Source organism: the organism of the source record quoted next, unplaced genomic scaffold (genome assembly GCF_019419815.1).
Source record: "Pyrus x bretschneideri cultivar Hongxiangsu unplaced genomic scaffold, Pyrus_bretschneideri_v1 Contig2, whole genome shotgun sequence".
Lineage (NCBI taxonomy): Eukaryota > Viridiplantae > Streptophyta > Magnoliopsida > Rosales > Rosaceae > Pyrus > Pyrus x bretschneideri.
The window spans coordinates 6,708,743-6,852,921 of record NW_025999501.1 but is presented as its reverse complement, the minus strand read 5'-3'; the positions used below and the strand labels follow the sequence as shown (position 1 = coordinate 6,852,921).

Here is a 144,179-nt window from a genome sequence, read left to right as displayed (position 1 = left end):
AATAAGTAGGCGAGGAGAGAGAGAGAGTGGAAAGAGAGGGCGAGGAGAGAGAGAGATAATAAGTTCAGGAGAGGAAATTTTGAGTTAGAAAAATTCTAAATACTCACTTGTAAGGTTTTTAAGAAATAATCTATTTATTTAAGTTAGTTTTAAGTTTAGCTTTTAAAAACAGTCTTATTAAGAATTCAAGGATTAAGACAAAAATAATTTTTGAGTTTAAAAAATTGAATTAAAGTGAACACCAAACATGTCCTAAAATTTTCCAAACTATCCTCCTCTCCTCCCCAAAGTTGTCACATATTCGTTATCAATTTAAGTCGAAGATTAAACATCAATTGAAAGGATTTGGATTCCATCCGGATTCTCTTTGTAGGGATCTTTACATCATGTCCGTTCATTGTAAATCGTGCGGTTAGAAATCATTTTGAATTTTTTATTGAAAATTAAACATAAACATTACTTAACAAAAATTCGCTCGACAATGTAAATGGATAAGATGTAAGGATCCCGAGAATCAATCTGGAGAAGATCCTCATCCCAATTGAAAAGCAATGTTTATGTCATTCTACTATTAGTACTTTGTCAAATAGGATTTTCTGTAACAATGAGAATTCACAATAAATGTGAATGGTTGCTTAACAAGTCTCCGTAGTTTTGAAAGAAAGAGACTCAAGCACTTAAAAAAATATAAGGCGGTGCTATCCATATACCTCTTTTTACCTTCCGTATATTTTTTTTGTTAATTTTTCTACTGTGATATATGGTAATTGAAAAGAAGTGTTATAAGTTGAAACGTACAAGAGGGAAAATAGGAGGATCAATAGCTATCAATCATTCAAAACATTAGTGCATGTGGTGCTTTAAGGCAATGGCGGAAAGCAAGCATGCTTATGCATCTTGGTGCGAATTCCATCCCTACCAATTTCCTTCCCCCTTGACAACCCGCTACCGCTATCGATCAACTCAAAAATAAAAATAATTCAATACACTCTTTGATCACAATCCACAAAAGAAAATACAGAGTTAGTCTCACACACGCACACACACCAACACTGACTAGATCCCCAGCTATTTCAGCAACAAAGCAATGGCAGCGATCAAATACTGAAACCATAGACCATGTCTGAAGCATAGTTTCGACCCGTCGCGACATATATAACAAACCGACTACCAAAAACTGAAACCATAAACCATAAACACAATTAGTTAGTAGATGAGCTCCTACTGTTGCATACTTCCTACTAACTTGTGCGGCTTTCGACCACATAAACTAATGGCAATCATCCTGACACCACCAAGCCGGACAAAAAGACTCAATTCATATTCATTGCTCAATAGGTCATTCATGCATCAATGTATATAGGACACTTGATCTGCGGCAAATTAGCACCACTGATCATACACTTCAAACTAACCTTGTCAACTTACTCCAGGTGATAGCATGTCTGTACAGAAACATTTTCCAAACTTCGGTATCCCAGAACTTGACAAAGCTGAAATGAACGATGAGGTCACATTAAGCAATTATAATCTCATATCACATAGAACGATATAACTTTCGACTTAGAGTATAGATCAAAGAAATAAGGAGCGAAGGAGCCGTATCTCCTGCCAGAGATAATAATCTGTTAGGTAAAAAGAAAAACTCTTTTAAATTATTCTACATGGTAGTCTGAAAGAAGAGAGTATTCACGTTTGGCTGTTTTTTGATTCACAGCATTACTTCCCAATTTCTAATTCCACTCTCCTTCACCGAAATACATGAACACGGTGCATAACAAGATATAATAATTGTCGCTAGTAGACACGTCTATAATATCGCAGTGTATATCATAATTCGATACCAGTGTGTTGGATATTTGGTGATCTCTCAGAATCCTTTCTTCAATAACAGTTAAGTTATAAAGTCTGTTGTTCAAATTTGAAATTCTAGAAGGAAATCAAAAAAATATTCTTCACATATAATTACAGAAATTGGAATCGTATTAGGATATTGTGCTTACAAATCATGTCAACTGAAAAACAACTGCAGATACAAAATTTAAAGTTTAAAACTTTGTAGTACCTGGTAGGAAGCATTAGCGACGCAGTGGCATCATAAACTGTACACACAATTACATTCTTAAAGTTTGTATACTTTTGATAAGAGATGAAAACAAATTATTAGTTTGTTCAAATCAACACTTACACTTAACAAGAGATCTCAAGTCGAAGGAACAAAAACCAATTTCAATAAAACCGAAGTTAGAAACTATTATTATCGGAGTGGTCACAAGAGTGATTTGCTTCTGTGTTAGAATAAATGAGGTAATTAATCAGATATGTCTTCTGAGTCTTGTCCTCTCGTCCTGAAGAGAGTAATATAATAGATGATCTACTAAGAAACAAGGCAGGAATAATTTTGTAGCAAATCCAGTCTAATTATTGGACACAGACAAAACTAGTGTATGAAAATTAATTTGATTCTAGAAAAGGAAATGCCGTAGACTCACTGTCATCTGTCGCCTGCAACAGCAGCAACTAGAACCGAACGAAGCTCACAATTTACGAAGTTGCATAGAAACAACAAAAAAAAGAGAACAAGAAAGTGGAAGCGTACCTTTCCACGTTGCCAATACAAGAACGAAAGCCAAAAGAGCTGAACTCTTTAGCTTAAAGCAGTATCACGTAAGTTCACGAAATAGTTTGATCTATTAGATTTATTGTAAATTTTACGATTACATTATCACTCCAATCAATTCCTGAAAGTGGTCTGCTATGAAGATTGAATGGAAAAAAAGGTAAGCTAAATATTCAGATGCTATGCAAGTTTCAATCAAGTGATTTCAGTTACGAGGGGCAATCACAGACCGACTTGTAGAATAAAGATACAAGCCTAAGAGTATGACAGAAACTCCTGTTAATAATGACGTACCAAATGTTCCCGCCAAAGCTCAACTGCTGTAATGGTGGGCAAATTACACTTGAAACTGGATGATGGTCACTGTTCCCAGCATTGCAACCTGTAGACGATGTATATCTATTCTGATTGTATATGCTTTCCGTCTACATGGTCCTACAACACTGCCATTGGTCAATAGTCTCAATACAGGTTGCTTTTTAGTTTTTTCGACTTCCATTAACCAAGTGAAACGATCACTCTTATTTGTTTTGAATATTGGGCACTGTCTCTTCAAGAGTTCCAACACAACAGCCCTTGACAAACAGCAGCTAAATGTTTCGAGAAACATACACTCAGACAGTCAAATCACCCATTCAATTATTCAAGTACACAGCTGAAACAATAATTTCCAAAACAAACATATACGAGCTGCTGGACTGGAAGCTTGAAGGGATTTCAAAATTACTAATATGCCCATCCACTTAAAACGTTATTTTAATTTTTGAATAAACATTTTTTAAGAAAAAAAAACACATAAAGTATACTTTTAATACCTTATTTTATATTGAGACAATATTTTTAAACATTTAAAGGAGAAACCAAAAAAAAACAAAAAAAAAAAAAGAAAGTGAAAGATGACATCATTTGTTTTTTTTTTCTGGATTTTAACTTACGATAATACCCTTTATTTTTGTATCTTTTCACACTTCTCTCTCTAGCATTGAAGTTGTTCATGCCACCTAGGCGCCTTGTTTCTCGGGGTTCAAAGAGATGATATACTCGTTTGGACGTACTTTTAAAATAACAGAAAACGCTTTTGATGAAAATATTTTAGAACCAATCTTTAATAAATATGCAAGTAAATTCTGGAAAAGCACTTAAAGTGCTTCCTAAAAGAAGCACATAACTGGTGTTTCTTGCATAAAGAACTTTAAGTGCTTTTGAAACTCAATTTTTTTTTCTTCTAAAAGCTCTTTTAGTTATTTTAAAAGCATATCCAAATGAGCTCGTAGAATGTGGAGGTTGGGCATCTACACCTTTTTGCCGCAAGAATGAACTTCCCATCATTAGTTGAGGTTGACTAGTACAAAAGCTAAAACAATTATATTTACACTTAGGAATGAGATTTTTGAAAATCTAATTCAAATTTATTTGTTTCAAGTACATCAAATATGCCCTCAAACTTTTTAAAAGGATAAAAAAATTGATCCAAGTGAACAAAAGACCAAATTACAAAACAAGCGTCAATCTTATATCCTTATACATTTAGACATCGTTCAATCGACTCTCAAATGATTGAATACATAATGGAGCCTGCACAAGAGAAATCAAACCATACCCAATGAGTAATTTAATTTGAAGGAGGATGTTACTTAATATTGAAATTAATTTGATTGGTAAAAAAGTAAATTCTTTGAAACTTACAAGTACAGAATAAGAATCAATCTAACCCAACTCAACACAAACTAAGCTTTCCCATTTACTAATTCTTCTAAAACTATACAAACTGATTCTATTAAAAAAATATATAAATTCATTTTTTTATTGAAGTCAATTATGTTGCATTTTTTTTTTAAAAAAAGTATTGAAGTCAATTAAGTTGCATATATATATATATAATTTTTTTTTAAAGTAGAAAAGTATACAAAACTGATTTTACATATATTTGAAATTGATTCTGCAAAATGGTCGAAGACGGTTTCAATTGATTCTGCAAAAATTGTCGATGACGGGTTAAATTGATTATGCAAATATAGTCGAAGATAGGTTAAATTGATTGTGCAAAAATGGTCAAGAACCGATTGAACTGATTTTGCAAAAAATACGGGTTGAACTAATTCTACAAAAATGAGTGAGGAAGGGTTGAACTGATTTTGCAAAAAAATGTCGAGGATGGATTAAATTGATTCTGCAAAAATGATCAAGGACAAGTTGAACTGATTTTGCAAAAATTGTCAAAGATATGTTGAACTGATTTTGCAAAAAAATGTCGAGGATGGATTAAATTGATTCTGCAAAAATGATCAAGGACAGGTTGAACTGATTTTGCAAAAATTGTCAAAGATATGTTGAACTGATTTTGCAAAAAAATGTCGAGGATGGATTGAACTGATTCTGCAAAAATGGTCGAGGACAGGTTGAACTGATTCTGCAAAAATTGTCAAAGATATGTTGAACTGATTTTGCAAAAATGGTTGAAGATGAATTGAATTGATTTTGCAAAAATGATTTAGGACTGATTGAACTGATTATAGTAATAAATGATACAAACTTCTACTACATATAGTTTCAAAACTTGTTCTACGTCAATAGTCGAGGATTGGTTGAGTTTATGGCACATATTAATTTTGTTGGAGTTGGGAGGGTTGGGTTCTATTAAAAGCCTAAAATCTTCGGAGTATGGTTGATATTTTAAAACATTGTTTTCATGTTTTTGGGCTGTGCTTTAATTGTTTTGATACTTTTATCTCTCCTTGACATGTTTAAAAACTAGTAGAGTTGATTGAAATATAGTAAAAATTGTTGTCTCTATATATAAAGCTCCCATTTTTTAACCTCTTTGTTTGAAAATGAAATCACGCGCTGGTTGATGAGAGATTTTTCAGTGTGGCCGGAATACGGACACACAATTATCATGTCATTATTCAAGTGGAGGGGACGCCTGAAAAGTAACTTTCCTCCATTTGTATAATAACATATGGCGTATCGCCCCCTATTCCAGGCACATTGAAAGTCTCTTTGATTTGAGCCTATACACGCTTAAAATTGAGCTTCGAAATTCAAAATTCGAGCAATTTACATCCTCCAAATCTTGTAAATTAATTTTGGGGTCGGCATTTCAATTCTCCACGACTTATAAATGTTTTGTCCTCGATATTTACAATATGTTGCGTTGCTTATATTTTAAAAATAACAAGACTTGGCTGCTGAATTGTTCAGCAGCCAAGTTAATTCCTTTTAAAAATCCCAGACGTGGGGTTGATTGAAAATCCTGAATATTGAACGGGAGTTAAATAAATGATTAAAAAGAAACTGAATCAGGATTGAGAAATAGTTTACTTAAAACGATGAGGAACTTTGGTGGGCTGAAATAAATCGAAGATTGATTTTATTAAGATGTGAGTCAAATACAGAATTAGAGTTACTCGAAATACAAGTATAATTTACTGTTGACAGTGCCATGAGAGTTACTCGAAATACAAGTATGATTTATATTGTTGGCAGTGCCTTGTCATCTCGCAAACCATCTATTTGTGATCATCTGCATAGAAAAATATGCAGTGGTAAGGGTGAGCAAAATGTATGACATTACTCCTCCTCAGGGGTCACCCTGTTTTATTATAAAAACAAATAAATATGAGTACACCCCTTGGAATTCAATTTTCTTTAACTAAAGCCCATCATGATAAATTTCTCTAACAAAAACCCAATGTCTAGGCTTCAACTAAGCAATATCCATAATTAAGTTTCACTTGGCAAAATTTGTATTTTTGGATGTCTAAATTACCTTTAATAACACATACTTTGGGTCTCTCACTTATTATTTACATTATTTCATTCAATTAAATGTCTTCAAAAACCTTATGGAGATTTGGAAAAAAGTTTTAAATATCATGATTCCTATGCATTTAATAAAAAAATGATACTAATGTTCCTTATATAGTTGTTTTCACATGATGCTAATAGGTAAATTAGTATATCCTACAAATACAAAAAAAAAAAAAAAAAAAATATTTTATTCAAAATTATTAATTTTTGAAATATAACATAGGTGAATTATTTTGCACAACAGATATATAATAACAATATAAGTTCCTAGTAAATTATGTAATGATACATGCAAAATAATTTACCTACAAAATAAATAAATTCAAAATTAATTAAATACCAATATTTTGCAATATATATAACAATTTACCTACAAAATAAAAGAATGTTGATTGATTGCACACTCTATATAATAATAACAAAATGTGATATGTAATATCACATGAAAAATAATTTACCTACAAAATAAATAAATGTTTTTAGCCAATTGATTCAAAATTAATTAATTACATATTATTTTACATAAAAATATAGATAAATTATTTGCACGCATATATATAATTTTAACAAAATATGCCTAATACATACATGCAAAATAATTTATCTACAATGACTGTTAAACAAATAAAAGAAATGAAACATTTGATGGTAAGAGAAGTATAAAGTAGATAATTTTATAATAATAAGGCACTTATTTCCCACAATTATAGTGGATAATTAAATTCATTAACATAACTAAAGTGTTGTGGCAAAATTGTAAATAGTTTGAAAATAATAGATATTTATTTGTTTACATGACAGTCTACTTCAAATTTGGGTTTTATTTGGATGTTTAAAATGAGATGGGTTTTTGTCAAGAAAGTAAGTGTTGTATGAGCTTATATCTAAAGAACCCTAATATATATATATATATATATATATATATATATATATATATATATATATATATCATATGACATTTGAGTTAAAATCTCAAATCATGATCGAATCTCGATCGATCAGTTCAAGCTAGTGGCACGCGATTACTCCAACGTCACTATATCCAACATTACCTGATGACCAAGTAAAACATAGTAACTACCAGGCTATAAAGTGGCAAGGTGCACACAAGACATATTGTACTCTTGCAAAATATTCGAACAACAATCGATCATCACGACATGCAATACGTGTGAAACATTTAGAAAAATCAATAACCCCATCCAAATACAATTTCATAATCATGGCCAATATCAACTTAACTCCAAGGCCAAACACTATCCAAATACGATTTGAATGAAAACCATTCCGTGCAAAACATTTATAAAAATTAGTACAGGGAAAACTAATGAGCCAAGCAAAAAGACTACCTGTACTCTGAGCTAAACTCGTAACTTCATCATAGTCCACGTAATGTAAACATCATATTAGAAAGATTGTCTCACTTCCAAAATCTCTTCGTAATCTTATAGATTAGGTTCATTGAATCTTCTATGTTAGGTTCATTGTTCAAAGATTAGGTTCCTTTTGTTTTTGTACTATATATTGTTTATTTGTGAATGGATGAAATTTAGAAAACCTTTTTCTACATGATATCACTTTAGGTCTAGGCTCTCTCTCGTCAGACACCCTCGTTGATCCTCTCTGTTCAATCTGATGGCTACTAATTCTTCCTCATTTTTTCCTCTTTCTTTTTTCCCATCTGCCCCAGTTCACTTCTCTGGCCCCAACACAACCAGTTTTCTCAAACTCGATGACACCAACTACCTCGAATGGCTTTGTCAAATGAACTCATTTCTTATTGGCCAAGTTTTTTAAAAATTTGTTGACGGAACTCGTCCGAAGCCTGCTGCCACCGTCCTCATCATGCAACTTATTGCTCCCGAGTCCTTCTCCTCCCTGTCTGGTGCTTCCTCGTCTGTTGACTCACCTGTTATTGTTTCCTCTCCTAACCCGGCACTGCCTTTTTGTATCCAACAAGATCAACTTGTGGTGAGTTACATCATCACCACTCTCACCAAGCCTATTATCTTGCTCCCTATTGGCTGCGAGACGTCCCAAAAAAAATCTAGGATTGTCTCTAGCTCCACTTTGCTCAGAAACAGTTGCTAACTTTGCATCTCTTCAATTTCAACTCATGGACATGACCAAAGGTTCCATATCAACTGATGAGTGCCTGCGTCACTCCAAATCCCTTGCCAATTCCTTGCTGACATCAATAAACATGTTGATCTTGAATATTTTGTCAATGCCATCCTTTGTGGTCTTGGCCCCAAATGTCTTATGCTTTGTACTGCCATCCTTCAGACATGCACCTCCTCTGCCCACCTATTATGATCTCCGCCCCCGCTTTCTGGCATTTGAAGCTCAAGATCCTCATCTGAACAATCCCTCTGACTTTTCTCATATTGCTTTCTACACAGCCTACCCCAATCCTCCACCCCAAAATAATGGGCCCCGTCTCCCTTTTTCTACACATCACTACCTGTAATGCATATGCAGATCTGTTGGTATTTATTAGTTAAGCTTCAAATAGATTACAATATTAACTAGAAGCAAAGTGTAAATCAAACCTGAAGAAGCCATTGTAACTGAGTTCGCAGAGGTGAGTCTTCTACTCAATGGGGACTTTATGTTCTAACTAGAATAGAGCTAGTTTACTGAATAAGAACGCGCATTTCCCCTTGAGCAGGGACTGAACCTTTATAGATGTGTAACCTCAACCATTTCCTCCTATCACGGAAACTGTTTGATTAAACCCCACGTCAATTTGATTTACAACATGGGATATCCACTCTCTACCATGTTTACCCTTATTGTCCTACTTTAAAGGAAATAATATTTATTCATATATTAACCCTAACTGATTTCGGCTTCCATTAAACTTAAACCCTGATATGATAAGTTTAGAGTCCAATAGGGTGCCAACATTCTCCTACTTGAACCTAAACTGATCACTTTCGTTCAAGCAATGTATTCACCAAAATCAATTCCTTAGTGATCACATGAGTTAACAGATGAACAAGCATTTCCTCACACATCGACCATGAGTGATTTAAGGCACATAACTATAGAAAGAACTTGCACAATAATAGCACAATCACTCTATAATCAATAATACTATAAAGCCAATCACGTATGATGCTTAAACATGTTAGATAAAAGGGAGCCATTTTTCATACTCCCACTGGATAAACCATTTCCTTAGCATTGCAGTATCCTTGATGCATTCCTGTAAATGATCATTAGTCATCACATGTGTGTGTGTGTGTGTGTGTGTGTACACATACTAAATTATTCATACTCTTGATATTTCAAAAATAAATGAATAATGCAATGGGAAACTATAGGAAATATAGAACCTTATCAACTAAATCAATAGCTATATGCCAATAACTCACATCAAATGACACATGAAGTATCATTTAGCAAGTACTTTAACAACTATTTGCACGAACAAAACAACTATCAAGGCAAATGAAATTAAACCAAACTTTTACACCCACATAGCTGCTGAATCGAACAAATCCAAGACTCCCATTTTTGCAGCATGCATCTTGAACACAGCAACTGGCAGTGCCTTAGTAAATGGGTCTGCTATCATGGAGTGGTTGTCAACATGCTAAATTATCACCAGTCCATTCTTCACATCCTCTCTAACTGAACAATACTTAATATCCATTCACCGATTGGTAGTAGACTGCTCGTTGTTTTTGGAAATGAACACATCAGCCTTATTATCACAGTGTATCACAATTGACCTTGAGATGCTATCCACGACTCCCATAAGAGTAACCTGATCTTTGATCCACAATGCCTTTTGCGTAGCCTCAAAGACGGCGATATACTCAGCTTGCATCGTGGAGGTTGCAAGTGTCTTCTATTTAGCACTCCTCCACAAAATGACTCCTACTAGAAAAAATAAATTACCACTCGTGGACATTCTATCATCCTCACACCCTGCGAAGTCAGAGTCTGAGTAACCTACTACTTTAAGCTTTTCACACTTCTTATACACAAGCATGCACGACTTCGTTTTTGCAAGTACCTCAACACCTTTTTGGCAACCACCCAATGTTGCTATCCTGGGGTTGACTGAAACCTATCAAGCACACTTATTGAATATGCCAAGTCTGGCATTGTGCATACTTGAGCATACATCAAGCTTCCTACCAAAGATGCATATGGTTTGTTCAGCATACTTTGCATTTCCAATTGATTCTTAGGGCACTGAGACTTGTTTAGCTTCCCTCATCATGCTCCACATCAGTCAAGTAGGTCACATAATCGTTAGAGATCGCTGACCTTCGAACTCTTTATGATGCTCTTCTCGGTATTTCATTTATTACTAGGCTTTCCCTAACAGCTTCCTCGATAACATGTTCATGCATTGGCTCAGTTGCATGATCATTTGATTATACCACCAATTTCAGAAATACCTCAGGTTCGAACATAATGGTTTGCATGGCATTTGACCCATGTTGATTATCTCCTTCATGAAAGTCAGTGGGACCTTCATGTTCTTAAAAAAATAAAGTTATTTGAATCTCCTCCATCATGGCTGACTTCTTCTTCAATAAACTTCGCATTATTGGTTTCAAAAACTCTAGTGTGCAAGTTTGGAACATAAAACTTGTAACCTTAGATTTTTCAGGAAAACCAATAAAACGACAGCTTACGGTTCTTGAGTCAAGTTTCTTTTCTTGTGGATTATACATCCTAGCCTTTGCCTTGCACCTCCAAACACGGAGATGATTGAGACTAGGTTTCCTCAAGGTCCAAATCTCAAATGGAGTTTTATTCACAGCTTTGCTTGGGACTTGGTTCAACACATAATTTGCCATCTTCAAAGCTTTTCCCCAAAGAAAATGAGGGAGAGTTGTGCGGCTCATCATACTTCTCACCATCTCTTTCAGCGTTCTATTCCTTCTTTTCGTGACACCATTTCGCTCTGGTGTCCTAAGTGTGGTATATTGAGCTTGAATACCACATTCTTCAAGATATAAAGCCAATGGTCCCTTATGTTGCCTAACCTCTGTAAACCTGCCAAAATATTCCCCTCCTCTGTCCGATCTCAAAACCTTTATTGTAGTGTCCAATTGGTTTTCAACTTCTGTTATAAAAATTTTAAAACAATTTGGGACTTGTGATTTTCCTGAAATTAAAAATTCATATCCATATTTTGAAAAATCATCTATAAATGTTACAAAATACACATTTCCACATATTGTTTTTGTGGGAAAAAGGACCACATACGTCGGAATGGATCACTTCCAACAGTTTTTGACTCCTTGTTGAATTCTTCTTTTTAATTTTTGTCAACTTCCCTTTGCAACAATCCACAAAATCATGTAGCTCGGTGAAATTTAAATCAGGCAAAATATTTTCTTTCACCAAACATTGCAATCTTGTTTTAGATATGTGACCTAATGTTCTATGCCAAAGCATGGAAGAAAGGTCATTTGATAATGGTCTTTTAACTTGCAATGAAGAATCAATATTATAACAATTTAAATAATTCACGACGGTGGAAACCAATTTCCAAAGATCATTGTCTAAAAGACAAACACCAAGCAAATAATTCATATCATTCTTCATAAATAACCTTATGCTCTCATTGTCTCCGATGAAAGCAAAACCATTCCTTACAAGTTTTGAAGGAAAAACTAAAGACCTAGTTAATGACGGAACATAAAGAACATCAAAAAAGTTCTAAAACAAAGCCAAAAGATAGTCTAAGCTTGAGGTTGCCTATTGCTTCCACAACTACTTTATTTCCATTCCTAACATGCACTTCAAAAACTTCATTACTTGTTGACGCTCTTCTTGAAAAGCCCTGCAAAGAATTGGTAATATGTATCAAGCAGCTAGTGTCAAACCACCAAGTATTTGGAGGAGCATCAACAAGTGAAGTTTGAAAACAAACAAAATCATTAATAATTTTATTACCTTTCTTCACTGCCCATTTATTTCTTTTCTCACAGTCCCCTTTCAAATGTCCCAATTGTTTGCAAAAATAACACCTCATGTTTTCTAAGTTCACCTTATAGTTTTGAGGTTCTCTAGAGAAGGAAGGAATATTGGCAGCAACATTAGAGGTAGTATAGGGCTTAGTTTGCGTACCAGTGTTCACCATAGGCCTTTTCGCAGTATTGAAGTTTACCAAATTCACAGTCCAGATTTGGTCTTGCTCAGCCTATTCTCCTCTTGCACACAAATGAAGATCATCTCGTCAAGGATCCACTTCTCCTTTTGTGTGTTGTATGATATCTTAAGTTGTTTAAATGATTCAGGTAGTGATGAGAGTGCCATATGGACAACAAAAGAATCGTCAAGTGGCATCTCGAGATCTTTCAGCTTGGCTGCAGTGTCTACTAACTTCAAAATGTGCTCACGAACACTGGTTTTTTCCCATCGAACTTGAGTGATGTCAGAGTGATCATCAAGTTGCCCATTTCAGCATTCTCAAAAACCTTAAACTTTTCACCCACAACCTCCAGGAAGTCTTTCACCTTCTTGCACACTGGGATCCCACCTTTAACTGTCTTGGTGATTGACATCTTCATCATCATAAGAACCATCCTGTTGGATTTCTCCCACCTTTCAGCCTTCATCCTTTGCTCATTGGTGTTGTTTTCAGTCACAGCAGGTGGTCAGTCTTGTTAATACCAATCAAATGTTAAGTATATATTATACAACAATTTGCACAGTTTTATTTCGAATGGTAAAACTCAACAACAAATACAATACATTAAAACACAAACACGTAATGAGATTATATATAAAATCACAAATCACTAACTTGTTTCTTGAAGATAGAGGCTTGCAGAAGCAATCTCCTAAGACAGAAATTCGTCCCTACTTCAGTGCAGCAGTTCAATGGAAGTCTATCTTGCAGGGTACAACTATCTAATCCAAGTTCTTGCACTCGAACTTGGATTCTTGGCGAATTGGTTGTGTGGTTCTCAGCGAAATATAGAGGAATGAATAATTGAAAATTGATTCTCGTTTCTGATTTTTATTGCCATATATATAATGGCATAATTTGAACTTCTCCAACCGTTCATGCTTATCAGTTTTTGTAAAAAAAAACCGAATGCAACTGTTCAATAAAAACTGATCGTAACTGTTTGTTCAATCAGTTTTATCCTTTCGGAAACAACTGAATCCAAAAAAATCAAAAACGTAACTTGCGTTTTTCGTCCATCCGAGCCCAAGAGCCCCAAGGCCCAAGACCCATCTTTGACATTTAATATATACACCCAAACTCTCCAATTCTAAGGCCCAAGGTCCATGGCTTTGACCCAATTCATTTCAAACTATAAGTGAGTGAACTCACTTATAAAGACTTAATATGATAGGTGTTTGGGCGATGTGGGACTCCAAGTCCCACATAAAACACAAGTTCCAACAATACCCCACATTTTCTATTCAAACTTTAGCAATACCCCACATTTGAATTGAAAATAAGATACTAGCTACATTAGTAATGTACTTCCAGAGAACTTAGATATGATACGCATCGGGATAGGTGTCTTTTGGACTTGAACCTTCTCTAGTGAGTACTTATCGGTTTTACCTAATGACGCAGTGAATTTACTATCTTGAACTGATCATTTTTTGTAGTAAAATCGAAACAATAAGTATCACACATATCACATCTGAACACATGTCAATTCATACGGTTGAGTTCATTTTGGTCCTGAACATATCCTGATTTCATGAGACCTTTAGAGAATTGTAGCCATACCAATTCTCAAAGATGCGACCCCACATCAATCTCATATAGGTAATGCTAATAAAGAATATCCTGTTCTATTCATCTTAATCATAAGATATTAGCATTATTAAGAATAGTTATTCACCCTTTTCGTCTAACAGGCAACACACTGTTTTCCATCATAAGAATGAGTAAAGATTGTGTGTTTCTTACTTTGAGTTTCCCTCAACTAGTTTGCCTATTGAACCTAGACCATGGGATCTCCAATTAGCTAGGTTAGGTTTCCGTCAAGTTATAACTCATTGAGTTGGCTTTAAACCCATTCCCCTCGATGTAAATGCCACTTGATCCTTGGATAGGCCTTTTGTCAAAGGATCGGCAATATTCTCCTTAGATTTAATATAATCAATGGAAATAGTTCCATTCTTGAGTAGTTGTCTAATGGTTTTATGTCGTCGCCTTATATGTCTCGACTTCCCATTATATTCAGCGTTTTTGGCTCGACCTTGTGCAGCCATGCTGTCACAATGTATGTCTCGACTTCCCATCTTTGACATTTAATATATACACCCAAACTCTCCAATTCTAAGGCCCAAGGTCCATGGCTTTGGCCCAATTCATTTCAAACTATAAGTGAGTGAACTCACTTATAAAGACTTAATATGATAGGTGTTTGGGCGATGTGGGACTCCAAGTCCCACATAAAACACAAGTTCCAACAAGTCTTCCCTTAGTGCAAGATCGTAATCCATCAGTCCTAGCACTATCTCAACATCTTACTTTCACTTCTTGAAATTCCATCCATTCAAGGGCTCAATGGAGGAGAAACTTAGAGCATTCGAATTCACTGAAGAAGCCACAAAAAACATTCAAATAACTTCATTGAAAAAATAATCAATCATAGATACATGTAACACCTTTGGGCAAGATACACAACTGCATTTTATACATATGGTCTGATCATGCATCCTTATTGTATAGCCTTCTTAATTAGGGTTCAAGTTACAACTAAAATTCTAATCTTTGGACGAGAAAATAGTTGGCTCAAAGACTAACTAAAAACCTATACACTGATTAATAAAACCAACCAGTTAATTTAGTACCCTTTAGAGTATAATGTTATCATGTCATGTATTACGAATCACTCTCCATGCAACCTCCTTAATAAACATTTGTTTTAATGGTTTATCAACATGATTTCCTTTAAATGATAATGAAGTTTGATTTCATATCAATTTGTATCAACTTTGTTCCCGAAGAAACACACTCATGAAAACACGACTTTAGTCATCACAATAAACAAATAGTACAAAATGAATCTATGAAGAGCTAAGACATGCTCTGATACCAAATGTTGGAATTTTATTAGTTTAGCTTCACATACATTACAATATTAACTAGAAGCAAAGTGTAAATCAAACTTGAAGAAGCCATTGTAACTGAGTTCACAAGGGTAAGTCTTCTACTCAATGGGGACCTTATGTTCTAACTAGAATATGGCTCGTTTATTCAATAAGAACGTGCATGTCCCCTTGAGCAGGGACTGAACCTTTATAGACGTGTAACCTCAACCATTTCCTCCTATCACGGAAACAGTTTGATTAAACCCCACTTTCATTTGATTTCCAATGTGGGATATCCACTCTCTACCATGTTTATCCTTATTGTCCTACTTTAAAGGAAATAATATCTATTCATATATTAACTCTAACTAATTTCGGCTTCCACTAAATTTAAACCCTAATGTGATAAGTTTAAAGTCCAATAGGGTTCCAACAAGATCTCCCGTAGTCTAGTTAATTCTCAATGCAGAACATAAGCCAAAAAATATGAACCTCACATTCAATGAAGAAAAGTAGAAAAAAAATATAGTTGAAATGGCAAAAACAACGTGCATCATTTCTGCCTATTTATGATAAGTCCAATCTCATCTACATTTCAGTTTTATTGTATCAAGCACAACAAAAACTTGAACCGAGAGCAGTTGCTTATCAAGCTTCAAAGATATATGAGGTAAAACACAAGACTCGGATCATAAAAACGTGTAAACACAAATATCCTGCGACAAATGACAAGAGAACACGTGTACAAAATAATTGTTTATATTAATGAATTTGTAGGGTTACAATCCCTTTACAACTTGATCCTCTTATTCGATTTCCGAAATGTGTAGATGTGCAGTGTTGTTGATCCAAGGGTCATGATGACTTGATCTTGGATGAACGAATGCCGCAATGGAGGAACTGACACGTGTAGGGGTGCTTAGTGGTTCTTCACATGATTTGACGAAGAACATGAAGGGTTTTCCAAGTCTTCTTGAGTGTTTGAGTGTTTTGGTGGTTTGAGTGCTTGAGAGTTTCAGAATTTCAAAGCATCAGCGTCCGCATGAAATGATTTTTGGATCCCTTTCTTTGTCTTAGAACCTCCTATTTTAGACTCTCCAAGCCTTGACTAAGGATGGATTTGACCTTGATTGTGGGCTTGATTAATTGACGAAAGAACTAGGACTCTATTTGTGGGCTGGTTCGTGATTTGACTCCATTAATTAACATTTAATTTAACCAAAGTCTTATTATATTAACACCCCCAAATTATTGAATAAGCCCATATACTTAATACACCCCACATTTGCTTTTTCACTTAAAAATTATTTTAATACACCCCACATACTTTTCCATAATACCCCCACACCCCACATTCTCAATATACACATTATATTTTGTACATACATGACGCAGGACAAACCAAGGGAGTCTCGGAAAGATGAGGGATGATAACCTTGGAATCACTTAACCAGGGGCAATAGAGCTTGCTTACGTCGTTAATCGTGGATTCGCTCACACGACGAAGCCAATTGCTTGATTTTAGAAGGAGAAATCACTCTCTTCAAATGCACAAGGCAAATGCAATTTTTTAATTCATTCAAATCTCCCTAAACATACATATGAAGTCCTTTAAAATGAGAGCTTACAATACATTGGTAGGATAAATACTTATTACTAACGATTATAGTTACTAGAAACCTAATAAAACACGGCTTTGAAAGATGAAAAGCCACAAACAATCAAATTTAATATAAAAACTATATTTAATGTTGTGCATTGCATCAATACTAAGGCTGGGCACGGGCCGGGCCGGGGATTACATTTTCTAATATAGGAACTGGACATTACCCGGCCCGGTTGAAATAGGCTGGTTCGGGCTGGGTCCACGGGTCCCTTTTTATTTATTTATTTATTTTTGTTTGAAAAAAATAATAATAAAATTTGTACAGATTGCAAACTGCACAGATTTGAATTTTGCACAGATAGCAAAATGCACTGCACAGATCGCAAACTGCACAGATTTGCACATATTGCAACTGCACAGAGTCACAAACTGCATTTATGCAGATTTTGCACAAATTCACCATTATTCACATCCAATCTAAATACAAAGTCCAACATCCAAGTTCATAGATTAACAATACATCCAAAATAACAATATTACATCGTCCAATATCTAAAAATCAAATCAACATACAAAATATCCGAAAGAGGAACGATTTATCAGATATGGGAATAACTTTCATTGTCCACATTCTCATTCTCCTTATGTGTATGGGATCAAGTGAATGAAATATTCCCTGATGCTGCAATGATTAGCCAGTAGAGGACATCTGGCAAAATTATAGAAAAATTGTCTCTATGCTGCCCCTCATTTCTTCTTCTTCCTCCTCAAAAGTTCCAGATCAAGTAATGTTAAAAAACTTCATCAAAGTTGAAATCAAAACTTTAACATTGGTATTAAGAGTCTGTTGTACTTTTATACAAAAGTAAGAACACAAGAATTAAAGTGGCTCGACGTACAGCCTACAAGAAATTAACCTAATTCCAAACTCTAACACGTTGAAAGCCAAATTTTAAGCCCAATATCTCCTTCGCGCACCTTCCTTATGTCCCTCTTCTTTCTTTCCCTTTTTTTTTTTCTTTTCTCCCTAGTGCGACAACAATCAAAGCGGAATTTGATATACAGATAAGGGGCCGAGGGTAAAGCCAAATACTAATGCATATGCAGAACATGACTCCGTGCTCTAACAGGCCAACCAAATGGTTTGAGAATAAATATTGTAAAACTCAGAGTGGGGCTCGAAAGCTCTTTGAAAAATGATTATGATGCTGATGCAGACAAAGATTTTGACCAATTTTTGCATCCAACTCAACTCAAAAGGAAGAAGAAATGTATAGACTCACACTATCTACTAATCTAGTATCTAATTTCCATAAGAACTTAGAAGTTAGAAGGCATCAAAGCTTGCCAAATTACTGCAAAATTATCAATTCAATCATCAATCTACAGCAAAATTAACTCTAGTAACCTAGTTCGAAAACCCTACAATCCTAAATTCCAATTTAAAAACCCAAAAATAGCTGCACCCAAAATTCAAAATTTCAAATTAATAACAAAACCCTAATTCAAAATTACCTAAATTTTAGAGGGATGATGGTTGGTACCAGTGTCCTCGACGACGGTGATGGGGTTGTTGTCGAATAGGAGAGAATCGACGGCAGGGGTGATGGCCTGGCCCTTAGGTTCTCTGGGATGTTGTCGAGGAGGATGATGGGTGGTGTCGTTGTGTTCGCCGAGGAGAATCTACGGTTGGTGAGGGGGAGGACCATTGGAGTCAAGGGAACTGTCGAGGAGGGACTGAGACTAAGAGTCTAAGTGTGAGAGTGAGAGTGAGAGTCGAGATGAGAGAGATAGAGAACTTAGGGTAAAACTAAAGCTAACAGTTCAAATTAGATATGGTAGCTTATTCATCAATCTGGTCCGTCCATTTTAATTACAAACGGGCCAGTCCGGGTACCCGCGGTTCCTCTAGTCCAGGAATCGGCCCGAACCAAAAATCACAAAAGCCCGCCCCGTTTCTCTTTTTTAAAAGTAGGAACCAGCTTGTACCCGCCTTGACCTACGGTCCGTTTGCCCACCCCTAATCAATACATGTCACATCCCAATCTCGGCTTCGCCGTAGCACGATATTGTTCTCTTTGGGCTTACCATTCCCTCACGGTTTTGTTTCTAGGAACTCACGAGAACTTCCCAGTGGGTCACCCATCCTAGGATTTCTCTCACCTAAACTCGCTTAACTTCGGAGTTCTGATGGAACCCGAAGCCAATGAGTTCCCAAAAGGCCTCGTGCTATATGGAGGTGGGCATGTACATATAAGGCACATCGCCCCTTCTCCATTGGTCCCTACTTTTATTTATGGAAACGTCAGAACCGCCGTGTAGTCCTCGTGAGCCACCAAAGATGAACAGCTACCTAGAACCTGGGGGGGGGCAAAACAGAAAGGTGAGTGGGTAAAAACAAAGCGTTTGAAAACGTATTTATCTTTATGAACATAATAACCCCTCTCCGTAAAACCCGTATAGTTTCTAGAAAATACTATTATGTAGGTATGAAAACCAATGCACAAGAGCATAAAAAACTTAAGCATGCTATGTCATGATATCTCAGCAATAAAAAATGTAAGTCAGGTGTGAAACCAATATAAAATAGTATAATGCTAGTCGGAGTCACCTAACGTGACCTGTATGACTGGACTTGTAACTTATCAATCTAGGCTAGCACACGAGTCGGAGTCACCTAGTGTGACATGTACGACATGCTAGGTATAAATACGTACGCTCAAGTGCTACGATCACGTGAAGGCTGTGCGATAATTCGTGGGTCACCTACGAGTCGGAACCACTTATTGTGGTCTGTACAACAGGCTGGCACCAGACTTGAATCCAAGGTAAGCGTGCCGTGCGGGAGGTGAACAATCATGTGATGGCTAACCCTAGCCCCGGGTGGGAGCACTAATACCGGGGTGCAACCATGATGAGCTCTAAATAAATGTGTGCATACCAATGCAATACAACCCATTCATTCACATAGTACTCACCTGAAGCTTACCTGAGTCTCCACAGGATCACACAATACAATTCGCAAATGTAACAATGCAATATTTAAAATGTAGCTTATTTACGACATGGCAAGCAAAGCATAGTTCCATATGAAAGCATTTTTGGAAACTATATATAAATATATATATCTATATATATATATATATATATATAGAAAACAAATACCCACTCACTGATAAGTAGTAGGATCGTAGCCCCCTAGCTTCGGTTGTCCACGCTCGTCCTCGGGGTACGTCTCACCTATATGCGATACAACTATTTTTACGTTAATTAATTAGCACGTAAACAAAGCCTAGGATTAATTGCTCAAATGGAGTGTTTGAATATACCAACGTGATCTACTCGACAACACAAACATCGCCATATCTTTAGAAAAAAATTTGGATGTCCGACGTGCCCTCAAGTGTCGACCAAGGCACGGCCACACGAGCCGGCCATGCGCAGGCACGTGCCTGGTACACTAGACGGAAACCCTAACGGCGTTAGGAATATTCCGTTAAAATTACAGAATATTCCATCAACTTTGACAGAATATTCTTTTTCTACTTTAGTGAACCTCGCCGGTCTTCATCATCCGTCGTCTGGTTCGCCGATTTCTGGAAAATTTTCAAAACTTAATATCTACTTTATTTCTCAACCAAAATCCATGAAATTTATATTGATTTGAAGGTCTTGAAGAGTAGAACACATTCGTACCTATTAAGAGTTCAAAATCCTATAAAAAATGGTTGGAAAATTCCTTGGAAAATCCGGCCAATTCTGCAACTTTCCAAACTCGCTTATATCGATATCCGCTTCACTCCAAGATTACTCCAAAGTGTTAGGGAAGTTGCCTGGATACCTTTCCAAGCCTTAAAAGCTCGTGAGTCGATGGTTAAAACTCACCAAAACTGAAACCTAAAGGTATGGCTAGGTTCGTGAGTTTGTTAAGAGTGTGATGGTAGTCTTTGTAGGTTCGATTCATGTTGTTTTGGTGTGGTTTCTGCATGTGGGGTGTCTTGGGTGCTGACAGGAAAAAGAAAGGAGAAGAGTCGAGAAGGAGAGAGAGAGTGTACGTGTATGTGTGTGTGATTGGCCAGAATCAGAAAATAATATTTTTTTATTGGGCTGCCGTGAGAGAGATAAAGTTCCAATTGGCCCAAAGAAAGATAAAAGCCCAAAATCTGATTGGTTTAGAGGTAATAGGAGCTAATATAATTGGCTCGTGATTTACTCGTTTAAGTATTCAATTAATCGTAACTTTTTCTTTATGAATCAGATTCAGCCCTAACTCGCATCGACGCGCTCGTGACGTCGAGTACTATTTAATTACGATGGTGAGAAAATAATTTAAAACTACACATGTACATCCACGTCACTAAGCCAAAGAGGGCAATATCTCACTTTACATAGTAGGGGAGAAAATATATATAATAATTTGGGACGAGTCATCACAATACACCCCACATTTTCTATACACCCCACATTTCTCAAATCTTATAACATTCATTTTTTATTTTCAGGGACTGAATCTAACCATTTGAATGTTTAGTTTGCCAAAAGATTTCAAATCATCTAAACGTTTAGTTTGCCGAATGATTTGAAATCATCTTAGTATTATAGTTTGCATCGACAAATGTCTACCTTCGTTAAGTAGGGTAACATCAGCAATGGCTTCATTGCTAGGTTTAACTTCGTGGTATGCAATTTTTTTTTGACTTTCATGAACTTCATTTCTGCAGTGTGGAGCACTTGGAAAAACATTGGCATCCTCCATTACTTTCAAACACTGAGAAATTGGAGAAAAAAATTCTTGGACGGACAAAGGTAAGGAGATTTCATGTAAACTCTCATTGGTATCCTTCTTCAAACAATTTGACTATAAATGGTGATTACAGATTATAATCCGCTCATTTTCTGTACTTTTTCTTTTCCTGCAAGTAATATGGTTGTTTTAACATTTTACAACTTGCTATGATGCTAAGGTTTTAAAAATGATTTGAGTTTTAATGCTGGTGAAATAACTTCGCTGCGTTTGCATAGATAAATTCTCGCTCTTGGATTCGATGAACAATTCATCTGGATATGGGAATACTATTTTGATTATTGCGTGGCTGGTTTTAAGACGTATACTCTTGGAAATATTTGAAATATTTAAAGCTGCACTTCCAAATGAATTTGAGATATTTGAAGCTGCATCTTTACATTGATAGATATAAATGGAGGTACAAGTACAAATGGTTAGATTCATTTGAACTTTTTCAATAATAATAACAGCAATTTCAAAGCTACCATGCTGTTTTCATTTTCTTGTGCATATTTTGGTCAATCAACATGTTTGTAGTTTCATTGGTTAGGGTTTTGTTCAACAATGGAGGGTGGGAGGGTTTTGATAATTGAGAAGATAAATAATACGCTAAAAGTGATTTGGGGTGTATTTAGAAATTTTTTTTTTAAAACCTAATAAGGTCAAAATTGTCATTGCATAGTGGGGTAAATAAGTCATTTAATATTAAATTTTAATGTGAGGTGCATTTAACATTTTGTGGGGTGCTAATATAAAAAACCTAACTAAATTAAAATCAAATAATTCATTTCTGCAGATGTTGACACTTGTCATTCTTGATGACTCGTTCAATTTTGATGAGTCATATCCATGTGTATGATTTTGTGAGACACGTGGCGCATGTTACGTATGCCCTGGCATATTGAAACTTTAATGCATTTGTGAACATTTATTTCACCGAAATTTCGATGCCTACAAAACGAATTCAAAATTTGCTATCAAATGAATTAATGAATTTTAGCTGACAATTAAACTGAGTTCCAACACTGCATTCTTGTTTTTGCAGAAAATCCAAAACAAGAAGGCAAAAACACAAAGGAAAAAAAAAAAAAGACAATGTGGAACTTTTCCGTCTATAAACCACATCTTGCAGACTATCTATTCGATGATCTATATTCTAATTAAGAAGAAAAACAAATGTATGATCGAGCGCTAAGAAAACATTTTGTAACTTTTGGCTTGCATAATAATTTCGCGCGCTCCTCCTATGGGTGAAAAAAGAGCCAGCAGCACGCCTACCACGATCGAAAACTGAAATCAAACACAAAATAAAACATGTGGAGTTTAGCTCTTGCATAATATAAAAAACTTTAAAAACCATAATAAACTGAAAAACTAGCTAATATTTTATGAATATCACTCAATTACGCATTGAGAATTGACATGCGCATATGTGTGATGCGCATGAGAGAAAGTGTGTTTGTGAACATACCCATGAGGCCCACCAGTGCATACTAAATCTTTTTGGTTTATGAACGACAATCCACATAACGCAAGGCATCTGCACCAAATTCAATTCAGCAACTTAAATACCACACCTATACTAATTACCAAGATAAATACAATGTTAAATAATCTGTGTCGTTGTTTCATCAATTGAGATCGTATATGAACTTACGTAATAAGATGTCGAGGAGAACACTAAACCTCCAAATAGTCCTAACAATCCTCCAAAAAATGGAATGCACATTGCAATGAACCCTGCTACGACTGGAAAAAAGTTCAAAGAAAATCAAACATAATCTATTCACAAAAGATGTCACAGATTTGAGCAAAAAGATTAAGAGATCGGTCATAAATATACCGGCCAGCAGTAGTTTTATTATTCATAGAGAGAATGGTACTTACGTACGTACGCACTGCGAGCAATGAAACGTAATAGCAATCCTGGTTTGAAACGTAAATTATTTACTAAAACCGACTCGATCAGATCAAACACAGGCATTGCAAAGACCTGAATATATATAATAAAAAAATAAGGAAGCATTAGCAATGAATTAAGTAGTTAATTGATAGTGCCGTATAATGTATGCATGCTTTTACTAGTTATAAAGTGTGTGTTTATTCAATTACCTGATAGCTTCCTATAACATGGAAAAACACCATTAGGTTAGCGGCTGCGATGAGCCAAGCAGGTTTTTCTAGTGAGATGAGAACATCATCCTCTACAGAATTGCCAAAAGCCCAAAAGCCAGAGATTGCAACTGCAAGATAGAAAAATATTACGATGACGTAAGCCACGACGACGCCTCTCCACATTGCAATTCTTGAGGGTTTCTCTGGAGTTGAAGGGATTGTGGCTTGAATCTCTAAAGCCACGCTGTGTCCGGCAAAAGCAAATGCTATTGTTCCTAATCCACCCAACATATCAAATACTTGGCTTGGTGTCGTATGAGATCGAAGTGAATGATCAACATGCGCGTGGTTATTTACACCCATGATTGTCGATGTCACAAATGCTATCATCGCGTAACTGCATGCAACAAATATATAGCATTATCATCAGAAATAACTAAGAAATGTATGATTATGAAGGAAGGAATATATACCCGCAAGACATGAGTGCCGCGAGGAGAGAAATTCCTTTCAGAGAATTGAAATTGGGAGATTGAGAGAGCCCTAATTGCAAAACAGTAAAGAAGAGGATGAAATATGTTTGTCTAATATGGCCTATACTTGGAACAACGAGTTCGAAGAATTTTTTCAATGACTTGCCACCCGTGACTGTATACACAATGCATGAAGCCACTTGCACAGTCATCTGCTGCGGCATAATAATCCAGTACCCTAGTTTTGGCCCAAAACAATGCTGCCCTAGTTCCGGGTATCGATCAAAACGCTGCCCCGGTACTATTTCATGCAGTCTAATCAGTTGCCAGAATGAGTAGAAAGTGATCACCCATGACAAGAAAATGGCTGCAATTCCAGGGCCCCTGAACAAATAAATATCAACGTACCATAAGATCAAACGTAAGTATCTCGAAATTTTATTTAGTTTATATATGTGGTATATATTAGGAAGAACTAAATTTCGTACTCGTGTAACTATATATATGTATCTATATATATTTTTTTAATATATAGAAAAAAGAAGAATACATTACCAGCCACATCCTGATAATGCATATGGTAAGCCCAGTATTCCTGCACCAACAACAGCCGTGATATTGTGGAAAGCTGAGTACCACCATTTTGCATTCCTGTCAGCAGTGATGGGCAGCCAGTTATTTATATCGAGTTGCTCTTGGGCCCTTCTAGCTGCTTCATTTTCATTCGTAGTGTTTCCCTGGATTTTAGTTGCATATATACAAATATATATTAGGTTTGTTTACGAACAGCCATCAAGATACAAAATAGAAACCCAAAGTAAACTAGCTAGCTATTGATCTAGTGGAATTATGAGTATATCATAGATAGATCGATGAATCGGCATTCACATATTGGGCTGCTTCCCCGGATTTGGATTTCATAGCAACATTAAATTGTGTATTGTGATTAGCAAAGTACAAAAGATTGCTAAAACTAAAGAAATGTGTATATTTTGATGAATCTCATAAACATATGCACTTACCGCTTGAGCACTTGAGGGATGTTGGTCGGTCATTGAGGTAGATTGATTAACTAGCTTGCCAAAAAGGGTTAGTGTCAGAAGTATAGTACTGTGGGGAGCTTAAATACTAAAATTTAGATAGAGTGGAGTCTGCATCTTTGAGATCCTAATTTGTTGGGTTTTGAATCAGTCATGGAGTCTAAACTACAGTGTTGTGGTGAGCTGAGCAGTGCAGTGGAGAAAATAAAGGAACAACCAGATCAGCCTTATCTGATGTAATTATATGATTACAACTAAGTGATTAATCACTCCATTAGGAAATAAATAATTATCGTAATCAAATATCTTTCCTATTTTCTAGCAATTTGTCCATGATTTTTTCCTTGTAATTTGTTTTGCAAAATCGTTGAATAATTACACTCGCACATAATTCCTAAGCATTTTGATAAAGAAAACCCTAGCTGTAATAACCAAATTAAAATAAAAATTAGAGAAAACCCTAGACACAACAATTTTTGTGGATCATCTTTAAATTTGGTTAGATCACGAAAATCACTCGAGAAAGTTATACAAGAGAAATTATACACATACGAAAACCTAGTTATTGTTAACCACCATAGGGTAACTTAGTGGTTAGGGACGAATTCCAAACCCGTATTTCATGTGGCTCGTCTTGGGTTCGATTCCTGGCGTGTGTGATCATACAATGGTGATTAGGGGCAACTGAAATGCATCAGTGAGTTTTTCCGGCTCCCAAAAAGGTAACCTGCTGTGGCGAAGTCACCAACTGGTCCTTTTAAAAAAAAAAAAAAAAAAAAAATCCTGGTTATTGTTTGAGGCAGGGTACATAGTGCATCAAGGGCAATTGTTCAAACTATTTGGCTAAGGTTTGTTATGGAGGATTTAGGCGAACTTCAAACAGAAGCAACCCCACCAAAGTGTGATAACACTTAAGCAATTTCCATCACTAAGAATCATGTTTTCATTAGAAAACCAAGCACACTGACAAAATATATCACTTTGTCAATGATGGTTATTGTTTGAGGCAGGGTACGTAGTGCATCAAGGGCAATTGTTCAAACTATTTGGCTAAGGTTTGTTATGGAGGATTTAGGCGAACTTCAAATAGAAGCAACTCCACTAAAGTGTGATAACACTTAAGCAATTTCCATCACCAAGAATCATGTTTTCATTAGAAAACCAAGCACACTGACAAAATATATCACTTTGTCAATGATGCACTTCAAGGGGGTGTTATTGATTTGATCTACTATCCAAACAAAAGAACAGGTTGTAGATATATATTCACAAAAGCATTAGCGAAGGATCAGTTCAATTATCTCAAGCAGCTTCTTGGAGTGAAATCAATATAAATTTAAAGGAGAGTGTTGAATTATAAATTGCCACACTGATTTGTTGTTGGCGGAGTTAATTAGAAATGTTGTTGTGAATCTATTATGACTCAAAGGTCTTAGTTGTGCCACTTGTCTTAGACTCATAGGTTGTAAGATGGATGGCTAGGATTACTTGATGTAACCTTTAGAGCCAAGCTCAAGTGCTCATCACTCTCTCTGAATGAATGAACATTCTCTATTTTTCACAGTTTTTAGAAAATATCATTCTTTTCCAAAACAATCCAAAAATATACAAACTCGTTTTGATATACATATTTTCTTTTTACATTCATAAATACAATATCTCTAATGAATTCTAACATGAACATGTGATTTGGTAGACATACCTTGTTGTCACTAGTTTATCACGTTACAAGCCTTTTAGTAGGATGAATAATTGACCATTTAATATGTGAAAAAGATTAACTGACAAGATAAACACCTCTAAAACTATTAATTGATTATTAGCGAGAATTTCTCGTAATCTCATCCCTAAAGAAGATTTTCTCATTAATAGCACGTTTATGTAAAGGTAATTGGAATCAAAATAGAGAATTGAACTATGGTTATGGGATACTCTTGTGTTTACGTAATATTGGGGAAAAAAAATGGAACTTTAATGAAAAGGGGTTGGGCTAACTTTAATTTAACCAAAAATCACTCTAAACTATTATTTTATCAAAATGTCTGAAAATTTAATCCTAAGGACACAACTATTCATGTATCAAGCCCTACAAACATAACAACTCACGGACTACATTAAAAGCCCAAACCCAACAATAAATATTTTTTCCAAAATTGCCCCTATCCGAATCCAACCAAGCCCGTTATTCTATTCAAATCCAACTGTGATCGAAAATTAATTCCATTTGCTTTTTCCATGACAAAGCATTAGACTATGTTTGGGTGAAGAAATTTAAGATCACTAAGGAATTTAAAAATGACGGAAATTGAAATGACGAGATTTTATTTTCTAAAATTTGTAAATTTTCTTGTTTAGTTAACCTAAAAGAACAAGGAAATTGAATACGGAATTTGTTATTTTTAAACTCTCAATTATAGAAATTGAGAAATGATATCTATTTACATGGAATTTGAACTTGGGATTTGGAGGTTCCAAATTCCAAGTTTTTTTTCCATGCGGAAATTCTAAATTTCTATGTTTATGAATCCAAACAAGAGAATTGGTGCTTGTCAATTTATAAATTCTGATTTTTACCAAAATTCCATGTTTATTTTCCTCATCCAAACATAGTGTTAATGTCTACCTTGTTTTTTACACCCTCTCTTTCTCTCTTTTTTATGGGTTTTCTTCTCCAACCCTCTCTTCTTCTCCATGAATTTGCATAAACTTGTCACCAATTTTTTTTTTTTTTTAAATTGTTACACATATTTGAAAATTAACTATGATCGAAAACTGACCGCATGATATACGATGAACGGATATGATTTGAGAATATCCAGAATCCTCACTCATTCATGTTAGTGCATTCACCTTCTTTACCTAACATAAAAAGGTTAAAGTTTTACCCTTCTAGAATTTCCAAATTTCACTCTGAAACTTAATGTGCTCTCTTTGTAATTGAATCCAACATTGTACCTTCTATTTCCAAGAAAAGCAAATTCCACATCAAGCAATAGTGTAGGTTATTTGGTTGTAGTTTCAGAAATAGTGTTGGTTATTTTACTGTAGTTTCAAAAATAATGTAGGTTATTTCAGTTTTAAAAAATAGTGTGTAATTTTGGTATAGTTCCAAAAATATTAGGTTATTTTGGATCAGTTTCAGAAATAGTGTATGTTATTTTGTTGTAGTTCCAGAAATAATGGTTATTTGGTTCTCTTTCATAAATAGTGTGAAATATTTTCGTTCAGTCTTTAGAAATAGTATGTAAATTTGCATTAGTTCCAAACATAGTGTGAGTTATTTTGGCTATGTTTTTGAAATAATATTGGTTATTTTGCTGTAGTTTCAAAAAGAGTGTAGATTATTTTGGTTCAGTTTCAGAAATAGTGTGAGTTATTTTTGCCATGTTTTAGAAATAATGTTGGTTATTTTGCTATAATTTCCAAAATAGTGTAGGTTATTTTGGTTCAGTTTTAGAAGTAGTATGAGTTTTTTTACTGTGGTTCCATAAATACTGTGAGTTATTTTGGTTTTGTTTCATAAATATTGTAGGTTATTGTGTTGTGGTTCCATAAATAGTGTGAGTTATTTTGGTTATATTTCAAAAATAGTGTGTGTTATTTTGTTGTGGTTCCATAAATAGTGTGAGTTATTTTGGTTATTTTTCAGAAATAGTGTAAGTTATTTAACTGTATTTCCAGAAATAATGTGAATTATTTTACTGCATTTCCAAAAATAATGTCTATTTTGTTCCCTTCGAGAAATAATTTGAGTTATTTTGGTTCAATTTTCAAAAATATTGTGTAATTGTGTTGTAGTTCCAGAAATAGGGGGTTGTTTTAGTTCAGTTTCATAAATAGTGTGGGTTATTTTGTTGTAGTTCTAAAATAGTGTTTATTGTGTTCCATTCCAGAAATAGTGTGAGTTATTTTGGTTCAATTTTCAAAAATAGTGTGTAATTTTGCTGTAGTTTCATAAATATTGTGCTATGCATGAAACAAAAACACAATTTTAGGCACCCACAAATGCAACACATAGGTTTTATTCACAAATCCATATCTTTGTAATTTATCAGATCCAAGAAAAAAAGTCCTACATGAAAAATAACTAATCAGAAGTAATCAACTTTTGGATCAACCTATATAATACTGTAAAGTTGTAAAGCAAATGTTTCCTCTCACAAATTTTTTTCTATGTAATTAGTTTAAAAGACGATTAGAATGTGATGATTCAATTCGAAATTAATTGACCAAAAGACTAAACTAGAGGGGTTTCATTACCTATTTTGTGTTTTAATTGCACGAAAACACTAAACTCACCACAAATTAACATACATGTCTTGAGCCAAATACTATAACTTTATGTTTGAATATGAGTATACAACCGACTATTTAAACTAACAGTAAAAAACTAGCTAATCTCTTTTTTTTTTGGTCGGAAAAACAAACCAATCTAAAAACAAAAAATTGGATCATTGACCAACGACAGAGGTAGTAACAAGGCTAGAGTGGGCTCTAGCATAGGAGGGATTTTCAGTGTGATCATCAAACGAGGTGGTACATCACATGTCTTTATATAAATGGTGAGTTATGCATGTTAAAATGTTAATAACTTAAAAATTAAAATTTTCCACCACTTGCATAAAAACACGTGATGTATCATTCGTATTCCCGTCACAACTAAAAATTTCTCCTAACATAGGAAGAGTTTTAATTGTTTGGGCTTCAAAATACTAATAGTTTAGACTATTTTATTATTTTTAATTATTATAACCCATCCAAAAAGTAAAAGCTTTAACAGTAAAACTACTTTTAGAAAAAGAAAGAGTTAAAAAATATTAAATAAATTGTTTATTTTAGTGAAAGTTCTGAACACGTTTCCTAGGTTTCTTAGGGAGTAGTCTATAGGTTTTAGTATTTTATTATTTTTAGATTTTTTAGGGAGTAGTCACACAGTTTTAAAAACTAGGTTTTAGTATTTTATTATTTTAGGTTTCATAGGGAGTAGGCACACACGGTTCTAGGTTTTTAGGAGTCATTACTAACTTTAATTATTTTATTCATTTTAATGAGTACTTACACGTTTCTTAAGATTGTATTTTCAGCTTTTGAAGGCTATAATAGTAGTTGAACTTTTTTTCACTTTTCAAAAAGCTTCAGTGATATTCGTGTATAATTCATAGAGACTGAGCCTACAATCGTGAAAGTTTATTGATTTTTCTCGTCAGTCAATAGATAAGTTTTTGACTACTTTATTCTTAATTCTTGATGAGTTTATTTGTTTATTGTTTGGATTTTAAGAGTTTGTATTTGAAAATTTTAGTATAAAATTTAATATATTTTTTTATGATTAGAAATATAATTTATTATATAAACTTGTTTATTGTTTTTCAATTTGTTAGGTCAACATCTCTTTCAATGAAGAGGTTAAGAACTATTGATTCATTCTTTAGAAAAATATATAATAGTGATAAATTAGAGAGTGATATACCTTTTGCATCTAATGATATCGCACCAGTATCAACTGAGCAGCCTCATGATCCTCACCAAACATCTAATATAATTAAACCTCAAGAAAATGTTTTTGATGATGCTTCTTTGGAACGAGACTCCGAGAAAACGGATTCAAATGCATGAATATCCTATTGATCAACAAGATGAAGTTCGACGTGCTTATATCAAAGTTGGACCTTACCGACCGAAAACTTCTTGAGTATCCTAGGTCTTGGTTTGGAGTAGAATATCGTCGATTTCAGTATTCTTGGCAAAGTTGAATAGTAGATTTAGTGAGGAGGCAATGGAACTTCTTATTCTCAGTTCAGCTTTAGAACCAAGAGATGCTTTTGAGGTGTTTAACATTGATCATATTTGCAAGCTTACAGAGAAATTTTATCCCCTGGATTGCAGTGAAAAAGAGTTGCATACATTGAGATGCAAGTTGAAAATCTATGAATCAGATGTACCACATCATCTTGTGTTTCAAAAAATGTCTACTACTTCTGAATTATGTTGGGGATTAGTTGAAACAAAAAGGTTCGAAAGGTACTATTTGATTGATAGGTTAATTCGACTTGTATTGACTCTTTCCGTTTCTACAGCAACTACTGAACGAGCTTTTTTAGCAATGAATCTTATTAAAACAAGACTTCACAACAAGATGGAGAGTGAATTTCTAGCAGATTCAATGGTTGTCTATGTTGAAGAAGAGCTTGCCGAAAAGATTGATTCAGATGAAATAACAAAGAATTTCAATTCCATTAAGGATCGAAAGGCACAACTTGAATAGGTATTTTTTTTTCTTTTTATTTGATAGGTTGTTATGACGAGATTGATGATGTATGTTTCTTTCTATTATAAGTTGAAACTTTAAATGTTTTCTTTGTTAAATCTAGTTGAAACTTGATTTATTCAGAGTAAAATTTCTTACTTCAAATTATTGCTTTTAGGCTTATTCTTGTGTAACTTTATGTAAGTAACAAAAAAATTTAACCATTTGATTTCGTAGTAATAATTTTAGTTTAGCCCACCCAATAAATAATTTCTGGTTCTACCATGTCACTGACTTAACATATAGCTATCTACGTGACAAAATTTTTAACTTTTTTGCCTTTTGGTGGAGAATTCACAAAAGCTTCAGCCACATCAAATAAAATTTCTCCAAAAAGGTTAATACATTGCACAAGATAATGAGGGCGTGTGTCCTCGAGTCCTGCTATTCTCCAAGGTACCAAGCGCTCATGCCCAACAACTTGGCAAAAGTTAATCAATAATAAAATGAAAAATCAAACTAGCAACTTTTTATTAATTAAAAAAAAAGGGGGAAAAAGACAAAATGAAAGGGAGGCTTTGCAACTGTCTGCAAGATTCAAGCCAAGGCTTCAACAATCGTCGAACAAGACTTTCCGAAATGATGATGTCCATCACTGGAGGTCATCCTTAATAATCGGTGTTATTTATGACATAGGACGACGAGTCGTGATTGATGTAGAAGTGAAGGGATTCGAGGTGGGTGAATGGAGAAGAGAATGATTGGTGTTCGGCGCTGGCAATGATCTCTCATGTTCTCTCCTCTCCTTCTTTGGAAGAAGATCATCCCCCGTCAGTCATGAAGAAATGGGGGAGACACAGCATAGCTAAGATATCCATAATGAACAAAGGCTTGCCGTTAGGGACAAAATAGACAACTCATTGTTTGGGCCATTTTAATTGGACTAGTTTAGTGTTGGGCTTTGTCCTAACCATTAAATAAAATTATTGCATGGTTTTTGGTTAACATTCAAAGTTTTCAAATCTTTTTCATTAGTTTTTCCTAAAAAAAAACATGTGATTTTGTATAAAATCAATAAAAAGTTATCATATTGACAATAGATCAATATTTATGTTAATTATAAATAGGCTAATCATGTATTATGATACTTAAATGCATTTAAAATAAATAATAATTACAAAATCTGCCACTACAGCTGTCACCCACTTGAACTGACACACACTCTTTCTCATATTTTTCTATTTTGGAATAAGTCAATACGAATTCAGACACTGTATTGTAGTGTTTGTTTCTTGATTCTGTTTTTCACATTTGGATTCAGACGCTGTGTTGTAGTGTTTGTTTCCTAGTTCCATTTTTTCCATCACTCATTGTGAGACTCTTGATTTTTACATTTGAATTCAGACACTGCAATGCAGTGTTCGTTTCCTGGTTCATTTTAACATTATTTTTACACTTAGATTCAAACACACTGCAATGTAGTGGCTATTTCATGGTCTTTTTTTTTTATTTTTTTTTATTTTTTGCATTTTGATTCGAGACATTGCATTGCAGTGTCCATTTCCTGGTTTTGTTTTTATATTATTTTTACATTTGAATTTAGACATTGTAATGTAGTGTCCGTTTCCAGGTTCTATTCTTATATTATTTTTACATTTCGATTAAGACACTGCAATGCAATGGCCATTTCTTGATTTTTTTTTTTTTTGTTGACGTATTTTATTCAAACACTGGTTATGTTTTTTATGCGGTATCTGATTTGGGTTTCAATTAAAACATGTCGAAATGCAATTTGTCTTTCGTTCTTGATCCCAAACCTCTAACGCAACAAAAAAACCCAAAAAGTCAACTTGCATGTTCCAAAAAAAAAAAAAAGACAAAAATTGAAAATAAACTGATTTCAATTTTTCCATTCTTTCTCCTTCCTCCATCCATTACTTCTCTCTGTGTGAATTCAATCAACAACACCCTCCCCTCTTAATCTCTCATTGCTATTATAAACTCGATTGACAACCACTTTTCTAGCCAAGAATCAATGAGATTAGCCATGGATTAATGAAACTCAATGGTAGATTGATAAGATATCACATCTGAACGACAAATTTAGTGGCAGCGATGAGATTTTCATGCCCACTGCTACAATCGAAGCGAATTTTATTGATGGGCTTTCAAGTATAGATTCATGGCTTGTATTGACTCATATATCAACGAGAGAGAGGGGGGAGAGAGAAAGGTTTTTATTGTTGGGCTTCAATTATGGATTCATGGCTTGTATTGATTCATCAACGAGAGAGAGGGGGAGAGAAAGGCATTTGGGTTATCTTCACGTGCAGAAAATAGAGGATTTTTGGAAAAGATCATCATGAAACTTTTTATGATTTAATTTGGGGCAAAAAAGTAATTTTATAATTGTTTATACGGGCTTGAAACCCATGTAACATTCCTCATTGACTTTTGCCTATTAACAAAAATATTTCATTGATTAAGTCCAAAATAAAAGTTGACCATTGATATATGGTTCATTAGTAAATTTTTTATTGACCTTTTACCAAATTTCCTATAAAAAAAATTGGTGGGACCTACGCAAATTTTGGAACCCAATTCCAAAATTTTGAGGAATTGGATTCCCTACATTTAGGTGGTAGCTGAAATTCGGGTTTTTGGATTTTTCCTCCCCATTACACCTCACTTGTTTCTAGAAGTTTAAGATCACCCTTCGTATTAAACAACACCGCCAATCGTAGTTCAATATGGAATTTATAATAACACTAATTAAAATAAAAATAAAATAAAATTTCAGTGCATTTAATATTTGTTGGATAGAGGAACTTAACATTTTTTCCCTATTAATTAGTATATCAAATTTAACCAAAAAATTAATATATGTTGTTGGCATAATTTACTGAACTATATAAAGGCCATAAAGAGAGAGGAGGTGTGGCACGTAGAGAGAAGAGAGATATGTATAATTGTGAGGTGTGTTCTATTTCACCCTATTGTGCCTTTATTTATAGTAGCAGGATAGGTAAAATGCTTAACCTTTTAGAATTACAACTCTTAATAGGTAATTAACTCCTAGTAGGAATATAAGAGATATCCTTAGATACTCTAGGATTTACACAATCACATTCCTAATCTAATAGGACTGCAACACTCCCCCTTGAGTGTGTAAATATTCAAGTAAATGGCGCATCATGTCTTCAGTGATGAAGCAAGTAAAGTTGATGAAGTTGTCGTCACAATGAGCGAATGCGAGTCTCATATCAAAGGAAGAATGCATAAAAAGTAAAACTCACAAAACCTCGCTATAGTAAAACCCAAGGTAGGAGAAAAACCCAAGACTAAGGAGAAAAATGAGAAGTTGCATTAAGTCAAAACTATACGTCTTTTGGATGCAAGTAGAAGAGCTCACAAGGGTATGATCAGCCTAGGATGGGTGCCTCGTTAAAACCTAGTTAGGTAGCAAAAACCTAGTGGGAAAAATACTCCTAATCGTAGGGAAAAAGAGTACATTAAGATTAAGTGAGTATACTTCTGGATACCCCTCCTAAGTTTGACAGAACTTCCAAATGAGAACTACAAGCATTGCATATGAATAGTTAGGCATACCAATTCCTCGGACAAGTTTCTGGAAGGTTGACTTTGGCAGTGACGTTGTGTAAAGGTCGGCAAGGTTGTCTGGGATTGGCTTGCATGACTTCAATCTCCTAATGCTTTGCTAATGTAGATGTAGATGTAATATGTCTTGGCATTGCCTTTGTTGATGTATCATGTCTTGATCGGGTGGATACATGCGGCATAGTATTCATGGATCATTGTTGGGACTCAACGATGGATGAAAACAAGAAGTACTTCAAATATGCTCAACAAGAACTCCTAACCATGTCTTACTTGTGGTGTAGTTAAGTAAGGTGAGTTTTGGAATGATTTGAAGATTTCGTAACTAAGGTCATATCGTGGACTCCAAGATATTGTGATATCCCTAACGGTAAAGACATAACCATTCGAGGATTTTGCATCGTGCGGGTTTGATAAGTAATCTGCTTCAGCATAACAAACAAGGCAAGCATCATTCCGAGGATCAAAGGGGTTGGATCCACTCGAGATGCGATGGGATTTACTCTCATAGTACCTTCAAGGTACGTTTTTAATACCTATTCAGTGGTTGCATGTAGGTGCGGTGCTGCATCTCAACATTGAATAAGATGTCATGTCTAATACAATGAGCTAAGTACACGAAGCACAAAGTTGAACTTAGATATTGAATTTCGGATTCCATAACCTCTTCAAGGGTCTTATTTGCATATAACCTATGGATGATCATAGGTATACTCAAAGGTAACACATTCGGGGTATAGTTCGACTGGTAAACCAAGGTACCGTCAAAACAACGCTTGAACTTCAGGTCAAGGCATAAACGAGTTTTCCTAAGATCCTTCATCTCAAATTTCGTCTTCAGGTCCGATGTCATTTTCTCAAGCTCTTCTAGAGTCTTAGTGAAATTCGTGTCAACGACATAAAATGTAACTCTTGTAATTCGGAATAAGACTTCATAGTTTAACACGCAAGGGCATTCATTTAATCCTTAATTGATCAAATAATCACTTAGACGAGTATACCACATCCATTAGATTATTTCAATCTATAAGTGAACGCCTTAAACAAGTTAAGTGGGTGTTCCATGGTTTGGAACTATTTGAACCAATCCATGCAATTCTTTGGGAACTTACATAAAAATCTCCATATCAAAATCCCCATGGAGAAAACACTAACCACATTTCATAATGTTGCTATCCATCATAAGAAAATTGAGAGAAACCTTGCGCCTTAAGGCGTGCATCATATCAGAATATTTTATTCATCTCATAAAGCTTCATTTCCTACTTGTAACACAACAAGGTTACCTTAGGCAATGTAGGAATGATAGGTCCACAACACACTTTGGTAAGGAATTTGAACTGGATTGTAATTTTGGTTGTCTAATTAGTTCTACGTTGTCACTTAATCAATGGAACACGGTTCGATATCATCGCTTTTCATTTATGTCGGTAGCTACCATATAAGTGAAACCATCATCGATGGTAATCTCATGTCAATTTCATTTAGCTCATCCAAATTAGTGGACCTAGAACTTCAAGTCTCGGGAGTAATCCGGATTAATCTCATGAGATGGAAATGATTTGAGATAACGATCAAGTATAGATTCATTGTTGTACCGTGTCTTTCTCTTCTAGGGAAGTGAATCCTATGAATCGAGTGATCTGTTATGCTCCAAGATAAGACAGATTGATTGGCTATCAGCCGATGTACCGAATCGTCCAACAGGGGTGTTCAAATTGTCCAACAAGGGCTGCACACACCCTCCAGGGATGTTGACTCGACGTCCATTAAGTACGTCTATCCTTGCAAGCATGTTTGCAGTTGGTATATGATCTCTTCACTATAACTAGATCAGAGGAATGCGTCTGGAGCAACATTCTGAAGCTAGAATTTATCGCATTTGCTTATCACACTTGGGCGATATGGGGATCGAGATGAGACATAGTGGGCAACGTCCACACAAATTCACGCCATTCTACAGGAACATTGACATTCTTATCTCCCCTTAACGGCATGAAGATTGTCTCATTAAAGTGATAACCTTCAAATGAGCAATAAAGTGATCGCGTGCAAGGGTTCTAAGAGAGTTAGTGTGAAGGAGAATCATAATCGACAAAGATTCACATCCTTCTTTGAGGACCTATATTGGTACTTTGTGTCGGCGCAACTTGGCATATGGAATGCACACCCAAATGCGTAAATACGAAAATCGTCAACTTTGTACCTAGTAACCAACTGTAACATCAAATAGGTTAGGTGGCAATGGGCCTCAAGGCGGACCAACATAGATGCGTACAAGATTGCATAGCCCTAGGCAGAAAACGAAAACTTGGTACGTTCACCAAAATTCGAGCGACCATTTAAATTGCGCTTTATGATCACTAGGCGAGGCTATTTGGGGTGAACATGGGAATTCGATGTTCAATTATAAACCTAAAATACATGCAATACTTTATCGAAAATCGTCGATATAAACTCTTCGGAATTGTTCAGTTTCTCGAACTTTAAGGGATAAGTAGGGTGGTGAGCGCTCTTAATCAGCCATAAGGTTGAACAGCATTATGTGTAGACAAACATGTGACCAATTTGTTGATTCATCAACCAAAGCCATAAGTATTTATATGGTCTGCATTTTGGTTAGATTAGTCCACATATATTTCCTTGAACTGTGAAAAGAGAGTCATTTCGTATCTTTGCTAGGGATGATTTAGAAATCAAAATTCCCAAAATGAGCGGGTTTGGCTAAGTGTGCTTGTAGGCACAAGATCCTTACTTCGAGTAAGGAGATGCGTCGTAGAATCATTGTTCGGCCTAAGTGTCCCAAAAAGGTCGTGCCAAAACAAGTACACTACTCGAATCACTCGGCTTCAGGCCTGCCACATGTGGTGTGTTTCTAGTTGTGAGACAACCCATTGGCCCCAAATCAAAGCTTCAGGCTCATTTTTAGAGAAGGTGCAAATATATTTCACTCTATGTTCTTTGGTGGTTTCATTGATGATCATTATTCTCATGAATATCCTTAAAAAATCAATGACATGGATAATTTAAGGTCCCTTAAATGGTAATTCAGTACCATTCATACAATGAGGAACATGCCAATGCTCTTAATCAGGTTGGATTGACCCGAATTGGGTTTGGTAGGCTCTAGCCGAAGCTGGAGGGGTCTGTTTTGTAGGTTTCTACTGAAGCAGAGTAGTATTGTTCGGTGCACCTCTGCCGAAGCAGAGCATGCCCTTCGGTGCATCCCTACCGAAGCAGGGTATCACCATTCAGTAGGCTCTGATCGAACTGGGTTAAGCCATTTGGTAGACTCTAGTCGAACTAAGTTTATACCTTTCTCTCATGTTTTTGGTAGTAATCAGATCTGAGAATTTGGTAAATTTCCGTTTTCTACACTAGTGCATTAGGAACAAGTTAGAAACGTGGAAGGACGAGAATAGTATTCTCTAGTCAAAATTCTATCATATTTATAAAATTGTACTCATTCATGGACATAATCATGGTGTGCTTCAAGCAATGTCTTTCATGATTAGATAGTCCGTAGGACCGAGCCAAAGAGCCATGGAATTCTTGTGCGGAGGTATTTCCATTTGTAATGTTTCGGGCATAAATCTTCGAATGAAGATCATGGCAAAGGCTTATTTAGCTCTTCCATGCCATTGCTAGCTTCAATGATTTCTCAGCTTCTTCATAGTCAAGTAGAGATTCACGTCTTGTACTCCACATAAAGTGGTTTCTAATAGAAACATCCAAATTAGGAAAATCGAACTTGTGACGGTTCGACAATCAATTGAATTGGAGGGAACAAGATTGTGATTGGTGCTATAGGAATGAATCATCCATAAGCATCAAAGTTAGAGCATCAAAGTTAGAACATTCAGGTTCTAAGACATGGTTTTCATGAAAAATTCGGGTTTTCATGGGTGTATTGTTTTAAGAAAACTTTGGGTTTCAAAGACACTAAATTTGAAACTACAAATTTAATTTAGTTTATGAACGTTTAGTTCATAAAATAGAGGTTCCTACAAGAACACGTAATACAATACGCTGATTTAAGTGTAGTGGATTTGAGTTGCTTCAGGAACTCAAGTGTGAACGCTTCGAGATTACGAAATGATGTCACGGTTCAAAGAGGAGAAATAAATTATTGAATTGTTAATGCCCAAAAGTGATCTTCAAGTCAATAATTTTGGGTTTCTTGTCAGATTAATGACCGCAAGTCCCTTTTAATTAATTCAATAGATCGAGACCAAACAGGGTCGATCGTAGAAGCAAAAACAATTATACCATTTAGGTTAAAATTATTTAAAGTGACAAAAAAATTAGCATGAAAAAGTATAGCCCAAAAGGGTTTGGGCTTGGGTATCGTGAGTAGGGCAAAGCCTTAGAGGCATTTTGGGCTCGGGTTGGCTACAAAAACAGCTCACATGTGGCTGCAGGCCACATGCTAAGGGTTTTTAAGCCCAGCAACAAGCTACTAGCATATGTGAGTCGAGACCATGGCTGGGGAGCAAGCCCAACCACGTGGACTAACATATAGAATCACGGGCCATGGCAGATGCAAAAGCCAACAAGCACAAAGCTTGTTGGCAAATTGGGTAGAGATCACAAGGACGAGCCAAGAAGGTTACAGGCTTCCTTAACGAGCAGGCTGGGCTTAGAGCCCATGAAGGTCAACCAGGCCGAAGGCCTGGGGGGTGTCCATGTGGTTGCAGCAAGGCCTAGAAGGGTGCTGCTATGGTGGTGCACGGTGGCCAGACTTTTTTTTTTCCCCCCAACATAGTTAGGGTTTGACAAACCCTAAATTGCTTCTAATTTCTTTCGATTCTTTGACCCACAAATTCCACATAGCAATAATTGCATAATCCATGAAACGTGTGTGTGTATATATATATATATATATATCAGAAGGTAAATATAAATGTAGGGGGTTCATGCATCATGAGGAATGTTCTCATGCTTCATGGTTGTTTCAAATATCTTCTTTATTTTAAGTGTACCTGATTGATAGAAAACAACAAAAACCTTTGAATTGGTTGGAGATCCTGCTTGGAAAGCCATAATTTCATCTTTAATGCGTTGTATCACGTTCAAGATAGAAAAATTAAATTGAATAAATAGCATGTAGATCAATTCAATAAAATAATAAATTAATCATAAAAAAAACGATTAAAATGTAATACTCCCCTGATTGAAGAATAAATTCTTTTTAGCGCAGCGTCAAGAGCATGCTGATAACGTGTTGTAGGCATAATTTATTGAATTGTATAAAGGCCATAGAGAGAGAGGAGGTGAGGCACATAAAGAGAAGAGAGATATGTGTAATTATGATGTGTGTTCTATTTTACCCCATTATGCCTTTATTTATAATAGGATAGGTAAAATCCTTACCATTTTGAGATTACAACTCCTAATAGGTAATCAACTCCTAATAGGAATATAAGAGATATCCCTATATACATTAGGATTTATACAATCACATTCCTAATCTAATAGGATTGCAACAATATATAAAATAATTAATTTCAATTAAGGTTATTTTAGCAATTATACTGATTGTCATTTAGTAAATAATTTATATGAAATTTATATCAATTGTTGTAATTCACAGGCCATTCATTATGGATGGCCACCTATTCCACTACCAATCCATTGTTCATCCTACCACAATTTTGTCTAAAGCCTTGTCTATAAAATGGATGAGAAGAAGGAGAGCAAATATACATAGATAGACATAGGGCTGGTAGAGGAAGAAAGAATAGAGGAATAAGAGAGGAGATAATAGAAAGTGTTATCTTTGTAATCTTATTATTCCATATTATAATGAAAGCACCACTGCTGCCACGAGGACATACTCCAGTCACACTGATTGTAGAGGAACCTTGTAAATTGTGTCTTATTTATTCATTCCACTGCACACACTGTCAGTTTTACAACATGTTATCAGCACGAGAAGCTCTCGTGTCAGTGGAAAGCACAAAGCTATAAATATTGTTCACCTATGTTGCCTGGAATCTCACAAATAAGAAAATCTTTTCATTTCATCTTAAAATCTTTGTACTACTGATTTTCCTGAAGTAAATATATATATGTTGTTGTATGACTGTATATCATCCTTTGCAGAAGCAAAAGAGTACAGACTCAAAATTCGTAAAGAATCTGGCAGCCATGTAAACGGTCTCGGAACTCCAACTTACAGACCTCGGATTGAAATACTTTCCTCTTCAAAGTTGTTCATACGTCCAGTACCTACAACACAACAAATTTTCAGAAAATTCCAACGATGCGATCATTGTAGATGCCTGAAATACCAAACCAGTTTCCAATTTCCACATAAAATTGGACATGCACCTTATGAGCACCAAAACTCCATTTCAGTAGCTCAGATCGAAATTGTTTCTACACGAAAGTTGTTCGGTATCATCTTATCCATATCATACTAAAATTTGAGCTAAATCTAACGGTTTGATCCTCTCATAAGTTGCAGACACTCTTGACTCCAAAACTTGTGGGAACTGTTTCGACTTTTTCGAAATTCACTGGAGAAGGAACAACAATTGGAACTTATTGTTACTATTACTTTCTAAGTAACTAAAAGGACTTAGAGTTGTGAAATGAAATAATAATAAAATAAAAAGAATGAAACAAAAGAAGTGGCAAACCAAGAAAAAGAAAAAGCAAAAGATGAGGACTTAATCATTACATTTTCTGTTTTGACATATTTATGTGCATGGTGTTGGTTTAAAGCCTTATCACAAGTTCTATTTATTTATAATGGGTAGAATTATTACCCTTTGCTTTAAAACTTTGATATTATGTGAATGATGCTGAATCAAAGCCCTTGTTAAAAACTTTATTTACTTAAAAGCAATTTATTTACTATGACTGGAATTACCGCCCATTGCTTTAATTTATTTATTGTATTTTTTTTTTTTGTTACAATGAGTGCATAAGTGACCCGAAGTTCCTTGATTAGATAAGAACCTGAAGTTTCTTGATCCTCATCACATAAAATGATTAGACCAGAAGTTCCATCATGCAAAAAGATCAGGAATGAAGTCCCTAGATCCACAAGATCGGACATGAAGTTTCTTGATAAGTACCTTAAGTTTGAAGAGCCGAAGTGCCACAACTTAATTGTAATAAAAGCCACGAGAGTCCCAATTCATAGGCTATTAAATAAGGACTAGAAGTTCCTTGATGTATGTAAATGATGATATAATGCATATTTGCTGGAGAGTTTACATCTCAAAGTCTTGATGATTATTGCATATCACTGGGCACTCATATTAAGCGCCATGTTCCTCATGTCCATACCCAAAAATAGTTTAGCAAAAACATTTATTAAGTGGATGAAATTAATTAACCGTGCTCTACTCATGAAAAAGAAATTGCAAGATGGGTACATACCATTTTACATAATTCATTATTAAGTTCGGTTGAGACCAGTTGCCAACCATCAATATTTCTCAGTACAACTCGTGTTTGGGCACCAACCAAACATTACACATTTACGAGTTTTTGGTTGTGTTATCCATGTGCCTATTGTATTGTCACAACGTACTAAAATAAGACATTAATACAAATTGGGAATTTATGTTGGATTTGATTCACCATTTATCATTTAATATTTGGAACCCTTGACTGGGGATATATTAACAACATAATTTATGGACTATGATTTTGATAAGACAGTTTTCCCACCGTTAGGGGAGAAAATAACATTGTTTCAGAAGAACGATGAGAAAATATTATTCCAAAAGAATGATGAGAAAAGACCGTTCTAGAAGAACGAAGAGAATCTGTCTTATTTTGATTCACGAAGCAATCAATGAGAAAATGAAGTAAGAATAATTGAATGATGCAACGAAAGTGATAAAATCAATATACTTGTTACAAATGTGCCTACAAGAATTGATGTCCTTGTTGGACAAAATAATGTGGTAGCAAATGATTTATCTGTTACATGCCTGAAGCGTGGTAGACCTTTAGATTCAGAAGGTTCAGTCATTCGAAAGAAGAAGAATATGACATTACTGAACTATTGCATTCTTGAAACATAACTATTGCATGCCGGAAGCATGACAGTCGCCGTATGGATACACATCCTAGAAAGGACAATTTGTGGACGTTGGAATTTTGATATCTCATGCATGAAATATGATAGATGTATAGGTTCCAATGCCTCAACTCCCAAAAATGGAGATTAGAATCCAAGCTCTATAACACTCCAAAGGAGGTTAAGATCCACATTCTCTAAATTATGACTATCTTGAAAGAGATAGTGTAATGCTCTTGAAGAGGCAATGGATATCCAAAGAAATGAAAAGTTTTAATGCATGCGCATGCCCATGAGAATATGGGATCTCGGATTGATGATAACCTATGGTAATTTTGGTTTTTACAAGTAGCTACTAAATTCATCAATGAACTGTGTTGATATTGAGTTGCGTTTTTTTTGTTCGTAGACAAAAGGAAAAATTATTGGCAAAAAAATGAATAAAGGCAATCCCATATCATTTTACCAAGAACGTGGAAAATGGACCTATTGTACAAATCGTCAAATGATGTTAAATCCAGGAGGTTACATAAGACATTTGTAATACAGTGAGCTACACTCAAATGATATGACACAAGGTTCTTAGTTGAAACCTGAAATTGTAATACACTCTTAGAAACATGATTTCTCATTATGAAGCTTGTCCATTTAAATGGAAAATTATATATTACACGAAACTTTATGAGATGCCTGAAGCGTATCTCCACAAGTAAATCCCTCAAGTATATATGGAAGCAAGTTGCTCTGTATAAATTTCAAAGAAGAATGTGTCATGAAGTGTAGAAAATCCTTGAAGGATTCAAATTGCTTGAAGTAAGCCCTGGAAGGGTAAAGCATAAATAATGTACTCAATACCAATGGATGATATGAATTGCCTTGGTGAGTACTATCATTATGATATTGTTGCAACATACTAAAATCTCTTGATATTATTAAATTGGAACTCCTGAAGAGTCAAGAAAGATTATAAAGTGTTGAAAGAAATATTGTTTTGAGCTGCAGATCGAACAATATGGCAACACGAATCTTATCCACGATGTTTATGGTATTAAAGAACCATATGGATTGAAGATCATGAGTTGAACACTCAAGTGGTTAATTAATATTTAGACACTAAGAAAAATCATTCATCCTCATGAGGAAAAAATGAATGGATGTTTGGTCCAAAAGTATTACATTTTAGTGAAGTTTATGCTTTATTGTATTTACACAATACATTGAATGAAATAAAGCTGACCTATTAATATCTCCGAGAAATTACATACACATGAGTTAAAACAAACAAACAGGAGAGAACCTTTACAAAGGTTGCTCATGTGAAGCCTCAGTACTCGGAAGTACCCTAAAAGGGGAAGGCACCAAAGGTTGATTATTTGGAGCTTAGGTACATGGTGACACTCCATACGACTAAGACAATGGGTGTCTTTGGAATAAAGACTCAAACCCCTGATTGTCATTTTGAGTCTGACCTTCAGATTTTAGTAGTTGTTCGAACTTTCTTTTCATGCTCGTCGAGTAATATTTGCAAGCATGTGTAACACTCTATTCTCATGCTTGAACCCTCTAATCTCTTGTTTAAGACTTGCCACCTCAGCCATCAATGATTCAACTTGGTGAATTCGTGTAAGTAGGCATTGGCCACTGAATACTGAATACTGAATACTGAGAGTCAAGGAGTCTTGAACTGCCGACTCATCAGACCGGTTTGAAAGGATTCTGTTATTCTTGGGAGTGAGAAGATTCCTAGCTACCACTGTAGCAGTTAGGTTATTCTTCATCACAGAGTCCCCAATCGTAAGAGGACCATTATAAGATAAGAAGGATGAGCGCCATATATTATCCTGACGTGGCTCGTCTATACTACTCTTAAGATTCAAATCTAAGCAAATGTTAGATGGGCAAGCTATTTTTCAGAAATGATGAAGGAAAAAATGAGGTCGGATAAAATCTCAAAAGTGTAAGAAAGGGAAAATTCTACATGCAGTAGTTTTTCAAACATACATTTTGAGCACAATTGATGCCTCTATAAAAGAAGAATCAACAGGGCCACTTGATCAAAAATCAAAGGGACACCGCTCTCCGAATTTCAAAAGCGAGATTTTCAAGATAAAGTTCGTCAACATTTCTCAAACGCAATCTCAGCTTTTGGATATCACGTGCAACTTTGTCAAAGATCTTTGATAAAGTTGAAAATGCGTGAATCTTACTGTTCTAATTACACCACAATTGCTGACAAGAGTAAAGGCACAACACCACTACCTGTAATTGGAAAATCCCTATATATGTCGACCTTTATCTTCCATAACAAGGCAGACCTACAAAAATATCTAACTATTCTTCCTCTCCGAGAATGCATCTTCAACAAAGCATCTCGAAATACTCAATTTTCTTCCTCTCCGAGAATACCTCTTCAAATAAGTCACACTAGAGCAAGAATATCTCATATCATCAGGGACAAGAGCAAAAGTATCTCATATCATGCAATCTCCTTGTCATTTTCTTTGTTCTTATTCTCACCTGGAGAACTAAGGAGAAAGAAAGCAATCAGTTGGAACTTGAAATCAAATTTCCAGTTAGGAACCGACTGCCTGAAAACTTTCCTGATTGCTTACCTAGCATTGCTCTTGAATACTTATTTTCAAACTGTTGATATGATGATTGGAGCTGCCAAGCATGATGAGTGAATAAGAAGTGAAGTTCTGAAGGACATTTCAAATGCAAGGTTTGCATTCCACTACTGCATTAGAGGACAAATATTGTAAGAGAAGATGTCAAACCTGCATAGAGAAAATACCACTTCTACAAAGGGAACATATAAGGTAAGTGAAAATGATACATTGAAGCATGTGGAGACAAGCATAACAAAACACGAACTGATTCATCCCCGACGGAGCTGAAGATCACTTGTCATGTAAAGCTGCTCGTGGTTCCATTTCATTCAAGGACAAGTCCCAAGGATCTTGAAGAAATCATAAGTCCGATTCAAGATCAACTGTCCACCACCCTTGAATCAAATTCTGCTCTAGATAAAAGGAGTAAATTGAGACATTTGGTGCAAGTCTAGCAGAAAGTCCTACAGACCAGTTCAAGAAAAAGCTTGTGGAAAGTTAACAACAAGTAAAACACCTTATTCGACAACTCTCCCTGCTAAGAGACTAAAGCAGAAGGATCAATGATCAACCTAAAGAATTTGAAATCAGGGGGAGATATTCATAAGGGCGAACATCCAAAACAGATCAAAATTTTAACAAGTCAATTGAAGACTTGTGGCCATCCGAGGAGGAGTATTGTAATTCATAGGCCATTCATTGTGGATGGCCACCTATTCCATTACCAATCCACTGTTCATCCCACCACAACTTTGTCTAAAGCCTTGTTTATAAAATGGATGAGAAGAAGGAGAGCAAATATACACAGATAGTCATACAGCTGGTAGAGGAAGAAAAAAGAAAGGAAAAAGAGAGAAGATAATAGAAAGAGTTATCTTTGTAATTTTATTATTCCAGATTATAATGAAAGCACCACTGCTGCTCCAAGGATGTACTCTAGTCACATTAACTGTAGAGGAATCTAGTAAATTTTGTCTTGTTTATTTATTTCACTGCACACACCGTCAGTTTTACAACATCAATTATATTCCCATTCCAAAAGGTTTTTAAACTACTTCAACAAGAATTCAATTATGACTCATCTCCATTCAAATTCGAGAACTTTAACGAAAAACTTTTGGTACTGTTTACTTTAACGAAAAACCACATTTTTACACTAAAAAGTCAATCATGATACTATTCATTTTATTCTTTATTTTGTCCTTATCGTTAAAACTTAAAGTTTCTCAACTATTTTCATTAGTTTCTTTCAAATTACTCCTCAGTTTTTATTTCATTTACTTCCGTAAGTTTGGCCGCCGGCGCATACACTTGTTCACAGATTCGCCTATAAAGTACCATACTAAAATCACAAGGCTGTGCAGCCCAATTCCCTCACCGTCTCACACACAAACAATTCGGTTAATATAGGCATATTCTCTGCTTCACACCGTCGTTGTCCGCTCTCGTCTCATCTCGTTCTGATTGGTCTCTCCGTTTTGTTTGTTTGTTTGTTTTTTATTTTTGTATCCGTTACCGATTTTCTCGCCCTCCACTCTCTCTCCTCTCTCGCACTCTCATCGTTTCCATCGTTGAGAAGAACAGTGAACTCTCTCTCCCGACTCCTATTTTCTTCTCCCCGGAAAACTCCTTTTCCGGCGAGGCCGCCATGGATCTGTGGTCCGTGCGGGCGAATAACATCGGCAGAAGCCCTTATCTGCTCAGAAACTCGTTTTCTGAGAAACCCATTTCGTTAAGTTTTGTAAATGTGCGGCCTTCCTGGGTTGGCGTTGAAGATGGGAAGGATTTCGACATTGGGGTCTTGAATTTGAAGCGCAGGATTTCGTCTAAAGGGTTTCGTTCTTCGGTTGTCAGAGCCATGGGGAAGAAGAACAATAATGGAAATTCGTCCAACTCTTCGTCTTCGTCAGGTTTGCTCTCTCAGCTGGAATTAAATTGAATCGCAATTTGCATGTGATTGGTCGCTGTGAATTTGACTTCTTTGATTTTGATGGGTTTGATTTGGTTTTGCTTTGGTTTGTGTGTGTGGGTTGCGATCGCGGTGATATACTACTGTTTGACGTTTGAAATTTTATGGTTTTGAAGTTTGACTTTCTGGTCTGTTTGGTTTCCGGTGAGCTGGAGAGTGTGGAGAGTGTAGATGTGGAAATCTACAGTCATAGAAAGCAGAATGTCCCACTCCCATATAGGACAGAGGGACTAGGTTGTCCATAGGCCATATGGTTTCACTTGGGCAATCAGACTAGGTAGGTTCCTTGCAAACCTTTATATGGATTGGACGGACAAGATAAATTTGTGGTCTGAAAGCCGTAGTTTACCGATTTCTCAAGGAACGACTTTGGCAGATGTTGTGGTCTGAGCCGGAAAGTCGGTAAAACTGGGATAGTCATCTGTGAACCCAGCTCCTATGTGTTTGAGTCCGTAGTTTGATCCTGTTTAATTGGCTCGGTTTAGACAAAAGTGTGCTTAGGCTATAATGGTCTTTGTTCTTTCTCTTATGTGATTGAGAAGTTTCGTCTCCTGGCTAGATAGTTGCATTTTACCCACATCCTTCCACTCAGGAATTTGTCAGTTGTCGAGGCTAAGAACTTGATAGCGGATCATGAACCGAGTACTCTGTAGGTCATCAGTGTCAATGACGTGTTTTCTTTAGGATGAAACTCTATGTTCTCTCAGAAAGGAAATGTAACATGTTTATACCAACTTGGGTTTTTTATGGTTTCGAAAAGTCAAACAGCAAAAAGAAAGATCTTCTTAAAATACTTAATTGTTTGCATTTTCTTTTTCTTCATTTCCTCATTGTGACCAAATAAAGCCTTTGGGGTTTGGAACATGAGATTGTGTATAACTAATATACTTGGTACCAAATTAGAATGGCAAAGGGGATGCAAAGTTTATGCACTTGAAATACTTAGTTATATATAATGAAATGATTCAAGATTGTGAAGATTATCTATATAAATTGGGGCTGAAGCCTTATTGTATTTCATCTCAGACCACTGTACAGTTCTCGGTAATTTGAAGAAAATTTTATACTAATAATATTCAATGTTATGTTGGATGTTTGAGGTAGTTAAATATGTTAAAGACTAGCTAAACTGCCGACTTCATTTCTTTCATTACAAGATAGCGACAATTGTTTACTCCTGAAGAATGCAGAGTTTATTTCTTTTGGCTCCCTACTTATTATGCTATCCTACATGTATATTTTAGCATCCGAGGTGGAGATATAATATGTGTTTTTAATTATGAATGTTATAGTTCCTACTCTTACAACATAATACTCCAATTAGAGTATGCCATGTAAGCATTCCCACATGTGATAGACGGTGACTGTCTGGTGCATTATGTGGCTTTAAAATCAATTCGTGCTCATGAAGCTTTTAATTGGGAGTAAAATTTAGAATTCATCCCTGAACTGACACCCGGGTACAAGGAATGAATTTAAATTTTACTCTTTAAATTGGATCTACAGATGTCAATAAATTGAGACCTATCTCTATAAAAGCTTGTATAAGATTAAAAAAAGGGAATTTGTACATACCGTAGAGTATTGCATGTTGTAGTAGCAGGGTTTCTGTGGATACTGCATTCCTGCAAAGCAGAGTTGATATCTGGATTTCTTGGCAATGGATGCAACTATTAACTTATATACCAGGATGTACATCCCTTTGCTATGTTATGTCCAACCATAGCAAATGGATGTAAACTCCAGAAACCTGAATTTGAGTTTCTTTTTCCTTTTGGTACTCGAATCTTTCAGTTTAGCTCACCAAGTATATCTGCCCTAGCTTTACATTTCACGCTTAAGGTTCATTGATTTGTTTTCATCCCATGTTTGTTATGAATTAGAGTCATTACAGCATGATCACCTACATATTAGTGCATGTTAAAATATTGTAACCCACTGCATCACATAGAATCGTTGAAGTCCTATCCTCACTTCTTTAAGGACTCTAATGGTCTATTCTATTTCGTTTTGCTCTATTGAGAATTTGAGAGTATGTTCTTTTCAAAAGAGAATCTGAGATTATATTCTTGCCTTGAGCTGTAATATAAATAGATTGCTTTTCTTTAGTGCTAATAGTTGTATTATGCTTTCTCTATGTCATTATCTACATGGTTCTTTCTTTCATTCCTAAAAGTTTCCATCAGTCCCAAACTATTGTATTTGCTCTGCTATTTTCTGTCCTGAATAATTATTTATTTCATTTGATAAGCTTCTTGCTATTTTACTTATGAGTACACTACAAATATGACCAAATGAATATTACTTTTTGAATCCAGTTGTTTTCTTCTCCCACACTTATGAACTCTGTCAGTATGCCCTCTGCATTACATGTCAATTCTTAAACCCTTCATGATAGCTAAATAAAGCGTTCATGTAATCAATGCTAAGGGAGCTGTTAATAATTTAAATAACGAGAAGAAATTGTAGGAACAATAGGTACTCAATTTAGTTTTCTTCTATTGAGAGATTTTATTTTGACAAAGATGGTAATAGAAACTCTATTGGAGTCTATACATTGTCCATATGCTATGGTGATTATTTCAGAAAAATAATTCTTTGGAAGCCTGACCTGTAATCGAGACTCTTTTCAAATGATTATTTATTGGGTCTGTTTTTCAAATGACTGGGTATAAAACTTTCGTCCTCCATTTATTTCACTTTTCGGTAAAAAGTGAAAAAGCAGTAAAATAATGTTATGTGGTAGTTCTTAGTTATCTATCTATGGGTCTGTGTGTGTGTGTACACTTATCGTATGCGCATCATGTCTTTATGTCTGTATGGACACATGAATGGAGGTTTTCAGCTTTCACATAATACTTAAATTGAGCATGGTAAGAGTGATTTACTTTTAAATTACTCTTTTTTATTTGTTACAACTTATAACTACTTGCATCACAAATAATTTTTGCCATTGGGTTTACAGGAAATGGTGACCGCTCTATTCCAGAAGGTGATAGTGAACAAGAAAACTATTCTTCTGAAAACTTCAGTGACGCTTCTTCCCAGAAAAATTATCAGATAAAGTCGGACTGGAGAGAGGTCAGAGCGAGGCTGTATACTATAGAGCAGGTGAAGTTTTAACTTTCCTGAAGGGCTAATGTCCTCTGAAACTAAAATGCATAATAATCATGTTCTATACAATACTCATCAATATATTTTCACTACTCTTCCCTTATTTAGTTAATCGTTTTTTTTTTCCAAGGTGATAATAAGACTTACTGAATTTCGAATCATCTTGTTATAGATTAGTTCACGTGTTATTGACCCTTTCAGTTTGTAGGTGATCTGTCAGTTTGCTGACACAGTTGGTTTCTCTAGTTCGAAATTTAAATGGCACTTAACACCCAAACGCACCATGTGACCCTCACGTACACTGTGTTTAGGCAAAGAAAAACTCACCCACACAAACCAACCATATCACAAATATCATACGACAGCCAACCTTATCACAAATATCATATGACAAGAATACACAAAGCAAATCACAAATATATATTTGTCTTGTCTCCCTTTTATGCATTTTATTTTCTTTAGTGTTCCAAGTTGATGGTTACAGACAGCTTTGTAGAAGTTTTGATACCCTACCGTAGACTTCTTCACATTGGGTACTGGTCTGTGGCCTTTTTGGTTATGAGTGAATCAGTCCATAAATAGTTAGTGAGTTTTCTTCCACATTATTTTGATCCTATGCATCCCAAGTGTAGCATTGATCAAATCTAATGGCCGGAGCAAATAAGTGCCCTTGTAAGTTTGTTGGTCCTCACATGGCCCTAACATGACAATTTCTAATGATGATCCTCCATTAATTTCCAAGTTTAACTGGAAACTTTCAACAGGAAGAAAATGCTGAGTCTGATGCTCAGAACCAAGGTGGGGCACCCCACCAGTCGAAACCTCTTGGCCTGAAATGGGCTCATCCTATTTCCGTACCAGAGACAGGCTGTGTCCTTGTTGCCACAGAAAAGCTTGACGGGGTTCGCACCTTTGAAAGAACTGTTGTTCTCCTCCTCAGATCAGGAACCAGACACCCAGAAGAGGGACCATTTGGAGTTGTTATCAACAGGCCACTCCATAAAAAGATTAAACACATGAAGCCCACAAATCCTGATCTTGCAACCACATTTTCTGATTGTTCGTTGCATTTTGGTGGGCCTCTTGAGGCAAGCATGTTTCTGTTAAAAAGTGGGGGCAAGTCAAAGCTTCCTGGGTTTGAAGAGGTGATCCCTGGCCTCTGTTTTGGTGCTCGTAACAGCCTGGATGAAGCTGGAGGGTTAGTAAAGAAGGGTGTTCTTAAGCCTCAAGATTTCAGATTCTTTGTTGGCTATGCTGGGTGGCAGCTGGATCAGTTGGCAGAGGAGATTGAATCGGATTATTGGTATGTGGCTGCCTGCAGTGCAAATTTGATTTTTGGGGCTTCATCGGAGTCCTCACAAGAAAGTTTGTGGGAAGAAATTTTGCAGGAAATGGGTGGCCAGTATTCTGAAGTGAGTCGAAAGCCGAAGCAGGATATGTAGCTTAGTTTATGAGCCTATTCGTGCTCACTAAACAGAACCTAGTTCTAGAGTTTAAGCGAATCGTGCAGTCGATGTATATGTTTAAGCCAATTGTACAGAAAGTTGGCTGGCTTTTCAATTAGTACATCTCGTCTTGTTTCATTTCTTCCTTTTTCTTTCGTTCTTTCTTTCTTCTTGTACTTTTTCAATAAAGTTGTGCTATTTCTGGTTTTTGTATGCAAAAATGTCCTCTTAACTCAGCTGAAGATATGCACTGCAGAAGTTCTTTGTCTGCAAATTATTTAGAAATTTACCGGTTGAGTCTAAAGTTCAGTACTCGGGGATCGATTGCGAGACAACCACAGATTGATTAAGACGTTACTGCACACAACATGATATCGAGCGTGTTCTTATCTTACAAGAAAAATGAATCATTAAGAGAAGAAAATTGTTATCTTACAATGTACACAAACAACATCCTTCTCTGTACTGTACAAGGCGAAAGCTCCAAACCTATAAATTGTCTAGGAACCCACAAAAAACCAAAAGTTCCTTCTCGGTTCTCGTTTGCGCGGTACCTTCATCTTCGCTAGACCTCCATGCTGACATTTCTCATTGGTTTTTGTAGTTAACTAGCAAACTTGGCGGGTGCAAGCAGCTGTTTCTGGTGAGCACTGAGCAGATCAGCATGGTTATAGAAGAGGCAGCAGAATGTCAATCGTTCAGGATCACCGAGGTATGTCTTTTATGGTCATCATCAAAGGTCTTCATTGGTCCTGGCCTTCATCAACGTGCTCGTGCTTTACGTACAGCATGCTGGATTTGTCTTTCGTGCTCTTTGAGCATGTCCTCAAGATTTCCCCCCGGAGGCACCAATGGTCCAGAGTAATGGATTCTGTTCTTAGGTACATAGCACTGAAACCATACAAATAAGTTAGTTCATTATTCATGACTACTTTCGTACAAGAAAATAAGACAACAATCAGAAAAGAATCTGAAACGAGGAACGAAAAAAAGCGCTTATGATCAGTATCACTAAAAGCATGTGCAGTCTTTCGTAAAATACGCTCCATTGTCCTAAAAGTCATGTCTAAACTTATTTTAACAAGCGGAACAAAGATTAAGAGATCATTAGCCAACAATACAAGCCTTGATTAGCCAGCAACTTTGAAAGAAGAAAAAGCTTAAGAAGGTGAAATGAGTGCCGAAAAACAATTCCTTACCCTTCTGGATTCTTTGCTAGCCACTGTTTCATCTTTTTTACTGGAATAACTTGATAAGTCTGCTGCAGCTTGAGGCATGTGAGATCTCTGCGACTTTAACGCTGGCCTACTTGTGTGACCTGCTGTCTTATTGAATGATGATCCCACTGCACTAGGGTGTACCATTGAACTACAAAGAGAGTACCCATTTGGTCTCGCTCCTCCAGGCGGTTCCATTGCAAAGCCAGAGACACTATCTCGTTGGGGCGTGTACTTGTGACCTGTCGTTTTCAGGTTTCTCTGTCCCTGCTAAGTTTATGTTAGCCAAAAGAGTGAAGCTCAAAATATAAAGTATCGACGATTAAATAAATGGTAGATGTGTCAAATTCATTTTTATACCTGCAAAGATACATCTCCCTGAACATTAAATTCTGGTGATGGCCCCTTGGTATCTCTTGAAACCCCTTTAAATGCATCGGCTTTTCGCCTGAAATTTAAGAAAAGACAAATATGAGCTCAAGAGAATATTTGACAGCATCGCTTCCTGGAATGTTTCAGTAGTTTTTTTCCATCCAATCTGAAAGAAGATGGATTTTTTAATCAAGGCTCAGATCATTCTGCAGACTTATTTATCTTTAGTTACAGCTTATCTGATATTATTTTCTGTTATCGGCCACCATGTCATCAACAGATACTAATATAACGAAACAAGTTGATCAAACTGTCCAAAAACTAACCTGTGTCAGCATTCCTAGAACATAACGTATATTTCTAAGTGCCTATCACAGCCTACCTCAATTACATATTTAAGATGCTTATACCTCTGAACGTACTATACCAATTTATTGTTTTAGGGAAAGGATTTATATCAGGACAAGTGCAATATCATAACAGAAACTGACAGAAAATGAATCGAATTGTTAATATTCTCTTTCTTGTACATATCTCTTCAATATGTACAAGACAGAAAGTCAAAGAAACGAAAGCCTCTTAGAGAAGTACCCTTTTTCCTCATCCCGATGCTTTGCATCAAACTCTTTGCTTGGACGATATTTTGGTAGATCTGCTGGATCACAAGGTAGGGGATGTGTACTGAAGAACTGCAATGAACAGAGCCAGATAAAAGATACATGAGCAATATTTATTAGCAAATGAAACTAAAGACCAGTGTTCTATAAAGACAGTCGGTAATGATATTTCTGGAAGCTATCTCTACAATTGCATGATATAATTAGTTGCAAACTCGTGAAACTAACGCAAAACCAGGAGATAGTATTAAACACCATCATGAAGGCACATGATTATAGTATTAAAGGAGAAGCTCAAATTTACCTCACTATTAAGCACTGAAGCAGCCGATCCCCGAGTCTCTGGTTCTATTGCAAGGAGTTTTTCAATAAGCCCCAAAGCTGAAGGAGGGAAGTCCTTGAAAGTATCTGCAATACTACGCTTGTAAGGTTGTTGAGGTTTGAAACTAGTTGCAAGGGGTAACTTTGTTTTCTTCCAGAATTCCTCGGATGGTGAACCACAAAGCTTAAAAATTTTATGCATTTGTTCCACCTGAATAGCAGCAATATTAGTTGCGAATGATGACATCGAAGACAATTGTAGAACAATTACTGTATTTACGGATAATTTGTATGAATAAATATATAAAACTAGAAGATTAGACTCATTCCTAACTTATTTTGGAAGAAAAACCTGGCAGAACAAATTGACAGCTCATATAATTTTCAACAATTTTTATCATAAAGCAGGCAGACAAAAAGGACTAATTATTCAAGTCCGGTATCATGCACTTACCGGACCCAGCGGTCACTTGGTTACAGCAAGCATGAAGAAATTCATGAAACTACGAATGAAAAAATTAGTTGTTTTACAAATTGTCAATAGATTTATAGGAATGACCAATTTACCTCTGTTCTGCCAGGCATGATAGGCTTTCCAGCAAACATTTCGGCTAGGATACAGCCAGTGCTCCATAGATCTATAGAAACTCCATACTCAGTAGAACCAAGCAAAAGTTCAGGTGCCCTATACCACAGTGTCACAACACGACTTGTTAATGGCTGCTTTTGATCAGGCTCATAAAAGGTCGCCAGACCAAAGTCGCCAATCTTGAGAGTTCCGTTGTTGTCAAGCAAAAGATTTGAACCCTTGATATCTCGGTGCAGGACACCTTGACTATGACAGTGTTCTAGTCCGCGAAGCAATTGTTGCATATAACATTTTATCTGCAATTCAATCACACAATTATAATCATAGCATACTTTGATGCAGTGCAACAAGTACATTCAGCTCAAAAGTTATAGAAAAAGGAAAAAGAAGAGTGTGTACCTGTGGTTCAGTAAACTTGATGCCACGTGTTGCTGCTAGACCAGCAAGGTCATGTTCCATATACTCAAAGACAAGGTATAAGTTGCACGACATTCTTGAAGTGACTAGACCCTCGAGCTTCATAACATTTGGGTGATTAAGTCTGCGTAAAATTAAGATTTCTCTTGCCATAAAGCGAACACTTTCTGGGTCCATATTTACAAATCGTACTTTCTTCAATGCAACGATTTTACCAGTTTCCAGGTCGCGAGCTTTGTATACACTGCTATAAGTTCCTTGTCCAATCTGCAAAGAAAGCATCCATTGATGTTTAAAATACTTCACCCTAAGGAAAAACTCTTGTCTAGAGCGCACCTACAAACCCCACCTAACGCAAATGATTACATAGCTACCAAGTACATATAGCGCCAGTTTCAGTCTATAGTTTTTCATATCAAATGTACAATCCACAAATTCAAAACATGCTATTCTATCTTAATTTCACATGAATCTGATATCCGTTTGAAAGTAAATAATATGCACGAAACAGAGCAAAAGAATTCAACTTAAAACTATCTCCCCATACAGATGCAGCTTTCTGTAAACATCATACAGAATTACCGTTTCTTTTTTGGGTCAACGACAAAATTACTGTTTTAGATTTAGGTAAAAGCACATTTCAAAATTCATTAACAGGAAATAACACCAAAACTCAGTAAGGGCAACCAGACAATGAGAAAACTAATGCAAGCATTTAAAGCACTAAGTAAGAGGAAGTAGGGAAGCAACAATTAGAACTAACTTTGTCTAACTTTTCAAAGGAGTCTGCCCGTCGAGGCACCCACCCTTTGATGGCATCTCCTGCAACCGAAGTTAGCCATGACGGCCATCCAGCAGCAGTTTGTTCTCCTTTTGCCCCATGTGGCATGCTTACTATCCTAGACATCACAGTTTCCCTTTCACTTGCTCCTAAATCCAGTGTTGCCCCTCTTTGATGGTTCGAAATCCCTGGCCTTGAGATGACTTTGGTTTTATTATGATCATCTTTACCAGCATTGTTCCCCACATTTGCTTTTGAGGCTGTTCTTGATAACCTGCGCACTGACCCCTCAGCCCCACCACCGCCACCACCTACTTCTGCTACAATGTCATCTCTCAATGAGGGAGTAGGAGCAATCAATTGAACCGAATAATCCTTCAATGGGCGTTCTACTGTATCAGATTCCTTCACCATTTCCTCTTGCGATGTAGCTTTTGAGCAAAGGCAGCCCATATTTTTGTCACCTCCTAAATCCCCTGTTTCCTGTTTCTTCCAAATTAAACACCCCTTTCGCAAATTATTTGAGTGAGAGCTTTTATCAAATAGGTTACCTGCATTTCCTGGGAAACCAAGAGTTTCCCTCCTCAATCCATCATTTCTCCTTAAATTCTCAATCTGGGTATCTCCCTTTCCAGCCAAAAGTAACCTGAATTCACATATCCGTAAGCATTTGACCCCTACTCAGATACCCAAATTCCATAAAACCTCAAAATCCAGGAAATGGGGAAGGAAAGCTCTCTCTTTTCTCTATAAAAAAATAAAATAAAAAATAAAAAAAAAGAAGCAGAAAACTGGAAGGTGAGAGAAATTATCCAATCTCAAATGCCAAAACTTGATCAACAATACTTGGACGTTGTTGTGGAGGAGGAAGAATGAATTAATGTACACAAAAGATTGGAGCTTTAGGAATGGGAGACCCAAAAAACCAGACCAGAAATCCCTGCACCAGAAAATGAAGAAATGAAGTGCTGGTGGAATGCAGAGTTCTGGCTGGCTGGCAGGTAGATTTTTCTGAATTTCAATTATCAATTAATTCCCTATAATAATAATAATTAAATTGATTTTGGTGTGTTGTTTGAGAAACCAGAAAGTAGGGAGGGGAGAGAGGAGAGAAGGACATGGATGGAAAATCCCCCAAAAAAAAAAATGAAAAAAAAAAGAGAGAAAAAAAAAATGAGGGTAGGGGGAGGACGTGAGTTGTGATTTGGAGGTGGGTCGAGAGAGATAGAGATTTGCGTGCGGACATGGCCCCGAGAAACGCGAGGGGCCGAAGGTTTTTGGGGCTAAGACAGGAAGGAAGGCGGGTCCGACTCTGATTCTCTCTCCCTCTCCCTCTCCAGCTGAGCTGTTGTAGAGAGAGAGCTTTTATATATATATATATATAGAGAGAGAGAGAGAGAGAGAGAGATGTGTAAGAAGCATCGATTCACAGGTACAGAAGGAAGATGTGTAGAGAGAGAGAGGAGAGAGAGAGAGTGATGAAGGATGGAATTTGGTCTACGATTACTGACTGCATGCATGCACTAATCTACAATGAGGACGTGCGTCGCATAATGTTCTGCGGTTCTTGCCCTGTTCAGCATTATTATTATTATTAGTATGGGAGTGGGAAGATTTATTATTATTTTTTTTAATTTTTAATTTTATTTTATTAAAGATATGTTAGAATTACATGTAGGTGAAGTTTCGAAAAAAAAAAACCAGTAAAATTTGGTTGTATGAAATTATATTTTTGCCCCCTATTTCTTAGTCATGTTATGTTTCAATTAGAGGGTTAAACTGATAATTTCATAGGGTTTTGATTGACAATGAATGTTTTATTAATTAGTAGAAATTATTATTTTCTCCATGCCACATATTATGAAGGTGACCCTTTATTACAGTGATGAAAAGGTGTTGAGCTTTTGCATAACGACGTGGGTTCAAACCTCATCGATGGTTAATCTAACAAAATCTACCGTATGAAAAATAAATAAATAAATAAATAAATAAAACTATGCCACATATTGTTTTAAACAAATATAATAGAATAAAAAATCTATCATTTGTTGCAGTTAATGTCATTTAAGAGTGTAATTCTATAAATCTAGAAGGATAATGCTAGAGAGACCTAGACAAAATGTGCAATCTAAATGATGTATCACCAATAAAAATGAGCATGTTTATCAATGCTTAAATCCTAATCTAATCATCAGCTTACATATCATTTTGTTTACAAAATTTTGTCTACAAATATAGTTTCTCTAGCATTATTCAATCTAGAAATAGGATTCCAATAGGATTTGGGATATGTAGTCTCTTTATGACTTGCATTACTTCTAAGTCAAGTAGAGACTACCTAACTAGTATAAATAAAGGTATAAAGCTGGAATGGTGTGCACTACCACTGAGCTCTCTCTTTCTGTCTCTCTTTGAAATTGGATACTAGGCGGAATATCCTACAAATAAAAATTAACTTTGCACAGTAGACTAGTCAAATGAGCTAGTAAACTAGTTACAAGTTAGTTAGTTAGTTAGCTAGTGATATAAAGTGCAGTTACAAGAACAAAACCTAACTGACCAATAGTTCAACTAAGTAGAGTTTGCCCATATTAGTTTCACAACAATAATTCCTAAGCTTGAAGACATTTACATATCAGTTCATTATGCAAACAACAATGACAAAGCAATTATGAATTAAAGTATGCTGGATTGACTAGTGAAGCTCACCAATCAACTAAGTACAGATTCGTCAGTTAATCAAACGCAAATCTACAAATCAAACTTAGTTCACTACAAGTTATCCTAGTTAACAACAATTAAGTTCATTGTTCATAATATGCAGTGTAAGCTTAGCCTCTAACACATATCAAATAACGATTCAAAGGATGCATGAAACATATACAAGTAAATAAGATATGTGGACAAACTTAAGAGACAAAGAACGCAAGAAGTTTTTGGCCGAAAAAAAAACACACCTCTGGGTTAAAAAACAGGGGACTCTTCACTGTGTCAATCCACTAGTATAATCAAAATTCTTACAAAGTACCATGCAAAGCCCAATTCCTAGACCTAGTCTACGAAGCAGATTTATCTTTGTGTAACCTTGCCTTACACGAGATGGATATCTTCGGTCTTCACGAAGTGTCAGCTCCTCTTGAGCTCTTTAACTTGTGGCATCGAAAATGTGTTGTCTCCAATCTTTATAAGATGACAGCTCCTCCTGAACTCTTCACCTTGTGGCACTGAGACCAACACATAAACTATGCGTATGATGATATCACAATGATATGTAGATCTTAATTCAAATATCCAGTCAGTTTCTCCAGTCAAACTGTTGAAGGAACAAACTGACAAGAATCCAAAATGAGGTTAGCATGAAGATTTGAAACTTGAAAAACTTGACCACAAATTTAAAACAAAATCACAATGACAATGCAATCCTAATATGTAACAATTTGGGTGTTTAGAGTATGAGTGTGATTTTGTGGCTAGGGTTTCTGATGAGGAACTCAAAGAGATAGCTTAAAGATAAAAAATTATTTTCTAAAAATGTGAAACTCCTAGCCAAAACAAATCAGCATATAAACGAATTTAAGCCAGCAATTTCAAAGATAGATTTAGATATATTCGATGAAGAACATTACCCATAATATATGTTTGATGCTCCTAGGAGATCTGAGATGGAGTTGAAAAATAAAGCTCTAAAAAACTTTTCCAATCTCAGGCCCAAAAACCAAATGAACCCTAGTGGCCCTTTTAAAGAAAGACATGGATATTTCAGATAAAGGAAGCAAGAGACACGTGTCAAGTCCATAAACAATCAAGAAAGATCTAGGGTTAAAAATTACTCTTGGGAAAAAAGGTGTCAGCTGACCCATGTGGGCTGTCTGAAAGTGTGCCCAGCAAATTGGAAAGCAACAAAAAAATTTGACAAGACACAACCACTAGACAAATGAACTGGAAATATTAGCATGAATTGCACATGTAAGAACAAACATTTGATGTGAGAAGTTAAGCTCTTGAGATGAATATTTCCAGCAGCATGATCCCAAAAGAAGCATTTTAACCCTAAACCTATCTAGAGCATGTGGGGGTACAAACAAGATTTTACAAGGAAAGCCAAACAATAATTCTAGACTTCACACACTTGTTGTTCTTTTCTGCCCTCACTCTCTAAATTTCCTTCACCACGTTATCATCACGAATTGTCTCTCTATAAGAATATCAAGTCAAGAATGGTGTTTAAGCAATTACTATCCAACTAACGACATCTAAAATTATCTTTGTCAAAGTTCTATAAGCCTTTATGCATGATAACTATCCCATGAAGCATGAATCCTATCTTCAATTTTGAATTATATATCTTGCCATGTCGCGCCAAGCCGCAAACAGCAAACTTAGCTCTAGTTTGGTACTGAGGTGATTCTGAAAAAAAATGGCCATAAAAAAAGTTGGGAGCTTTTTTATGTTTGGTAAACATTCAGCTTTAGTTTTTTTTTCACAATTTTGGGTGAAAAAAAGCCAAAAACACAAAGCTGCAAAACCCAGCCTTGAAAAACCAACTTTTTTTCACATCTGTTTTACATAAAAGTTTATCAAACACTATAATATTGCTTTTTTTTTTTTTTTTCAAAAGCACTTTTACAAAAAGGTTTACCAAATACTCTGCTGCTTTATTTCACAGTTGCTTATTCTTACAGCACAGCAGAAGCAGATTTTTTTCAAAGCACAACAATATCAAACCAGCCCTTAAACGCCATATGCATGTCTTCTCAGCCCAAGCCCAGACCAGAAACGATATGTCGTTTTTCGACGTGGTCGTTTTCCATAACCCGGCAGCCGCCATCTCTGTGTTATGAAAACCTAGCTACAATCTCGACCACCTTTGACGATCATATTGTTGCCTCAGAGGTGTTGGTCACCAACCAGTGGACGAACCAAGAGATTCTTTTAATCTCACTTAGATTTGTTGGCCCATGCCGTTTTTTCCCACATTGTTGTCTCATTAAGTGTTATATACTTAAACAATAAGTCGTTCCCTGGTTAGACCCTTAGGCCTTGTTTGGCACACCGTATAAGACACTGGATAATATTATATAATACAAAACAGGTGTTTGGTGAGCTTTCATGCTAAATAAGCACCGGATTATAAATGCAACCCCACCTATTTTGTCTCCCTTACACCCTTTTGTTTCGAGTTCACGGAAACAAAAACACATGACTTTTCTCCAAGCCATCTTGCCATCTGCTCTGCACATCACTAACTTATCAAGGTATTATTTCCCTCCCTCTTTCTCCATCCCCATCTCCGATCAGTATCAAGTATATTTCAAACAATATTCTTTCACTCCCTCTTTCTCCATCCCCACCTGCGATCAGTATCAAGTAGACTTCAAATGGAAAACTAGAGGTGGTAGATAGAACTCAAATCATGCTGGGAGACATTATCTAAGTGTTTGGCTTAACTGCTCCTTGATTTTGTTGATGTGTGGTGATTAAACTCAAAACTGGGTAAGATTTCATTTGGGTTTTTATTATTTCAAAATTTTTACTTTTTTTGTTTCTTTCAGTGGAAATAAGAACTTCGTTGAATTGTAGAGATTACTTGCGGAATCTTTTTTAAGTGCAAATAGGAATTTTGTTGAATTTGGGAGGTTACTTATGGAAATTTGGAACTGGAAGAATCAATGCTTGAGACTGAAGTGCATAAGTGTTAATATTATTACTTTCTTTTCCACGAGACTGACTTATCTTTTCAGCAAGAAATTGTTTCTATGTTTTTTTATTTTTCTTACAATGATATATATTCACGAGAAAAATAAATTTAAGCGCTCAAATTTTATATTTTTTTAACACTTCAAATTTTGATTAATGTGCTTCCACCTTTATCTATACCATTTCTCAAATTTCCAACTCAACATTTTATGTAAAGTTTAAAGAAAATAAGAATTTTTTTTATTATTAAAACTGAGAGAGTCCCTAAATTTGGGTTATCTTTCAACAATTCATCTACCAATTGGTGAAAGGAGTGTTTATAAGAGGTTGGCTACTCTCCATATTGCCAATTGGTTTTATGGTGGAGCATCAACTTTCTTGGACCAAAACATAGCCATATCTTTATCTAGGATAAAGTTGCCAATATTCAAGTGGGAATGTATTGACTTGAATTAGTAATTTAGAGCACTTCCACCGAGATGCAAATGTGCCAGCACCCAGTCAAAAAACCAAGCTGGGGGTCAGTCCATTCACTCCAGCCCACAAACTTGCCTGGCACTTAGCCTAAGCCAGGCAACAGACTAGCCCATTTTTGATAGACCTAAAGACTCGCCTATTTGGGTGGCGTGTGCAGTTCACTCGCGAGTGGGCGCGAGTAGGGGACATGGGTGTAGGCAGCGGAGCCCGCTGTCAGCCCACTTGTTCTTCACCCGGAAGTAGGCGACGTGGCCCTCTTAGTGTCGTTGGATTTCCAACGGCTACTTTTTCTAGACTGTTGGATTTCCAACAGTAAAAAAAATTTAAATTTTACTTTTAAAATGGATCATTTGATCACAGATCAATGGTCCACGTTTTTTCCCCAAAAATAAAAATAAAAATAAAAAGGCCCAACGGTCAGAATTATGACTGTTGGCCACGTGGCAGCTCCTTGGCTCTTGGATTTGAATATTTTTCAAATCCAACGGTCTAGATTAATTAACTACATTAAATTAATTTTTTTTTCTATAAATATCTAACCCTCATCTTCCACCTTACACCACATTTCAATATTTTCTACACTTTCTACACTTTCCACATTTGAATATTTTCTACACTTTCAGAGAAAAAAATGTCTACGTGTAAGCTAATTGAAGATGTTACATTGTGTGAATGTTGGGCTCACACAACTCATAATCCGATTACAGGTAATGAGATGGATAAGCGAGAAATATGGAGTAAAATTACGAAAGCGTTTTGCGATGTACATGGAAAAGAAACCAGAAGTAGTCAAGGTCTTCAAGGTCGCTGGAAAAAACTCAACGCATACTTTACTTGTTGGAAAAACGCCATCTCTCATGCTTCTGGTAATCTACATAGTGAGACAAGTTTAGCGGATCAGGTGACAATATTTTTATTTATTTATATGTATTCCACCTGCATCAATATTTTAATTTATTTATTTGTGTTACACCCACATTTTTTATAATACTATCGTATCCCACATTTATAGACACTACAAGCACATGTTTTCTACAATGTGAGAACCACAACAAATCATTCAACAAATGGGAATGTTGGCAAATTGTCAAAGATTGTCCCAGATACAAAATTGTGTCAACCGGTCCAGAAGTTGTCATGCACAACATGGGTCTACACAGTTCACCAAAACCAGACACGGCCGAACAAGAAGGCGACACATTTGAAGACACGGAAGGGACGCCTGAAGAAGTGTCGGAGACCCAACCGACTCGTCAGTCCCTCAGGCCTCAAGGTAAAAAGGCATCAAAGAAAAAAGGTAGTTCTTCCAAAAATGACTACACTAAATATATGGAGGAACTTGCTCGCCAAGGTGAACTAAACATGGTGCGGGAAGAGGCTAGAGATGAGGAAAAAGCTACTGCTATGACATCAATATTAGCAACTACTGAGAGACGTGATGCGGCGGTTGAGAGACAAAAAGAAATAGTTAATCGAGAGAACAAGATGATTAAAGAAGCATTAATCGAGAAAATGAGATGCTTAGAGAAGAAAGGATAGTTCAAGCAGATCGTGATATTATGAACAAGTCTTTAGTAAGACTGTCTTCAAATTCAAAATATTTTTGGACATCGGACAAAATAGACGTCGTGCGAAGGAGGCGTGAGATGTGGAAACAAGTTGAAGAGGTTATAGCTACACAAATCCTAGCAATGAAGATCCTAGCACCACATATCCTAGCTCCAAAGACTTTGTATAATTTCATATTTATTTGTAGTACTTTATTTAATTTCTTGTGTAATTTCTTATTTATTATTAGTACTTTATGTAATTTCTTATTTATTTTTATTTATACCTGTAATTTCTTATTTATTATTAGTACTTTGTGTAATTTCTTATTTATTATTAGTACTTTATGTAATTTCTTATTTATTTTTAGAACTTTATGCAATTTCAAAAAAAAAAATTTGTACTTTATTTAAACACATCAAATAAGATTACATAACCTCACCACATAAACTTAAAAAAAAAAAAAACACTTTATTTTTCAACCACAAGCTTATTTTAATTATCTTCGCCTTATTGCAATCCCCACTGGTGCTTAATCAAGTCATTCTGGCAGGTTACGTGCCAGTATGGCTCTTTCACATCAATGTACTGTTGAATGATCAATTCATTGTAATGTCCATCCTGTTCCAACAGCTCGTGTTGCACGGGATCTTCGATTTGGTCATGAGCACAGTAGATAAGTGTTCTTGAGTTGTTCATCGGATCCGGCTCATATTCATCGACAGCATCATAATCATACTCATCTTCCACAATCATGTTGTGGAGAATAATACACGTTATCATGATGAATCGAAGAGCCTCGACATCAAGCAGTCTAGCAATAGACCTGACAATCACCCAACGAGCTTGCAGGATACCAAAACAACGCTCCAAATCATTCCTACACCCTTCTTGATATTTTGCGATTTTTTTTTTCTTTTTCAATCTGTGGATGTGGCACTATTTTGAAAAACGTAGACCACCTTGGGTAAATGCTGTCTGCAAGGTAGTATGGTCCAACGTATTTAGTGCTTTTAACCCAATATGTGCATCTCTGCGATTTTCCTTGCAGCAGATCTTCGAACACTGGAGATTGAGCAAGGACATTTAGGTCATTCTAAGCTCCTGGAACACCAAAAAAAGCATGCCAAATTCATGTATCAAATGAAGCCACTGATAGGAGCATATTTAGGCGACTTAACTAGCTTATTCTTGTGCATTTATGCTATTATTTCTTAGTTAATGTCGCATTACAACTCAATTTCGTGTGTTTGTAGGACCTATGGGGTAAAGTATCAAGAAAGGGCATTTTGGTGCATTTTGGAGCAATTTTGGACACTATGTGGATAGCTTACATTTGGGCTAACATGGATGGACGAATTTTGACTTCAAGAGGCTAGAAATGTGATAAGAAGAGGAAGGAATAAGCTTGTCACTAGCCATCCTACCTTGTCTCCTAGCCGTCCTAGCTTGTCACTAGCCGTCCTAGCTTGTCTCCTAGCCGTCCTACCTTGTCTCCTAGCCGTCCTAGCTTGTCACTAGCCGTCCTAGCTTGTCACTAGCCATCCTACCTTGTCTCCTAGCCGTCCTACCTTGTCTCCTACCTTGTCCAAGCTACACACTTGTATCCCTTAAGTGTTTCATGTATATATATCCTTGTAATCCTGAAAGGGGGATCACTTATTCACCCAATTTTCGTCCATTCATCTAGCCACACCATTCTACACATCCTAAAATCCTAGAAACACAATTCCAGCCAACACTACACCTTGCCGTGCCTATCCTCCATCCAATTCCATAATCCCTGATCCTAAAACACATCCCAACCATCCCATCCACCTTTGTGCTGTAGCAAGGAGAAAGAAGGAAGGACTCTTGGATGCTCAAGTTTCGTCGTTGGTGCATTCTAGGTGTAATTCGTTTTATGATTTCAATGTTTAATTTATTTTCCTTTCATTTTGCTATGAACATGAGTGGCTAAACCCCTATTGGTTAGGGGTGATTTCGAAGCCATAACTATGTGTGCAAGTTGATTTGATAAATTCCAGTTATGAGTTCTTGAATTGTGAATGCAATTGGCTTAACTGTGCGAGTAATAACGTATTTGTGTTTGTTAATTAGGGGTCGACACTTAATTGGCTTGCATGAATATGATGCTAGAATATAAGTTTGTTTCACATAATTGTCACACACTTATATTCACAAGTAGTGAAGGTTGCTAGTCACAATCGCGTTAAGTTCAATTCCTAGCATAAGTGTCATGATGTCATAGTCACAAGTGCTTTGTCAATGCTTATAGTTTTCATTGAACGTAATGATCTTTGATTGTATCTTTATTATGATGTCATGTAAGGAACTTTTGAAGAATGCTTTGGGTTGTCGTATGATGTCATCCAATTCAATAACACAAGGAAAACTTGAGAATTAACTAGTGATGTCACGGTTAATTTGGGGCATTGTCATTCATAATTCTATGAAGGAATAACTGGAAATCGAGTCATTTGCATACTTGTCATGTGTGGAGAAAGAACCCCTAACTAGTCCATCATCCATTAAAAACCCCAAAAACATTTCAAAATCAGTTTTACTTTGCAATCTGTTTTCTCAACTTTAATTTCGTCCAAATCAAATCCCCCTTTACTTTGAAGTCTCAATTTAGTTAGAAATTGTTTTGGTTCATGTTTTTAAGTGTTTTGAGTCAAGTTTTCAACCAATTTCGTCCAAATTAGTGTAGGTGCTCAAAACTGCCCAGAAAGTGGTTTTTAGGCAGTTTTGAGTCTTCTAGTTGCTGTTTTGAGTTTTTGTTTTGTTTTAGTGTTTTAACTTTGGTTTTTCATTCTTTGAGTCCAAATTAGTGTTTTTAACTTTGTTTTGGAGTTCTTAGGTCAGTTTTCAAGAGTTTAGCAATCCCTCCTAATCCCCGGTTTTGAACGATCCCTACTTACATACTTTGCTACAATTGTCAGAAGAGGGTTTAATTTGCGTGCTTAATATATTTCGCATCAAATTTTTGGCGCCGTTGCCGGGGATTAGCAACTTTGCTAATCCCTTGGATTATTTTATTTTCGTTTGTTTTATTTTATTCCAGATTCTTAATCTTGTTTTGTTTCTTGTTTTAGGTAGTAGTTTATGACTCGGAGTTCTCATCCGATTCGTGAACATATCTTGGACTTTGTTTATTTTTCTTTTGATATTTGATTTAGTTTTATTTCTTTGATTTTAGGTACTAGAAAAGCAAGACATGGCAATTGCTAACCTTCAAGCTCAAATAGCAAATCTTACGTGTCAGTTATCACAGTATGCTGAAGGGTCCACAATGGAAACTGTCCCTACATTTGGTGCTCCTTATAGGCAAGAATATCAAGCAAATCTATGTCCACAAAGAAGTTGGGAGAATTTCAATACCTGGGGTTATCAAGATCATAAACAATCAAGGAACAATTTGTTTTCCAACATGTACAATTCAGATTGGAGTGATCATTCAAACTCTATGTGGTGGGAATCTCAAAAAGTCCAACAAGAAGGATATTGGCAGCCATATGAGGAGTTCTATTCAAGCCCTATGCAGCCACCACAACCTCATATACAACCTGCCCAAACAAATTCAGGTGCGTCTTTGTATAATGATATGCTTATTAAGTTACTCACCAATTTGTCTCAGGGGCAAGAAAATCAAGAAAAAGCAATGCAAAATCGAGACAAAAGGTTGAACCACTTGGAAAAGCAAATTGGGCAGATAGCGGAGTTTGTAGGACAATTTCATGACCAAGGCAAACTCCCTAGTTCAACCATTGTAAATCCGAAGGGAGGATTTGAAACCACCGATGCTATCACGTTAAGAAGTGCCAAAGAGGTTGGAACGGACCCTCAACCATCAAAATCAAATCACAAGGAAGATGAAAGATTGCAATTTGAGGGAAAGGAGTTGGACAAAGCCATGGCAAGGGTGGAAACACCTTTGCCGCAGCCACCTCAAGACCCCAATTCGCCCACCATAGGTAAGGTTATTCCAAATTTAATTCTTTCTAACCCCATTCCACCCAATGTCCCTATTTCTAGCAGGTTTTTGATTCCCAACCAAGAAGAGAGTAAAAAGGACATCGTGGAAGCCTTCCCAAAGGTGCAAAATGCTATTCCAATTCTTGGTGCAACACAGCAAGTTTTAGATGGTGTTGAATTCTTCAAAGGACTTTGTACACCAAGAAGAATGATTCAAGAGAAGGTAGTGGCTGGAGAAGATGTAGAAGGCATCAAAGAGGACATATTTGAAACCACAAAACCCAAAGAAGTTGAATTTGATGACATTGGACAAGTCATAACCATCACATGTAATCTGGCCAAGTCCAATATCCCTGAAACTTTCAAAGGAGTGGTGTTTGTCATTGAGTTCTTGTCGGACAAAACAAGTAAGTCATCTTCTCCAAATTCCATTACATTTTATACTAACTGGCTGATTTTGATGAATCAGGCACCTACACTAGAATTCAAACCAATGCCGGTTCACTTCAAGTATCACCTTCCATTCAAGGATCAATTCCATGCCGTGGGACCTAGGGAAGTTTGAATGGAAGTTTCGTCCGGCTGGAAGACGTTAAAGCAAGCGCTACTTGGGAGGCAACCCATGCAATCAACAAAGGAAGAACTTAGGAATCGCTCCACACTCAGATTTGCGTCCCTAAACCCTTTCCTTTGTTGTTTACTTTATATTATGAGTAATGTGTTCAATTGTGTCTAAAACATTGAGGACAATGTTTAGTTTAAGTGTGGGGGGGTAACATTCTGTTTTGAGATATTTTTGCATGAAATTCGTAGGGTATTACCACCTAACATGTTTAAACTTGTTCCTTGCTGTTTTTAAGTGTTTTTAAGCAGTTTTGGTGTGTTTTAGTATGTTTTGAAGTAAAAATCCGAAAATCAAAGAAAAATTTGAAAAATTTGTTTTAAAAAAAAAAACCAAAAAAAGAGTTGTTTTTGTGTGTTTGTTTGTGTCTTAGGGTACCTTCCAACACAATGATGAGGATTTGGTTTTTAAATACATGGCTGTTAAAGAGAGTGATTAACATGGATGAAAGTTTGATTTACTCTATGTTTATGCTTGGTTGTGGTTATAACTTATGAATTCACATGCAATCATAAAAGAAAAAAATCAGTTTTTGTAACATGCTTGAAGGAAGGAACTCAAATTAACGCTACAACCTTGTGAGACTTGAGCCTAAACGTTTATTTGGAGAGTTAAAATCTGTGCATTCTTTGTTTTCTAAAATCGTTGCATTATCTCATTATTCTTTGCTTGGTTGCTACTTAGAAGGCGTTTCATCATTTAGTTCCAAACACTAGAAGTCATGCCCATTTCATTCAAAGCATGGTATTGATTAGCATAACACATATTCAAGATGAAGTTGTGTAGTGACCACCACTTTAGCCAAAAAGCCGTGTGCCCTACTCCATTATATGTTTAGGTGTTAACCCCATTGAGCCTTGTTTAGCCTTTTCTTTGTTAACCCACATTACCCTCACCTAGCCTAGATTAGGACTATCCATACTCTCGTTCTTAAAGTATAGTAAGCATGATTCAAATGGAATTCCTTTATGGCAAAAACCAAGTGTGGGGGAAGTTTTTATTTTGAGAATTATGTGCCATAAGCACGGGTAGAAAGAAAAGAAAAGAAAAATTCGTGAAAAAAAAAAAAAAGAAAAAAAAAAGTATGAAAAGAGTTGAACAACATGAGAAAAAGAGTTCCAAGGTTTTGTTTGTTGAATAAAGGGTCCAAAAAGTTGAATTCGGCCCCAAGAAGTTGTTTAAAGTCTTCCCCTTGTGTTTTTAAGTTAATTTCTGCAAATTAAGTGAATTCTAAGTCTTAATTTCATTACTTTGCTTACTAATGCTTGAAGAACGTTTGTTTTCCCTATCCTTTCTTTGTTAACCAATACCCCAAGCCCTGTTGCAACCCTTAAACTTCTATCTTGAGTGTTATGTGTTTCAATTTGTTGAGTTTGAATTTGGTATGAGCATATGGTGTCACTGGTTCTCGCGACTAAGTAGTAGCATTCCATTCATGAGATCATATACATGTCATTGACATAATTCCAGAAAATGCTTTCCTTGTTATAACATATGTGAGTGTTCGTCTACATGTTTACATCAATCTTCTCACATATACCTAGTGTAGGGAGTGTAGTTAGAAAATCTGAGTGAAAACAGAGAGTATATCCGGTAACGAATTGAGGGAATTCTCTAAGGCATGCTACTGCATTCAAAATGTGGTTTTAATTGATTAAATGCGAGCTAGTGAATTGTGACTATGATTAAGTATGCTCGAGGGTAAGGATTGCTTAAATCTATGTGAGTGGTGATCTTTGACATGTCATGTTTCATTGGAAATCCCTGAGACGAATGGTGGAAGGTTTAGATTATATGTTTTGTTTCTTTTGTTTGTTTGTTTTGCTCGAGGACTAGCAAAAGATAAGTGTGGGGGAATTTGATAGGAGCATATTTAGGCGACTTAACTAGCTTATTCTTGTGCATTTATGCTATTATTTCTTAGTTAATGTCGCATTACAACTCAATTTCGTGTGTTTGTAGGACCTATGGGGTAAAGTATCAAGAAAGGGCATTTTGGTGCATTTTGGAGCAATTTTGGACACTATGTGGATAGCTTACATTTGGGCTAACATGGATGGACGAATTTTGACTTCAAGAGGCTAGAAATGTGATAAGAAGAGGAAGGAATAAGCTTGTCACTAGCCATCCTACCTTGTCTCCTAGCCGTCCTAGCTTGTCACTAGCCGTCCTAGCTTGTCTCCTAGCCGTCCTACCTTGTCTCCTAGCCGTCCTAGCTTGTCACTAGCCGTCCTAGCTTGTCACTAGCCATCCTACCTTGTCTCCTAGCCGTCCTACCTTGTCTCCTACCTTGTCCAAGCTACACACTTGTATCCCTTAAGTGTTTCATGTATATATATCCTTGTAATCCTGAAAGGGGGATCACTTATTCACCCAATTTTCGTCCATTCATCTAGCCACACCATTCTACACATCCTAAAATCCTAGAAACACAATTCCAGCCAACACTACACCTTGCCGTGCCTATCCTCCATCCAATTCCATAATCCCTGATCCTAAAACACATCCCAACCATCCCATCCACCTTTGTGCTGTAGCAAGGAGAAAGAAGGAAGGACTCTTGGATGCTCAAGTTTCGTCGTTGGTGCATTCTAGGTGTAATTCGTTTTATGATTTCAATGTTTAATTTATTTTCCTTTCATTTTGCTATGAACATGAGTGGCTAAACCCCTATTGGTTAGGGGTGATTTCGAAGCCATAACTATGTGTGCAAGTTGATTTGATAAATTCCAGTTATGAGTTCTTGAATTGTGAATGCAATTGGCTTAACTGTGCGAGTAATAACGTATTTGTGTTTGTTAATTAGGGGTCGACACTTAATTGGCTTGCATGAATATGATGCTAGAATATAAGTTTGTTTCACATAATTGTCACACACTTATATTCACAAGTAGTGAAGGTTGCTAGTCACAATCGCGTTAAGTTCAATTCCTAGCATAAGTGTCATGATGTCATAGTCACAAGTGCTTTGTCAATGCTTATAGTTTTCATTGAACGTAATGATCTTTGATTGTATCTTTATTATGATGTCATGTAAGGAACTTTTGAAGAATGCTTTGGGTTGTCGTATGATGTCATCCAATTCAATAACACAAGGAAAACTTGAGAATTAACTAGTGATGTCACGGTTAATTTGGGGCATTGTCATTCATAATTCTATGAAGGAATAACTGGAAATCGAGTCATTTGCATACTTGTCATGTGTGGAGAAAGAACCCCTAACTAGTCCATCATCCATTAAAAACCCCAAAAACATTTCAAAATCAGTTTTACTTTGCAATCTGTTTTCTCAACTTTAATTTCGTCCAAATCAAATCCCCCTTTACTTTGAAGTCTCAATTTAGTTAGAAATTGTTTTGGTTCATGTTTTTAAGTGTTTTGAGTCAAGTTTTCAACCAATTTCGTCCAAATTAGTGTAGGTGCTCAAAACTGCCCAGAAAGTGGTTTTTAGGCAGTTTTGAGTCTTCTAGTTGCTGTTTTGAGTTTTTGTTTTGTTTTAGTGTTTTAACTTTGGTTTTTCATTCTTTGAGTCCAAATTAGTGTTTTTAACTTTGTTTTGGAGTTCTTAGGTCAGTTTTCAAGAGTTTAGCAATCCCTCCTAATCCCCGGTTTTGAACGATCCCTACTTACATACTTTGCTACAATTGTCAGAAGAGGGTTTAATTTGCGTGCTTAATATATTTCGCATCAGCCACCGCTTCCAAAATGATATTTTTGGCTCATTTTCTGTTGCTATAAGCTCTTTGCCACACACTTGGATAGTTTTGCCAAGGAAGCCTTGCATCTCACCCTTCCTCGGAAGCCTTCGCATGTCCCTTGGCGTAGGTGTTCGAAGGTACTCATTGGTGTATAGAGCTTCAATTGCAGAGTAAAACCACATCAGGGACTTCAGAACAGTTGTTTTTCCCATCCTCGCGATCTCATCCACTTGATATACAGATGCTCCATATGCAAGCATTCGCAAGGCAACCGTAATTTTTTACTTTGGAAGAAGACCTAGAACACGAAAAGCATCCTCTTTTTGCACAAAATATGGATCATGGTTGCAAATAGCACTCATGATTTTGTTGAACAAACTTTGTTGCATTCTAAAACGACGTCTAAAAACATGATCAGGGAATACGCTATTGCAAATAAAATTATCTTCCAAGAGATCTTTGCCTCGCCTTTACCTTTTTTTATTGAAGTTTGCGACATGTCTGGGTTTGGCTATCTGACCCATAGCTTCCATGAAATGGTGGGAATGTAAGGCCATTTGCCTTCTATGGTCATCATCTGAGTCCTCCTCTATTGCAAAAGCCTCATCTCCACCTCCACCTTCCTCGAGGTTGATCAATTATTCCTGTTGTGCCAACAATCTTTTCTGTTGCTCCACAAATTGTTTATGCCCTCTCCTTCAAGAGACATTGTAAAAAAAACTCAAGATTTGAAAACGATGAAGAAGGATTCTGAGCTAAAAAGAAGGATTGTGTTTGGTACGAGGATGGATGTAGAGATGTAGGGTTTATATGGACAAAAAAAGAAAGGATGACGTTCTAGACAATGTCACGTGGCACTACGTGATTGGTTGAAAATCTTATTGAAATCTTGGCTAAATTATTGCAAATAGGAAGTGACATGTGGCGCATTGGTTAAAAATCTTATCGGAAATTTGTCCACAAAATAGTACGTTCGGATAATGACACGTGGCGTAATAAGATTGGTTGAAAATCTTATCGTAATCTTGGCTAAATTATTATAAATAGATAGTGACATGTGGCGCATCGGGATTGGTTGCAAATCTTAGAGGAAATCTATTCACAAAATAGTACGTTCGGATAATGACACGTGGCGTTACAAGATTGGTTAAAAATCTTATCTAAAATTAAAACTATTTTATTTATTTATTCTTTTATAAAAAATTTAAAAAAATTTAAATGGGCCGGGTGCCAGCGCATTTTGTAAGGTGGAGATCGTTTATGCCAGTGCATTTTTTTAGGGGTGGTTTGGCCTATTACTGTTCACTGGGGTCTATTACTGTTCACTTGAGTGGATAAATGCGCTGGGTGCTAGTGCAAAGTCTTTAGGGGTGGAATTGCTCTTAAAGTCTTGGTCCTTGGAATTATTCAATCGTAAAAAAATTAGAGGGGATTAGTTACTCTCACCACCAGCATCAGGACATACCACTTACGCTTGGCACCTAACTGCCAGCTACTACCGATATGGTGCTAATGGTCTCACGCTAATCTCGATCATAGTTGTACATGATTGGGGATAGTTAGCACCTTGGTCTTCAATTGTCATATACAACAAGACCGTAATATTAAATGGAAAAACTCTATTTTGAGTGAGAGGTTTCTCTTACAAGTGAAAAGAAATAAGACTAGATTATAGTACTAAGTGACAAAACTTTATTTTCATTAGAAAATTTTGTGCTTATTTTGTCAACATTTTCTTAGTTTTTTTTAGAACATTTAAGCCAAAAAAATCTTTGAATTTAGGCAATAATAGATTTCTAATCTTGTTTTGTCAAGTTTTGCATATAAAGTTGTTGGATTTACGTTACAAATTCCTATTTGGGTTCATAATATGGCATTTCAAAAAGAACAGCAAGACAATGAGGGCTAGTGTTATAGTGAAAATTAAGCACTCAAGTGACCCTTCTCGCTCAAATTCGAAGCTCCTCCACCCTCTTTCGCCCTACTCTGTCAGAACCCCACCTAACTCTTGATAAAAATAAAAAAAATAAAGCGGATTCCCAGCCTCTACATTTATACAATACATTGGATGATTGATTCCCCTCTCATAAGTTTGAGTTATCTTGAATGCATGTGTCAAAGGTAATCCCGGCAATTTTTCCATATACAGTTTTTCTTGCTAACTCTTGAATTTCTTATTCATAAAATTTGAATTACAAACTTGGGATTTCAACATACATAAGAATTTATTAGACATCATAAACTTAAAGGTTTGAACAGCGTATATATAAATATATATAAAGCATTCACTTTATTATCAAGGGAAACGATAAACTGATGAAAAAGCACGACTCATTTATTTTACATACTTTTTAAGCCATTTTTTAGTTGGGGCTTAAATCACACGCTTCCTTGAATCTTTGAACTATAGCCACTCTGGTCATCATTGAACTTATCATACAACATGACACCTCCATACTTCGCAGATTTCTTAACAAAAGGCAAAACTTGGTTTATCAGATCATTTGAAGGCACATAGCCAGTGCCAGCAGCCGCCTGCGCAGCAGGGAGTCCCACAAAGAACCGATCAGCTCGTATTGAGGAGGTCCATTTGTTCCACGAGTTCTTGAAGGCATCTGGATTGCTAGAGGTGAATTCACACTGTGGATTGTTGTAGAATTGAACCCAAACATAGTCAAATAGGCCAGTGGTTAGTGCACCATTGAGTTTCTGGTCAGGAAACGGACATTGAGGTGCTGCACTTAAGTACACTTTTCTGCCTCTCTGGCTATACTCAGACAGCCTCCTAGCAAGTGCATCGTACTGAATCTCACCTCTCTCGATATCGAAATCCACGCCATCCAATACGGCGTCTCCTAGAGGCCTTGAGTTTGATTGCCCCCCTAAGAAGTTATTCCATATGTAGTCCGCTACACGTCTAGCATCATCTGCAGATGATAGCGTGTAACTCCCCCTGCTGCCACCAATCGAAAGCAGGACCTTAATGCCTTGGTTCTGGCAGTTTCTGATGTCGATGCTCATTTTTTGACAGCCGTTAGACGCCGGAACACAGTGGCCGGCTAAGTTGATTTGAGGGGTTTGGCCATTGCCAAACTGTGAGAGGAATGCTATGTTTACAATCCGGTACCTTCCTGTGTTACATGTTGCTGTTAGTGTGCCCTCCCCTCCATTTTGACCCCAGTAAACCACAATGAGCCCGGCGCACGATCTTGAAACCAAAAATGGGAGAATCAGTAGGAAGGTAATGACAACTTTAGAGCAAGACTTGGTATACAGGGAAGCCATAGTAATGCTAAATTGCTAATGAGTTTGTTGGTACCAGTGGTTCCTTTGGTATCAGTTTATTAATATTTATAGGTGTATTCACAGACGTAATTTCAAAAAACAAAATTTTGTTGTTTTTTGCTTAAGTCTCACCTACATGTGATTTTAACACCTCTAATTAAAAAAAATTAATAAAAAAAAATTGAACCTCTTTAACTCTCCCCATTCATCTCTGCTTTAATTTTAAAAACAAAAATTAAAAACTTCCCATACACTTTGTGTGTGGGCATATACTAGTTTTTCTATTAAATTCTCTCCTCACCCCCCCCCCCCTCTTTTTTCACCCTTCACAGCCTCTATATATCTTAAATTATTTTTTATGAAATTTTCTGTAATTTGTGTACAAAAAGCATGTAGGATTGTCAATGTATTATTTCTGATGAAATAAATAATAATTAGTTTGTTAAATGTCGTGGCATCGTGTTAGACATAGATATAAATTACTACTTGGATAAAAATTAAAAAAAAGTTAACCCTTAGTAAATTTGACAGGATTTTGCACAGGAGTGCAACCAATCCTTTGAACTAAAATTTGCGACCAACAAAACAATCATATGCAGTTCAGAATTAACTGAATTTCTTCAGTAAATATCATGGTTCATAACATATTCTACATAAAGGTCTTGATAAAGTAAATGTGGCAGTATAGTTCTTACAAACAATTAAAACTAACAAATCATCTGCCAAGGATATTTAGTAGTAAAGTTCTTTATATGGCAACCCAATACTTGAAAACTTGTATAGATAATGGCCTATGGAAGCTCTTCTAGTGAAGTCATCACTGTCTCAGAAGACGTAAAAGATAAAAGTAAACAAGTACGCATAATTAAGTTTTGAAGAAGACAACCAAATTATTAAGGAAGACCTTACAAAGAGATGCATGCCTATTGTTAATTTTTAGAAGGAAAAAATAAAATTACCATTGCTTCTTAATTGGTGGAATTCTTGAATAACAAATTAGTGGATAGTGACAAATGCAATTCTTGAAGGATGAAGGCAACTCTCCTACAAAGCTATTGCTTCTTAATTTCAATGTTTCCATGTGATATAGTGAGCCTATTGTGGATGAAGGCAAGTCTCCTTAGCATTTCTCTACAACACTTGTTTACTTGTAGTGCATGCATAAAGTTGGATAAAATTTATGTGGTCATTTAATCAATCAGTGTGATATAGTGAGCCTATTGTGGATCAAGGCAAGTCTCCTTAGCATTTCTCTACAATACTTGTTGACTTGTAGTGCATGCATAAAGTTGGATAAAATTTATGTGGTCATTTAATCAATCAGCTGTAGCAAATAAATAAATAGTTCATAATACTTCATCTCAGTTTACAACCCTCAAGTTTTTTGGTTTTCAACATTTGGTACATCGATTTTTTTTTTTTCATTCCAGAATGGTACTGGAAGTCATAATTCAGGGACACTTTCATACATCTGTTAAGGTTAATGTTAAATCAACTGTTGACCAGTGACATAGCGTCCACATAGACAATAATTGAGCGTAACATGTCAATATAGGCCCACATGAATATTTAAAAATTAAAAAAAATTAAAAAATAAAACTTGAAAAAATCAATATGCGCCCTATGCTCAATAATTAATTTTGTTTTGAATGGATTTTTTGGTCAGAAAGGTTTATTTTTCTTAACTACTATCTTTTCCCTAGAACCCAAGACATTGGGGAGAGAAAGAGAAACCCATTGAAAAGCAAATTAATTACCATAGGATGTGAATGCAAGGGCCAAAATGAATTGGTCGGTTGGATCCGAGTCATTCCCCGAGGGCCACGTTCAATCTGGGCCTACTGGGGTGCCACTTTCAAAGGCTTCCGGATCCGATCTGCCACCACTTTCTTCAATGCATCTGCCATTTCATTTCGAACACGCTACAAAGAAAGGTAGGCCGATAAGTAATCATCATAGGCAATTCAACAGGTGATTAAAATAAAACCACATCTTTATACAGGAATTAAAGTTCCCATAATTCAAGTGGGAATGTATTGACTTCATGACTTAGTAATTTTAAGTCTTGGTCCTTGGAATTATTAGTTAAGAAAATACAAATATTTGTTGACCTGTAGTGCATGCATAAAGTTAGATAAAATTTATATACTCATGATTTATTATTCGTTTTAAATGTTGTTTGCCTTAGCCCTTTGGCATGTGTGTGATTTACTTGTAGTGCATGCATAAAATCGTTTAGTCAATCAGTTGTGGCAAATAAATAGACAATTCATAATGTTTTTACTCATTTGTTTTTATATAATTGAATGACTTAATGATTTTATATTTTATTAATTTTTTTAGATAAGATCTTTACAAAGTATTTTATAATATGAACAGTTTCGATCATAAACATGAAATTTCTTGAATTGAAAACTAAGTATCTTGAGGAAGTTAATTTAATGAAATAAATGATGCTATTGTATATAATGACAAACATAGGCATTGTTGTGGGGGTGGTGGCAACAACAATAGTGGTGGTTGTAATGGCGGTGATGGTAGTGGCAAATGTGGGGGTTTGGTGGTTGTGACAATAATAGGGTGTGGTGGTTAGGATGTAGAGGTAGCAGCGGTGGCAGCAGTATTAGTGACGATTGTGGTGGTGGTAATGGTGGTGGTGATATAAGGTTAGTCGTTGTAGTGGTAGGTGGTGGCGGTCTTTGTTCTCCGAGGGCGAAAGTATACGTAGAATGATAAATAATGTCAGTTTTCCTTAATGAGGCTATTATAAGAATTAAAAATATTCATTAAACACTTAGCTCTGCTTTTTATGAAAGCAAGTCTTAAAATTTCTCATTTGTTTTTGTTATGGATAATGTTAGGAAGACCAAATTTTAACAAAAATGCTACTTTTACCACTTAGTTGTATCATCTTTTGTACCGTCTTTCTAATAGAGATGGAACCCATATGCGTTAGCAGGCCTTACTTCTATTAGAGAGATGGTACAACTAGGTGGTAAGTGTAACATTATTTAAATTTTAACCAAATTTGCAAACCAAATAACATGTCACCGATCAGAAATTAGCATTTTAATCAACACTTAACTAATGATTAACAATCATGTCATTTATTTGGTAAATTTGGTTTAAAATTTTGGTTTCCCTAACATTATTTGTTTGTTATTGTGAGGTGATTTGTGGTTTGTGTTAACCTAAAATGAGATCCATTTTTTTTCCGTAATTAGTATCAAATTCAATAATGAATGACCATATATTTCTTGATTACCAAGTAACCAAAAGAACATTTTCAGACTTTGGTCATTCAAGTTTTGTGACACTTGGTTCACAGAGTACTCAAGGCCTAAGCTGGAGCATAACAAAAGCATGCACGTGGAAGTAGTTTACATCTCAAAATACAAACTTGCATCAGATTTATAGACTAAAAAATGCCTTTGCAAATTTAAAGAGAAAAAAAATGAGGAGGAAAAATATCTGCTACAAGGTATGGTGGACTTGTATTTGCACCATTAGTGTCACAGTCCTATCGATTTTATATGATGGCGAATTTCTTTGAGTTCTTAGTCATCTTAACCAAATTTGGGTGTCATTTCATTTCAAACATGGTACAAAAGAGAAATAGACTGACTTAATTATTTCAGCCGAATCAGGGTTCTACTCCTCCAGTTGGCTTGCAATTTCGTCCTTTGTGCACCTCGTCGTCATGTTAGCATCCCGGTGTAAAAAAAATTCACATGTAGAATGATGATTAATAGTAAAATGACAAAAGCACAATAATTCCCTCATCTTAAAAACAACTACAATCAAGATCAAGAGGCATAAACACACAATTAATCAAGAGTGCATTGCCTTTGCCCCTGTTACATCTAGTTTTGAAAAGTCAATATGCCAAGTTTTTTTTTTGTCCAACCGTGCAAGTGGGTAGGAGTGAGTTTGGTTTCATTTGGTTTTGTTTTTTTTTTTTTTCGATTTTCGATCTTAACTTTACATGTGTATGCTCATGCAAACTTTCATAACACCTGTGCGGACAATATCAACCATTAGAAACAGATCTTGCAGCCACATAAATTTGAACTTTTTCCATTTATTTTCCACACAAAACAAAATATCTTTCCTTTGCTCATTTCTCATGTTCCTTCATATTTTTTCTTTGGTAAACCGATAAATGCCACCAACAATCTATGACATGGTACATTTGGGTGGGGGATTTTCAAGCCATGATTGAAAACCAAATTATAAAAAGAAAATACCACAAAATGAGAAAATTCTTCAATAATACGTAGTCATGAATGATAAAAAATGAATAGACAAGATTGAAAATAGACTATTCAATATTTGTGGAAATCTTTGTACAATAAAATAACTAATCGTTCTTATTTTCCAATGCATTTTCTATTTCATCTCAAACACACTAAAACAAAGGTGGGCCTACAAGTAACTATGAGAGGCAATTCAATATATGACCAAACCGACAGGAATTAAAGTTTCCCATTGACTTCATGACTTGGTAATTTAAAGTCTTGGTCCTTTGAAATTATTAGTTCATAAAATACAATATTTGTTGACTTGTAGTGCATGCATAAAGTTGGATAAAATCTATATGGTCTTTCAATCAACTATAACAAATAAATAGACAATTCATAATACCTAATCTCAATTTACAACCCTCAAGTTTCTTGGTTTTCAACATTTGGTACATCAATTTTTTTTCGTCCCAGAATGGTACCTGAAGTCATAATTCAGGGACACTTTCATACATCTGTTAAGGTTAATGTTAAATCAGCCGTTAACTAGTGACATGGCGCCCACATGGACAATGACTGGGCACCACATGTCAATATAATCAATCAAATGTGGCAAATAAATAGACAGTTCATAATGCTTTTACTCATTTGTTTTCATAGTTGAATGACTAAATGATTTCATATTTTATTAATTTTGTTAGATATGATCTCTACAAAGTATTTAAACGGTTTGATCATTAATACGAAATTTCGTGAATTAAAAACTAAGTATCATGATGAAGAATTCCCTCATCCACTGAGTCATGAACAAAATTAATTCATAATATTAAATATTCACTAACAAGTGAAAATGAATACAACTAGACTTTTAAAAGTTGCAATTTGAAGGCCACTGCTCTATTCTTTCTTTGGTAAAATCGATAAATGTCACTGACAAACTATGACACGGTATATTTGGGAGGGGGATTTTGAAGCCATGGGATTGAAAACCAAATTATAAAAAGAGAATACCACAAAATGAGAAAAAATTTCAATAGTATGTAGGGGTGGACACAGGTTGGTTTGGGTTAGTTTTGGGCCAAAATCGAAACCAACCAAACTAGGTCTAAAACCAATAAGGTCGGTTAACCGACAATGACGGGTTGATTTAGGTCAGTTTTCGATTTGTGTGAAGATGAAAATACATAACAAATTCATTTCCCAAAAGCTATAGAACGTAGCACCAATATGAGTGATTGCTCAAAGAAAAACACAAATGATGCAGCTCAAGGAGAGCACCAAAGAACAGCTACTACCTTCTCTAAATGGTGACCCTATTTTCCTTTCATAATTTCACTCATCTCTGCTTTTTAGGCAAATAAAGGTTGCCTTTTCTTTTCGCTATTTTCTTTTTGAATGAAAGGAAAAAGGACTTTTAAACTATTTAGGTTTTATTTTCATGTGGTGTACCCACGGTAACTCGTAAATAACTAATTATTTATATTACTACATGTATTAATTATGGTTAGAAAAATAAAATAAGTATATGCGGGTTGGTTCGGTTAACCGCACCTGAAGAATTTTGAAAACCGTTTGCCAAACCAATTAAGATCGGTGCAGTTTGATTTAACCACCGAAAATTTAAAAAAAAAAAAAAAAACAAACAAACCAAACCAACCCATCGATGTGGTTTGGGCAGTTCTGTCAGTTTTTTTTTTGTTGTTTTTTAAATCCCAGCCATAATACGTAGTAAAGGCTTTGGGGAAGTCGAAATAGGAGAGCAGTCATCCTGGGGTGGGGTTGCTACTTAGATGCTTTCAGCAGTTATCCACTCCGCACTTGGCTACCCAACGTTTATCGTGGGCATGATAATTGGTACACTAGAGGTGCGTCCTTCCCGGTCCTCTCATACTCGGCAAAATAGTCCCATAACTTCAGGAAAAGAGGTGCCCCCAATTGCTCAAGATACCCTTTTTAGCTTCTAGAAGAAACTATGTTATAGTCATTTATGTTCATTCAATGTACTCTACGAATAGAGGAATACATAGAGTTGAACAATGAATGATACAGAATGAATGGACAAAATTGAAAATAGACTATTGAATACTTGTGGAATCTTTGTACAATAAAATAACCAATAGTTCTCCTTTTCCAATGCATTTTGCCATTTCATCTCAAACACGCTACAAATAAAAGGTGGGCCTACAAGTAACTATCAAAGGCAATTCAACAAGTGACCAAAACGTAGCCACATCTTTAATTATACAGGAATCAAAGTTTCCAATTGACTTCATGACTTAGTAATTTAAAGTCTTGGTCCTTGGAATTATTAGTTCATAAAATACAATATTTGTTCACTTGTAGTGCATGCATAAAGTTGGATAAAATGTATATGGTCTTTTAATCAATCAGTTATAGCAAATAAATAGACAGTTCATAATATCTAATCTCAATTTACCACCCTCAAGATTCTTGGTTTTCAAAATTTGGTACATCAAATTTTTTTCATCACAGAATGGTACCTGAAGTCATAATTTAGGGAAACTTTCATACATCTGTTAAGGTTAATGTTAAATCAGTCGTTGACCAGTGACGTGGCGTCCACATGGACAATAAATGAGCGCCACATGCCAATATAGTCAATCAACTATGACAAATAAATAGATAGTTCGTAATGCTTTTACTCATTTGTTTTTATATAGTTGAATGACTAAATGATTTCATATTTTATTAAATTTGTTAGATATGATCTTTATAAAGTATTTGAACGGTTTCGATCATTAATATGAAATTTCTTGAATTAAAAACTAAATATCTTGAAGAAGAACTCCCCTCATTCATTGAGTCATGAACGAAGTTAATTCATAATATTAAATATTCATTTACAAGTGAAAAAGAATACCACTAAACTTTTAAAAGCTACAATATGAAGGCCACTGTGCTATTTTTTCTTTGGTAAAATCGATAAATGTCACCGACAAACTATGACACGGTATATTTGGGTGGGAGATTTTTAAGCCATGCGACTGAAAACCAAATTTTAAAAAGAGAATACCCGAAATGAGAAAATTCTTCAATAGTACGTAGTAATGAATGATACGAAATAAATGGACAAGATTGAAAATAGACTATTCAATACTTGTGGAAATCTTTGTACAAAAAAATAACCAGTAGTTCTCCTTCTCCAATTTCATCTCAAATAAGCTACAATCAAAGGTGGGCCTACAAGTAACTAACTATCTAAGGCAATTCAACAGGTGACCAAAACATAGCCATATCTTTAAGGTTTTTTTTTTTTATCACAAATGATTTCTGAGATTGATCAAACTCATTATTTTGGTCCCTAACTTTCAAAATCAATCAATTTTGTCCCTGACATTCACTACCAAACATCAATTTGGTTATTCCGTTAAGATTCTATCAACTATTCTATTAGTTCGTATGCGGGACCCACAAATCCAATAAAATGGTGACACGTGGATTACACAAAATAAGGATTTTTATCGCAAATGGTCCCTGACATTGATCCAACTCCTCATTTTGGTTCCTGAGCTTCAAAATCGATAAATTTGGTCCCTGACTTTCAGTATCACACGTCAATTTAATCCTTCCGTTCAAGTTTCGTCAATATTTTTTGTCCCACTAATTCAATCATATGGCGCCAAGTGAATTAACTATAAGAAACTTTTTTTTTTTTTTTTAAGATTTAAAACTAAAAGTAAAATAAGAGACTGAAAACCAAAACTAAAAGGGGAAAAAAAATCATCGTCATCTTCATCAGGGTATACTAAAAAATAAAAGGAAGGCACCATGACACCACTAAAGTACTTGGCCTCCTGAACTCACTCCTCCTTCTCTTTAGTTGGTTATAATCCTATCAACTTTGAATTGAATTTGGATTTGATTTTATCGAATTTATATTGAATTTTTCTTCCAATTGGTGTTGTGGGATGCAAAAATGTGAGCGCGGAATACTCGTCCGTTGGTTCACTCTTAATAAAAATAGTTTCTTACAATTAATCCACGCAGAGCCATATTGATGAAATTTTAACGAAATGACTAAATTGATATGCGATTGTGAAAGTCATGGACCAAATTCATCGATTTTTGAAACTTAGGGACCAAAATGATGGGTTGGACCAATGTTAGGGACCATTGCGATAAAACTCTTATTTTGTTTAATCCACGTGTCACCATTTTATTGGATTTGTGGGTCCCACTTGCAAACTAACAAAATAGTTGACGGAATCTTAACGGAAAAACTAAATTGATGTGAGGTAGTGAATGTCAGGAACGACATTGATTGATTTTGAAAATGAGGGACCAAAATGATGAGTTTGGTTAATCTTAGGGACCATTTGTGATAAAACCCCTATCTTTAATTATATAGGAATGGGTTTTTATCACAAATGGTCCCTGAGATTGACCAAACTCATCATTTTGGACCCTCACTTTCAAAGTCAATCAATGTCGTCCCTGACATTCACTACCACACATCAATTATTCTGTTAGTTTGTATGTGGGATCCACAAATCCAATAAAATGGTGACACGTGGATTATACAAAAGAATGGTTTTTATCGCAAATGGTCCCCCAAACTCCTCATTTTGGTCCCTGAGTTTCAAAAATCAATAAATTTGGTCCCTGACTTTCACTATCGCACATCAATAGAGTCATTCCTTTAAAATTTTGTCAATATTTTTTGTTAGTGTGCTGATGTAGTCCCACTAGTCCAATCATATAGCGCCAAGTGGATTAACTATAAGAAACTAATCTCTTTTTTTTCTTTTAGCTTTTGTTTTTAATTTCTTATAGTACTTTTAGTTTTAAATCTTTATATATATATATATATATATATATATATATATATTTTAGTTAATCCATGTGGTGCCATATGATTGGACTAATAGGACCATATTATCACACTAACAAAAAATATTGACAAAATTTTAACAGAATGACTAAATTGATGTGTAGTAGTGAAAGTCAGGGATCAAATTTATTGATTTTTGAAACTTAGGGACCAAAATGAGAAGTTTGATTAATGTCAGGGACCATTTGTGATAAAAACCCTTCTTTTGTGTAATCCACGTGTCACCATTTTATTGGATTTATGGGTCCCACATGCAAACTAAAAGAAATAGTTGACGGAATCTAAACGTAAGGACCAAATTGATGTGCGGTGGCGAATGTTAGGGACGACATTGATTGATTTTGAAAGTGAGGGAGCAAAATGATGAGTTTGGTCAATCTTAGGGACCATTGGCGATAAAAACCCTATAGAAATTAAAGTTTCCACAATTCAAGTGGGAATGGATTGACTTTAGTAATTTAAAGTCTGGTACTTGGAATTATTAGTCCGGAACATACAATATTTGTTGACCTATAGTGCATGCATAAAGTTGGATAAAATCTAATACTTAGTATCCGTTTTAAATGTTTTTTGCCTTAGCCCTTTGGCATGTGTGTGATTTACTTGTAGTTCATGCGTAAAGTTGGACAAAATCTGTAAGATCGTTTAATCAATTAGCTGTAGCAAATAAATAGACAGTTTATAATACTTTTATTCATTTGTTTTTATATAGTTGAATGACTAAATAATTTCATATTTAATTAATCTTTTTGGATATGATCTTTACACAGTATTTGAACGGTTTCAATCATTAATACAAAATTTCATGAATAAAAAACTAAGTACCTTGAGGAACAACTCCCCTCATCCATTGAGTCATGAACGAAACTAATTCAAAATGTTAAATCTTTACTTAAAAGTAAAGAGGAATATCACTAGATTTTTTAATTAAAGTTGCTGTCTAGAGGCCATTGTGCTAGAAAAAGGTATAATATTTTTTTTTTAACCAAACACTTTTTTATTGTTTAACTTTAAATTGAAACAGCTATTTGTGAAAAAATCAATACCAAATGAGGCCTTAGTGTTACAAGTTTACACAAAGGGTGGAGAGAATACATTTGTTATATTTACACCTTTTTCTTTCATACTTTTTGAATTCCTTGTTATATATACACCAAGGAGTGAATAGAATAAATTGGTTACAAACTCTTAATTCAGATTCAAACCTGAGACTTTTTTATGAAAAATAAATAAAATCATTAATCCAGTATTGCACCAAACGCCATACTAATTTAGTCAGTACTATCCGATGGCTATTTATCATATCCGATTGAAATAGTCAGTACAGTCCGAGGTACCAAATGAGGCCTTAAAGAGAAATAATGGTTTGGACTTGAATAGGCTAAAAAAAATAATAATAATACAACCTTGGCAAGAACGACATTCTACAGAATATATGACTCATGCTCCTTATGTAATAAAGAGAATGTGATCTCAAGATGTTAAATTCCTGGGACCTTAGAATTGCCAATTGGTCATTGACAATCCGGATAGATTTGCACATACTATGTCTTCTCCCTGGCAAGTGACTAGTCTCAAGCTAGTGGTGTGAAAGAGACCAACGCAAGTATGTAAGTGCTCAATAGAGGATGAGTTCACTGAACGCGATCAACCAGGAGTTCGCATACTTATGTTATATGTAAACTCACTAGTTGGGATATACAAAGTAGTTATTTGACCTAAGACACCACAGCTGCCTTATGAGTATGTCTTTGATCATTTGACGATATAACACAGAGCATGCCTCATCTTGGGCATGTTCCTAGTATTGTTAGGGTCGTTGATTTATTCGTAAAGACATGTAAGTGTACAACAATGGATCTCTAAACTTCAAACCGTTTAGGGAGAATAGTTTATGATGTGTTTAGAGTCTCTAGCCATGGCACATGAATGCGATTTAGGAAGTAAGTTCCATATCACATTCAAAGTAATCATATAGACAAGAGAATCATATTAAGTAGTAAACATGAATAAACAATCAACCAAATAATGTGATCAAGAGTATTGATATCGAGAATACTGTATTGCTTTTATTCTCAAACTGAATAGGCTATCCACTTCTTCTGCTTAGTTTGGATAGCTATGACATACTGGCCGACGTGTCACTCATATTTGTAGAAGTCCTAAGAATTAGCAATCATTGATCTTTGCTAATGAGAGAATACAAAGATAGGAATTTTTTTTCTTTGGTGACATTTGAAGACGTAATTTTCAATGAATCATGAAGTGTTCCTCTTTAGAAACACGAGAAAAAAGAAGAATCTATTGCGTCTTGTCGTTAAAATGCTCTTAGTTCAATTAACATTAGAATCAAACTCAATTTCCGCCGCCCTACCTTAGTAAGGTAATTAATGCGACTACTTTTACCACACAAAATCAAAATGTCGTGGGTCACTCAGTATGGTAATGGGACTGTACATTTCGATTACTGTCGAGTGATCAACCAATGACTCTTTTCAAACACTTCATGACCTATCAATTTCACAACGTGAATAAGTAACGAAAATTGTCAAGAATATCTTTAGGCCACATGTTCACAGGGGGTCAGCTACGGAATTTATTAATATGGGAGCTTATTACATGAACAACACATATCGAATGCAATAACTTTGTTTAACAGTTCAAAATCTCCGTGACAGCTAAAAAAAACACAAGTTCAACAACCATAACTTCTTAGAACATGTTACTAAAATAGCTACTTCCCTAGAAATGCTATAAATTTCATTCCATTTTTATCTGACGCGGGGGACTCTGTTGGGAAACTGTGTTGGGACCAATAAGTCTCCTTGGAGGAGTGCCTTCCAGCAAAGGCCTCCCATAGCCTTCTGAAATAGGCCTTCCGGTGCCCACAAGGGAAGTCCTCCTTCCACCGTGCGTTGGAAGAACGAGGCGGAATGTCCAATTCAGGACCTTAGGCGCAAACACCCTGTACAGCAGGAATATGTCATACCAACTTGGATACTTAACGTATGAATCTCCTCGACAAGCCCCAGCTACAATCAACCTTGCAAAATCCTCCACAGGCCCACCGGTCACATGTACCTACGACAATATAAATGTCCCACTGATTGGAATGAATAGAGATATATATAGCACATTTGAGGTACTTTTTCTTAATAAAAAAAATTAAGCAATTAATTTGTCTGCTCCGGGTACGAAAAATCATTCCAACCAGCATTAGTGCAATGCCTCGTTGGGCCAACTTAATGAAAAGCAATACCATCGATCAATCAGTAGCTCTTACCTCCCTCTCTTCTTTCCACTGCATTTCAGCCCCCTCCTCTAGCATGAACTTGCCTCTTGTCATTTCACTTCCAATCCACCCGTGAGTTGCAATTGTTATCCCTACCTCATGGTTTACTTCTAATCTCAAGGTCTCATAAAAGTTAACCAGAGCTGCCTTTGCCGCCTGGTAATTCAAACACAACAAAAGGATAGTAATAAATTGATGCTTGCTAGCTCTTTGATATAGTTAACTTCGACTACAAAAACTGGTCCTAAATAAGTTTTACAAGAAAGTTTGACAGGTCATGGAATGCATCCTAATCACTGGGTAATTCTAATTTGATGATGACGTATACGATTCTAGTTCCATGTATATTTCTCCTTCTAAAATGTTGAATATACTTGATCAATATTCCCATAATAATATGAAAGGATTAAGTAATATATACTCACAGCATATAAACTCATTCTCGGCAGAGGTAACCAGCTCTCAACTGATGCATTGACAATGATCTTTCCATTAGTTTGACGTAGGTAAGGAAGAGCAACATATGTTGGATAAACATTCCCCCAGAAATTTATATCCTGAGACCAATGATATTCAGAACCGCAATACCTCATTGATAGAGAATTTGCCTCATAAGAAATATAAGTTTGTATTAAAAATGTAGTGCAAACTTTTGGACTTCTGCTCATGCAACTTTGCAATCCTTACCAGCAATTGGGGAAAGACAGACGTGTCTGTAACTTCCTCGAAGTAGAATGTATGTCCTAGACTTACTGTATTTACAAGGTGATCCACTGCAAAATTAGAGACAAATCAAAATAACTACTTTAGTTTCAGAATTAACATCATGGCAGCAGTGAAGGCACAAAATTCTTCTCATGGAGAGATTATGTAAGAAATAGTTACTAGGTTAGTATTAAACAAAAGAAGGGAAGTTACAGAACGGGACAGTGAAGGCTCGTGACAGCAAGCTCTTCTCCCTAACCTTTCCGTTATATTATTAATGCGCAAGCGCACCCCTTGAGAAAAAGGGGCGTAAGCACTTCACTCGCTAGGGGATAGGATTCATTCACTTGCATTCCTGCTAGCAAAATCATGCGGAGTGCAACTATAGAGCATTTTTCTTTTTTCGGTTTAGTAGGAAATCAACTTAAAACAAGCACCACTATCTATCATCAGCTTACAATAAATCATTTATTTTAGCCATATTCCAGCAACTGCTACTAATAAATACAACTCCTTCATATATATATGTGCTTAATTAACCCATGAGGTTTATCAATAGACGTCAGATGTCAAACAGTTGCACTCTCTAGACAAACAAATATATCTAAGAAATTAAAAGTCCACAACCAAATTAGGGTTGGAGTACTGGTATATCCTATAAAGCTTCACATCTAATTCTGTACTAGCTAAAGTTCGATCTTAACTCCTCGGCATGTGTCTGTAGCTTTCGTAGTTGTAGGTTACTGTGAAAAATGTTCAAATGTACATAAATACTCTACTTAATTGAATTAATCTGCAGTCCACTAGTCCGTCTCTGTCATGCTTAATTATGACCTTTCAAGTGTACAACTTTTGTTTTTAAAACTACGGCTTTCTAAATAATCAAATTTGTCCCTGGCGCATACCTCGGCCATAGAAGCTCATCGTTTCACTGATGAAACGCCTACATTCCTCTTCCTTGACAACATCGGCGGCTATAATCATGACATACTTTGCACCCATACGCCTTGCATTCTCACTGATCACTCGCAGTCTGTTCTGTCTTCGTGCCACTAGTACAAGATTTGCTCTTCTCTTCGCATATTCATATGCAATTTGCTGCAATCACAACCCTCGTGCTACATCACACACATACACACACACATACATATATAACAACTTTTATCAAACTATCAACGTATTAGTGATTATGTTCCGGTATTGTATCCTCTTACCTATCATACACTTACACAATCTGAATTGTGTTTTAGAAAATTAATATGTAATATACATGCATTGTTAAGTAATTAAACATTTGCTAAAGTTTCAGAGTAAAAAACTTTATGTTTTGGGCAATTTTCCATCATTTTCATCTAACGGTTAGCGATATCAGTATCAAATATCACTGTCGGTATTTTCCATAAAAACCGATATTTAAAACCTTGCTTGAAACAATATGAACTTCAAAATTAATGGATAAAATTATATTTGGAAATAGGGGACTTATAATTACCTCTCCTATGCCAGAAGAAGCTCCTGTAATTATAACAACCTTATCTTCGACAATTTCACTGTTGAACAAATTGTAAAGCCACTCACAACCAGTGACGAAGGTCAACGCTGGCCAAGCAAACGCCAGCATCAATAAACTTGCCGGTGGCACCACCCAATTCAACACCGAGTTAAACAAATCCATCGGTTCGGTTCTCAAAAAGCGTTAACTAACCCTAATTAAACACACAACAGCTTTGCTTTTTTTTGGGTACGTAACTGATGATGGTCCGAAATGTGATCGATCAAATTCAGATGGGAATAGATAAGATCGAGAGAGAGGAGTTGATGAGTTTGAAATAATACAGTGGGCAGTGGTAGTGGCAGAGATGATCAACTTCAACTCACATTATCATTACATGCAAGGAGGGCACGTCACGTGTTGATGGCAAGCTCTTGTGGTGACGAATGGAAGGGTTTTTGGAATTTCCTGCATGAGTTAGCGTGCTGCTCCAACTTGCCATTTGCTCAGATGTAGCACCATGGTCAGGACACCTGTTCTCTTCACTTGGTTATCTTTCCTTCTTAAAGATTAAAATAAATAAAATAAACTGCCCTAGGGCAACCATTAAAAAGGTTATCAAAGTGCAAGGCATTCCTTACACCAGAGGAAGAGAAATAAGCCAAACGCAATTCGAAGAAAGTCTGTCTGTCAGTTGATTTGCAACAAAATTAGCTTCTCTAAAATATAAATATAGGAAATGCAATCAAACTTAAAAGCTGAAGTGTTAACGACCGAGATATTCTTAGTCTGCTAGAAACATAATTTTGTATTCAAGGTGTCATATTACAATTAGTTGTAAGTTTTTTTTTTTTTTTTCCTTTTAACTAATATATTATTGTACTTGGTATGGCAGGCAGTGTGCTGACATACTAAAAAATTCTCTCCTAGCGACTTTCATTTATTTGAATTCTTCAAGAAGGATTACATGAAGTAAGACAATTAATGAGGAGGTTGGAATCCAATTCGATGGTACAATTTGCAACATGCATAAACAGTTTAAATCACGTATGGTTGTTAGGCTTCATATAGGGATAACCTACTCTGATATCATGTAAAAATATAATTATTTGAATTACTCGTGTATAATGTTTACAATATAGAGGGTTTGAGAAAATTCATATGTGATAGGAATCTACAATAAAATTGATATTATGTTCCGTTGACTACGGAGAACATTAGGAAGATGCAAGGAAAAATAAGACGGCAGCGAATTTTTAGGATAAGTTGATGTTCTACCATAAAACTAATTAATAATATAATGAGTGACCTAACTTACTTATAAGTCATGCAAGTAAAACATGAGAAATGTTAACCAAAATTTTAAAATATCAGAGAATTTTGTGAAAAGATGATAAATTTGAGGGGTGGTTTCCTAGATGACAAGATTTTGCGTCTTTATTTTAGTAGTTTTTTATTTCTTCACAAGAAAAGGGCTCACAAAAACATACCACAAGCGCAAGCCGAGGAGACCGAAATCGAAGCCCAGCGTTCCAATTAAAGTAAGAAAGCCCAAAACGCACCACTTCCACCAACTCCCTCTCTTCCTCTCGCCTTATTTAGCCTCTGCAGCAGCGCCGCCGCCACCACTAGCTCAGACCAGAGGTCGACGCCAGCTCCACTAACCTCCTCCCCAGAATCCACCCACTGTCCCCTCTCATTTCATCTTCCGTTTAACCGGCCTCCTCGGATAAGGTACCAAACTCTCATCCGTTGTTCATTGTAATAACCATATGATGAACATTTTCTGGAGTATTTAGATTGTGCTTTTTCCTATTTAAATTTCTTCGCGCATTAAATTTTGGGTTTCTTGGGTTTTTGTTTTTTCTATTAATTTAGGGTCCGGCTTTAATGGTACGCAGCATTCAGAGTTAGGGGTTAGATTTGATCTTCAAAATTATATTTATTTTTCGTATCATTGAGTACTACGTAACACTGAAAAAAATGAATACTTTATGATTCGAAGTTAATTTTCCAGTTTCTTCTTGTTTATATATTTGTACAGAGGCTTGAAATTTTGTAGATATTGAGATGGCTGCTTCATCGTCGCTATTTTCATCGTCTTCGTTCCAAGGGGTCATGTCGTTTCAGAGCACAAAGTTATGCGCTAGTTCTTCAAACTTTGTCTACAAACAACCAATGCACCTGAAGAGATCGTCACAAAATAACGGGACGGTTTCTTGCCGGGCATTGGAAGTTGACAAATCATCTTCCTCCTATTCGGTGGGGAAGGAATTTCAAGTTACTGATGTGATTGAGGCTCAGCAATTCGACAGAGATCTTCTCGGAGCGATATTTGATGTTGCACGAGAGATGGAGAAGATTGAGAAGAAGTCACCAGGAAGTCAAATTCTGAAAGGTTATCTTATGGCTACTCTCTTCTACGAGCCGTCCACGAGGACTAGGCTTTCCTTTGAGTCGGCAATGAGGCGGTTAGGGGGCGAGGTCTTGACAACTGAAAATGCAAGAGAGTTCTCTTCGGCAGCTAAAGGAGAAACCCTCGAAGGTTTGCATATCTCCTTCCATTTCCATTCACGTACTGGAGATGGTTTTTACTTGCTACAATTTGGTCGTGAATCGTGATGTAATGGGGGATTGATTGATTGATTGATTGACTTACAGATACTATAAGAACTGTTGAGGGTTACTCGGATATAATTGTGATGCGGCACTTTGAGAGCGGTGCAGCCAAAAGAGCTGCTGCAACTGCTGGCATTCCTGTCATCAATGCAGGAGATGGTCCTGGACAACACCCAACTCAGGTATCGCACAAGTTTTTAATACAGAAGAGGGAATTGTACCATCGAAAAGATAGATAAGGGATTGTTAAAACTTAAAACACCAAAGTTCTAATCCTCAGATGGATTCTTGTGGGCCAGCCTCGGGAGGGATATTCGTTTATAATTGACTTGCTCAGATGTCTGTTCCATTTGTACATTATCCCGTACTAGAGAACTCTGTGCCGTTGTTTTAGTCTTCCCAACTGAAAACTGTGAATTTAAAAACTAAAAGTACAGAACTACGGTTTTATAACGTAAATGCTGAGGTTTTGTAATGTCAATTACAGATGTGGCTGGTAGCATAATGATCATATCTCATGTTTACGGCGCTTGCATTGGTCTTATTATTTTCCGATTTATGTTTGGCTGCTAGAAGTTCTACAATCTGTTGTGTTAAAAGTTCTGTTTTTTCTTCCACAGGCTCTTTTAGATGTCTATACTATTGAAAGAGAGATAGGAAAACTGGATGGTATTAAAGTTGCACTTGTTGGAGATCTTGCTAACGGAAGGACAGTGCGCTCACTTGCATACTTGCTCGCCAGGTATAACGATGTGAAGATCTACTTTGTCTCTCCTGATGTGGTAAAGATGAAGGTAAAGTCCAAAATCGTACTTGCATTATTTTGCGCATTTTCCTTTTTTTGATTTATATAAACCTTAGTAATTCAGGAAGTGTGGGGACTACGAGGAATCTAAGATATCGGAGTCTTATCTTTTTTATATTTCCTGTTCCAGAATGATATAAAAGATTATTTGACATCAAGGAACATTCAGTGGGAAGAAAGTGCGGACTTAATGGAAGTTGCTTCGAAGTGTGATGTTGTGTATCAAACTCGCATTCAGCGTGAACGATTTGGAGAGAGAATTGACCTCTATGAAGAAGCTCGAGGCAAGTACATTGTGGATAGTCGTGTGTTAGAGGTGATGCAGAAGCACGCTGTGGTCATGCACCCTCTGCCTAGACTTGACGAGGTACTCATGTGATTTCAGTATTCTTAATTTCCATTTTCTCTGAATGTCGTGCAGATTACCGTGGATGTTGATGGGGATACACGAGCTGCCTATTTCAGACAAGCAAAGAACGGCCTATATATAAGGATGGCTCTCTTGAAACTCCTACTCGTAGGGTGGTGAGGGATGCCGTTTTGTTTTCAATTTTTAAGTTTTGATTCAGCTCAGAAGAAAAATTCAAGTTTTTTGGTACTTGCTTTTCTTCCTTGATTATTTCGAACAAGATTTTGTTACGAAAACTGGCGGAGTTCAAACTCGATAAACAAGCGGGTAAGCTGGTTTCTCTTGACTAGTTCTTTGAAATTTCATTTTTGTTTTCCCTTGGGTCATCATAGTAAGCATGGAAGAACAGATTCCATGAGTGTAAAACGTCTTCGGCTGAATTACCCCTTTTGTGTACATACGTGAAAATGCAACACTAACACATAAATTGCATAGATGATTGTAATCAAACCGTATACGACCAACATAAAATGGAAGTCAGTGCAAACATGTACATCTATGCTCTGCCTTTTCCTTAAAAGCTGAAGAGATTTCCAGCAACTGATCCTCCGAACTCGGGAGCTGGATGTTGAAGGAAATCAGCAGATCGAGAAACAATCTTGAAGCTATGTTCCGGCCAAACATCGTTCCAAACATGTGCTTCTCCACTCTAGCCCGTGATTGTAATGAATTTAAATAGTACATCGTTTGTTCGTTAAATAGTTGTCACATAGTGTCACCGGTTGCATAGAAAATTGCTCCATTGTTCTGGGGTTGCTGTTGGATCTAATATCTACGTTCAATTTGCAGCACCAAAACATGGTTTAGAAATTCATAATAAAATATGTTGATGAAGTGTTAATTGGGCTCGAAATCATCATAGGAGACTTGCCTTTTTCCCATGGAGGATCGTTGAATTCAAAGTATGTGAACCGTCATTTGGTCATTATTTGTAAATTCAATTGGTTAGGTGAATTCACGCACTGCACACGAGATTTTGAATTTGTTTTTCGTTTCCTTTTTATCTTTTGTATCAAAAAATAAAAAATCGCGGTTTACCTTCTTTTCCTTTCTTAGATTGTAGCTCAATTGGATTTTGTATTCACACCTTGTATGTGAGGTGTCAAATCCAACTTATGTTTTTTTCAATATCATAAAGTATAATAATGCAACGTAACTCCTTTTTTGGGAGGTCAACGTGGTATTGTTACCTGTCTGTTTCCATTTCTTGGGCATAGAATTAGGGTACATTTATTGTACTGGATTATTTCAAGTTGAACTAACTCTAGTGATAACACTGGACTGGCTTGAATTGGAGTAAGCATGATAAGAATAGTAAAGTATTTGGTGCAATGCTAGATTAAAGCTGCAAATTAAAATACTTTTCTATTTTTAACTCACTTTTACAATTTTTTTTTTTTTTGTCAAATGATAAATTTTGTTAGATTAGTCACCGACATCGTTGTGCAAGGACTCAACACAAAAATAGTTGACATAAAATGCATAGAGAATAGCTTTTGTGTTAATGGAATTACTCCTTTTGATATGTCATTTTATTTCATTCCATTAACACAAAATTTATTCTCTGCTCCGTATTTTGAAAATTGTTACTTTGTCTGCTTCTAAAAAACACCAACCACCGCTCCAATGTCTTGAATGGAATCCAACCATCTGCCACGATTCAATTGCAACAACTCCAATCTCTTCAAGATGTGTGATTAATTTGTTTGTAGCTGTTGTGCAAGATAGCTACGATCAATGTCGAGACATGGTTCAGATAAAGGTATGGAGAAGGCTGGAAAGAGTTGTTGATAAAGTCACAACTGAACACCTTTCGGAAGTGATCAATTCAATTGTAAACGCCCCAATGTCTTCAAGATGCTTTATATCCACTATCTCTAATCTCTTCAATACTTCTCTTCAAGATATGTTGGGATGCGATTTCTGAAGTGACACGTAACAAACGCATCCTTAGGGGGCGTTGTTTGCCCCTACTAAGTGTCACTAGACTACATTGGCGTGCTTGTTCCGTAGTGGGACTATGTTTAATGAGACTAAAGGGGACTCGCATAGACAAACTACTTCGCTAGGAGTTCTTAGCGAGATACCCATGGGATTGGCAAGACCTCGTCTGCTCTATCTCATCATTTCTCTGCTCTTTGTTCTCTTGAACATCAATAGCCACCATCACACCATAACTTGCCAACTCCAGGGAAATCACACCACTAGCCCACCACCACTATCTGCCTCTTTCCTCACCCCGACCTAGAATTTCGAACTGAGGGAGATCCCGCTCTTACCGTCGTCCGTCCAGCTCTAACCGTTTGCTTCGTTGCTCTTCGAACTCGACCTCGGACTTGTGGGCTTCGCATAATTGACGAGATCTTGTGAACCCAGTGGTGGGTGAGCCACCCAGTGCGCTTGAAGGAATATGGGAGGCCAAGAATGCCGAAGCCTATGATGGCAAAGAAGACGTTGGCTGGATTAGGTAACAAGGGCGTGTTCTCCATCAAGGGCAGCGGCTTAGGATTCTTGTTTTCATTTGGTTTTGACTTAAATTGTGTTTTGATTTCGAAACTGGGTTTGATGTGACCTGGAATTGGCATTTGATTTGCTCTACAATTGTTTGAATGATCTGCATGTGCGGAATGAATTTTCGGGAGAGACGAAGAGAATTTAAGAAAAAAAAAAAGAGACTAGATAACAAAATATTAATATGTATTAGATTAAATAATATAATATTAGAATTTGTTATCATCGAGTTTCTTAGTCTGACATTGTACCAAACGTTTCACTAAGTTAGTCCAACTTAGTATAATCTAAGCCAGTTCAGCTTAATCCCTGAAACTAGTCTAATCCGAGATAATTCGGTGCAATAGACGCATTCTTAGAGTCTTACAGTGAGTTGTTGGAACTAACCTAAGAATTAACATTTTACCCAACATCACAATGTGATGCAAGTGGTCATTTACCACAGTGGTGGAAATGTGTTGAGCCCTTGCATGACGGCTTGGGTTCAAATCCCGCTAGTGACTAATCTAACATCCAATTTGATAAAATCTATCGTTTGACCAAAAAAAAAAAAATCATAATGCGATGTAGACTTACCTCTCGAAGCCATCGTGGTTGTCAAAAGAACTCTTCTACTCACATAGAGACCTTTATATTCCAATGGTGATAGACCCAGAACGTAGAGCACTTTCTTTGTGAGCAGGAAATTCATTTATTTGGATGCAATGGTAGCTAGGGATGGGCACTTGAAATCGAAAATTGAAACCAAAACACAAACCAAATTGGACTGCACCGAATGGTTTGGTTTTGCTGTTTTAAAACCGAACTGCAATGTAGGAAGCAGTTTGGTTTCAGTTTTGGCTTTTGAAAACTATACCAAAACCGAAACTGCACCTCAATTTGATGTCATGTTTTAATTGGTTGTTTGTTAGACTCCATACATTTAGTATGGACTCAACCACATTAGAATGTCATCCGTTTCCTAATTTTTTACCTTTGGTGCTTCTTTCGTTTTGAATAAACCATCGTTCTTCAACACTAGGCTAAAAAAAAAAAAGAAAAAATCCATGTCATAGTCACTATTATTTTGATCTCCAGATTTTGAAAGATGGAAAAAGAAATACTATGTAAATGAAAGATGTACTCAGCCTTTTATATGACATGGAACAAGAAATATTTGCAAGTTATACTAAACATTTAAAGAATTAAAGTATGTAGACATTGAAAATTACATTGTGATTGGATGAAATAAGCCCCTAGTTTTCGGTAAGATTAGACCCTTCACCCTTGCTGTTTTTGGAATTGTTTGATAATGACAATTGCTCGAACACAATCTACAAGTTTATTAATTAATGTATTGTGGAAAATGAGACCGTCTTATGCGTTGTATATTTTTTCCCAAAAATTGAACCGAAAATGTTTGAAATCGCACCCAACCGAACCAAATGGTTTGGTTTCATTTTGATTTTGGCTTCAAACCCGCACTAAACCGCACCGCAAAAAGTTATGGTTTCAATTGCGGTTTCACTCAAAACTGTATTGAACTGAACCGTGCCCATCCCTAATTGTAGCCAACTTCCATCTATCTTGGAGGGTTGGTTGTTCACCTGTTGCACCAAATCCTGATCGTGTTGGAGCAGTTTTGAGTATTTATAGGATGTAGATTTTACATGTATGCAAACTCCAAATGAATTGTCTTTACAACACATTAGTTCACCTTTATCATAACCTGTTGACTTTGAGTCGGGATTCTCTTTGTGAGGATCCTAGGGATCCGTGAATCGTAATCATTTATCGTATATCGTACAGCCAGAAATCATTTTAAATACTTTTATTTAAAACTAAACACAAATAGTACTGACAAAAACTGATCGCACGATATACGATGAACATACATAATTCACGGATCCGTAGGATTCTCACCAAAAAGATCCGGAGATGATCCTGTTGGGTTGACTCCAAATAAGATTCTCAGATGAGTGTGATAGACTGCTGCATATATATTCAACAAAATCTACCCCTATATACAGACACGTGCATAATTTTAGTTACAAATATATGCTGACATTGCTAAAACATACCTAGACCAAAACCATATAAGTTGACTACAAAAGGTGAATGGGCCTGCTAGTTAGGTCCTTCCTCCTCAATTGCATTGCGTCTCAAATTCAAATTATCTCCCTTAATTTTCTTAATGTAAATTGGTGATGTGATAAAAACCGTATAAATTTGACAGAGATTGACACTAATTAGATTTGGAGATCATAATCGTCAATGGAAATGCTCAAATCATAATCGTCAATGGAAATGCTCAAACCCCCTTTATGATCACCGCCGTTGCCAAATCCATGTCCTCCTCCCCCTTGATACTCAAAACCGCCGTGCCCACCCCTAATAGTAGCCAACTTCCATCTATCTTGGAGGGTTGGTTGTTCACCTGTTGGACCAAATCCTGATTGTGTTGGAGCAGTTTTGAGTATTTATAGGATGTAGATTTTACACTTATGCAAACTCCAAATGAATTGTATTTACAACACATTAGTTCACCTTTATCATAAACTCCGAATCCGGATCCTCTTTGTGAGGATCTCGGAGATTGGGGAATTATGTCTTTTTATCGTACATCGTGTGGTCAGAAATCATTTTAAATATTTTTGTTTAAAATTAAATACAAACAGTACCTCAGAAAAACTGACCGTATGATGTACGATGAATGGACACGATTTACGGATCCGTAGGACCCTCACCAAAAGGATCCGCAGATGATCCGGTTGGGTTGACTACAAATAAGATTCTTAGATGAGTGTCATACACTGCTGCATATATATTCAACAAAATGTACCCCTATATACAGACACGTGCATAATTTTAGTTACAAGTATATGCTGACATTGCTAAAACATACCTAGACCAAAACCATATAAGTTGACTACAAAAGGTGAATGGGCCTGCTAGTTAGGTCCTTCCTCCTCAATTGCATTGCGTCTCAAATTCAAATTATCTCCCTTAATTTTCTTAATGTAAATTGGTGATGTGATAAAAACCGTATAAATTTGACAGAGATTGACACTAATTAGATTTGGAGATCATAATCGTCAATGGAAATGCTCAAACCCCCTTGATGATCACCGCCGTTGACAAATCCATGTCCTCCTCCCCAACTGCCCCTAGAAGTAGAAGTAGAACTCTCTCCCACAAAACCATCTTCCCAAAACTCAGTCGTCTCAACCTCATTGCTTCCCGTTCCAGCTGGCTGCTGCGGCTGCGACTTGTTGGCAATCAGCTGAGCATCAACTGCCATGCCAGCATCCGAGGCTGCCTTCTGCACCGACCTGGGCGACATATCATCCCTCGCACAAGGCGGTAACTCCAACGGGAAGTTAAGGCCTTCCAACGTGGAAGGTCGACGCAAGCAATAATACGCAACGTCTCGAGCCACCGCTGCCGCCTCTGCCGTGGAGAAGGAGCCTAACCAAAGCCGGTCTTGGGTCCCCGGAACACGGATTTCGGACACCCACTTGCCCCATTTCCGTTGGCGCACCCCCTTGAGTTTTCTGTTTGCTGTGCTGCATGGACTCCCGCTTTCTTCCGAACTGTAACTCATGATGATGATGAGGATGATGATATATACACACACACTTATGTATTTATGTATGCAATAGTAATTAGCTAGTAAAGGAAGAAATGGGAAACGTTGCGACTCAGATTCTGTGAATGAAAAAGGCAAATAGGAAGAAGCGTTTAAATAGGTCGAACAAGTGGGAAGGTCAGACTCAGAGGTGCAATAATTTATTGGGTAGACCCTAGTGGGAGGAAGCCAAGGTCAAAATTTTCATAGGTCAAAGCAAGAGGGGATTTCACCGCCCAAATCCAATTATATAAACTACAAGCGACATGGACGGGATTTGAATCCTAGGGATCAATGAACCCGAACCATTGATAAAAAATCGTATGGTTCCAAGTAAATATTTTTTATATTTTGAAAGTAAAGCACCATCATTTTGGATGAAAAATATAAAAAAAAAAAAATTATGGTCGCACGATTTTTATCAATGGTCTATGTTCGTTGATCCCTAAGATCCCTTAGGAAACAAGGCAAGGATTTCATGTACGGATTGTTAGTCAATTCTTTTTCTTTTTTCATTTACTTATAAAAACTGAATAAATTAACCAAAAATAACAAGAAGCACATGAGGTAACATACTCTGATATCATGAAAAAAAATAAATTTTCTACATAAAACAATTAATAATATGATCAGCATTAAAATCCTTATTTCCATAATGATGAATTTATATTTTCAACACACTTACGTCGGTATCATAAATTTTTAAGTTTAATACTTGAACAATACAAATTAAATTACACGCAACATGTGCTTGTTAAAAATAGAAGAAATGGGAGTTCTTTTCCACTGTAAAAACACGAGGTTGATTAAGGTGAGAGCATGAAAGCCCAGGTTGGGATTTAAGATAATGGAGTTTAGAGGCAGAGATTAAGCCACGTCAGAAAACTAGAAAAGACCTTGGGATGTCAATGCGTATTACCTAAGCCATGATGTCATGAGTCCACGGCCAACGTCGGTCTTTTAGATAAAACGTAACGAAAGGGGCAATTGTGCACGGACAAACCTTTGCCGGTCCAAAACAAGCTAAGAAGATTGACCAGACTGTTTTCATCGTCCTATAGTTATAGCTATAGGTGTTGTTTGCTTTTAGTACTCTGTTGGAGTTACATGAAATCAATTTTTAAGGCGGATTTTTTTTTTTTTTTTTTTTTTTTTTTTTGCAATTTTTAATGTGTTGATGGCACCCTTCCTAAGAACATTCACTAGTTATTTTTCATTCGTGTATTGACTTTAAATATTCACTCGTCATTTAGTATCATAGGAAATGATATGAAGATTTTTAAAAGTAAGACTTTCTATGATTCTTCGCCACATCATGTTTTTGGCATAATTTTCGAAATAACATTATAAAATGTTGTGCAAAAAATATGAAGTGTCGAAGAGTCCATGAGAGTCTCACTTTGAAAGAGTCTACTTTAGCATTTCTCGTAGTATTATAGTCTTTCTGCACTTGAAAATGAGAAATTTTGAATTCAATTCTTGTAAGTGATTGATGCGAACTAAATAAGCACACAAATTAAAACCCTCTTGTGACAATTGTAGTATAAGTATAAGTAGAGATCGTTCTTAGCCGGGGATTAGGAGGGATTGCAAAATCACTTGGAAACTGACTCAAAAACGTAAAATAAAGTTTAAAACACTAAACTAGACTCAAAGAATGCAAAACTAAACATTTAAAACACTAAAACAAACCAAAGGACTCAAAACAGCCCCAAAACACTCAAAACTGCCTTAAAAACACAATCTGGGCAGTTTTGAGCACTTTGGTGAATTTGGACGAATTTGTGTAATAAATTGAATCAAAACACTTATAAACACAAACTAAGACACTTTCTAACTAAATTGGGCACTAAAGTAAAGGGGGATTAAGGTTTTGACGAAATTAAACTAAATGCACAGATTGTAATAAAGGGCAGATTCTAAATATGAATTTGATGAAAATATGGATGATGGAATAGCTAAGGGGTTCATCTCCACACATGCCATACTTGCACACAAAACGATTTCTAATTGCTTTTCAATAACCCATGAATTCTCAACGCCCCAGATTAACCGTGAATTGCACTAATTAACCCTCAGATTTTCCTAACGTTATTGAATTGGATGATTGCATACGACAACCCAAAGCATTCCCCACAAGTTCCCTACATGAATTGCATAATAGAGGTACAAGCAAGAATCATTAAGTTCTTTGAAAACCATAAGCATTGACGAAGCACTCGTTACTATGAATTGCATGAAACTTATGCCAAAAATTTACTTAACGCAATTGAGGTCATCAACTTTTACTACTTGTGAATATAAGTTTGTAACGATTAGGTGAAACTTCCTTATATCCTAGCATTAGATTTACGCATGATAATTAAGCGTGCACTCTCAACCAACACACACAAATTAGTTTAATTCAAATAGATAAGTAAATTGAATTCACAACTTATGAAACGCAATTAGAGGTAATCAAATCATATAGCAAGCATGATCATGGTTTCGAATCCTTCCCTAGCCAAAGGGGGGTTTAGTTCCTCATACGTACAAGACAAAGATAAGTAAATTTAACCATTGAAATCAAGGAGAGGAAAACACCTAAAAATTCCAACAACTCAAACTTGAATTGTATGAACGTTTAAGCCTTCTTCTCCTCCTCTTTGTTGCGGCACAAGGGTTTGTTGTGAGTTTTGAGGGTTATGGATGGTGTAGAATGATGTGTTTAGGATAGGGATGGATGTAGGGGACTTCAAGGCTTATTTTTGGGCAGAAAATATGAAGAATGGTGAAGTATGGATGTGTTATAGAGAGGGGATGAATTTCTAGCGTGAATGGTGAATGAATGAATGGTTTGTGGCTGCAACAAGGATGTTTATTTATAGGTGGCTGAATGATTAAAGAGGGAATGCATGTGGAATGACAGCTAGGGAGTGAATGATTAAAGAGGGAATGCATGTGGAAGTGTGGCTGATTGTTTTATGAAGGGGGAAAGTTGGAAATGGTGTTAGAATGGTGTTTTTAGGGTGTTTTGCTGCCTAGGTTCTCTATGGACGAATTTCTGTGTGAATCCCCTTCTAGGGTTCGGCCAAGGGCTGAATATATGTGTTTTAGGAAGTTAATAACATACCTAATTAAGTTTGAATTCAGATTTCCTAGTCTAAATAGAAAAGGTAAGTGAATAAAGTCCAAATAATTTCAGAAAAAGGGGATGCACGAATTTAAACAAATAGGGAATGTCCTTGCCTAGCAAGGAATCAGAAATTAAACCCCTTGCACAGCAAGGAAAGGGGATTTAAGGTAAGAAACGAAATTGGTGCAAAAGAAGGAAGGAAAAGTCAATTCCTTGCAAGAAATCAGAAATTAGGACTTTAGGGAAAGTTTTAGAACTAGGAAAGTGAATTAAACTAGGAAATAAGAGTTTGAAATCAGGAAATATAAGGGGAGGTGCGGCATAAGGTTTAGGGAAAGGTAAGGCACCTAACAAGAGGTGTTAGAATAAGGGAAAGGTCCTAACACATGTGAAAAATAGGGAACTTTGCACAAAGAAAGGGAAACCACCTTCTTTGCACGGCAAGGAAGGGAAAATTTGCAAAGAACCTTTGTTTGTTGTCCAAGGGTGCTCAGGAGCCATCTTAAGTGCTAAAACTTAGAGCGTTCTTAATTTAGGAAAGGTCAACCAAAATAGGAAACTTTGGCTTAACTTTCCTACTTCAAGTAGGAATCCTTGTCATAGTAGGAATCCTTGTCGTAGTAGGAATCCTTGCGACATCAACTCTTCAATTTCGTCCATTCCTTTTGCTCCAAGCATAAGCTATCCAATTTGTGCCCAAAAGTGCTCCAAAATGCTCCAAAATGCATCCTTTCGCCAAATACGTCTTATGAACCTGAAAACACACAAAAGAAGCTTAAAGAACTAAAATAACTAAGAACTAATAACATAAATGTACGGAAACAAGCAAACTAAGTCACATAAATATGCTCCTATCAGTGATGATTTCGTTTTATTAAAAAATTATAATAAAAACCTAAAAATTTGTAGCTTTGTTAGTTATGTTTTGTTCTTTCTCATGATATTATTTGTATAAAAAAAGTCTTTTTTTTGGTGAACTGGATACTTCATTACCAAGGCAAAGATGCCAAAAAGATACAGAGAAAGCCTACAAGGAGACAAACAGCCAATTTAAAGCATAAAACACCGAGTAATGTAAGGGGTACATGATTCCTCAACGCTGCATCTAATGCTAAAAACGTCACCCCTTACACTACCAAATAAAGACCTAAGGAGGGCAAGGAAGCCCATCATTACAGAGGACATGAACTAGGGAAGATAGAGATCGATTAACCCAGATGAAATCGCACATTTCCCTACAACGCCACAACGCTAAGTAGTTAGCTGCCATATTGGCTGATCTTGGGATCCAAGACCAGTGACAGTCTTGGAAAGATTCCCCCCATCTTTTACTCTTCACCAAAACGGGAAAAGCTTCCCAACTGCCCTTAGTTAGAGTATTCCTGGCAAGAAATTGATTCCGACAAGTTAGACTCAATGATAACTGAACTCCAACCCCAAGAGTTACCTAACTCGCATCCATAGAGGATTGCCAACACCTCTGCCATAGCACCACTTTTGGCCTTAACGTTATATTTGCATATAGCCAAGAATTTACCCTCTTAGTCCTGCGCCACCACACTTGCAAAATCTGATTTCATAGTCGCCACCCAACTAGCATCCACGTTGATTTTTATGACCTCCGGGCAAGGTGGGATCCAATGGACCGTAGCATCAGTAGCAGGATTGCAAGGTAGAAAACTTATAACCAATGGGCAGGACGCCTCAATGAAGGCTTTAACCATGGTGGATATTGCTGCTATTACCTGTCTTAGGCTGATCGGTTGATTGTTGAAAAAAGCGTCGTATATGGCTTTCCAAATTTGCCAGCACGTAAAGGCAACATAGGACTTCTTTTTTCTCAAATCATGTTTTGATCCATTAGCGAAACCAGAGATGGTAAGAAACCAATTAGCCCCATGTAGTTATGTCTTCACGGTTTATCTTAGAGTTTAAAACTCCACCAAACCAAACCAACTCCACCCAAGGACATAGAAGGAAAAGGTGTTCAACCAATTCCTCATGCAGATTGCATGGAGGACATGAAGGTGATGGAGAGGATCTTCATTTAAACAAATTCGCCATTGTAGCAATAGCCGAATGAAGAGCTTTCCACATAAAGCACTGAATTTTAGGGGTAGTCTCTAATTTCCCCACCATTTTCCAATAAGAATTGGTGATGAAGCAAATGATGAAGACCATATGTTCCCTTGAGGTAGGTTCCTCAGGTGGGCCTAGTGGTATCCAGATTTGACTGAAAAAGATTCCCTTTTTTATCAAAAGGCCACACCAGCTTGACCCGGAGCAATGGATCCCCAATATGAGTCTCCAAAATCGCATCAAATTCCTTAGCCTAGATAAATGGTTTCAAAAAATCAACATCCCACTCCCTGTTTGCAGGGTAGATCAAAGAGTCAACCCTTGTATTACGGGTGACCTACACCGTGCCCATCAGAGAAAGCCGACTCGAGGGAATGGAGGGGATCCATCTATTAACCCACACCTGAACCTTGATACCATTCATGATCTGTCAATATGTTCCCCCAAGAAGGATATCTCTTCTGGTAAGTAGGGTAGACCAAGCCCAAGAAGCTCTCCCACCCCGCTTAGCATCAAGGAATGAGCAGTTAGGGAAGTAGCGAGCTTTTAGCACCAAAGCTTACATGGAATTCGATTCATTGATCAACCTCCAACATTGCTTAGCCAGTAAGGCATCATTGAAATCCACAAAGCTTCTGAAACCAAGTCCCCCATCAGCTTTTGATCGACCTAATTTTTCCTTCGAAACCTAGTGAATGCGTTTTTCCCCTCCTTTTTGCCCCCACCAAAAGTTTGAGATCATAACATCTAACTCATTGCATAGAGTCGTGGGGAATTTAAATAGATTCATCGGGTATGAAGGAATTGCTTGCACCATTGCATTTATCAACACCTCTCGCCCAACTTATGATAAGGTAGATTGCTTCCACCCTTGAATTTTCCCCAAGAGTCTCCCTTTTACATATGCCAATCCACTTTTCTTTGATCGGCCCCAAATAGCAGGAACTCCCATATACAAACTAAGGTCCTCAACCGTGTCCATGCCAAGAATGCCAATCAACTCTTCCAACAATACCACTGAGACGTTTCCCCTAAAGAAAACACTTGATTTCTACAAGTTAACTTGTTGTCTGAAGCTGAGCAATATGCATCAGTTAATTGGACTAAGTGTTTGCAATTTTCCTTCTCAGCTTTCAAGAAGATAAGCATGTCATCCGTAAAAAAAATATGGGAGATAATTGGGCCAGTGAGGTTCATTTGCTCCCCCTCAACCCACTTCCAGTCACTGGCATGTTGGATAAGAAGTGATAAGACTTCACTAACCAATAGGAATAAGTATGGGGATAGTGGATCCCCTTGGCAAAGACCCCACGATGCAGGAAATTTGGAGCTAGGTTGTCCATTGAGGAGAATGGCAAAGTTCACCGATGAAATACGTTCCATAATGAGATTTCTCCATCTATTGTCAAAACCCAACTTTTCCATCACCGCCAATAAAAAATCCCACTCCACTCTATCATATGCCTTATACATATCCAACTTAATTTCAAGCTCTAACTTGCGTTTTGTCTTTCTCATTTTGAGGAAATGAAAAATCTCATGCACAATACCGATATTATCTTTATTTTGTCTTCCGGCCACAAATGCATTTTGAGTAAAGGGGATCAAGTCCGTCAATAGTGGTTTGAGACGGTTTACCATAACCTTCGAGAGGACCTTGTATGAATAATTGCATAAGCTAATAGGGCGGAATTGCGAAACAGTTTTAGGATTTTGCACTTTGGGAATCCACACTACTTGTGTAGCATTGACCTGGTTAAGGTTTTGAATACCATTCATTAGGTCTCCAATTAAATCATTCACATCCTTCACAATGATATCCCAATAGGAGTGGTAGAAAATTCCCTAGAAACCATCGGGACCTAGGGCCTTTAAACCCTCATCTGGAGTGCCGCATATTTTCTCTCTTCAACCGAAACCAGGGTGGTAAGGGATTCATTCATCTTATCAGTAACTTTTGGGATAATGCAATCAAGGATAGATCCACAGTCCCGATGCCCCGTCGAAGTGAAGAGATCGATGAAATAGTTGTCAATAATGCCCCAGACCTAACTTGGATTGTCCACCCACTCCCCACTACCATCCTTCAACGAGACCACTCCTTTGCATGTGTAAAGTAGATTGATGGAAGAACGTAGTGTTAGCGTCCCCATCCTTGAGCCATTTTACTGTAGATATATGTTGCCGAAAACTCTCATTTTGACTCCACAGACGGTCCATTTTTTTTTTATAGTGCATCAATTTTCTAAGAATTGCCTCCCAATCTTCTTGAAGAGTCCCTAGTTGTTTCATCATCTCCTCAATTTGCCGACCCCGTTGCTTAAATTTGCCTATACTCTACCTTATTAACTTAAAGCGGCAATCATTTACCTTTATATTCCAGCGCTCCAAACTAATTTCATCACATCAATTTACCCAACAACATTTCACAATCTCACGACATTTTACTTCATTAGACCAGAAAGCCTCAAAACGAAATAGTTTTTTTTCCCTTTCCCAACATTTGGCCCACATTGAACTAGAACAAGGCAGTGGTCGGACCCCAAAATAGTACCGTGAATGATCGTTGTATTGGGCCAGAGCATATGTCAATGCCTATTAATCAAAACATGATCGAGCCAAGCCTCCACCAATTAGCCATTTCTGGTCCCTCTCCAAGTGAATTTTGGACCGTTAAAATCCAAATCCATAACCTCCAGCTTACTCATGAAATCCTAAAGGTATTGTGGTGAATTATATCTAACTTCCACACCTCTCAATTTCTCGCAATCCCATAAAAATTCATCAAAGTCACCTTCACAGATCCATGGGATGTTAGCCGGGTTAAAATTCAGAATCATCCCCTCCAAAAATCAGTCTTTTCAGCCTAGTAAGAAGTTATGTATACTTCTGTGAATTGAAACATGCATTGGGAATCAACATAGCCGCACCTAGCATCAATAAAATGTTTTGAGGATTCCATAACTTCCACTTTCAGTGAGTCATCCCACCAGAGACTCAAACCACCCGCTCTCCCTACCAGAGCAACATTAAACCTATCAGAATAACCCATACATCGCCTAACAGCTTCAATTCTATGATCTCTCATTCTGGTTTTCGACATAAATATCATAAAGGGCCTATGTTTCCTGATTAGCCCATGTAGGGCCCGAACTACCATGTCCAACCCAAAACCACGGCAATTCCAAAAGAGGTGTATCACAGTGACCGTGTGGTTGTTGAAATGCCAGCCGCTACCACCTCGAGATAAGTTTCCTGCTTTCCTTGCCAACAAGGTTTGTTTCTCCCCCGCAGAGATCTTCTCATATAGTCCCACATGTCTTGATGCTCCATCGGGACTTCCTGCAATTCCTCCTCCGCATAGATCCCTTTTTCCATCATCTGGCATATCTCCCTTATGCTCATTCCTCAGTTTTTTATATAGCTTTCTCCTTTCTCTCATTTGTGCTCCTTCTATTTTCCTCATGTTTTGCTTTTTTATGTAGGGAATGCACCATCTCCTGCTGCTTGATTTCCAGCCCCCTTTTAGATTTGTTTCCATTTGCCTCTTTCTGAGAAACCCCAAAACTCTCCTTGTAAATCCTCTCCATACGTATCTCTGCGCTCCGCTTTATCTGCTAAATTTGATTTTGAGTATGAGGCTCAGCAACCACACCCTTAGTTTAATTATAAGTCTCATCCTGAATTTCCTCAATCGTGACCATAGGATTTTTTACTTGCTCCCATTGCAGCTCCACGAGCCCATAGCCCATAATAAAGCGCTAGTTTAGCTGAGGCCTACGTCTTTCCATAATCCATTGGGTTGGGTTGAAATTTAATCCCTCACTTCTTTTCTAGAATCTATGCCACTTTTTTGTTCATTTTCCTCTATCATGAGTCAGTACCATTGGGTTGTGGCCCCTAGTGTCGTTGACACGTTCCATACTTTCATTCCCTTGAATATCCTCCCAAAGTTGCTGACTGGGAAGCCTAAAGCTTGTTCTTGCTACTCCAGAACATCTTTGTTCCCCTGAGGTAATAGCCAGAGGTCTTAGGGATTCGAATTGGTGTTGCTCTTGTCCACTCCCCATACCCTGCTGCACCCCTTTCATGGGTTCAAATGAGCACTTGTTGTTGAAGTGTCCAATTCTACCACATCGATAACAGAAGTCTTGTAATCTTTCGTATTGAAACTTTATCCAGGTATCGTTATTATTATCTCTTGGAAGGCAACACCCAGTGGTTAGAGGGTTTGAGGTATTGACAGATACCTTAACCCTCAGAAATCCTCGAGCTTTCGCTGGGTCTTTAAGCTCCTAAAACTCCCTATTTTTTATTGCTAGATGCCTAACATTTTCTTCCGAGTTGAGCTATAGCGGGACACCCCTAATTTGTACCCAAAAAGACACTACTTTGTCTTAACTTCCTCCAGTGCTAGCTCATGTGGCCATCTTTTAACATAAAAATTATGTTTCATGACTACCCATGGCACCTGATTTAGAATTTTTGCAGTGGTACTTTCATCTTGTGCAGTGATAATAAAGGTGTTGTCCCTGACACACTTTACTTCTATCTCCCCTATCTCCTTCCAATAGGATCTAAGAATATTCATAACCCCCCATTTGTTAGGGGTTTTGTTAACCAACGTTGTGCCCATTAGCTTGACCCCTTACTCCATTGTTGACAAATCCATAGTCCTCTCTAAGTGGACCACCAATTCCTCCCTAAGTGGACCACCAATTCCTCCATCTGTACACCTACCATTTGTCTCTGGGTATGAGTTGCTACACGGACAGCTTGAATAGACGTGTACGAAAGGTAGACAATGAAGGCTCTACCACGATTACCACTCTGTTTTTTGCCCTCTCTCCTTCGCACCTCACAGCTTTTTGGATCCAGTTGTTAGTACAGAAGGACCACAAAGATAAAAGGAGGTTGTGTAATTCTATTGAATCCGGATCTGAAACATAACTTACCATTAATGCCCGATCTCATGGTAGCTGAGAAGTTCACCTTTACAATTGACAACATGAGTGGTTGAAGGTATTTATGTCTCATCCTTTTGCCATAGTCTGGTTAAAGGTATTTTGAGTAAATGTGCACACAGAGGGATTGGAGGTTTAGGAATTTTGAAGAAGGGGATCTGAAATTATGAGAGGAAATGTGTGGTTAGATGGACTTGAAAGCGCAACCTTAAAAGCTCCTACAGATTTTGGTGATAGGGGCTCCTCGATGGCTCTCACGGAGGAGAGAAATATTCTCACGGTGGAGGGGCTCTCACTGAAGAGAGAAAAAAAGCTCATCCTGATAAGACTTTCCCTAGAGTGCGTCTGTTTGTCACACACATTTGATCACTCTGTAACTAAAAAGAGAAGATATTAGGTCTGAGATGAAAGGTCTTAGGTTGAAAAAATTCGAACCAAATTATTATGGCTACTCTATTGTGAGGCTTAGCAAGTTAGTCCACTCTCCCACTTCTTAATGTAAAAAATATATTATGTATTAAAGGATTGTACGTGGAAGCCGAAGATTACCCAAAAAGCACAATCATGCTAGCATGTGAAACACACAACGTTGAAGCAGATAGCGTTTTATTCAGTGACGAAAAATAATGATACTTGTACACTCTAATGCAGGTTAGATCCAATCGATCTTCGTTCCCCTTAATAGGTAATAATTTAGACAATTAATACCGTCGTTTTGTTAAAAAAAAAAAAAAAAAAAAAAAAAAAGCCCGCAACGTAGAAATTCAAATATGTTTTGCTTCTAGCTTGTTTCCCTTTCTCCTACAAACATACCACTTCCAAATTGGATCTTTCCAATTTTGTACGAATCCCCTTGACCACATTGATGCATCTTTTACTATAATATCAATTTTATAAACCATGTTTTAAATCCACATGTAGTTCTGGACTCTGCACAGGAAAATATGAGTCCTCATTATTTAAAGTTGAAATTGATCCAAGGTACTGCTACACATGACTATTTTTAAGGAATGTCATCCTTTTTTTTTTAAATGCTGCTTTATCGCAGTAACAAAAAATAATTATATCTATACATCAAGGTGTTGATTTAAATCTCGTCTTGTTCTCTAACAACTAACTATTTTACTTAGATGTAAATAACAAGGTTTTAATCTTTAAATAAATGACATGTTGTAATTTATTTTCTTCTGATTGCTTAATAACGAGATGAGAGATTCTTTAATGTACTAAAAATATGACATGATACATTAAGTATTATAATATAAGTGACAAAAGAAACTTTTCTTTGTTGACTTACTTCATGACATCACGTCGTGCGTAATGTGTGCATGTCAACCATATTTTGACATGAAGTGAGTGATTGATACTGGTGAAAGTCTTTGCCTTGACCGGCCGTTCCTCATACCTCGTGTTTTTCTCCCTTCACTAACAAAACCCTACCAATTTGAATATTGCATTCATTGAAAATTCTCGGCATTTAATACGGGGAGAAGCCGAATTTTGACTAGGGAAATTCAAAAAGATAACGGTTTAGCTTAAACAACGTATTTCTAGTATATTTCGAGAGAATCAAGCATCAGAAATTTCGACCGTTGAATCTTTACTCAATAATTAAATACTAAATATTTGCTCTTTGAAATACTTGTGAAATTATCACTTTTTAGTATGTCATCGATATATGATCAATATAACATCAATTTTTAATTTCTAGTGTGTTGACACAATAGTTATATCATTGATATTTAATTTTGATCATTTTAACAAGCATTGACTAAAATTAAATCATTCCAACCAAAGCTCTTAGTTAAAATAACATATAATGCGTCATTCAGTACTACAATCTAGTGATATTTCTTTTAATTTGTAAATAAGAAATTTTAATTTCGAATTTCATTTTACTAAAAAAAAAAACATATAAAGTACGCTGTTGTGGGACCCTTGAGCTACCCTCAATTTGTTGCGCCTACTATCCAGTATTGATTGGACTGCTATTTAGTAAATTAAGTTTTCAGATCTAACACGTGCTGTTAGACTATTCATTATCCTTGACCAATTTGTTGCTCCTACAATCCTCTTAGGTATCCATTTTCTTAGACTATTCATTATGCTTGATTTCCAGCCCCCTTTTAGAATTGTTTCCATTTCCCCCATTCTAAGAAACCCCAAAACTCTCCTTGTAAATCCTCTCCATACGTATCTCTGCGCTATATTTTATCTGCTGAATTTGATTTTGAGTATGAGGCTCAGCAACCACACCCTTAGTTTAATTATAAGTCTCATCCTGAATTTCCTCAATCGTGACCATAGGATTTTTTACTTGCTCCCATTGCAGCTCCACGAGCCCATAGCCCATAATAAAGCGCTAGTTTAGCTGAGGCCTACGTCTTTCCATAATCCACTGGGTTGGGTTGAAATTTAATCCCTCACTTCTTTTCTGGAATCTATGCCACTTTTTTGTTTATTTTCCTTTATCATGAGTCAATACCATTGGGTTGTGGCCCCCAGTGTCGTTGACACATTCCATACTTTCATTCCCGTGAATGTCCTCCATACGTTGCTGACTGGGAAACCTAAAGCTTGTTCTTGCTACTCCAGCACACCTTCGTTCCCCTGAGGTAATAGCCAGATGTCTTGGGGATTCGAATTGGTGTTGCTCTTGTCCACTCCCCGTACCCTGCTGCACCCCCTTCATGGGTTCAAATGAGCACTTGTTTTTGAAGTGTCCAATTCTACCACATCGATAACAGAAGTCTTGTAATCTTTCGTATCGAAACTTTATCCAGGTATCATTATTATTATCTCTTGGAAGGCAACACCCAATGGTTAGAGGGTTTGAGGTATTGACAGATACCTTAACCCTCAGGAATCCTCGAGCTTTCGCTGGGTCTTCAAGCTCCTAAAACTCCCTATTTTTTGTTGCCAGATGCCTAAAATTTTCTTCCGAGTTAAGGTATAGCGGGACACCCCTAATTTGTACCCAAAAAGACACTACTTTTGTCTTAACTTCCTCCAGTGCTAGCTCATGTGGCCATCTTTTAACATAAAAATTATGTTTCATGACTATCCATGGCACCTAATTTAGAATTTTTGCAGTAGTACTTTCATCTTGTGCAGTGATAATAAAGGTGTTGTCCCTGACCCACTTTAATTCTATCTCCCCCATTTTTTTCCAATAGGATCTAAGAATATTCATAACCCCCCATTTGTTAAGGGTTTTGTTAACCAACGTTGTGCCCATTAGCTTGACCCCTTACTCCATTGTTGACAAATCCATAGTCCTCTCTAAGTGGACCACCAATTCCTCCATCTCTACACCTACCATTTGTCTCTGGGTATAAGCTACTACACGGACAGCTTGAACAGACGTGTACGAAAGGTAGACAATGGAGGCTCTACCATGATTACCACTTTGTTTTTTGCCCTCTCTCCTTCGCACCTCACAGCTTTTTAGATCCAGTTGTTAGTACAGAAGGACCACAAAGATAAAAGGAGGTTGTGTAATTCTATTGAATCTGGATCTGAAACATAACTTACCATTAATGCCCGATCTCATGGTAGCTAAGAAGTTCACCTTTACAATTGACAACATGAGTGGTTGAAGGTATTTATGTCTCATCCTTTTGCCATAGTCTGGTTAAAGGTATTTATGTTTATTCATTTTTCCATAGATTCCAGATATGCTAGCACCTCTAGGATTTCCTTCTCATTTATCTCTGATAAGTTGGGTTTTGACCTATTTTCTACCTACCATCCCTGTAGACAAGACCCTTCATGCTTAAGATCTGAGCGGGAATGAGGGATTGACTTGAAAGGTGTTAGGGATTTGGAGTAAATGTGCACACAAGGGATCAGAGGTTTAGGAATTTTGAAGAAGGGGATCTGAAATTATGAGAGGAAATGTGTGGTTAGATGGACTTGAAAGCGCAACCTTAAAAGCTCCTACAGATTTTGGTGATAGGGGCTCCTCGATGGCTCTCACGGAGGAGAGAAATATTCTCACGGTGGAGGGGCTCTCACTGAAGAGAGAAAAAAAGCTCATCCTGATAAGACTTTCCCTAGAGTGCGTCTGTTTGTCACACACATTTGATCACTCTGTAACTAAAAAGAGAAGATATTAGGTCTGAGATGAGAGGTCTTAGGTTGAAAAAATTCGAACCAAATTATTATGGTTACTCTATTGTGAGGCTTAGCAAGTTAGTCCACTCTCCCACTTCTTAATGTAAAAAATATCTTATGTATTAAAGGATTGTACGTGGAAGCCGAAGATTACCCAAAAAGCACAATCATGCTAGCATGTGAAACACACAACGTTGAAGCAGATAGCGTTTTATTCAGTGACGAAAAATAATGATACTTGTACACTCTAATGCAGGTTAGATCCAATCGATCTTCGTTCCCCTTAATAGTTAATAATTTAGACAATTAATACCGTCGTTTTGTTATAAAAAAAAAAAAAAAAAAAAAAAAAAAAAAAAAAAGCCCGCAACGTAGAAATTCAAATATGTTTTGCTTCTAGCTTGTTTCCCTTTCTCCTACAAACATACCACTTCCAAATTGGATCTTTCCAATTTTGTACGAATCCCTTTGACCACATTGATGCATCTTTACTATAATATCAATTTTATAAACCATGTTCTAAATCCGCATGTAGTTCTGGACTCTGCACAGGAAAATATGAGTCCTCATTATTTAAAGTTGAAATTGATCCAAGTATTGCTACACATGACTATTTTTAAGGAATGTCATCCTTTTTTTTTAAATGCTGATTTATTGCAATAACAAAAAATAATTATATTAATACATCAAGGTGTTGATTTAAATCTCGTCTTGTTCTCTAACAATTAACTATTTTACTTAGAAGTAAATAACAAGGTTTTAATCTTTAAATAAATGACATGGTGTAATTTATTTTCTTCTGATTGCTTAATAACGAGATGAGAGATTCTCTAATGTACTAGAAATATGACATGATGTATTAAGTATTATAATATAAGTGAGAAGAGAAACTTTTCTTTGTTGACTTCCTTGATGACATCACGTCGTGCGTAATGCTTGCATGTCAACCATATTTTGACATGAAGTGATTGATACTGGTGAAAGTCTTGCCTTTACCGGCCGTCCTCATACCTCGTGTTGTTCTCCCTTCACTAACAAACCCTACCAATTTGAATATTGCATGCATTGAAAATTCTCGGCATTTAATACGGGGAGAAGTCGAATTTTGACTAGGGAAATTCAAAAAGATAACGGTTTAGCTTAAACAACGCATTTTTAGTATTTTTCGAGAGAATCTTGCAACGAAAATTTCAACCGTTGAATCTTTACTCAATAATTAAATACTAAATATTTGCTCTCTGAAATACTTGTGAAATTATCACTTTTTAGTATGTCATCGATATATGATCAATATAACATTAATTTTTAATTTCTAGTGTGTTGATATAATAGTTATATCGTCGATATTTAATTTTGATCATTTTAACAAGCATTGACTAAAATTAAACCATTCCAACCAAAGCTCATAGTTAAAATAACATATAATGCGTCATTCAGTACAACGATCTAGTGATATTTTTTTTCATTTGTAAATAAGAAATTTTAATTTCGAATTTCGTTTTACTAAAAAAAAACATACAAATACGCTGTTGTGGGACCCTTGAGTTACCCTCAATTTGCTGCGCCTACTATCCAGTATTGATTGGACTGCTATTTAGTAAATTAGGTTTTCAGATCTAACACGTGCTGTTAGACTATTCATTATCCTTGACCAATTTGTAGCTCCTACGATCCTTTAGGTATCCATTTTCTTTCAAAACTAAAAGTCAAAATATATTTTAAATTGTTTTCATTTTCAGGATTTTGTTTTGTTTTATTTTTCTATTTCGTCCTCTCTCTTGGTACCATTCTTCATCTCTTCTTTTCTCACATCTCAACCACGAAAACTAAAAATCAACCAACAAAAATGAAATGGTTATAAATGAAATGGACCTAAGAGGACGGTAGGAGCAACAAATTGGTCAAGGATAATGAATAGTCTAACAGCATGTGTTAGATCTGAAAACTTATCCAAACCAAACTTGTATTTATGGTATGAAGCAATTGGCACTAGACAACATTTCCATCAAAAGGAGAAAGCAAAAAATCAATGCAAATAACAAAATTAAAAAAAAATTTAAAACTCGTTCAAATGTAAGTTTTATTGACGTCCAAACGCTTGAATGGTTAAACTTAGTTATGAAAAAGTTGAAAGTCTACCATAATTGGTAATATGGAGAGTAACCCAATCTCTTATAAGCCCTTGCAAGGCTTCTTCTTTCACCAATGTGGAACTTTTTTACCTTCATATTCTCACACGCCCTCTCATATGAAGTGAATTTTTAAGCCGAACACATGGGTAACATAATATTGGGTGATGTGAAGCACGTGTGACCTTTGAGCTTCACATGCGGGACAATCTGCTCTGATACCATCCCGACTCAGATGAATGGACACCAAAATCGATGCATGCTAGCCAACATTGGAAGATGACAAAGCCATAATATGCAAATGAGGTGTAAAAAGTAGAGAATAAATTGAAATCAAAGTCTAGAACTAATTTAATCTAGGAGTGAGAGTGCAATGCAGGAAAAACTCTTATATAATGCATGCAATGTCAGAATATACTTGAAGGTGCATTAAAGGTAAGAATATCCACGTCCTGGACAGGATGAACAACTTCCCAGATAAATTATTTAACTTGGACACGATGTCCAAGTCAGAATCATTCAACTCCTCATCAACAACCTGCTTAAAATTATCATGCTTGATCCACAAAGAAAAAGAAAAACTAAACGGTCTGAGCTTAGGATCAGGAATTTTGTCAGAAACAAGGCTAATAACAAGAGGGTAATGGTCTTTCTTTCAGAACCTTAACCAAGTAATCACCATCTCTGGATGACTCTCTTTCAATTGGTGGTGTTGGCAAGACAACCTTAGAAGAAACCGCAACACGACCAATCAAGAACAATTGCATCACCCACCCTGCTCTAGCCAAAACGAATCCTATTTCGTGTTACCTTCTCCATTACTATGTTCTCATACTTTCCTTTGTTAGAAATCCACGGACAACATTCTGGAACTTCCAAACCAGGGGGGCCTGGAAAAATAACAAGAATCGGTGTCATGGTGGTGCTACGAGACGGCAATTTATCGTATGGAAGAATAGATCCACGGGCCGAAGTCTTTATAGGAAATATGTGCCCTTTGCTTGGGTTTGCTTGGGTTTGAAAGTGCAAGACTAGCTGGACCTGGACAGATTAATCGCGAAAAGTTCGCCCAAAGTGCCAAGTACAGCATTCAGTAAGAAATAACCATTAACTTCAAATTCTATTCCCCTTGAGCTTACGCGTTCGAGTACTACGGAAATTTGGTAAGAAAGGAGACAAAATATGAAATAAGCTCAAATGTTCATGTAAGATTTCCACCTAGCCATTCCAGGGACATTTTCGTAACTTCACAACTTTAGGGAATAAAATATAATAAGATTAGGGACGGGTTGCAACATTTTCTATAGTGATTTACACACGTTTTAAGTTATAGCCGCAACTGCGGCAAGAACGGACTAAGGCCACGTAAAGAAACGAAAAAAAAAGAGGAACGAAGGTACACAGAAATCACTATGATATATATATGAACAGATGTATACAATCATTTGATGGAGAGCTTGACCGGTTTTTTTCCAAGGATTAAACATTGGAACCGTCTGTCGTGACTTGCCAGTAGAAAGCTGGTATGTCTGAACTGATCAAGAGCATTGTAAAGTTCCCCCAGGTTTTGAATCAATAGAAAGAAGAGGAAAGGATCCTAAAGAAGCCATCCGGATTATCAGCGTCGACCTGAAAATTAACGGACGAAAACGAGCAACGCTGCATATTTAGCAAATACTGTACATATGGTATCCCATTCATGCAAGTTACAGACAAACTGCATCGAACAATTTCATATTTTAAGCAGCATCTTATACATTCTAGACTGCATTAACAAAACAACACCAAAGAATAACTTGTGAATAACCATATGACAAGCACAACTTCCCCAAAACTACTAATTCCCATGTCCAAAATGACGACAAGCTGTTCCTATGATACTCAGTAGCATTGCAGCAAAGAAAGTGTCACTACTGAACAACAATGACACCACTTTTGCACAAAATTTTAAATCCTAAAACCGCTAACCCATACAAACACCTGCGCTACTAGACCCAAATAACCATCGAAAAGAAATACGTTACTTATGACTCCCATGCTCGTTAAGCTCGCCCAGGAGTCCGGGACCCAATACTCATGTATGCATAACACTGCTAAACTTGAAAATTAGATCGGTGCTATATAAAGAAACAAAAAGTAACAACCAAACATGAAAAAACTTATGCCAGTTAATCCATAAATAAAAGATTCAGAGCCAAAACTACAAATTAATCCATTCAAGCATGTCTCGCAGTTTGAAGTACCTATGCGACATCTTTGGAGAATCCTTTTTGAACTAGAGCATCCACAACATCGCTCTTTGAGGAAACCTGCCTTTAAGAAAAATTGGTAGCATCTCTCTTGGATCCTGATATTTTGCAGTATGCAAGGATTCCCCCTTGACATTCTGAATACAACCTTTGAAGCTTCAGATTGTATATCCACTTTCAACAGCATACCTTCCAATGAAAAGGCATTACAATACTCATCATACTTGTCACATTGCATTTTTGCACATAGTATTTATGGAGAAGTTGCGAGAAATATCAAAATCACTGCCATTAAAATAGTTCAATAACCACAAAATGGCAGAACGGCTTATCATTCCTGCTGAATCATGAATGACAGAATCCCCATTTTTGCTCTCAGATTTTTCCAAAAAATAAGCCAAGCTTTCAAATAGAATTGGGCCATTAGATACATGATCCCATTTAGCCATAACAGCAGAAGCAAAATCCTGAAAAACACTGTTAATGGTATTGGAGTTTCCATACAGGAAGAATAGTTGCCCACAAAATGACCAGGATGACAAGGTTGTTGACACTTTTTCGAGATTTCAACTTTCCTACCTGACAAAAACCCGTCGAGCTTGTTGCAATATAGGAGACAGTGCATCACAAGAGGTCAAGACATCAAGTGAACAAATCACTCCTCTCTTAACAAGTACACTAAAAGAAGTTGACACACCTTTAACCAAGATATCGTAATGTTCCACATCATAGTTCTCCATAAGAAGGAAAAGAAATTCAAGAAGAGTGTGAGTTATATCAATGTATCTGGGTATAGAATATACCATTAACAGCATTGCGGGTTCAATATCCATAATATTGTCTACTCTTTCCTCAAAAAAGAGCCAATCATAAAGTAGAGCCAGTTTCACATTTGCTTCAACATAATTCTTCGTGCAAGATTTCAATAGCCAACCTATAACAGCCCATCTTGGAACGACATCTGACTGAATGACTTTGTTGGTCGGGTGGTAGGCACAACATATAAATCGAACAATGTCAATTATGAGAGTCTCCCTGTTTGGTTCCCATAGAAACTTCTTGGCAAACCACGCCTGGTGACGCTTCTGGTTTCCCAACTTCACATGAGTGAGTAAAAATCGCAATTGGGACTCCATTTCTGGAGTAATCCGAAGTAACATATACTCACTTGGAGTCCTTGTGTTATAGAGCTGTGGAATACCATAAAATCCCCGAGCCTTAAACTCGCCCTGGTTCAATACCAAATCCTTCCATATTGCTCTAAACTTTGGTAAATGAACCAAATCTTGTAAAAGTCGAACAAGATCCCTGCCAACCTTCAAACACAAAGGAAACTGCTCCTTTAAAACTTTAATACAAAAATCAATTTCCAATTGCTTTAATGCCTCTAATTGTGGATTACTGACAAATCTAGAGTGATCAGCTAAAAGCCGAAGATACGTATACAACCCACTAGTCAAAATCATCGGATCAACTTGTAACAAATAATCCCATTTCAACATAAAGATGGTCGCCATCTCAAAACACAGCCACAGATTTCCATCACTAAAATCCCCTCCAAGAATTTGCCTCAACAAACAAACCAACAAACCTTCAACGCCTACTGCTAGAACATTGATCAACTCCTTAGTAACCCAAATCAATCGAGACTTCACTGGTTCAAGAAGTTTGACATACAATTCATTCGCGACCTCGACCAGCAAACCAACAAAGCAGCAATACCCATCAGTGACAATAGCATGCAAGTGCTTAATATGTGCCTTTCCAACATGGGTTTCGCATAAAACACCATAAAGGATGGCTTTGTTGAGAAGCAAGTATTCTTGTGGATTTGGAACTGTTAATGCAAAAGGGGGCCTCAGTTTTGGCTCAACAAGTTCAAAGGCTTGCCTGAGAGAGAGCTCTGTCGGGTTTTTGGCTTCGTGGGAAGAGATTTGAATTAGTTTCATATTGCATAAGTGGTAGTAGAATACAGTTGAGGGAATCAGTCAGATGGTACTGAAATTGAACTTAGCAAATCATATTCCAGAGATCCAAATCTATTGGGTTTTCGAAGAAACAGTTTCATCGTCAGTAACTCACTCTAGGGTTTCGAAATCGAAAAAACCCCAAATTTCGTTCTGAAACCCTTAGAGACCCAATTAAATTGAACTTTGAAATTCCAGAAATTACTAACCTTTCGTTGCTTCGGCACCAAGAAATTCGATGACGATGAAGAGTTTGAAGAATATAAAATTAAAAATAGCTTTAACTTTGATGGGAATTGCAAAAAAGGAGATGGTCTGACTGATGGTGAGGTAGGACTCAGAGCTTTCCGCCGTTGAATTACATCCAACGGCTGGCACCGCATCTTGGAGACTCGCGCGCCACGGCTTTGCCCGGGAAAACACGTTGATTTGCAGCTTCCTTTCCTCGAAAAGGGGTAAATTTATGAAAATAATAGTGGGTGTATCAATATCGATATCGGTTTTCTCGATGTAAATGATAGAAATTTTCTCTAAAACGTGGAAATTTAAAATGAAATTTTAGGAAATATCAAGTATTGGTTTAGATGAAATGTAAGTTTCTTTTATATGTAACTGATATATTAGAAATATCGACGAAAATTGTCAATTTTAGCTGAAATTTAAACTTCACTCCCACTTTCCTCATCTTTTTCTAATTTTTCGATATTTCCACAAAAATATCAACCGTATCGAAAAAATTTCAAACAGTGAGTATAAATGGATAGAGATTACTAATGGGATTATGCTAAGCGTAGCCTATTAGAGTTAGTACACTGTATAAGTAAGGGTCTATGTTCGTCCTGAGTGCGTAACTTACACATAATACTTCTTTGGTATTATTACGTAATTGGAAGAACCAATCAAAGAAGTTTTACTAGCACCCGTGGAGAGATTCAATGACAAAGAGATGTCTCTAAAACTTGACAATCCAGGTTAGTGCTCTAGCGTGTTTTACTGATATGAAAACCTTTGATTAACATTTATGTTAACGAGTTCTTGACATCGATTGATAATGGTAAAACTCTTGCTTTGGCTGGCCATCCCTCTTGTTATACACCCTTCACTAACAAACCATACCAATTTGAATTTTGCATTGATTGAAATTCAAAACACACGACGTGAAAGTTCAAATTTGTTTGCTATATACTTGTACATCTAACCAATCCAAAGAACCTCCAGTTTACAGTTTGGTTACAATTCTAAACAAGTTTATATTTATAGGCCCCAAATACGCGAACAAGTAAGGTCATCTCCAACCGAAGGGTCCAGAGGACCAGATGGCCAGAGGGTCGAAAAACGCCCGAAAACCGTCTCCTACCGAGGGCTAAGCCAAAGGGCACGTGGGCCCCACAGAATCTGAACGGGCCAACCTATTGGCCCAATCCAGCCACCCAGTCAGCCTCGGGCTGAGCCATAAATTTGAGCATTCCTGTCGGATATAACCGACAACAACATAATATATTCCTGCCGGCTATATCCGACAGGAATGCTAGGTCAAAAATTTAAATAAAACGGCTAACTAATGTCAGCTAGCCGTTATTTTTTATTTTTTTTTACAGTTTTATTTTTTTACAATTTTTTTCCCTATAACTTCTATTTTTTTTCTATAACTTCCTATAGCTTCTATTTTACAAAATTTGTTTCATATTTTTTTTAAATTCTATTTTTTGTCATATAACTTACTAAGCCATTATACAACATTAAATTAAATTAAGTAACATGAAACAACATTAAATAAAATTAATCAAGTTGTAGTTTTTAAATTTAAGTTGTAGTTTTTAAACATAAGTTGTAGTTTTCTAAATTTAAGTTGTAGTTTTTAAACTTAAATAATAAATTATGTTTGGTCCTATAGCTCTTTGGGCCTTTATTGGAGACAATTTTTTGTGACAGGGCTAAAACGAGCCCTATGGCCCTTTGGCTCTCGGTTGGAGATGGAGGCAAATATGACCATGTACTGTTCATTAAAATATTAATATCTTGGAGGGCCAGAGGGTTAAAACGAGCTCTCTAGCCAGCCTTCGGTTGGAGATAGCCAACGGAGGCCTCGTAAAGAAATGTAAAGAACTAAGAACGATGATACAGAAAACTCACTATGATATAAAAAAAGATGTATACAATCGTCTAATGAAGAAATTGACCAGTTCTTTCAATGGAAAAAATAATGGTACCGTCGGGTGATTTGTCAGTAGAATGCTGATATGTCTGAACTAAACTGATCATGAGCACGCTAAAGCTCACCCAGGTTTTGACTCAATAGAAAGAAGAGGAAAGGATCCTAAAGAGCCCATCCGGATTATCTGCGTGGACCTGAAAGTAAAGACGAAAATGAACAGTTACATATTTAGCAAATATGGTGAAATTGATAATATCCCCTTCATGCTAGTGCAAGAACAAATTGACCAAACAATTTCATATTTTAAGCAGGAACTTATAAATCCTACACCGCATTAACGGTAAGAAATAATCATTTGTGCATAACCATATGACAACAACCGCCATACACAACTTCCCAAAGACTACTAATTCCTTTGGCCAAGCATGAATAGAAGACTTGAATATTGACCTAACCTAAAAGGTTTAGAACATTAGGAATCACCTGGATCATGTAAAGGTCCAAATGCAATACAATTCCGAACCTGAGCACTCTTAAAAATAATGATTATTTAACTAAAATCATTCGTGCAGTCTCTCAACTATTTAGTTAAAAGTGAAAATTTTTGAATTTAACAATGATTAAGAGACTGACTATTTTGATTTACATTTTGCATAAAAAAGTTTTTTTTTTTTTTTTTTTTTGAGGCGTTTAGTTATAGCTCCCTTTTTTTTTTTTTTTTTTTTTTTGTTGAGGCGTTTAGTTATAGCTCCCTTACGCATGTTTTCCTTTTGATGAGCATTCAGCAATGGACTTTTGTAATTACAGATCCCTGCCAAGTGTATGTTGTAGCTTAGTAGGCGTTAGACCGATGTAAGCTGCTCCTATGTGACTCAGTAGCACTACAGCAAAGGAAGGATTACTAGTGAATAACAATGACACCAATGTAGCACTAAATCCTAAAACACCTACGGTAATAAGCCGCTCCCCACACCCCCCCACCAAAAAAAAAAAAAAGAAAAATACAGATATATATATTAAAAACCAACTAAGATGCAGTAAAACTGACAAGGACCCAATACTAAAGTATCATGTCAATGATTTTTTTTTATATATGTGTGCACTGTGTACAAACACAAGTGTTCCACTTTGTGTGATTAACTCCAAACTGTAAAGCAACATACCCAGTGGCCTGCATCCTCGAGGACATGCATTTCCACTCCACCTGCCTCCTCCACAGCAAGCTCCTCAGCCGCATGAATTCTCTGGAGATCTCCTAGAGCCCATCTGTGCAAGCTCCTTTCTGCTTTCAAAAAGTTCACATGGACACCTCGAGGCACATCTTCAACAATTTTCCTACAATGATCCAATTTAATAAGAGCCAGTTGCAAATTTGACATTTGAGATATTGGGAGAAAGTTTAAGCACGCACAACTTCAGAATGAAAATGTCCTTTTTGTTTCAATATGTGAAGAGATTTAACTTTTATACACACATATAGTATGATTGAAAGGTATTTAGTTTGATGTACATCCAGAATGAAAAAGTGAACACTCCAAAAGAAAACACAATTCATTAAAGAATACCACCAGCTCGGACAAGTGGGTTGTATTTCTTTTTTTAAAAGGATATTTAACCGCTAGAGCCTAGGTATTGACTCTTGTGCCATGTACGACAATAATCCAACACAATAAGGATACGAATAATTACCATAAATTTGTTTCTTCATAAGATTTATACATTTCAGCAATTCCCTTTAGATCGAACACCCATGACAATGTTGATGGCGATGAACCAGGAGACTTGGTTGGTCGAAGATTAGTAACCACCCACTGCACATGTAACAGCATATAATAACATAAAATAACATCCTGAAGGCATGAATGAATAACATAACAATGCTGACTTGAAAATTAGATTGGTTCCATAAATAAAGAACCAACAAGTAGCGACCAAACATGCAAAAACTTATGACAGTTATTCACTGAGGATAAAATAGCGAATTAGGCTAAGTATTAATATCAGCACGACAAATAAAAAAAAAATCCAAACTGATCCATAAACAAAGGTTTCAGAGCCCAAACTACACATTAATCCATTCAAGCATGTCTCACAGTTTGAAGTACCTGTGCAACATCTTTGGAGAATCCTTTTTGAAGTAGAGCATCCACAACATCCCGCTTTGAGGAAACCTGCCTTCAAGAAAAATTGGTAGAATGACAATCTTACACAGAAACAAATGAAATGAAGACAAACATTTTTCAGCATACAAAGTTTCGCCTAATACACATTAACAATATTCTTTATGATTAACAATATTCTTTATGACAAAACAATGAGAGGTGCACACGTATCTCTGCTCAGTAGGACCCAAAACGCAAGCAATAAACTGATTTACAATGATCTGATATCAAGTTGTATTATATGAATGTAACTTAGAGTTGTAAAAAGAAAAGAAAGAGAGAGAGAGAGAGAGAGGAGATAAGTAAAAGGGGCGAGAAAATCAAATAATAAAAGGACTACAATACTTAAAGGAGCCCAGCTTCCTTAAAAAGAAAAGGAAACAACTATTGAACATGTATTCACCTCTTTGGGCAATGTACTTAGGACGGATATCAATTCTTCTGGATGGTCCTCCCCATCCCCACCAGGACGAACTATTCCAGGCGTAGCATCTAGAACCCAAACCTATACAAACAACTAGTAAGACAAAAAGAAAGATAATGCCCAAGAGACACCCAAACTTTCTACGATATATATTCAAAATATTCCAATTACTTACTCTGACTGGTCGTGCAAAAGGCTTTGCAGCTTGATCCACCATGCTCAAGGCAACTACATGAAAAATCAGAAACATAGTAAGCATCAATCCATTTTAAGAAGGTGCAGATTTACTGTGTACTAGCACTCTCCAATAAAGGTATGCAACATGCCAAATAAACCTAAGATACCTTTCCCTCCAAAACTGTGGCCAACTATAACCCGAGGTGTTAATCTAAGCTGTTGAACCTATACAGGAAAAGAAATAACATTATATTAGACGTAATTGTATCTGAAGCATGGGAAGGTACCAGACAAAGATATACAAATATATGGGGCTGTTCAAATGCTGTGCATACAACACTGTTCATGCAGACAGTGATGAAGTTCAGAACAATAACTGAAACTTTTCTTGATAACAATTGGACATACTTGTGCTTCAAAAAAGTTACAATAAGTACTCAAGAAACATGTACCAGTTTTAGGACATCAAGAGCCGTGGAAGAAACACTATGGGGTCCCCTTTTCTTAATTGACGCTGAATCACCATGACACCGCAAGTCCACTAAAAGAAACTTTGCCAATAAACAAAAAAAATAACATAAGGTTGTCACCACGACCATATACAAAAATTCCTTGTGCAATCTATCCAAAAAGTAAACACACACACACGCACACAAAAACAAACATAGAAAAACATACTTTACAAGCATAAGTAGTGAACATGACAACAGGAGAAGAAGTACAAATTCTTAATTAGATCAGTCACAAAACTATAGAAAAATATTAAAAGACCCTCAAGTGAGAGCTCAATTCCTAAATACCGCCCAAATTCCAACACCTCCCACCGCGGCCCCCCCCCCCCCCCCCCCCCCCCCCCCACAAAACCCAATTTTCTTCTATCCCCTTGAGACAATTAAAGTATTGTTTTTTAAAACATTTGCAAATTATCTAAGGTTACAAGGGGTTACTAGGAGTAACAAACCCTTTAAGGGAAGGGATTCCCCTTTTTTTTAAATGGGGATTAGTTGTGGGGCTCACTCCACATCGAACTTCAACAATCCAAACCGTCTGTAAGTCTCGATTCGTAGGTCATCCTTGCAAAAATTCAATTCAGTCTGAAACCATTTGCCTATTTAATTGTCACGATGAAATTTCAAAGTTTCTTAGACTATAGTGTTCAACAATTTCTTTGAACTCAATTAGATGCCTCAAATATTTCTGATTTGATTAATATTTTTCAAGGATGATCTATGAGGTGCAACTTGAAAAATTGAAGGTTCGGATTGTTGAAGTTTGATGTGGTGTGGGCCCCACAACTAATCCCCATTTTTTGAAAAAAAAATTGGGGATCCCTTCCCTTAAAGGCTCCATTGGGAGTTATAAGTGTAGGGTTTAGTATGGTCTAGGACTAATTGATTGAAGGGGTAGAATCACCATTATAGAGCTTAGGATTTTGGGTTGGCTCTCAGGTTTTGGGTGGGCAATGGGTTGGCTCTCAGGTTTTGGGTGGACTATTGCCCACCCAGGGCTGAGAAGCTTGTTACAAGGAGAAATGCTAGCAATCTTCTCACTTACCTTCTCATTTCAACCTTCTCACTTTCCTTCATGCCACATGCACTCCACCAGCACTCAAAACTAAAACTTTAATTATATCAAAATCCCACTATTCCTTTGTTAGTGTAATTAAAATTTTAGTTTGTCAACCAAAAAGTAATAAAAAATTTAGTTTTGCGTGCCAGTGGAATACACATAGTATGTGTAGAAGTGAGAAGGTTGAAATGAGAAGGTACGTGGGAAGGTTGTGTGTGCCTCGCTATAGGTTTATTTGTGTGGTTTTGTGTCAGATCTGTACTGATAGTGCTTGCGTTTGTGGTAATTAGGATCACTCAGATAATGATAGAAAATTAAATGTTATGAGCTTTACCACATAAATACATGAACCATTCATGATAAGTGAAAGTACAAAAGCAGAGGGTGCTACCTGCCATGTCGGAAATTCTTGTGCCAATCTCCTGGTGAAGGTTCCTGCAAGATCAGACATTATGAATTAACCCACCGACTATTTATGTGCAACAAACACATAAAAAATCCCACTATTATCACTTCATTGTAATGATACAAAGATATGGAATTGAAAAGATATACACAAAGAAAATAATATCCAGGAATGCAACAATAGCACAAATATGAGTGGCATACTTTCCTCATATATGACACAACCCGTATATTAAAAAAGAATACTAAAACACCCACATTTGGAATGCACTGAACACCTAATCGGTGACCAATAAAATAGCTACACAAAGACTCAAGTAACTTCTACCGGAATTTTTTCCCCAAAAAAAAAAAAAAAAGAGATCTGAGGAAAATAATTATATGTAAACTAGAAGAGATAAATGATGGTTCATTTTATCAAGATTTGTAACATGATTAGCACAATCAACAGGAAGTAAAAACAGAAGACAGTACCCTTTAGTCCAAAAAACCCTGTCAAATTAGATTTCCAGTCAGTAAGACAGTGCAGTTGAACTTGAATGAACACAAAAACTCGCGAACAGATAAAGACTCGGACAAAATGAGTGGCACGAAACTCAGCATTCTACTCACTTAAAATCTCTCATTTAAATGATTTGTTAAAAGGAGGCAGAGGAACTCAGGAAAGCAGCTCAACGTTGTTAAAACTCTCACCCTCGTAACCAGAAGAGGAATTGTGGAGACTTTTCTCAATAGTCCTAGTTGAAAACGAATTTTCTTTTCTTAGTATAACTTGGTGCATATAACCATAAAATGTAATGAGTTCAAGCTAATCTTGAATTGAACACTTGGATTTACTGGCCAAAATGGTAGATATGCCTTTGTACAGTGGGACTGACAGTATAGTCATACAGTACACTTGTGTCTTTCACTCTTTAGTTTTCATGTGTATCGGCTTTCATTCTGAAAATTCCAATAATATAACATCATTTAACACCAAAACTACTGAAAGAAGTCAACCCATATTGAAAGTATTTTAGAACAGTTCAGTCAAGCTAATAAAACCAAGACAACCACTAAATAAGTGTTCTCAACTTTAGCTTATAGTTCGTTTGTACAAATTTACGAAAGAAGACCTGCATGTAGTTTGAAACTTGGTCTTCTTCAAGCAATAAGAAACAGAAGATCTGACCAAGAGGGTTCATTTCAAAATCTCATTTGAGTACTTTCAATATTGATATATTTTCCATATTCTTCTATTACAAGGAAAGAAAATAAAATTCACTGTATGCACAACACAAAAGCATCTTATAATATAGTAGTTTCTTAAATTTGTAACTGTAACTAAAGGAATAGAGAATGCACGATTCACTATTTCAACGCATTGACCAGTAGTCAAGATGAAGTGAAATGACATTAGAAAGAGACAAGAACAAACGTACCCCAGTTCTTCCTGCTACCTAGAATTCCATGCAGAAAAACAGCTGTTGGAGGCTTAGGTAACGACCTGTCCACAACCACAGCCGGACTCCATTTTACCTGCACACTGTAACTATTCAGATATGTGATTATGCAAACTCAAACAATACTAAGAAAAATGAACTATGTGGCAACTCATCATGATTTCTCATCTTCACTGACTAGCCCTAGTGCATTTGAGATAGCTTCTCAATTTAATTGTTTGTTAAATTTCAATATAGGTAGTGGGCTGCTATATTTTATTGGGTAGCAGCTCTTATTGATTGCTGTGTAAGTTTAAATAATTAGAAACTTATGGAAACAGAGGGGAATGCATCAGTGGCAGCGGGAGAAAAACGAGGATCGGAAGAAAAAAAGACGGTAAGAAAGAGACTCTGTTATACCATAAAAGATATGGCACAGCAGTAAAGACTAAAGAGAATACAGAAGGTATGTGGATGAAGTCCTCAATAGCATATAGGATTACAAAGCCTTGATTTACACGTATACTTTCTATACAAGCAATACTGTAAAAGGTAAGCTAATCTAAGGGATTTGATTTATACAGGAATATATCAGGAATCACAAATCAGCAATCATAATTACCGTCTATCCAGAATAGATTATTATGATGTTTGATTCAAAATTCTACATGGCGGAGGGGCAGAAAAAAAGTATGCAATTTTTATATGAGCAAGAAGTGTTAGAATCTGAAACAAAAATTGCAACAAGTTCTCAATCATAAACTCACTACATATCACCTTATCAGGAGATTAAAGAATACAAAGACTTACAAGTGCTCCCTGAACAAGATCAAACGCCTGTCGAATAAATAAAAAGAACTGTTATTTACGTCAAAGTAACCTAACACTTAAGAGTAATCATCTGCATTCCGAAGAAGACCAACATTTACAATTTCTTTAAGTCACTGTGGAAATAGTAGTTTTAGATACCAGGATGTCAGAAGGCTTGGAAAAATCTCCACTCCGTGCAATCTTCGCATCAACTAATGCCATACGAACACCGGAATTCTTATCTGACTTGCCCAAGTGACCAACCGCTAATTGATTCTATATCAACAAAAGGGAAAATGATGAAGGTATACAAAAAGGTGATCATCAAACCGAATTTTGGTCTCAGAAACAGGAAAGTATTAAACTACTACAAGTTAGAAACCTAAACCACAGAAAGCTCACATCTTAGAAAAAAAAAATATTATAATTATAGTTTTCTTGAATGTAATCCAAATTTCGTGATTAAACCCATATACAATATAAGAAACTTGAACAAATAAATCTTAAAAAAAAAAAAGTGCAACACTTCGAAATTCACAAGCAACCATCCATCCAATCATTGTTCAAATTGATGGTCTGAAAAGTAGCATTGTTCAAATGGGTACTCTAACAACCACATTTCTCTGCATTTATTTACATAATTCAGATGAAATGAACAATTGTAAAAAGCAATTGAAATAGAATTTGACTGGTATGAACGGGGAAAGTACCTTAGAGGCCCAAGAGATCCGAGTTTTCAATCCAGAAGTTGATGGGAACTGTAACCTCCTCTCTCCGAAAATGCCTAAGTTCCCGCCGTGACTGCAACCCGCAAGATTTGAAATCGCCGCCATTGTTGCCACGACGGCGTCTTGCAAGGAGAGATTCAGGAATTTCGCGGAGAGGGAGAGAGAGGGGGAGCGATAAAGTCAGAGAGAGAAGAAGACGGAAGTGGAGGTGGAGGCGGAGACACCGAGGGAAACAGTCGGTGTTCGCGCGTACCCTGCTTTTTTTTCTTTCTTTGTTTTCTTTCTTTTTTACTTTTTTTTTTTTGACGATTTATGTGACAAGTGGAGACATCGGCGTTTGGTGCCTCCCCGAAATTTTGGAAGTTTGCAATTACCTGTAGGAAAATGCAATGTTATGATTCATTGGGAATTTACAGAGGGAATAATACTTTGTTACTTAAAAATAAGTAGGAATTTCTACTTAAAATTTTTCAAGATTGTTCGTTGTTAATTTATAGAATTTTGTGTTTATAATCAGAATCGTTTATATTATAAATCATCCTAAGGTTATTTCGTTTAGGGGTAGGCACGGGCCGGGCCGGGCTTAAATTTGGAGGGACCGGACCGAACCCTCTTAGAAAGGAAGCGGGTCAGGCCGGGCTGAATATTACAAATCTAATCACTGGAACTGACCTAACCTGGCATGTTTCAAACGGACCGGTTCGGGACGGGTCCATGGGTCCTCTATTTTTATTTTTTTTCTGGTTTGGATCGCCCTCCCGGACTCGCCCTATCGCTCATCCTCCAGATCTTTGACATCGCCAGAGCTTACCGGATTCTGCAAAGATCAAGAAATTGTCCAGAGTTAGAATAAGCTCTATTCTTTCACCAAATTTTGACAAATGACTCACCAAAATTCGATGAGTTGGCCTAGGGTTCTCATTACTACTGTCGCAGCTTCGGATCTTCCATGCAAGCACACAACATGATCTTCAAGCCACCCAAAAACTGATTTTGGTGGTTTCGATTTGAATCTGGCCGGGAAAATGATGGTTGTGGGTGATGTTTCTCGGTGGAAATAAGAGAGTTTTGCAAAGGTTGAGAGAGAAGGAAATTCAGAAAATGAGGGAGAGAAATCAGGCCGAAAGGTTGATGATGGTGGCGGACGGAGGAGAGATCGACGTTTGATGATGATGGTGGCGAACGAAGGAGAGATGATGTTTGGGTTGAAGTTGGCTTGGGTGAGATGATGTTTGGCGAACAAAGTAGAGATGATGTTCACGACCGGTTTCTGGAACCTTCCAAACCCAATGAGATTTGGATTGAATTTGGCCTAGGGTTCTCGAACATGCTAGAAATGGGCTAGGCCGGGGGCCCGTCCACTCCTATTTTAAGAACCGTCCCGCCTCGTTAAATTCGTACACCCGCCCTGCCCCGTCCCGTTTTGTGTTCTGAAATTTTGGACTCGCCTCTTACCGGCCACGACCCATGGGTCCTGGACCTGTTTGCCCACCCCTAGTTTAGTCATCAAATTGTTTAAAAAAATAAATGGTATTGGTAAAAACATTACGAACCGTGTATGCATTTGCTACAATAGATTGACTAAACGACCTTAGTTTTAATTTATTTTTTGCAGAGATGATCTTTACAGTGTGATTCATAATATGAACGCTTCTGATCATATGCATAAAGCTCTAACACTAAGAGTTTTAAGTAGGAGTTCCTACTCATCTTTAGGTAGCCCAATATTGTTCTTCTGGAAGACATGGAAGTCTTAAGTGCTCTTGAAATGGAGAAAATCTTGTCTTCCCATGTCATCCGTACGTCCACTTAAGCAATTAAAATGAATTTCTATAACGGAGTTGCACTGCATGGCCATGTCATCCATACGTCCACTCAAGCAGTTAAAATGAATTTCTATAACGGAGCTTAAGTCGAGGTACATTTTCACAAATGAACGTGCATATAACTTGATTCTCTGAATAGACACACACACACAAAAAAAAAAAAAAATAAATAAAATAAAAAATGTCTTAAAACAGAGTTCTGCTTAGGTTTAAGCTCTTCACCAAGTGTTTAATTATTTCATGGTGGATGAACGTTTGTTGTTACTCCCAAATGAGATGCATTTGGTAGTTAACTTACATGTATGAGTAGGGGATTCAATTCATACCACGTCTTTGCAGTGAAAATGTTTACTCTCATCCAACGCTGTGATTGCTTTTTGGCGCTGTCTTTTGTAAATAGGATTGATAGTCTTGCCTTGTTTTTTGCTCGTTTTACTAGAATGTAGACTTTTAAGTTAAACGTCAACAAAAGCACAAGATATGTAGCTCAATTAATTAAGAGCACTCATATTTTGTATTCAATGCCATAGTTTGATACTCCATCCAGTTCACATTTGCTATATACGTATGTGTGCCTATACATCACATTTGCTTGCTCATACAAGTAACAAGTTCAAAGAAAAAAAGTGTATATATATATATATCCTCCCCTTGAGGTAAAAGATGAGAGTAAAGCAAGTAACATTAAATCTGGTGAGGGAACTATCGTAGGGACCTGGCTTCTCTACCCTCTCACTTCTCATACACTCTCATCCCCTCCTATTTTGTACGGTTACAGTTAAGCCACGTTAATATTTTATATTGATTTTTTTTATAAAGATAATAAGACAAAAAACAATAGTAATATAAAATATTGACGTGACTTAACCGTGATCGCATAAATAGGAGGGGATGAGAGTGTATGGGAAGTGGAAGGGCTGAGAAGCCAGGTCCCTATCGTAGAAGCCATGGCACACCTCTGATGGCAATCTGTAAAACATGTAGGAATTAAGTGAAAACTGAACTAGTTTTCATATCCGTTAGGTAGAAAAGGAGATAAAACAGACAGAAATTTGAGAAATCGGACAACTTTGAACTTATATATATATTCATATTCTACACATTCACTCTATGCCTCCGTGATTCCATCCTACGCATTGATGAACTTAGATTACTAGAAGGTGGTTTTGGGGGCCACTTGGTACTACGATCTAGTGGTATTCCTCTTCACTTGTAAGGGAGAGGTCTTAGATTCGATTCTCACCAAAGGCGAATTTGAACCACATTATTGCTAATTGTCAGCCCATTGTGAGGTTTAGCCCACTTCCCACCTTTTTAGTATAAATAATATCGTTTGTTTTTTTTTTCAAATGAAAATAAATAAATGTTGGTTTTGGGGAGATCAAATAGAGAGTTTAGGATGAGATTACATGTAGAGGATCAGCAACACTGAGGGTTAGGGTTTGTGGGTCAATTTAGTTTGGGTGGTGCTATCCACACACATATTTGTACTTCTCACTCACATCTCTCAATTTTTAGTCGTTGGATCGAGAGAATCGAAGATCATTGGCCAAAAATTTATAAGGGTATAGGATGTGAAAGAAGGTGTGTGAATAGCACTATCCTTTAATTTTTTATTTTTTCGATTGAGTACTCCATCTTTGATTGACCGCTTACCGTTTATCTTTCCGCTCTCAACCTTGCGTTCTCAAGCAACCAAGTTTTAATCTTTTTCGCTTCCAATTTAATGCTTTTTCAATTAATATTCTGTGCTGAAGTTTGGTTGAATTTTGTTTGGGCGTTTGGTCTCAAGATTTCTAGAGTAACATCTTTGACATAGAACATATAATCACGTGTTTTAACTTTTTCATACAACACATTTTTTTTTTTGAAACATTACTACTGTAGCATTCTCCAACTCATAGCATATAAGTCATATAAGTGAAATCACACCTCCTATGAATTGCGATAACTTTTGAAATTATAGAGTAATATTATATTTACTATACCACATTTGTATCACTTTTCTAATAAAAGTAGGACCAATCAACATATGTAGATCTTATCTCAATTAGAGAATTGGTATAAATGTGGTATGAAAAATCTGATCAGAATACCATTTTTAATAACATAATATAATAGGAAAAAAAAACTTACTCTAACAAAAAAAAAGTAAGAAATTTTTTTACATATGAGAATGCACTTGAATCGAGACCACACAATGATGAATCTATTTCATGTAAATTCTTATCCAAATCATGACCCATCCCAAAATCAAATTTTTGACTTTAATAAATAAGCAATAAAAAATTTTAAATTTAAATAAAAGAGATGCGAATAAAAAGGTAGTGCTAAAAAATTATGATTAAATTGTATTCTATAAACGTTATGACATGGTTGCTTATAAACCTTAGGTGTTGAATAACGTGTTTACTTTATATGGATAGCACATTACGTGATTTACAAATTTAATCCACTTAACGTTACTTTGAATAAATAGTTGAGCATGGTCCAAAATTGATTGATCATTCATCGCACCGCAAATTTAATTTGATGCAAGAGCCTAGGGGCACTACCACATGACTTAGGGGCGGGCACTGTTCAGTTCGGTGTGGTTTTGAGTGAAACCGAAATCAAAATTGAAACTTTTTTGCGGTTCGCTTCAGTGCATTTTTGAAGCCAAAATCGAAATGAAACCAAACTGTTTGGTTTGGTTTCGTATGTTTCAGTTCAGTTTTTAAGAAAAAATATACAATTTAAAATACGAAACACTCATTATCTCAAGCTTTACATGTATGCAATCAACAAAGAACTTTTTGAAAGAAAAAAAAACTTATCTAGAAGAAAAGTAGTTTCTAGTAAGATCATAAATCAGAACTTGAAATGAAAGACATCATACATTAGAACATATTATTAAGCATTTCCCAATATAGACATCTGAGAGAGTGCTCCTAAAGGGTGCAAATTAAACTAGTAGCTAATCGAACCGCTACAAAATGTCATAACCCGTATATAAAATGAAACTAATCCCTCATTAAAAACCAGTAAAAAGTCCTCATAGAGCAACCTTATTAGCTAGCTAGGTACCAATTGCCATGCAAAAATTTAAGTCTTGGGAAGAAGAAATGAAAGAATGGTTTGCAACTTTACATGCATACTTTGTGCAATAAATAACATGTATCAATGATCCAATGTCATGGACTTATGGTAGATATATATTATGATTGCCCAGCAAACAGACTTGCATGGTTGCACCTTAAAATCTATGAGGAAGATATGCATTATTTCCCCTGCAATTTCGATTTCTCAACATCCTTTGTGTGGAACATTTACCCGTTGATCACATATCCAATGTAGGACAATGCATTCAAGTGCCCACCCTTACTAATAAGTGATGATATTATGTCAAAGAGAAAGAAAGTGATGAATGATGGTATTCTAGTGTGGTTGAGTTCATACTAAATGTATGGACTCTAACAAACAACCAATTAAAACATGACCTCTAATATGGACATTTAATTAAATGCTTATTAATATTTACAGTGCAGTTCGGTTTCGGTGTGGTTTTCAAAAGCTAAAACCGAAACCAAATCATTTCCTATTTTGCGGTTCGGTTCCAAAACCGAAACCATTTCAAAATGGCAAAACCAAACCGTTCGATGCAGTCTGATTTGGTTCGTGTTTCGGTTTTAAGTGTCCACCCCTAACGTGACTGATGAGAAATGGAAGAATGGGTAGGGCCTTTGGACTGGAACTTGTTAATTAGCCCCACATCGGTGGTTGAGTACATGAAAGAAGGGTTTATAAGGGAAAGCCCAATAGCAAGCATGTCATCATTGGGCAAGGGAGAGGACACAAACACTAAAGACCCAAAGGAATCAATTTGAACTAATGTGTTGAACCCACTGCGAAAGGACAAAGAGAAGGACCCTATACCATCCAATTCTTTCCTTTTTGCTAATCTTTATGATATCCAGAGTTGGCCTTGAGGGTAGTCGGAGTAGGCGCCCATATAGGCTTCCACTTTGGAAGAGCCCCCAATTTTTAGGCGAAGCTAGACAGGTCTAGACGGAGATGCGCCAGAACTATGCAGGCTTGTATGTAAATGCCAGAATCTGGAGACAACCTTATTCCAAACATCATTTTAATTGCACGATTTTAATTAAGATGGTCCAACCATCTTATTTTATAACTGCACGTCTTCTCCCTTTTAAATAGTCCCCACCATCTTATTTTTACTTTTTTGTTTCTCTCTTAAATATCACCTTTATGTTTATTTTATGGGGTTTTATTACCTTATTTTAAGATCACACCACATATATCTTTATTATGTACCTAAAAGGTTAAGACTCTCACCTTTTTGAAAAACGACATTATTTAATGTTCAAATTAATTAGTTTATATAATATATAATAAATTATTCAAATCTGCCTCGTCCGTCTAAGTGCGTATACCAAAATTACTATCCTCTTCACTCTAGTATTTTCCCTAGCTGTAAGATGTTGTCTCTGTAATCCAATCATTCATTCATTTATTGAATGTAATAAGTAACATTGTAACAATAAAAAAATGATTGGAATTTGGCGTACTGGGTAGGGACTTCTCTTTCGATTTGAATTGGTTGAAAAAAATTAGATTATGTAAACTTAATAAGTGCATTTGCATCTAAAAATGTGAGACGGGTAATATTTGAGTAATGTTTGTATATCTTTTTTTTTATATATATTAATTTTTAATGATATTTGACGTAGAAATAGACTTTTCATGTATTTAGTGATTTTTTTTTTTTTTTTGTACATGTCAATGTAAAAAAGGTTGGAAGTCAGATAACTCTAGGGTCCCACTTCGAAGGCTCGCTTAGGTCCCCCAAATTCTCAGGGCTAACCCTGAAGATATTCATTCTGTGTTGTTTCGACCTATTGTTAAATTTTTTCAATAGTTTTGTGTTGCACATTAATAGTCTCTTTTTAAAAGTTAGCTTTATATTTGAATTTTGGAAAACCTTTTTTGGGCAACGGGTTTTGGATTGGTTTTACCAATCGAAGGTTCGAATCCTTTCGTTCCAGTACTTTGTAAGTAAATACCTGTGTAGAATGTGGTGTTCGAAACTTTTGTATACAACAATCTACGTAACGTCTTTAATGTAAATTGTATTAATCTTTCACAATACAATCATTTATGTCTTTGAAACATAATCTTCCACATTCTACATAGGTAATTTATGTGGCTTTGAATCAATATTAATACATACAAAATATTATGAAACATTGTGCTATTTACATGCAAGTGAGGTTAGACAGGTCTAGACGGAGATGCGCCGGAACTATGCAGGCTTATATGTAAACACCAGAATCTGGAGACAACCTTATTCCCAACATCATTTTAATTGCACGATTTTAATTAAGATGATCCAACCATCTTATTTTATAACTGCACGTCTTCTCCCTTTTAAATACTCCCCACCATCTTATTTTTACTTTTTTGCTTCTCTCTTAAATATCATCTTTATTTTTATTTTATGGGGTTTTATTACCTTATTTTAAGATCACACCACATATATCTTTGTTATGTACCTAAAAGGTTAAGACTCTCACCTTTTTGAAAAACAACATTATTTAATGTTCAAATTAATTAGTTTATATAATATATAATAAATTATTCAAATCCACCTCGTCCGTCTAAGTGCGTATACCAAAATTACTATCCTCTTCACTCTAGTATTTTCCCTAGCTGTAAGATGTTGTCTCTGTAATCCAATCATTCATTCATTTATTGAATGTAATAAGTAACATTGTAACAATAAAAAAATGATTGGAATTTGGCATACTGGGTAGGGACTTCTCTTTCGATTTGAATTGGTTGAAAAATTAGATTATGTAAACTTAATAAGTGCATTTGCATCTAAAAACGCGAGACGGGTAATATTTGAGTAATGTTTATATATATTTTATATATATATATATATTAAGTTTTAATGATATTTGATGTAGAAATAGACTTTTCATGTATTTAGTGAATTTTTTTTTTTTTTACACATGTCAATATACAAAAGGTGGGAAGTCAAATAACTCTAGGGCCCCACTTCAAAGCTCACCTAAGGGCCCCAAATTCCCAGGGCTGGCCTGAAGATATCCATTATGTGTTTCGATCTATTGTTAGATTTTTTCAATAGTTTTGTGTTGCACATTAATAGTCGCTTTTTAAAAGTTAGCTCTATATTTGAATTTTTGAAAACCTTTTTTGGGCAACGGGTTTTGGATTGGTTTCGCTATTCGGAGGTTCGAATCCTTTTGTTCCAGTACTTTGTAAGTAAATACCTGGGTAGAATGTGGCGTTCGAAACTTTTGTATACAACAATCTACCTGACGTTTTTAATGTAAATTGTATTAATCTTTCACAATACAATCATTTATGTCTTTGAAACATAATCTTCCACATTCTACACAGGTATTTTGTGGCTTTGGATCAATATTAATACATACAAAATATTATGAAACATTATGCTATTTACATGCAAGTGAGATTAGATCGACACATTCTGCATTCAACATCCAAAAATATCTCAATCTTTGATAATGAAATTCGTCGAGATGACAAAAGAGAGAACTAGAAACTAATAAGACATGAATAAACATGAAACTTGAAAACCATTATGTAATTCTAACTCGTAGACGCAGAGCACACAACATATTTGAAATATCCATCACCAATGTGAATGAAAATAACTCCCCTCGCCGCAAAACACAGCCCCAGCGCAGGTTCAGCCCCTCCCTTCCCGGAAAATCCAGCCCCTCTGCTCCCTGTCTGTTCTACGGTGAACTGGTCTGCTGCACAGCAGAAGGTTGGGTGGAGGGAACGAGGGTGGATTCAACGGAGGAGAGAGGTTGGGGGTGAAGGCTGCAATGGGGAAGATAATGAATACTGTGATTATGAAGCTTGGATTTTGATGATTTCAAAAATTGATCTTTGGCTATTTTGATTAATAATCTTTACAGTTAATGATTTTGAAAAAATAAATGGGCAAGAGAACGACTTGAAGCGGGTCTCCGCTCCGGAGAAGAGAGGGATTCAGGGTGTGGTCGCCCGGAGAAGAGAGGGACTGGTGGTGGGTCTCCGGAGAAGAGCGGAGTGTATTTGGTCACATGTTTAAAAGAAGAGTAATGTGTTTGGTTACAAGAATAGCAGAGTGTTTGGAGAAACTTTAAAGGACAGGTGCTGTAAAATGGTTCCTCCAGATAAGAAGTCAGTGAAATTGGATCCTCTTGTTGAGTACCCAAGTATTATCTTTGGGAAAATATTAAATAGACATGTGTTATAATGTTATTAGGCCACCTGTTATATTGTCCTTTTTTTTATCTTCTGACCTCACCTTTTTTTTGTGTTTTGTTAATCCATTTCTCTCTTTTTTATTATTATTACATTATTTATAAATATTGTATTAATTTTTTAAAAATAATTTAAATATTATTTAATACTTATTTTACAATAAAAGAAATTTATTTAAATTCATCTAGACTTTTGCCTAAATCTTACCTAGGCGCCTAGCTACTAGATTTCAATCCGCTGCCTGACTAGCACCTAACATTTTTTAGAATCTAATCCTAACCAATTTAAGCTTCTTATATGGCTTTGATATTACCACTTACAACTGTTTTGGTGAAGAGATTGTTTTCTGTTATAAATATTGACTAAAAACTTTGCACTGTCCAATGTGAAAGCAACCGCTTCGATTGAACCTTAGGCCATCTCCAACCGAGGCCTGGCCAGAGGGCTCGTTTTAGCCCTCTGGCCCTCCAAGATTCTCCAAGATATTAATATTTTAATGAACAGTACAGGGTCATATTTGCCTCCGTCTCCAACCGAGGGCCAGAGGGCTCGTTTTATCCCTGCCACAAAAACCGTCTCTAACCGAGGGTCAAAGGGCCAAACATAATTTATTATTTAAATTTAAAAATTACAACAACGTAAATTTAAAAACAACAACTTAAATTTAAAAATTACAACTAAAATTTAAAAACAACAAATTAAATTTAAAAAACTACAAATTAAATTCGAAAACAAGGCCCAAAAAAACCCTAAAAAAAGGCCCAAAAAACCCTAAAAAAACAAAAAAAAAATTTGAATCCAACGGTAACTGGTGCCAGCTAGCCGTTGGATTCAAAATTCTTTTAAAAATTCCTGTCAATTATAACCTACAGGAAGACTAAATTTTCTGGCCAGCCCTCTAGCCCTCTCCGATTCCGCGGGGCCCTCTCAGATTCCATAGCCTTCTGGCCTAGCCCTCGGTTGGAGACGGTTTTCGAGCTATTTTCGGCCTTCTGACCCTCTGAACCCTTCAATTGGAGATGGCTTTACACTGTTTTGAATTTCGTCCTTCCCTTGGTAAATCATGGCTTTACCACTGCTTACAAATGTATAGAAATTTAATGGAAAGGGAGTTTATTGTTGTAGTGTGAGTGATTAGATCTCATCTTAAGCCGTGACTATATAACCATTTTATCTATCTTGGGTTTGTTGGTTTTTAGATTTATTATGTCTAGGGTATGTAGTTTCGGTCTTTTTAATTTTTCGATCACGCACGATGTGCGAGGGTACTTTTTTCGCCAATTTCAAGCTTGGGTGTGACAGTTTTTTTTTCTTGCAGAAATTTAAAAAAAAAAAAAAAAAAAAAAAAAAAAAAAAAAAAAAAAAAAAAAAAAAGAGACAACTAGTGGAAGTCACGGTTATCCACTTCTTCCGAAGGCCGGAAAGACTCTAGCCATACGTCTGACTTCCACACCAATAGTGAGTTATTGCAGGCAAAGACTCCGCATGTGTACGTTCAATATGCCCACGTGTCACTGTTATGTCCTTATTTTTGTGTTGGTGGGCTCTACAAGAAATTGAACTTTGCCAGGTACAAGTCCAGCTCCTTTCAAGTTCAAGCCACGGGGTGCATACATGATGAGCACTCAGGGCAATGGCTACAACTTATATTGACAGGTTAATAGTTCTCGTGAAAGGTGGGTTTCAATCTAATAATATAGAGTAATAATTGAATTTTACGGCTTAATTTTGATTGTATTGCATAGAGGAAAAATATATACAAGATACAATTCTTATTCTATAAGGAAACAATAAAGGACATACATATCCTTCCCAATAAAGGATTCCTAATATTTACAATATATATACATGCCCTTTTTAAAATATCACTCACGTCAACATTCCCCCTCAAGTTAGAGAATAAATATCACACATGCCCAACTTGACAAGTGAGTCACCAAAAACTTTACTACACACGGCATGAATGAGAATATCTGCAAGTTGCTCTTCCGAGTTCACAAACGGTATTGACACTATTTGCTTCTCAAGCTTTTCCTTAATAAAATGACGGTCAACCTCCACATGCTTCGTTCTGTCATGTTGTACTAGATTCTCTGCAATCTCCCGTGCAGATTTATTATCACAATACAAGCTTATTGCCTCCTTTGCTTTGAAACCTAGACTGTCAAGTAATTTACGTAACCAAAGAACTTCACATATTCCATGCGCCATACCTCTGAATTCGGCCTCAGCTGAAGACCTTGACACCACATTTTGCTTCTTGCTCCTCCAAGTAACTAGATTTCCACCAACAAACATAAAGTATCCAAAAGTAAAGCGGCTATCAGTCACATCACCTGCCCAATCAGCATCAGTAAATCCCTTAATCCTCATATGACCAGAATTTTTATACAAAATTCCTTTCCCTGGAGTTGACTTCAAATAAGATAAAATCCGCATAACAGCTGCCATATGATCCACACTTGGCGAGTGCATAAATTGACTCACCACACTTACTGCATAGGCTATATCTGGATGGGTATGAGCTAAATAAATTAGTTTTCATATTAATCTCTGATATCTACCTTTATTCACTGGTTCTTGATCCGAGTAAACCCCCAAGTAATGTTTCTCCACAATAGGAGTATCACGGGTTTACCAAGCATATATGTTTCCTTTAATAAATCCAAAACATTTTTTCGTTAAGAAAAGAAAATACCTTTGGACGAACAAGCGACTTCAACACCAAGAAAATACTTTAAGTCACCTAAACTCTTCATCTCAAACTCGGCAGAAAGGTTCTTCTCCAGTTTGATAATTTCATCTGAATCATCACCTGTTATTATCATATCATCTACATAAATAATCAAAGCTGTTACTTTATCGTTTCTCCGCTTCACAGACAAAGTATGATCAGAATGACTCTGATAATACCCATTCTTTCTCATGGCCTGAGTGAACCTCCTAAACTATGTCTGTAGTGATTGCTTAAGCCCATAAAGGGACTTCCGCAATCAGCACGCTCCCATTTTTCCTCCATTGCCATACCCTGGAGGGAAATCCATATACACTTCTTCCTCTAGATTTCCATGAAGAAATGCATTTCTTACATCAAATTGTTTCAGTGGCCAATTCAAATTTGTAGCTAGTGAGATAAAGACTCGTACCGTATTCATCTTAGCCACGGAAGAGAAAGTTTCCTGGTAATCAACTCCGTATGTTTGAGCGTACCCTTTCGCCATCAACCTTGCTTTATACCTGTCAAGTGATCCATCAGCCTTGTATTTAACTATAAACATTCATCGGCACCTAACTGGTTTTTTTCATTTCGGCAGCTCAACCACTTCCCATGTATTATTCTTTTGCAATGCCCTCATCTCTTCATCCATTGCTTCAATTCATTCTTCAACTCTTCAAAGTGTCTTCTACCAGAATTGGTACCAGAATGGAATCCACATTATGTACCCACACTTGACGTTCAGATGAAAGGTTTTTACAGGACACATAATTGGCTATGGAATACTTCACTTTTCCTTCTAGAGAGAACCTGTCAGGAGGTACACCACGATTTTGCCTTGGTGTCAATTTATATGTACTTGTAATATCATTAGTTACATGAGTATCACTAGTGCTTACCTCAGGGATATCCAAAGAAGATGCATTGGACAACGACACTGTTGAACTAGAGAAAGGGGGAAGCTTCGGCCATAGTGGGTTGATCATCAGTGCACTCCCCTTCGGCAGCACTGACACACGAATTGGTAGTCTCTTCCTCATCAAGAAGCTGTAGAATATTTGGAGTAGGTTCGGTGAGAACCTGCTGTCTACTCGCAACAGGCTCAGCATGAGGAGACCGAGTATCATAACCTGCATCACTCGGCACACCATGCACCCCCCTTGAAGACCTTACCT

At 36.3% G+C, this 144,179-nt stretch overlaps 10 protein-coding genes and 1 long non-coding RNA gene across 15 annotated transcripts in view; 3 read left to right on the top strand and 8 right to left on the bottom strand.

The window, feature by feature from the left end:
- Positions 1–153, top strand: part of LOC103952500 (putative methyltransferase At1g22800, mitochondrial) — a 6,001-nt gene extending 5,848 nt beyond the window's left edge. The window contains exon 11 of the mRNA XM_009364084.3: positions 1–153. This exon is cut by the window's left edge and continues 193 nt beyond it. The gene's annotated coding sequence lies outside the window, so the exon portion shown is untranslated.
- Positions 154–23,055: 22,902 nt separating this feature from the next.
- Positions 23,056–25,733, bottom strand: LOC103947934 (lysine histidine transporter-like 5). The gene is made up of 8 exons (XM_048583689.1): positions 25,475–25,733; positions 25,008–25,189; positions 24,453–24,836; positions 23,977–24,376; positions 23,752–23,857; positions 23,522–23,613; positions 23,336–23,404; positions 23,056–23,154 (listed from the first exon to the last, which is right to left on the bottom strand). Exons 1-8 carry the CDS (start codon positions 25,505–25,507, stop codon positions 23,056–23,058), a joined length of 1,365 nt encoding a protein of 454 aa, XP_048439646.1. The 5' UTR covers positions 25,508–25,733.
- A 21,775-nt stretch (positions 25,734–47,508) lies between these two features.
- On the top strand, positions 47,509–52,748 carry LOC103947937. Its single transcript, XM_009358916.3, has 3 exons — positions 47,509–47,917; positions 50,942–51,087; positions 51,855–52,748. The coding sequence occupies exons 1-3, from the start codon at positions 47,656–47,658 to the stop codon at positions 52,530–52,532; spliced, it is 1,086 nt and encodes a 361-aa protein (XP_009357191.2). The 5' UTR covers positions 47,509–47,655; the 3' UTR covers positions 52,533–52,748.
- Positions 52,749–52,926: 178 nt separating this feature from the next.
- On the bottom strand, positions 52,927–58,750 carry LOC103947936 (probable serine/threonine-protein kinase At1g09600). Of its 2 annotated transcripts, none has more exons than XM_018647642.2 (8): positions 56,832–58,750; positions 56,051–56,335; positions 55,630–55,947; positions 55,046–55,273; positions 54,716–54,813; positions 54,113–54,200; positions 53,735–54,022; positions 52,927–53,426 (listed from the first exon to the last, which is right to left on the bottom strand). In XM_018647642.2, the coding sequence occupies exons 1-8, from the start codon at positions 57,300–57,302 to the stop codon at positions 53,298–53,300; spliced, it is 1,905 nt and encodes a 634-aa protein (XP_018503158.2). In that variant the 5' UTR covers positions 57,303–58,750; the 3' UTR covers positions 52,927–53,297. The 2 variants fall into 2 exon arrangements, with proteins under 2 accessions (XP_018503158.2, XP_009357190.2); XM_009358915.3 differs by having other exon boundaries at positions 53,735–54,019; positions 56,832–58,749.
- Positions 58,751–75,134: 16,384 nt separating this feature from the next.
- Positions 75,135–76,203, bottom strand: LOC103947992 (basic endochitinase-like). Its single transcript, XM_018647632.2, has one exon. The coding sequence runs from the start codon at positions 76,152–76,154 to the stop codon at positions 75,249–75,251; it is 906 nt and encodes a 301-aa protein (XP_018503148.1). The 5' UTR covers positions 76,155–76,203; the 3' UTR covers positions 75,135–75,248.
- An 11,804-nt stretch (positions 76,204–88,007) lies between these two features.
- LOC103947939 (11-beta-hydroxysteroid dehydrogenase B) lies at positions 88,008–90,919 on the bottom strand. Its single transcript, XM_009358917.3, has 6 exons — positions 90,737–90,919; positions 90,150–90,342; positions 89,227–89,312; positions 88,965–89,096; positions 88,531–88,695; positions 88,008–88,328 (listed from the first exon to the last, which is right to left on the bottom strand). The coding sequence occupies exons 1-6, from the start codon at positions 90,917–90,919 to the stop codon at positions 88,008–88,010; spliced, it is 1,080 nt and encodes a 359-aa protein (XP_009357192.2).
- A 1,313-nt stretch (positions 90,920–92,232) lies between these two features.
- LOC103947942 (aspartate carbamoyltransferase 2, chloroplastic) lies at positions 92,233–94,874 on the top strand. 2 transcript variants are annotated; one of them, XM_048582905.1, is made up of 6 exons: positions 92,233–92,470; positions 92,799–93,281; positions 93,398–93,537; positions 93,976–94,149; positions 94,291–94,527; positions 94,582–94,874. In XM_048582905.1, the coding sequence occupies exons 2-6, from the start codon at positions 92,807–92,809 to the stop codon at positions 94,687–94,689; spliced, it is 1,134 nt and encodes a 377-aa protein (XP_048438862.1). In that variant the 5' UTR covers positions 92,233–92,470; positions 92,799–92,806; the 3' UTR covers positions 94,690–94,874. The 2 variants fall into 2 exon arrangements, with proteins under 2 accessions (XP_048438862.1, XP_009357196.2); XM_009358921.3 differs by having other exon boundaries at positions 92,234–92,470; positions 92,781–93,281.
- A 4,040-nt stretch (positions 94,875–98,914) lies between these two features.
- On the bottom strand, positions 98,915–100,801 carry LOC103947941 (ethylene-responsive transcription factor ERF019-like). 2 transcript variants are annotated; one of them, XM_048583243.1, is made up of 2 exons: positions 100,133–100,801; positions 98,915–99,304 (listed from the first exon to the last, which is right to left on the bottom strand). In XM_048583243.1, exon 1 carries the CDS (start codon positions 100,661–100,663, stop codon positions 100,133–100,135), a length of 531 nt encoding a protein of 176 aa, XP_048439200.1. In that variant the 5' UTR covers positions 100,664–100,801; the 3' UTR covers positions 98,915–99,304. The 2 variants fall into 2 exon arrangements, with proteins under 2 accessions (XP_048439200.1, XP_048439201.1); XM_048583244.1 differs by lacking the exon at positions 98,915–99,304 and adding an exon at positions 99,860–99,983 and having other exon boundaries at positions 100,111–100,801.
- A 17,686-nt stretch (positions 100,802–118,487) lies between these two features.
- Positions 118,488–121,521, bottom strand: LOC103947943 (integrator complex subunit 3). The gene is made up of 2 exons (XM_048583522.1): positions 119,334–121,521; positions 118,488–118,719 (listed from the first exon to the last, which is right to left on the bottom strand). Exon 1 carries the CDS (start codon positions 121,286–121,288, stop codon positions 119,915–119,917), a length of 1,374 nt encoding a protein of 457 aa, XP_048439479.1. The 5' UTR covers positions 121,289–121,521; the 3' UTR covers positions 118,488–118,719; positions 119,334–119,914.
- Positions 119,190–121,650, bottom strand: LOC125476901. Its single transcript, XR_007258132.1, has 2 exons — positions 121,516–121,650; positions 119,190–119,528 (listed from the first exon to the last, which is right to left on the bottom strand). It is a non-coding gene; the product is annotated as an uncharacterized LOC125476901 (long non-coding RNA).
- A 1,775-nt stretch (positions 121,651–123,425) lies between these two features.
- LOC103947944 (protein ABHD11) lies at positions 123,426–131,496 on the bottom strand. 2 transcript variants are annotated; one of them, XM_009358925.3, is made up of 13 exons: positions 131,140–131,493; positions 130,589–130,705; positions 130,430–130,456; positions 129,620–129,716; positions 128,185–128,228; positions 126,677–126,775; positions 126,392–126,449; positions 126,223–126,275; positions 126,027–126,128; positions 125,567–125,632; positions 125,151–125,272; positions 124,625–124,796; positions 123,426–123,655 (listed from the first exon to the last, which is right to left on the bottom strand). In XM_009358925.3, the coding sequence occupies exons 1-13, from the start codon at positions 131,260–131,262 to the stop codon at positions 123,599–123,601; spliced, it is 1,137 nt and encodes a 378-aa protein (XP_009357200.1). In that variant the 5' UTR covers positions 131,263–131,493; the 3' UTR covers positions 123,426–123,598. The 2 variants fall into 2 exon arrangements, with proteins under 2 accessions (XP_009357200.1, XP_048438836.1); XM_048582879.1 differs by lacking the exon at positions 123,426–123,655 and adding an exon at positions 124,206–124,342 and having other exon boundaries at positions 131,140–131,496.
- Between the last annotated feature and the right edge of the window lie 12,683 nt (positions 131,497–144,179).

What these genes read in the sequence shown, in the direction of transcription:
- LOC103947939 (XM_009358917.3), bottom strand. Translation starts at nt 90,919, where the DNA reads ATGGATTTGTTTAACTCGGTGTTGAATTGGGTGGTGCCACCGGCAAGT. An exon ending in CGAGAATGAGTTTATATGCT is followed by an intron (nt 88,696 to 88,964) that starts GTGAGTATATAT and finishes TTGAATTACCAG; the next exon opens with GCGGCAAAGGCAGCTCTGGT. An exon ending in AGTGGAAAGAAGAGAGGGAG is followed by an intron (nt 88,329 to 88,530) that starts GTAAGAGCTACT and finishes ATATTGTCGTAG; the next exon opens with GTACATGTGACCGGTGGGCC.
- LOC103947936 (XM_018647642.2), bottom strand. Translation starts at nt 57,302, where the DNA reads ATGGGCTGCCTTTGCTCAAAAGCTACATCGCAAGAGGAAATGGTGAAG. An exon ending in AGGGAGATGTATCTTTGCAG is followed by an intron (nt 54,023 to 54,112) that starts GTATAAAAATGA and finishes ACATAAACTTAG; the next exon opens with CAGGGACAGAGAAACCTGAA. An exon ending in CTAGCAAAGAATCCAGAAGG is followed by an intron (nt 53,427 to 53,734) that starts GTAAGGAATTGT and finishes GTATGGTTTCAG; the next exon opens with TGCTATGTACCTAAGAACAG.
- LOC103947943 (XM_048583522.1), bottom strand. Translation starts at nt 121,288, where the DNA reads ATGAAACTAATTCAAATCTCTTCCCACGAAGCCAAAAACCCGACAGAG.
- LOC103947944 (XM_009358925.3), bottom strand. Translation starts at nt 131,262, where the DNA reads ATGGCGGCGATTTCAAATCTTGCGGGTTGCAGTCACGGCGGGAACTTA. An exon ending in TAAGTACATTGCCCAAAGAG is followed by an intron (nt 125,633 to 126,026) that starts GTGAATACATGT and finishes TCTTGAAGGCAG; the next exon opens with GTTTCCTCAAAGCGGGATGT. An exon ending in TCGAGGATGCAGGCCACTGG is followed by an intron (nt 123,656 to 124,624) that starts GTATGTTGCTTT and finishes CTTTACTTTCAG; the next exon opens with GTCCACGCAGATAATCCGGA.
- LOC103947934 (XM_048583689.1), bottom strand. Translation starts at nt 25,507, where the DNA reads ATGACCGACCAACATCCCTCAAGTGCTCAAGCG. An exon ending in ATCCCTCAAGTGCTCAAGCG is followed by an intron (nt 25,190 to 25,474) that starts GTAAGTGCATAT and finishes ACTAAAATCCAG; the next exon opens with GGAAACACTACGAATGAAAA. An exon ending in GCGGCACTCATGTCTTGCGG is followed by an intron (nt 24,377 to 24,452) that starts GTATATATTCCT and finishes TGTTGCATGCAG; the next exon opens with TTACGCGATGATAGCATTTG.
- LOC103947992 (XM_018647632.2), bottom strand. Translation starts at nt 76,154, where the DNA reads ATGGCTTCCCTGTATACCAAGTCTTGCTCTAAAGTTGTCATTACCTTC.
- LOC103947941 (XM_048583243.1), bottom strand. Translation starts at nt 100,663, where the DNA reads ATGAGTTACAGTTCGGAAGAAAGCGGGAGTCCATGCAGCACAGCAAAC.
- LOC103947942 (XM_048582905.1), top strand. Translation starts at nt 92,807, where the DNA reads ATGGCTGCTTCATCGTCGCTATTTTCATCGTCTTCGTTCCAAGGGGTC. An exon ending in TAAAGGAGAAACCCTCGAAG is followed by an intron (nt 93,282 to 93,397) that starts GTTTGCATATCT and finishes ATTGACTTACAG; the next exon opens with ATACTATAAGAACTGTTGAG. An exon ending in CTCTGCCTAGACTTGACGAG is followed by an intron (nt 94,528 to 94,581) that starts GTACTCATGTGA and finishes AATGTCGTGCAG; the next exon opens with ATTACCGTGGATGTTGATGG.
- LOC103947937 (XM_009358916.3), top strand. Translation starts at nt 47,656, where the DNA reads ATGGATCTGTGGTCCGTGCGGGCGAATAACATCGGCAGAAGCCCTTAT. An exon ending in CAACTCTTCGTCTTCGTCAG is followed by an intron (nt 47,918 to 50,941) that starts GTTTGCTCTCTC and finishes TTGGGTTTACAG; the next exon opens with GAAATGGTGACCGCTCTATT. An exon ending in GGCTGTATACTATAGAGCAG is followed by an intron (nt 51,088 to 51,854) that starts GTGAAGTTTTAA and finishes AACTTTCAACAG; the next exon opens with GAAGAAAATGCTGAGTCTGA.